General features: G+C 41.5%; 8 protein-coding genes and 1 long non-coding RNA gene across 13 annotated transcripts; 6 read left to right on the top strand and 3 right to left on the bottom strand.

Annotated features, from left to right (window-relative positions):
* Nucleotides 1-61,307: 61,307 nt before the first annotated feature.
* Nucleotides 61,308-69,928, top strand: pecam1a (platelet and endothelial cell adhesion molecule 1a). Of its 3 annotated transcripts, none has more exons than XM_080043243.1 (15): nucleotides 61,308-61,445; nucleotides 61,558-61,581; nucleotides 63,287-63,580; nucleotides 63,948-64,244; nucleotides 64,873-65,133; nucleotides 65,288-65,569; nucleotides 66,067-66,366; nucleotides 66,449-66,730; nucleotides 67,054-67,186; nucleotides 67,312-67,379; nucleotides 67,531-67,584; nucleotides 68,072-68,161; nucleotides 68,279-68,335; nucleotides 68,939-68,961; nucleotides 69,610-69,928. In XM_080043243.1, the coding sequence occupies exons 1-15, from the start codon at nucleotides 61,391-61,393 to the stop codon at nucleotides 69,754-69,756; spliced, it is 2,367 nt and encodes a 788-aa protein (XP_079899369.1). In that variant the 5' UTR covers nucleotides 61,308-61,390; the 3' UTR covers nucleotides 69,757-69,928. The 3 variants fall into 3 exon arrangements, with proteins under 3 accessions (XP_079899369.1, XP_079899368.1, XP_079899370.1); XM_080043242.1 differs by having other exon boundaries at nucleotides 69,607-69,928; XM_080043244.1 differs by lacking the exon at nucleotides 67,531-67,584 and having other exon boundaries at nucleotides 69,607-69,928.
* Nucleotides 69,929-81,894: 11,966 nt separating this feature from the next.
* Nucleotides 81,895-84,003, top strand: ppp1r27a (protein phosphatase 1, regulatory subunit 27a). Its single transcript, XM_080043342.1, has 3 exons — nucleotides 81,895-82,477; nucleotides 82,681-82,831; nucleotides 83,295-84,003. Exons 1-3 carry the CDS (start codon nucleotides 81,997-81,999, stop codon nucleotides 83,413-83,415), a joined length of 753 nt encoding a protein of 250 aa, XP_079899468.1. The 5' UTR covers nucleotides 81,895-81,996; the 3' UTR covers nucleotides 83,416-84,003.
* Nucleotides 84,004-85,167: 1,164 nt separating this feature from the next.
* mcrip1 (MAPK regulated corepressor interacting protein 1) lies at nucleotides 85,168-88,464 on the top strand. Its single transcript, XM_080043247.1, has 5 exons — nucleotides 85,168-85,255; nucleotides 85,937-86,030; nucleotides 86,249-86,367; nucleotides 87,518-87,622; nucleotides 87,730-88,464. The coding sequence occupies exons 2-5, from the start codon at nucleotides 86,023-86,025 to the stop codon at nucleotides 87,792-87,794; spliced, it is 297 nt and encodes a 98-aa protein (XP_079899373.1). The 5' UTR covers nucleotides 85,168-85,255; nucleotides 85,937-86,022; the 3' UTR covers nucleotides 87,795-88,464.
* Nucleotides 88,465-89,079: 615 nt separating this feature from the next.
* Nucleotides 89,080-92,086, top strand: alyref (Aly/REF export factor). 2 transcript variants are annotated; one of them, XM_080044502.1, is made up of 6 exons: nucleotides 89,080-89,437; nucleotides 90,804-90,959; nucleotides 91,070-91,217; nucleotides 91,329-91,395; nucleotides 91,477-91,678; nucleotides 91,766-92,086. In XM_080044502.1, exons 1-6 carry the CDS (start codon nucleotides 89,189-89,191, stop codon nucleotides 91,778-91,780), a joined length of 837 nt encoding a protein of 278 aa, XP_079900628.1. In that variant the 5' UTR covers nucleotides 89,080-89,188; the 3' UTR covers nucleotides 91,781-92,086. The 2 variants fall into 2 exon arrangements, with proteins under 2 accessions (XP_079900628.1, XP_079900627.1); XM_080044501.1 differs by having other exon boundaries at nucleotides 89,307-90,370.
* Nucleotides 92,087-94,368: 2,282 nt separating this feature from the next.
* Nucleotides 94,369-106,204, top strand: arhgdia (Rho GDP dissociation inhibitor (GDI) alpha). Of its 2 annotated transcripts, none has more exons than XM_080043175.1 (6): nucleotides 94,369-94,436; nucleotides 102,325-102,520; nucleotides 102,970-103,053; nucleotides 103,542-103,618; nucleotides 103,772-103,835; nucleotides 104,544-106,204. In XM_080043175.1, exons 2-6 carry the CDS (start codon nucleotides 102,331-102,333, stop codon nucleotides 104,744-104,746), a joined length of 618 nt encoding a protein of 205 aa, XP_079899301.1. In that variant the 5' UTR covers nucleotides 94,369-94,436; nucleotides 102,325-102,330; the 3' UTR covers nucleotides 104,747-106,204. The 2 variants fall into 2 exon arrangements, with proteins under 2 accessions (XP_079899301.1, XP_079899302.1); XM_080043176.1 differs by having other exon boundaries at nucleotides 94,394-94,488.
* A 1,100-nt stretch (nucleotides 106,205-107,304) lies between these two features.
* On the bottom strand, nucleotides 107,305-114,866 carry cdr2l (cerebellar degeneration-related protein 2-like; the record flags this gene model as incomplete). The annotated part of the gene is made up of 5 exons (XM_080044777.1): nucleotides 107,305-108,280; nucleotides 109,780-109,944; nucleotides 110,489-110,637; nucleotides 111,351-111,463; nucleotides 114,788-114,866. 5 exons carry the CDS (start codon nucleotides 114,864-114,866, stop codon nucleotides 107,305-107,307), a joined length of 1,482 nt encoding a protein of 493 aa, XP_079900903.1.
* Nucleotides 114,867-116,006: 1,140 nt separating this feature from the next.
* On the bottom strand, nucleotides 116,007-131,404 carry recql5 (RecQ helicase-like 5). The gene is made up of 20 exons (XM_080044562.1): nucleotides 131,273-131,404; nucleotides 130,908-131,029; nucleotides 129,895-130,416; nucleotides 128,808-128,904; nucleotides 128,608-128,719; nucleotides 128,084-128,246; nucleotides 127,600-127,682; nucleotides 122,597-122,815; nucleotides 122,409-122,505; nucleotides 121,532-121,568; nucleotides 121,312-121,370; nucleotides 120,595-120,665; nucleotides 120,400-120,490; nucleotides 119,784-119,969; nucleotides 119,087-119,326; nucleotides 118,617-118,897; nucleotides 118,483-118,522; nucleotides 117,641-117,862; nucleotides 117,469-117,541; nucleotides 116,007-117,223 (listed from the first exon to the last, which is right to left on the bottom strand). Exons 1-20 carry the CDS (start codon nucleotides 131,397-131,399, stop codon nucleotides 117,132-117,134), a joined length of 2,934 nt encoding a protein of 977 aa, XP_079900688.1. The 5' UTR covers nucleotides 131,400-131,404; the 3' UTR covers nucleotides 116,007-117,131.
* On the top strand, nucleotides 123,915-127,577 carry LOC307262696. Its single transcript, XR_013845257.1, has 3 exons — nucleotides 123,915-124,359; nucleotides 126,540-126,660; nucleotides 126,739-127,577. It is a non-coding gene; the product is annotated as an uncharacterized lncRNA (long non-coding RNA).
* Nucleotides 131,405-132,600: 1,196 nt separating the features above from the next.
* On the bottom strand, nucleotides 132,601-138,051 carry LOC307263412 (uncharacterized protein; the record flags this gene model as incomplete). The annotated part of the gene is made up of 10 exons (XM_080044561.1): nucleotides 132,601-133,480; nucleotides 133,585-133,611; nucleotides 134,326-134,352; nucleotides 134,441-134,492; nucleotides 134,590-134,727; nucleotides 134,822-134,956; nucleotides 135,397-135,498; nucleotides 135,702-135,800; nucleotides 136,219-136,288; nucleotides 137,843-138,051. The coding sequence occupies 10 exons, from the start codon at nucleotides 138,049-138,051 to the stop codon at nucleotides 132,921-132,923; spliced, it is 1,419 nt and encodes a 472-aa protein (XP_079900687.1). The 3' UTR covers nucleotides 132,601-132,920.
* Nucleotides 138,052-143,556: the final 5,505 nt, after the last annotated feature.

The raw sequence follows: 143,556 nt of genomic DNA, 5'->3' as shown, positions 1-143,556 counted from the left end.
TGTTGTCACTGCGACACCTGCCATGGCAACCTGACTGACCTGCTGGGGCCGCAATGTGGCCTCAACCTGGACTGTGTGGGCAAAAGACAGTAGAGAGACACGCAAAGAAAGGCAGGTGAAGAGACACTTCTGTCAAATGTTTATACCTTTTGGGGTCACAGTTGGGAGAGGAGTTCATCCTGGCCAGCGTTCTTTGGTATCAAGGCATTGATACTCCTGGATGGGTTGCGGTAAAAAATTTGACACTTTTCTTATTTAATGGGCGCGCTGTAAGCGCGTCCAAACGTAGAGAATGCATTGCAAACAGGCGCTCCGCCTTAAAAAAGCGTGTTTGGTGGACACGGCCCCTAGGACACTAGGAGGTCTTTATGGGACATTGTTGGACCTCTGCCAATTTGGCTAATATTTCCAAGGGTTCAATGGGCCTAACATCTTTTCTGATCCCATGCACCTCCTTCATGACTTTTTCATGCGTCTCATGTAGGGTTGCAAAATTCCGGGAATTTTCAAAGTTGGAAACTTTCCATGGGAATTAACGGGAATTTATGGGAATTAACGGGAATTTTGGGAATTTATGGGAATTTTGGGAATTTACTAAATTTAAAGCAAACCAAATGCACTAAATCCTTCTAACTATGTTATTTCAGTCCTGGCAAACGTTCTAGACTGTAAAAAGCTGTTTTTTCAACTAAGTTTTTATATATTTATGAACATTTAATTTCAAATCAGATTTTTTTGAAAGTTTATTGAGACACCCAACTTGATATCATATATTGATTTTTACTAGACCAGGTTTACAGAGGCTTAAACAGTGATTATAAATATAGTTGGGGAAAATATATTTGAGCAAAATCTTGACTAAAATAACCAGATTTTATGCAAGCAACCTTGGCAAGTTGCACATAGCACACATCCTACTGCAGGGGTACTGAAGCCATGCCCTCTACATACTCTGTGCATTCCTCCATCACATGGTGGGGGGGCATTTGACTTTATTTATTGAATAGGTGGGGTCAGACAGATGAGTAATATTTAACTCAACATTCATCTTTTTGTTGTTCAGTGAAATTATTGATTGTTCATAAAATAATCAAAACTTGATAAAGTTCTTCTTACAAACAAATCTCTTCAAATGTAATGATTTTTAATTGTATTATTTTGCATGGATGTCAGCCTATGACCAAACATAGTGTTTAGATGTTTAGATTTATGTTTGGATATGAAAAAAAAATCATTTAAATTACCGACATTTAGTTAATTCCTATAATTTCCAATTTTGAATATTCCCAAAATTCCCGAGCGAAAGTTCCCGTGGAAAGTTTCCGGAAACTTTCCGGTAATTTACCGGAAACTTTCCACCCCTTTGCAACCCTAGTCTCATGTCAAGTTCCATCCGTCTGCTTTTCTTCAAAACCTCGCTCAACAACAGTCTACTACATTGGAAGTGTTAGTTGGATGGTCAAATAGCTTCTGAAAAGCCCCCCCCCCCACCCCCCCCCCCCCCCACACACACACACACACACACACACACATTTTGTGATGCTGGATTAGGGGAGTCTGTCCATCTTTTTCTGTAACTTTCCGCCAAACTTCAAAATCACACCAACTTCACACTGTGCAGAGGTGGGAAAAAGCCAAGGTGTGAAGTTCTCTCTCAATCTCTAACTATATCCGTCATTTTTCATGTGAACATCAATCATGCCCTCGGTGTTGATGGCACAATCAACAGCACTCCAGCACCACTGAGAGTCTCCTACACATCCCCATGAGTGTGTTCTCGAGGTTATTGGGAAGCATCTACACCACCTTACCTCTCAAGCTCCAAATGTTGGCGTCTTCTCCTGCACCTGCTCCCCCCTCCTACACATGATCTCATTTCGCCCCTTGTCTTGTCTCAGGGGGCATCATCAAGGACCCAGCCTCTCTCTCTTCTCCTGAACAATGTTCTATACCTCTCACAGACTTCATTGATTTTTTGATTTTTTAACTTCTACCCTCTTTTTCTTACCTTTCAGAGAGGTGTGGCGTAGAGTCCATAGAGATGGATCTAACTGCAGCTGCTCTTTTAGGATATTTGCGGTCATTAACTTAACGGTTTTCTCTTGGTGCCTTGTTTTCTGAGATATGTGGATCCAGACACAATGTGCCCAATCCTCTAGATACTGTGCAGCTTTTTACTGTAGCAACCTTGGTTCATAACCTGTTTGGAGCTGTTCAAAGAAACTGCAGTGTTTATGTCGGACTATAATTTGGTTTATTTGGTGAATATTTTTCATTTAAACTCGGCTCGACAAGGCCCGAATAAAGATCCATTTTCATCTGATCTCTGGGGCAAACTCAAAGCACAACCAGACATAATAGTATGTGGTCTGAATTATAAAAATTATAAAAAATGTATTGCAATTCGAGATCAAAACTAAAAACATGCCAATGTTCTGTGGATCTTACATTTCTTCTAATGCTATGACCATGTAATCCAATGTGACTGCTCACAACAAACTAAGAACATAAGGAAGTGAAGTGCAGTTACAGGATATTTTGGGAAAGTTTGTTTACTTTCTTACAGAGATAAAGCTGAGTAGTACCACTCATGGGGGACTGCCCGTAATTCCAATGACCAATTGACCAATGATTCCAACATTTTAATAGCCTGAGGTCTGTTATCGCAAGAAATACACACACTCTGTGGATTTATCTACCCTTCATATTAAATTTGTTTTGACATGCAAACCATTTGGCTTTGTTTCAGCAAAAGCCAAGGTAGGCTACATCACAATTAAAATAAATCTGCACTTCTCTCTCTCTCTCTCTCTCTCTCTCTCTCTCTCTCTCTCTCTCTCTCTCTCTGTCTCTCTCAACATTAAAGTACAAATCCTACCATTGTCTTTGTGAAACCCGACCATCGGACCAATGGGGAAATATGTCTGACTATTGAGCTGTCGGAGTAATGGGCTGTCAGATTTATGGCATGGTATCCCACTCATGTCCGTGTGTTAAAAATTAAGCTACCGTACTGGCTTCAATTGAATTGAGGTTGGAAATTCGGCTAGAAACAACCAGTTTCTGTCCAAACACAATTTGCCAGCATCTCTAAAGCTCCCTAATCAACCTGTTCTGAGCCAAGAACAGTAGTTTGGCTGAAAAAAAGCGGTTACTGTCCAAAAGAAAAGGTCAAAGAGGGCAATGTTTCATTATTAGACACAGCAAAAAGAACTTTGGGGGTACTGGTAGGTGAATTGTGTTACTGGTTGGCTGTGTCAGGCTATCTATTCCCCCTTTTCCCTGTCTTTGCTAAGCTAGGCTGGGGTCATCCTTATGCTCCTATGTTCCTGAAATTGCCGATAAGGTTCAGTCATCACAGCTGGGTGGTTAGGGACAGGTGAGAAGGGAGAGGTGAGAATAGGAGTGACACACACACACACACACACACACACATACATACTATTCTCTATTATGGAATAGGGTTGTGGGAACATAAACACGCTCCCGTTAAGCTGCTAGTGGCTCCAGCTTAATATTTAGCGTGCAGACATGAGAGGAGGCTGTAAAATAATGCATGATTGGTCACAAAGCTTACCATTGAATGAGGTGCTTGTTATGTCAAGTGATTTATGTTAAACACCTGATTTGTTTTGTAATAAATCAGTGTGAAGTCTAAATGGACGAGGACCTTCAGGCAAAAGTGTGTGTTTTTTTGTCTCAACAGGTTTGGATGCCATTAGCTGTGTACAAAGCAAATGTGTGTACATACGTACATTAAAGTATATACTATAAATGTTTTGTGCTGTGTGTGTTACTCAATACTGCAACTAATGCAACATCAACCAAAAACCACACTGCCTCCAAATAACCCATTAAGGCGTCTTGTTTTCTGTTCATGCTGCCTTTTGCTCTGCTCTGTTCTGTAGAGTCCCCCTGCAGCAAACACTATTGTAACTAATCGCTTACAAAGTGATCACGCTCCGGGAGCAGGGATCCTCTACACTAACTCATTTCACATCCCATATTGGGTGCATGTTTTTGCTCCCAGGGATTGTTTTGAGACTGGTGCAGTCAGGCATGGTGGGGAATGGGAATGAAGGGATTATGATGAAGCTGTTAGCATTTGCCATACACAAAGTCAGACACATATGAAAGGGAGCCTGGACAAACCAAATTAGGCTGCCAAATAGTGTTCTCCCTCTTCTTCGGCCTTACCTCTTCAGAGCCCTTTGAAGGTGTGAGTCTCTGAGGGCTGCGCCATCATCAGGGAGAGATGAGAGGATTGAGGGGGCTTACCGCCCGCTCACTCGCTCAGATAAGAGGGTAAGAGCCCATTCAGACTGAAACAGAGAGGAATACCCGACCTGCAGCAGATTAAAGTTGAAGGTCACCATGAGCACATTTCCTCTCAAACAAACCATTTTCAAATGACAAGGTTGTTTGAATCAAGTGAGGACAAGAGAAGAAGGAGAAGCACAAACCGATACATGATGATGATTTCAAAAGATCTGTAGAGATGTACATTCAGCGTCACAGGAGAGTGGCTTGAGGAGTTTTTCCTGGACTTTTGACTTTACTTGGAAAACTATGGAACTCCTGGTGGAAGATTAAAAATGTACAAATCATGTCTAACATCTGCCTATCGATATGAGATACATTTCCAGGTTCTACCCTCCCAGCAATTGCACTTAGGAAATAAAATCACTTCTACAGTATATTAAAATGTGGATTGACTTGCTTAAAACAAATGTACGTATGTAGGCCTACTGAAAATTGTGACATGTTTGTGTATTTTGTTGAACTCTCAAATATGAAAGATACTAACCTTCATATTGTTCACTGTTTATTTTAGTATACATCTTTTAATTCTTATTCCCATGAGCTAAATATGTAAACTCCTGTATGGAGACACATGATCCCCTTGATTAGATGTGTGTTGGTGAATTTATTTTTCGGCCTGTCTAACTGTTTTTGCATGTTCACTTACATGTGTGCCTTTGCTCCATTGGAATCGAGAATTAATTAGCAGCTGTGGGGGGTCTACACACACACACACACACACACACACACACACACACACACACACACACACACACACACACACACACACACACAGAGATACACCAGTGGATTAAAACGGCAATAAAACGTATCTGATGTAGGGGGCAGACAGTTATGTAACACAGAGAAATGCTGAGCAAGAAGAGCAGCTTTGTCTGCGTGCTTTATTAGTGCTTTTGCTCTGTGTGACTGTTTTCAATATCTTTGCTGTTTTGAGTTTGTTCGACACGCATTTTATCACCAGGCGATTTATACATATTTTTTAAAACACAACCTCAGAAGAAAAGTGGTCTCTTAAGAGAACCCATGCATAGCTATATTGGAGGTTATATTTGGATATACCTCCAGTCCCTCCTTGTACAGCAGCATGCGCATTCAAATTTAATCAACTGGCTGTGCCGTCCTCTCTGCTGCCTGAATGCACCCCATCCCTCACAGCAGTGCCATCCGCTGGTTCTACCGCATTAGGAACTCCCCCTACAGGGTCAACATTGAAACAACAGCACTTCCTCGCATTGCCATTCATTGCTTCTCATGCCGCATGCTGCTTTCAGATGCTGCTTGTAAATACAAGTAGGCCTAAATGATTATCATTTTCTTCCTTTTTTGTTTTTCACTGAAAAACTGGGAACATCATTTAAAGGTGTAGTCAGCGATTCTGGATCATACTTGTTGTCAAAATCAGTGAATATCTCCTCACAATCAGCGATCTGTCCGTACTGTGTATGTGCTTTAAAAAATGATGGTGTTAATACACAGCATAGGCTCAGTAAACTGGTATGTAAAAAAAGGGGGCCCACGGTGGCAACATGCTCGTTTACAGAGCCTAGGCTGCTGTGTATTAACAATGCATTTTTTTTGGTCAGCGCAGTACAGGTAGAGGACCGAGATGAGATATTCACTGTTTATGACAAAAAAAAAATGTTCACAGCAAACATTCTCCAGAATCGCTGACTCCACCTTTAAACCGTGGTGAGTTGAGTACCTGTTGAGAGAGGAAGGGTCAGCCCAAGACCGGCCGTGTCTGACCTTGACTTCTATCTTCTCTTCAGTTAAAGAGGGTGAGACAGAAAGGGGAAAAGTCAAGTGGCTCTGCAATTTGGATGAGACACAGATTCCTCTTCATGTGGATCTCATTATAAAGCTCAATAGGAGAGAGAGAGACAAGAGGGTTTAACAAAAGTGGTGTGAGAGAGATGGTGACGCACAGGGAAAAAGGAGGAATTATGGGAGAAAATAAGTGAGTCATGAAATGTATGATTTGTGCTTTGGGCGTGCCTGATTTAATTATATAAAATGTATATGCTGTATAAAGAAAAAAAGACATGAATTATTCATATGTTAGATGTAGAAGTAATATACATTTGATGTAAATATTTTATAGAAGTGCTTTATCACCAGACCGCTATATTTCTTTAAGACAATTTCCCCTTTCCTTGTTTCCTTCCTGCGGACCCTCTCGTTAGTAAGAAGTGCACACGGCATTTTTTATTTTTTATATTTATTTATTTTAATACAAAGCTATACGTGAGCCGCCGCTGACGTCTCCAGCTTTTTCACTGCAGTCAAAGGGAATTTCTGAGTGGCGCTCGACCTCGGTTCTGCCATCTCATCACCCACGCAGCCTCTTTGCCTCCCAGCCGGTTGACACTCCTTTTCCCATATAGTTGTTTTTCATATTTTTATTGTTTTCAAGTATGCAATTGTTCGGGACGAGAGAAAAAAGCTCTTTGCGGTGTTATTTGAAGTAATTCTACTGTTGCTAGACAAGAGTTTTGTTGACTGATCGTATCAGGGAGAAATGAATTAGTCAACAATGACATACAAAGCTGCTGGGTAGGGTTTTCCAACAATGTGCTACAACTGTAAATTTAAGAGCTATAACGGCAAATGCAATTCTTCTTGCTCGAAGGAGAAGTTTGACATTAACAGAGTGTATGATGAAACAGCTGTCGTGACTTGTGTCTGTATACAGCAAATATGTTGTCTAACCGGCTGTACGTATTCACTGTAAAGACATAAGTGAGGCATCAACTCTCATCTCACCATGAGCAAAAAGTCAATAGATGTATTTTCCCAGATGTTAATCTATTCCTTAAAACGTTTTGTGAAAAGTACACATAATAGGACTTTTTTAGATACAAATACAGTACATCACATTACACATACTCTCTCTTATCTAGACTATTTATGTGTTCTCACATGTGGACACAAAAACATCTCAAGCACCATCCGTTTACAAAGGACTTTGGCTTCAGTTAACTTTGTCCCCTTCCATTCAGCGACCAGTTTTTATTTTTATGTTTATTTATTTATATATTTTTTCAGTCCTTGCTTGTGTTATTACTTTCTTTTCATCCCCATGTACTTTTTGAAGTGTCCTTGGGTTTCTTGAAAGCCGCTGTATAAAATATAATTATTTTTTTTATTATTGTCATGGTTACTAACTGTAAAGAGAGACACACAATGGCAGAGCTGATGAAGACATTCTCATGCCTGACACTTGTTGGTAAGGAGTGTGAGGTCCACCATCTGGACCAATGGGATGGGGTTGAGGGTGGAGGGGGGGGGGGGGGTCTTTAGTCCGAGTCCAACTGGAAAACTTTGACTCCGCTGTAGACTGCCGGCACTAGTCGACGTGTGTAGTCTAACGGCCTCCACACACATCCTACGTCTACCTCTGGAGCGCGTCGCCTTACCTTACTGCTGCGTCTCTCGGACTTTTCTCGGACACACATGGAACGTCTCAACTGCTGCTACTACTGCTGCTGCTGCTGCTGCTGCAGCGCTGCTTCAAAATCACTGTCTTTCTCTGTTGTTTCCCTTTGATTATTCTCGTTCACATTGTAACCGAGGGTGTATAGTGTGTCCTACTTTGTCATTGTAGAAATAAATATACGGGAACTCCATTCACTGAACTGAACTTTATTCTAGCGCTCACAACATCGAACTTTTAGTCAGACACATTTACACGGCTGACACTTACGTTCTGCCCCTTCATAATAAAAGCACTCAAGAGGAAATAGATAGACCAGTTGCGCCAACAGCCGATTGCACAATTAAATCGTGAAATAAAGGGATTATTTGCGTAGGCTATACGACTGAGGGATGTTTTATTTTGAAAGAAACACACCGGGAAATCGTGTAACGGCCTCCACACACATCCTACCTCTACTGCGCGTCTACCTCGCGTCTGCGTCTGACTTTTTGTCACTGACCGTGTAATCAACCTAGAGCGGGCACACATCCAACCTCAGACGCACTGCTGATGCGCGTCGGAGGCACGTCTGCAGCGACGCTCCCCTTTACCCCAGGACGCTCGCCTATTTTTTTCTGAGAGCCGCGCGTCTCTCTCGGGTCTCTCTGCTTTAACTGATAGAGAAATACTCTGCTGCGAGTCATATTGACTTCATACTGGCAGCTTTCGCTGTAGTTTCACCATTTCCTGGTGTGTCCCTTTCAAAATAAGACTTCCAACAAGCGAACATTTAAAAAAAAAAAGAAAAAGAAAAAGGCAATGGGGCGCACGGATTACTGTCCAGACTCAATATTAGACTCAATATAAATCATATGCATCATAAATGACAGGAAAGAACTTCATTTTTAATGGGAATTATCTATGAAAACTCTATGTAGAAAGATAGGGCTTTTAGAAGCAGCGCTGCAGCAGCAGCAGCTGCTGAGACGTTCCATGTGTGTCCGAGAAAAGTCCGAGAGACGCAGCAGTAAGGTAAGGCGACGCGCTCCAGAGGTAGATGCAGGATGTGTGCAGAGGCCGTTAATGTTCTTTATGTCATAAGTTTGTGTCTCTTCAGCACCTCCTCCTTTGTCAGTTTTTACCTCTTTCCGCTCCTCTCCCTCTACGTTTCTATGTGCTCGCTCTGCACACTCTCACACCTGGTGTTAATACACAGCCTAGGCTCTGTAAACAGGCATGTTGCTATCTATGGCGGGCCGGGCCCGTTCTCCAGAATTGCTGACTACACCTTTAACCGGGGCAATTTATTTTCACAGTCAGAGGGACACTTGGTAAATGTGATACCTTGAACTCAAGTAACAATGAAGCCAGGCAGGTTAGCAAAGCGTGGATTCACCCTCGTAGTATATCATCTTGGAGGCGTCCTATCTTTTCCTCTGTGTACCTCCAGGGATTCCTTCTGGCTCAGGCAAATTATCCGTCAAGTGATGATGCTCATAAAACCCTGACGGGTAGCGTGCGCTCTACTGAGATTGTATTGATCGGCCGGCCATTCAAGCGAAGGCATGCAAGAGAGTAAATGTCTTAATATACCCTGTGCTCAGTGTGTTTTACGATAACGTGCGGGAGCCTCATCGGAGCTGGGTCGCAGGACGCTCGTAGTTTATGACTTGATCTCACAGGGGGGTTTCGAAGATTCAATCCCACCTGTACATGTGCCGTAATGAAATGATTAAATGTTCAGTGTCGATCCAACCAATTAATCCTTACACCAATGATTTCTCTATGGACTCTACACACACACACACACACACACACACACACACACATAAGAACATACACATACCTCTACCAGTTAATGAAAAGAGTTTTGTTCAAGTCTCATTGGCTGATATTGGTGAGACAACCTAGATGGTTCCTGAATTGACTTCTGGAATAGACAGAAAAAGACACATTTCTGTTATTTACACAGTTTCCCCGTTACTTTCCCAGGAAATGTACGATATCACAAAATTATAAAAAGTATATTGTGGCATGAAATAGCACTGGCATTTTGCAAATGGCATGGTAAGAAATATTAGTACATTTTGCAATGAAAAATGGTTTGTTTTGGCAACCTAGGGGTTTCTTGTTTTTGAATTTGGGGAGAAAAAAACCTCCAAAAAGCATAGATCTGAATTAACCTCATAAACCAACAATCTGTTGTGAAAATAAATGTGCTTTTTATTTAAATTTTCATTATCGCTTAATTTGTGTTCTTAAAAACCCTTATTCACTGGTGCACAAAGCATATTCCAAGATAGGGGCGCCCTTAGCTCAGTTGGTAGGGCGTCCCCCCATGGGCCTCGGCCAGCAGCGGACCCGTGTTCCAGCCCGCGGTCGTTCTCTGCATGTCACTCCCCTCTCTGCCCCATTTCAACTCTGTCTCTACACTATCAATAAAGCATAAAAATGCAAAAAAATATATATAAAAAAAAAAACGCATATTCCAAGATGCAAAATTCAAACAGTAAATGTATCATTAGCTGATGCTAACAATAAAGTCATTGTTACTTTAAAGCTCCCATTTTATACACTTTTCAGTACTATTGCACCATATTATATGGTCTTAGTGGTCCCTTAGTGGTCCCTAATACGCTTTTCTTTAATTGTTTGCTGAAAAAAACTTACAGATAATTTATTGTACTATGCTGATGTTCAGCTAATCTCACAATGGCCTATTTTTTTAAAAAGTGCTGCAGCTCCCCTCGTAAATATACAATCTTTGAGCTCCCCCCGCCCCCTGTCCGGAAGCGAAGCCAGATACGCCTCGCCCTCTGTCTGTCAGGGCCGTGGACCAATAAGAAATAGGGGTGTGGGCTGCACAGTGGAAGCTTCTGGCTTTCCAGTTTGTGAGGTCAGAAACGAGGAGAATTCTGACTGGAGTATATTGGGGGGGGGGGGGGGATGGGTGGGGGTTTCAGAAAGGGGGAGAGTGAGAAAAGGAGAGATTGTTATTTTTTTATATTTTGGCAGTCTCTAGGCACACTGTGGACCCATGGATATGTTAGAACACATTTAAAAAGTGCATTTAGCATAATATGTGACCTTTAAAGCTGATGGACACGGTGCCTGCAGCAGCCAGTGGGGCGGGATCCCAGACCCAAAGCAACTGGTCAGGTGTGCCTCATCATCTGTGAACACTGAAACTTACTCACAGCTAAGAAAATCCAATAAAAGCCAAGGTGAGGATGTTGTCATAGTGCAATACAGTTTGTCAGAAAACCATATAATGAATCTTTGTCCACTCAGTCCAATCTGCTATAGAATTATTGACAAGTGCAAGCAAACATGTTTATCTTTCACTTATCTTCCTTACCTTGTTGCATTACATTGCAAGGTAAACTATTTGATTACAATATGATGATGATTTCCTTTTTGATACCATCATGGAACAACTGGTAATGGTGTTTTAATAGTTCATGTTGTGTGGGTTGGTGTATGAGGCAGAACTGGTTTTATAGTGTTGAAAAACTGACAAAAAGAGTGACACATTCTGCAAGTCCTTGAAAAACAAAGGTTAAGCTGTGAGTTTGTTTCACTAACTCTATCTCTCTCTTTCTCTCTTATTCTGTGAGGACATACACAAGGCTGCCTGTCTATTCACAGACAGAAACCCCACGTGTATTAAAACATCAGCGCCATGTTGAACTGTGCAAAGATCCACGGGTTGCTGTATTTCCTTGCTTGTCGATCCATGCCCTGAATTCATAAAAGCGAGAGAGAGAGAGAGAGAGAGAGAGAGAGAGAGAGAGAGAGAGAGAGAGAGAGAGAGAGAGAGAGAGAGAGAGAGAGAGAGAGAGAGAGAGAGAGAGAGAGAGAGAGAGAGAGAGAGAGAGAGAGAGAGAGAGAGAGAGAGAGAGAGAGAGAGAGAGAGAGAGAGAGAGAGAGAGAGAGAGAGAGAGAGAGAGAGAGAGAGAGAGAGAGAGAGAGAGAGAGAGAGAGAGAGCTGAATAAATAAAGTGAGCAGGGTTGAAAGAAGAGCTGAGCAGAGAGGTTTTCATCCCATGTTCCTTTTAAATCTTTGGGCAGTAAGAATCAGATAAATTAATAATAACGTAAGATTTGGTTTGCTTTCTCTCCCCTTTCCCCCTCCCCCTACATCACCTCTTTCCTCTGGGAGCATCCTGCCCCTCGTATGTATTTTTGAAAAAATCATTGCTACAGACCGCTTCAATAATTCACGTGGAAGTTTTAAAACGCTGTAGATGATCTTGAGTATTTTTTTCTAGTCTGAGAGGAGCCAAAGAAATAATTAGAGTTTTCCAATGTTATCTGTTCTGATCTTTCTCTCACAGCACACCAGGGTCAGAAACCATAGCAATGTCTGTAAAGAGACGAATACAGCCCATAGCAGGGAGTTTTTTGGGGGCCTCTCATCGTCTGATTAGAAAAAGTTTTAGATTTGTTAATTAATTACTCTGATCACTTGAGGTATTTACCTATTTTGTAGGCATAGTGAAAATGTCTCGTGGAAAAACTCATATTTGTCCCTAGTCTTCCTTTTTGAATGTTCTCTCCAAAGGGGCTCTGAGCAAAGTCTGAATTACCAAAGAGAATATTGTTATATCTCCCCGTCTCTCAGTTGGCTGTGATTGAAAATTCTGCCCACAGTTTGGTGCTCATGTCTGGTGGCGAGCTCGTTATCGTGCAAGAGTGCTGCGTCAAGCTATGAATAGATCAGTGTGGACACGGACGGGAGTTTTGTTCAAGCGCTCTGAAACAACAGGGTTCGTCTCTGATCCACATACTGTAGAATCCCCCTCGCAACCAAGACGTTGTTGTACATTTCTGGCACTTACTACAAGGGTGTGAGTCGCTGAGCAACATAATTGTCTAAAAGAATGACACACAACACCGTGGTGATGCCTATGCAGTGCTCAGCATTGGCAAAGTTAATAACAATTTCAAATGTTGCCTAGATTGGATATTAGTGACTCCTCATGTGTGAGAAAAGTATAGCTTGACTTTTTCATGGGAAGTTCAACCCATTAACATGTGAACAATCTCATACTTTCTTCTCAAAATGTGATTTATTATATTTAATATAGATTTGACATTTTCAACCAACAGCAACCGATTAGCTAAGCTTTAGAGATAACTTCTGTTTTCGTACAAGATATAAAATGTTAATTAATTAATGTGATGGTTTTGGAAGACGACTAATTCTATTTTCTTCCTTTGAACAGAAATGTAACCCATTTCCTTTGTTTTCACTCTTTATGCTCAACTAAGATAATTGGCTTCTGGATGTAGCTTAATAGTTAATGGATATACTGTATATGAGTTGTAGTGATCTCCATACTCACAAAAAAACAGTCAACAAGCGTAATCCTCCAAATGGTAAACTAATAACTTCTTCTTCATAAAAAAATAATCAAAGCAAACACAAACACTGACATACAAAATCTAGTTAAAGAACTGTATCAGAAATATTTCATGTTTTAATTATAACATTATGTACATAGAATAGAAAAATATTTAGAAGCAAAACAGAACTTAAAACAGAAATGTACAAAACAACTCATTTGGAAGAGGAGACACTGAAGCAGAAGTCAACGTTGTACTGCAGAGGGGGCCAGAAGAAAAAAGTTTTTTGGACAAATATAGACAAAAATAAATATCCGTTCTATCTTACCCTAAATGTAGGATTTTGTCACTGCTGATTGGCACATCACCAACGTGAGTTGGCATAGTAATACATAGATAAAATAAGTTTGAAAAAGTGCAACAACAAACGGCTAAGAGACTAACTATGAAGTTGCATGTGAGCTTGCCTCCCTGGCCAGGCCTTGTTTTTTTGCCAAGAAAATCCATCCGCTTCTCATTTCTCGTGCAGCCCCTCAGATGAATGTGAGTGATCCCCCTCCCCATCACCTCCTCATATGGAAATAAATGGGACTCGGTTACAGTACTGTATATATTCTTGTATGAAATTGCTTCTACAGTGGGCTTGTGCGTGTTGTGTGTCGGGGATAATAGCCCTCCTATATTCCTACTGTATAGTAACTCCTGTCAAAGTGACAAAAAGCACCTCTGTTCACTGTGCTGCTGCTGCTGATGTTGCAGATGAGAGACCCTGGTTTTATTTCCGAGAGAGAGAGACAGGGAGAGAGCGAGACAGAGACAGAGAGAGAGAGAGAGAGAGAGGGAGAGAGAGAGAGGAACGGGGATGGAGAAATGGAATTAGGCATGAACATGAAAAGATAAATAAGCTGTAGATTTAGATGTCTTTATTTAAAAGGGACAGCGCACATTAATAGACATGAGCACCAAAGTTCAACATGTAAATGTGCCAGATTTAGCCAGGCAGGCTCATTTTCACCTGTAGTCCCTGGCAGGTAGAAAGAAAAAAATAAACATTAAAAGAAGAAAAATACAAAAATACAAAACATGAGCACAAAAACAAAATGACACAAGCACAGACAAACAAAACGACACAATGATTTCTCCAGCACATAACAGGTTGGCGATGTGTGAAAAACATGAAGCATACAGAAACAGATAAAAGTGCATGAACATATAGCACGATTAAAACACATAAGTATTTAAAGAAAGACAAAAAGCACAGACAAGGAGCATACAAGTGGCATGAATGCAGACAAAACACATAAGCACAAACAAGGGTATACAGACAAGGAGCACAAAACTCAGACACAAACACTACTAGTAAACTAGTAAACACAAAGACAAACACACTATCCCAGATGATTATGGATGCATATTTGATTAGTCAGTAACCAGTTTTTTATAGATTTTGAGAGGGATTTGAGTGATGTAATGTTCCTTAGTTCTGTGGGTATGGTATTCCAAGTATGTGCTGCTCGATAGGAAAAGGCTGACTGCCCAAAATAACTTTTTCTATATGGTATTTTTTACAATATTTTACAATCCCCTCTTGTGGATGCTCTGGTGGAAGAGTTTATGTTTTGTTTAACAAATTCCTTTAGCGGAGGGGGAGCCATACCATGAAAGATTTTATATACAAGTAGAATGTCTGCCAACTTAATCATGTTTTCCCAGTTTAACAAATCATATCTTATCAAGATTTTACAATGGTGATATGAATTAGATTTTTTATCTAGCGTTTTCAAGGCCTGTTTAAAACGTGTTTCAACTGAGCGTAATGTGGTCCGTCCTGCCTGTGGCCAGCTGGTAAGACAGTAATTAATATGTGAGAAAATCATAGCATGAAGGTACAACCTTGAGGCCTCTGTAGTTAAATTATTCCTGATGTGTCTGAAATTTGATAAGTTGAATTTGATTTTGTTTAGGACTTTTTTAACTTGTGTTTTGAAAGTGAGCTTAGAATCTATCATTATTCCAAGGTACTTGATTTCTTGGACCACTGAGAGACCTCTGGGTTTTCTACCACCCACCATCTCCTCCGCTCTGCATCTGCTTACACCTCCAGTGAACTTTGTTTAATTATCTTCTTATTGACTGTTATTATCATATGGGATCCTGTTCCTCCAGTTCCTCTTAGTGCTGGTAGCTGCCATAAGGTCAGGGATGTTGGTTCTCTTGTTGAGTCGGCCACCATCGCTGCTACGTCCCTCTCTCTGCCTGAGGGTCACTCTGACAAACTCAACTGTGTTTGTGTGTTCAATATACTGAAGGAAGCTGGGGTGGTTCTAGAGAGTTCTTCTCTATTAACAAAAATTACAATGTTGTTTGGTATAATTTATGAATGAATAAAAGGCCCAAATATTGTATTTGGTGTTTTTGTGGGCTGTTATGCTTAACTTGAAATGCTTAAGCCCAAGTCGAATGTGCCCCAATGACAAAGCAACCAACCCCAGTTTGCCCCCACTGGAAAATTGATCTAGACCTAGAAGGAAGACACTGTATAATTCTGTTTGTAATGAACTACAACACTTTCATCGACTGTCCTTCTGTAAATTCCAACATGCACACACACACACAATTTTTCCGCTCACGGGGCCAGCATTCAACACCTGTTCTTCCTTTCTGCGCAGGCTTTCGCATGATGAAATTTGCCCATACTTATTTAGCCAATCAGGACGAGCTCGTATATGCCCACTGGCCTGAAGTGTCGGTTGGAGAATCCATCTTTGCTGTTAGGTTAGTTACAGTGCAGACCTTGGCTGTAATAACGTGTAAAAGGGCATGAAAGATATCTGCTCTGCACAGCGTGCGAGTGTGTTTTTTTCCCATCTCCTTCCCAGCAGGAGTGCCCGCCTTGAAATCATCATGTTTTTCGTGCTTCAGCATTCACATACATACATGAGCAAAGTATGAATGTGACATGTGCATTACAGACTGCACAATCTGCTGTATTTGTGATGCAGGGTAGGCCTAGTATAATCTCCCATGCACAGCTCTCGGGTGTTCGCAGTTTACAAATGTTATCTGAAGAGTAACCGAGCCTGGGAGCAACTCCTTTGCATAAGTGATTAAAATTTTATGAATGTTGCATATTGGTCATTTTCATGCCAATATTGGGATCTCTTTGACCACAGGCTCATAAAAAAACCCTGTTTCTCGAAGGCATCGTACTTTCACCTCAATAATTCTTCAGATATGACCAATTGTTGTTTATTTTCTCAATCTTTAAGGGAAAGTACAGTAGGGGAGGACGGGGGAATCTGAGGCATCGGGTAATGTGAGCCACCCACTGTATCTAGGCAACGGAAAACATTTGTGGTCATGTGAGATATATGTTTTCAAGCCCCTCTCATTTCCCAATGGCCCTAAAAGAGAGGACCTCATGGTGCTGTGGTAAGCATGTTTTTTTCACCAAAATAGGTATTTTGCATGTAAAAGTAAATTTTCTTGCTGTCAACTTAATCAACTGTTGTGCCAAAGCAAATGTATTCAAGTAGAAAAACTTCTATCATACGTGTTGATGAACTACCAACATATGAAACCATGTGATGCTGATAACTGAAGATTAGCCTGAAATGCTAAGAGAGGTAGTTTTTTCTCAAATTGTGGTGGCGGGTAAAGTGAGTCAAATGCTGTGGGGGAAAAAATGCTGTGGGGGAAAGTGAGCCACTGTCTCATTTTCCCCCACCATGAGGCACAAGTTAAGTTTAGTCTTAAACATATTTTAATGTAAAATTACATAAGATATGTTTTATTTTAATGTCATACACATTGTAGAAAAGCCATCATGCCGAGGAAATACACCAGGAAGACAACCTGGGGCAACCACACAGAAAGAGCACCTTCTCATCTTTCCCTGTAACCTTCAGGGCTGGAATGTAGAGTAGGCCTAGGTGTAGAGTATGACAGGCTGATGTTATAATCCAGTTGGGTCTTCTCCTGTGTTCTGAGTCCCAGGCTGTTCTCGCTGGTTCTGATTTTCCTATGCTTTGACCCCCAGACACTAGCTGGCTCTAAGGGTCCTGTGTTCTGACTCCCAGACTGTGTTCTAATCTAACTGGTTCTATCTTTCATTTGAATCTTATTAAAACCTTTTGAATTATAATATGTTGTATTTGATTTTGTTCAGAGTTACTTTCAAGTGTTTAGAAAATTTGCTTTGCTTAATTGACCGAACCCCATCATTCTTTTACTAGTCCGACATTAGTTCTGGAATGTGTGGCTAGCTTTCAGGATTCTTACTGTTACAATATGTGTTGTTATGATAGTTTCAGAGTGGACATAGTAAGTGGATCAGTTTACCCCACAGCTGGGGTAAAGTGAGCCACATGACAACTTTTTTTAAAACAGTCATATTTTCACTGACCTTTGTCTTGAAAAAATTCTGCTAATGCCCATTTCTAGGAAACATCCTGAATTAATGGGAAATGTGTAAATTTGAGTGATAAATCATTTTAGCGCCCTTAGGGAAAGCAAATGTAAAAAGTGGCTCAGATTACACCGTTCTCCCCTATGTTGTTTTACAAAATCTGATCTGAAATCAGGAAAACAAATCCAAAGACTTTGACTATATAAGTTGATACTGACACTGCAGTCAAGGGTTTTGAGGTATTTTTTCCTCTAACACAATGATCACGTTGCCGGAGTTATGAGTCTCCCAAGATTCAAAGGATGTTAAAGATATTACCGAAACTGATTACACATTTTTTTCTCCTTTTTTATATTTTGTTTTATGTGTTTTGTTCCAAAGCGTAAATCAAAGATAACAAGTGGCTCTGAAGCAGGGACCCCTCTGCTATAAATCATGTGAACACTCTTCATCAAGGCATAATTAGTTTTCCCTCAAAAAAGAGCTTGGTATATTGCACAACAGTAAAAAACGAAGAGGCTGTGATTGTAATCATGGAAATTTAAAACTACACCAGTTTTAATTGCCACTTTGAATCCTGGCAAATAAAGGACGCTGAGCACTCTTTATTCAAACAAAGCATACAGTATACATCATTACCCATTATATTACCTATTCCGATATGCGTACATGCAGAAATGGGAATCAGGAAAGGAAAAATTCTTAACCACATGTGATACTATCCTCAAGAAGGGGTAGCATCATTGCATGAGAGTTGTATCTTCTCATTTGACTCTAGTAAAAAAAGGTGAATAAAGAGGTTTCCCAAAAAGTCAAGTCATTTCTTTAAACCCAAACACAGCTGAGTGGGTGGGGGGGGAGAGGGGTACCTTTCAAACAAGGTTGAGGAGACCAGGAGATTTGATTATTTCATTTATGTATTGTGTGTTTTAACGACATCATCAATATCTCATCAAACATACAACACAACATTTAGATGAACTACTTTTAAAGTTGTAGATATTTAAAAAAAAAGAAACCCCCATTTTTGTAAACAGACAGTGTCGTTTTAAAAGTTTAGCTTTGACACCAAGATATGCTGCCTGAAATAAAAAATCAAATAAAAACTTAGATGTAAGCCTATCAAGGATTGCAAATGTGCCTTTAAGGGACTGTGGCATGTAGATCACACAGATCTACATGGTTTATCACTTCTGAGTTAGACATGAAGGTGATCCAGACATGCTCTAGATCAGAGCTAACATTTCACTTTTCTGAAACGAATGGCTTTTAAATCCGCTCCTGTCTGCTGAACTCTGCTGTCGAACCAGAGTCATACATACAACAGGGATAACCTATTTATAGATTAATCCTTGTCTTGTAAAACACATTTATGTGTCCGCCATGGTCTGAACCGTTCAGGAGGTTTTTTTGGGGGGGGCTGTCTGGGCTCTGTGTCCACATCTGAGAGATGATATCGCACTTCACAAGGTTTTTTTTTCCACTTCAGTGGCATATTCCCTGTTGATATCCTGTTGTGGGTTTGCCCCAAGTGATCACAATTTGCCACAGCCCATCTATTCTCCTGACTTGACCTCCTAAAATAAATCGGCCAGAGAGCTCAATCCATTACTGTCACTCAAGCAATCAAATATCTTGTGACAGTTCCAGAAATAGGCTTTTAAAAATGTAATTGATGTTGGGATACACCATTAAATGATTTGCTTTAGGCCTACAGGCCACATTTTGAGTGAGTGAGTGAGTGAGTGAGCGAGCGAGTGAGAAAGCGCTTTTTTTTACTCATTGGTTTTGTTTGTCTTCATTTAAAGTCTTAAGTTTTTCACACAGTTTCCCCAACCACTAGCTGTTTAACCAGAAACCGTTTCATTGGCTGCGGTGGAGAGCTGGCAATGGTCTGCTGGCTCACTCCGCAATTCACCCTCTCGCAAAATTACATTTCTGGGGCAAAGCCTGATTGCTTGTATATTTTTTTTTGGTCATATTGAGGAAATCTACTTCTGTATCGGCGTTTCAAAGCCCATGTCCAATAATCTCCAATAAATATTTAATGCACCCAATAACTTCACTCATGCAGTTATAGAGATTTTCTGTTTGTTTTCCTGCCTTTGGAAAGATCCAGCTAATTGCTTTCTGGACGCCTCTGGCCAACCTTCACTTCGATTGCAGATTTTTTTTTTTTTGTTTATTTTAGTTTTTTTAATAACAAATGGATCTATAAGTACAAATGTGAGGCTTGTAGCCTACCAGGGTGTGCATTGACTAACAAGACTTGACAAGTGCTATTGAGGGATATATTACTTTCTGGGATGTTGGAAAAAATGTCATCTGGCGAGTTTTGTGAGGGAATGAGTAAAGGGAAGATACCATTGAGGATTGGTTACACAGAGTTATGAAAACGCTGTGCCTTTTTTTTCTTTCATGGTTGCTGTCCCACTTTTCCATAATTTAAAATAAACACAGTACCATTTCACAGATTCACTCATGCAAAAGGCCTCATGCTTATTACCGTCATGTTTTCCTCCTTTGGGGGAATCCCTAGACATAGGCAGCTGGCAGAAACACTGTTGACATGACTACGACATCAAACAAGCCTTAATCCCTGACGTGCTCGTGTCACATGCCACATGAATTATGTCTATGATGAAATATAGGGCATATGGAATTAAAAGGTGCCTCTACCCTAAAAAAGTAATGCATTCTTGCTCTCACAATTAAACCCTTGATTCTTCATTTTGATTAACAATACAATCAGGGAGTATGCTGCTGCAGCTTTAATTGGTCTGGTATGGCCACTAGCTTTTGTGGAATCTTAGAACTGTAAATGGGGGGGGGGGGGTGGCGCTCGTAGTATAATGGTTAGAGCGTTCCCCATAGAGGCTCAGGCCTCGCAGTGGACCTGGGTTCGAATCCTGCCCGGGTCGTTCTTCTGCATGTCATTCCCCTCTTTGCCCCATTTAAACTTTGTCTCTCCAAACTGTCTAATAAAGTAAAAGAAAATGCCAAAAAAGAATCTTAAAAAAAAAGAACTGTAAATATGTATTGCTGCATAACTGACATTTCTGAAGTAGTTTACTTATGTTATGACTATTGTGCTTTGTGATGTCACAGATAAACATTTCAATGGTTTTGTCACAAAAAAAGACAAAAAGACGGAGACACATTTGGTGTTAATAACTGAATTTACGTTCCATCATTTGTTTTGAGTGTCTGATCCCTCACAATGGAATAAGAAATGTGTGTTTCCACTACAAGTCCCACAATGCCGTGCTTTGCCTTCGTTATACGTGCAAATGACTGTTGTGTATTTCACCACTAATCAATTATGACTGAAACTAACTCTCAGTTTGCTAATAATTGCATCTGTAAATACAGAGAATAGTATAACAATAACATCTCCCCTCACTTTAAACCTGTTTGTATTCATCATCTTGATGTGATAAACACTTGTCTTGTCATAAGGAATTGTGTGTTTCTCTATGTTCCCTATTTACTTATTCATAATGACATCAAAGCAGACCTTCAACTGTGCAGTTATTCGCACCGACCTAACCCTGATTTATTTCTCCTAGCAAACGATGAGTCTTGTGCTGTCTGTTTGGAGAAATAAAACTGTAATCAGACTCAGTCGAGCATTCCTCTCTTAGTTGACATAAAGTATAACAGTCAGACTTTTATGACCAGGAGGAGTACAAATGAGGACACTATCAGCCCAACAACTTGATTTTTATCGCAGCGCAGTCGGTGATGAATATTTGCTTCCATATGTTCGCAGTGTTCCCCATCACAGTCGTATTTTTGGGAACGGTTCACACCTCAAACAGACTTTGTCCTGTGACAGCTTTGATTGGCTGGACCTTTCGCTCCTTCAAATCGGAAATTGTGGCTGACATCACGCATGTGTTGCTGCTGCAGAGAATGATAAAAAAGGTAATCTTCTCAATGTCACTGACCCTCCCTGCTGGTTCCAGGCTCTCCACTCCAGATATCACACTTCATCTTGACCTTAGATGGCCCCTTGCCTCATTTGTTGTCGGAGATTTTGAGCGTTTCAAATCAGTTAGGTTAGAAATGGTATGGTTACAATTTCTGTAAATCACAAGAGGGCCAGCAAATACTTCTGCTCAGGTGCTCAGAGATATTGACGCTACTGATTTGTTGCTAACAACAGTGTCATGCTTCATTGCTATGGAAAGTTGTCATGTACCGTATGTATCCATTTCGGCTGCATTGACTCATTTTAATTTGAATACTTTAAGTAGATGTTACTGATTATGGTTTCACACTTTTGGTGCAGGACTTTTACTTGTATATGTTCAAAGTGTGGCACTTTTACTGTATCCTCCAACGAGAAAGAATGCTGTTTTTATACTTATTATTAAGGCCTTTGCTCGGATTCGATTTCCCCGCAAACTATGTAAGATTTCCCGCACAATCTTACATACAATCTTACCTCATCTCAATGCATCTCTTTGATTCGCTTCCAAAAACAAATGCACGTGTCGCCAACTGGTGTCATAAAACACGACCTCTTTTGTTCAAAAGGTGCCTCTAGCCACTGGGAATGTGTCCATATGTGTTCAGGGAAGCATTCTACTGTTGTTCTCAAAAATGTTAAGCATGTTAGGGTGCAGAGAAAAATAAGATAATGTAAAACATTATGATCCTTGCTCTGTGACAACAAACTGAGTTCTGACCTCATCGTTCTGCCGACCGTGTTTTGTTATTGTGGATTCCTGTTCAGTGTCCAATAGCCATTCACAAAGCTGAAATAGTATAGTGCAAATAAGTTACAAAAGGTAACCGTCAGTATAAAAGAGTAGTTTGGTTGTACAGTAATACAGATGAAGGGTGCAAGACGTTATAGCACAAACATTAGTGTTGCATCCACCAGGGGAATGAACAAAAACAGCCACTTCGGCATGGTTTTATCTGTAATTTAGGTTTAATTGCTTCTGGCATCTCGTTTTATGTTGATCTATAACAATTCTGAGAGTATGCATTGATGAGATTCCAGTTCTCTGGGGCCTGGAATGCAATGAATTTAGTTTATGATAGAGAATGAGAGAAACAAATTTAGAAAATGAAGAAAGAAAGATGGAAAAGTGAAGCATCAGCCCAACACTGGAAGTGAGTTTAAAGGAGGCTGGCTGGCTGGCCTTTCTCCACACAGAGGGAAAACAGTGGTGCTGTTAGCTAAGAATATATCACCACAGCTCCGGTTACAGTTAAACCACTCTGACATGGAATTATTAATTATTCAGCATCATTACATTGAGTTTTTTTATATATATGCAATACAATCCCAAGTTCCCGCTCCCTCTTCCTTCCTAGATCACAGAGCGCAAGCATGATAAATGAAACAGCATTTCCGTCATGACTCTTTTGCTTTTGAAACAAATGGGACGATACTTTATTGTAGAATATTTGAAGCGTGAGATTTTTCATCGTCTGCCTGTGAGGAGATAAAGCTTTAAAAAAGATATATCTCTTTAGTTTAAGACTATTTTTACGAGATTTTCAAAGACACCCCCACACTTTGAGCAAAATAACTGACGGACCGCAGTTTTATTTTATCCACAAAGAATAAATAAAATTCAATAAATCCATGTGCTAATTTTCCTTCTGTGTTTCAGTTGTTAGAGCCTTGTACACCCAACAGGAGAATGATTGTTGTTTTGTGGTTATTGAACCAGAACTTCACCTGAACCCTGAACCCTGTTGTTCCCCGTACAGGTCACTGAGACAGAGGGAAGGCTGAAATACATTTTTTTAAAGCCCAGTTTAAACTGGACATGGTTAAAATTTCATCTGATACTTTTCTACACTTACATTTAGAGGACACCTTAAATGAATATCTCTGTTCTTCTTCCAGCTCCTTTACGTGCCATGCTCCCCGTATTATTAAGACAATTCATCACTGTCATCTACGGGCCACAAAGATGTCATACTGTATACGGGGACATACTTTGGCTGCTAACACATAATTCTCCTCTGCTCCCTTCTCTCTCTCTCTCTCTCTCTTTCTCCTGCCTTCTCCATTGAATCATTAATGCAGTCCCCACCTTTACATACAGGCCTGCGTTGTTTTTTTTTTTTTTAAAGCAGCTGTCATATATCGGCTGCATCAATAATTAGTCATCGTAAAGCCATTTGGGTCCTAATTATGGGCGGGGTTCCAGTGTCCAGGTGATCCATCAACTAGACATAAACATAGCACACATGCAAATGCAAAGAGCGGGAGCATCGTCTGCCATACATGGCAATGGCACTTCTACTGCAGCGCATAATGAGGTGATACAGTAGCAAGCCTTGTGTAATGACTCGTCCCCAGCAGAGACAGAAGCCTTCAATAAATTCAGATGGTATCACTTGTTATAACTGTGAGTGGTAATTCTAGTCATGTTTATGTGATAGACTACATTGATTTCTTCCCTACTTGGATGGCATTTGGGTTTTTACTTGTCCAATAGCCGGTGCCTGATTATCATTGTGGTGAAAGGAAGAATATAATCTAGGAGAAAAAACGTGAAACTGTTCATGTCTCCCCAAAATAAATAAGTACACAATGGCGGTTTGCTGTCTTTTGTTAACAATGTTGTTCATGTCCATTAGATTTTAATCATGAAGTGAAGAACCCAAATGTTACTTTTCTTTCCCTCAATGTTTACCCTTCACAATCTCAAACTTCTGAATAATTTCCCCATTCTTATGAAATTTATAATCCAATAGTTCTACTGTTTAGATTGTATAATGGATGCCGGCTGTTCCTGTTTCCTTTCTGCACTTACAGCAATCCTGCGTCCTCCTCTTGAAACAGATTATTGGTATGTTTACCTGCTGTAAGTAATGTGCACAACGGATTAGCAGTGTGGCTGTAAGTGGTTCTTTACATGTGATGTGGAAACATTTGTTGCTGAAGTGCTTGCGTGTGCATGCGCCTGTCGACCGCCACTGATCGATAAGCATTTCCTGCTGTGTGTGTGTGTGTGTGTGTGTGTGTGTGTGTGTGTGTGTGTGTGTGTGTGTGTGTGTGTGTGTGTGTGTGTGTGTGTGTGTGTGTGTGTGTGTGTGTGTGTGTGTGTGTGTGTGTGTGTGTGTGTGTGTGTGTGTGTGTGTGTGTGTGTGTGTGTGTGTGTACTGTATGGCTATGCACAAGTGTTGCACATGATGGGTCATAAAACAAGCCTGATAGGGCCCGGTGCGTTGGTGAGCACATTATCATCAGCTGGCTCCAGACTTTTATGGCCTGCCACACCTCTACGCTGTACCACAGCTCACTGGTGTTTTATGAGCGCTGCTCCCACATATAAGACAGAGGAGAGGGGAGGGGGTGCAGGGGCTCAGATGTAAATTATAGACTACCGGCTGTGGTAAAGGTACTGGAACAATCACAGAGCTTTTGGTCGTGAAATATGTCCCCCTCGATTCAGAAGGGAATTGTGCGGTGGGGATTGAGGATAACATGGAAAACATAGCAATCCCACAGGCACCCCACTACCTAGAACATCCCGTTGAGCAGCATTCATGTAGCATTTACAACAACGTTTTGACATTAGAGGCCATGTGTACAAAATATATTGAGCAAAATTACCATCTGAAGTTAAATACTGTGTGTTAAAAGTATTGTGTGAACTGGAGTTGTTTCATTATTGAGTGCCATTTTTGGATCACCAAAACGAAACGCCTCTAAAATTCCATTTATCGTGAATTTCACAGTTAAGAATTTTTCTCTTGGCCGGGGATGGAGGTATAGTCTGACCCAGATACTGAGCAGTCTGATGAATAATTTTGACTCTAATTGCAGTCTAATTCCAGCTCAACTGAGTAATGCAGCAGTAGCTTAAATTATGGTGCTTAAAAACAAATAAATAAAATAAAAAAGTGCCTGTGTCTGTCCCAATGGGGACCTGATGCTTTACTCAGCCTCTATGCCCAAACACTGCACTGAGTCCATGCTCCGACAGCCCTGCTGCTATTTGGGAGATTATGGGATCAACTGAAATTAGAACGCTGCAGCCGCAGAGACTTTGACCACTAACTAAGTATGTTTACTCAAATACTGTACTTCTTAAGTAATACTTTGAGACACTTAAAGTAAAAGGCTACTTGAAATGTACTTTATCCCATTTTTTGCAAAGTTACACATTTACTTCCATATATTTCACAGCTAAACATTGAGCTGAATACTAAACTGTTTAATGTGGCAGCTGCAGTCACTTTATACTTTTTTTTCGGATGTATTCTCAAATGTTGAATTGTTATAGATTAAACTACACATATTTTACACAGAAATTAGCTCCAACGCAACCAGCAGCAACATTAAAATGCTGAGTATGCCTGAATGCATTTGAAATAGCAATCCAATATTACAACAAATTATCATATAGGAAGACATGGACTAATGTTTACCTTTATACTTTAAGTGAGGATTTAACTTGCACTTACGTCTTTGACAACTTGTTATGGAGTATTTCTAAATGGTGGTATTACCATTTTTTCCTCAAGTAAATAAGAATATTAAAACGTCTTTCGCCACTGGCTTTGCCGTAAAACCTTTTGAAACCACGCTGTAAATCCAACTCTCAATGAATTGCTTACGGCGAGGTTACAAGATTAAAGTAGGGATCTGCAAAAAGGACCATGCGCATTGTTGTCCAAACTGCTTAGCCGTCTGCTATATTATTGATATGGTTCATTAAGGTGAGATTAATTGTCTATTGGCAAGCCCATCGCCCCAGAGTAACCATGTGCTGAGTTGTAGCACTGCTGACTCTGCAGTAGTGGACGCTAACAGGATCTTAACTGTCACTATGAATGATGCCACGCCTCTGGTCATCACGCACACCCTCCTTCTGTGAAGTTGATCCCAACCTGTAGGCAGCACCTTGCAACACAAAATGCCACCCTCACACACACACACACACACACACACACACACACACACACACACACCACGTCGAGGAGATGCTCCACACGTGCAAAGAAAATAAATCCTAATCAGTTGAGAAGGAGAAACGGATATTTGCCGTTTTCGAAAGCTTAAAAAAAAAAATTGACAATGTTGAGTCCTCACCCTAATCACAAATGCCATCCATCCATCTTTGTTTAGCTGTGCCCACCACAAGTGTCAACATCTGCAGTGTGTGATTCCAAATGATACCCAGAAAGTCAGTCAACAGAGAGACACACAGACGCCTTGTTTCCAGCAAGGAAGGAATCAATCATCCAAAAGGAGCCAGGCCGCTTGTATACCAGGGACTCTGGCTTACTGGAGTGAATGCATGGTGGTTGCATGAAAGCCTCCACTCACTCGGCCCCCGTATAAGGGACAACTGGTTTGACAGAGTGGCATGGGGTCTATAAAGAGGAACCACTGCCCAGTGAGAACGAAAGCCTAATTTCAACGTGAGCAGAATATGAACAGGTTATTGCATTTTTTATAGTGTATAAATGATGCAACAAGTGTAAAAGAGAGAGAGAGAGAGAGAGAGAGAGAGAGAGAGAGAGAGAGAGAGAGAGAGAGAGAGAGAGAGAGAGAGAGAGAGAGAGAGAGAGAGAGAGAGAGAGAGAGAGAGAGAGAGAGAGAGAGAGAGAGAGAGAGAGAGAGAGAGAGAGAGAGAGAGAGAGAGAGAGAGAGAGAGAGAGAGAGAGAGAGAGAGAGAGAGAGAGAGAGAGAGAGAGAGAGAGAGAGAGAGAGAGAGAGGCTCAAGTTGACTGCATTTCACAACGGGCAACATCTTTTTTTGGTAGGTTCAGAATATGCTTTGAAGAAGGTAGCAGAAAGTCAACATTAAAAGGGGAGATATGCAAATACAATAAGGTGCTGATTGTGCACTAGAACCCCTTTGTCACTAGTATCAGTTTGTAATCCTGACATGAATAAAACCTACACTTATACAACAGATTTCTAAGAGTGTAGAGAAAATCTAGCCAGGCACCGCCCAACTACCTACTTTCGCTCAATTTTCATTCCCTTCGGTAGTCAGTCTGGGACCGCGGTATATTCGCGGGTTTTCTCTTTTACCGGTCCAATCAGCAAACAATGGGAGTGGCTGAGAACAATGACGTTGATGTCGTGGGCCAGTATCAGTTGTAGTAAGAAGCCGGCGCATGGCACATGTCAGAATCAGAATCAGAATCAGAAAGGATTTTATTGCCAAGAAGGGTTTTACACCAACAAGGAATTTGTCTTAGTGAATAAGGTGCATACAGTTAGACAATAAGACAATAAACAATGAACGAACAGTGACTGTAATATATACAATATAACACAATATACGACCAATTGTTATGCGATCGGTTGGCAGATCCAGAGTGGCACTTGGCAGATCCAATAGTTTTAAACTTCAACAGACACCCGCCTTTAAGTGAGTTAACGTTTGTCAATTGATTCCAGACCTTCTGTACAAATGAAATGAAGTACTACGGTCTGGTAGGACCAGGTTAGAGAAAGTCCACCCCCCTCTTATGAATTTCAATCTCACATGTCACTGGATGCAATATCTAAACTCTCGTCTTCCCCATGTCAATTGGAGTCATGTTGATCTCATTTTGAGCCGTAACCCAACTGACCAACTGTGTTCTCTTATACCCAAGTCATAAATCACACATGACGCCTGTCAGACAGGGCAGAGGTGCTGCCCAGCTCTTGTGATCCTGCTGCATGGATTTCTGCCTCTGCAGGTCTGACTCACATCAAATATAATTCAGGATGATGATCCCTGTGGTGGCAGAGATGGAACTGTGCTCTGAGATGTGGGAGGTTTGCCATCTATTTGCTGTGTGTGTGTGTGTGTGTGTGTGTGTGTGTGTGTGTGTGTGTGTGTGTGTGTGTGTGTGTGTGTGTGTGTGTGTGTGTGTGTGTGTGTGTGTGTGTGTGTGTGTGTGTGTGTGTGTGTGTGTGTGTGTGTGTGTGTGTGTGTGTGTGTGTGTGTGTGTGTGTGTGTGTGTGTGTGTGTGTGTGTGTGTGTGTGTGTGTGTGTGTGTGTGTGTGTGTGTGTGTGTGTGTGTGTGTCAGTGTCTGTGCTGTCTGCTTTGACCCAGAGGAGCAGAGCTCATTCAAAGACCCATTTTTGGATTTTGTCGAGGCGTATGAATTTTGACCTGTGCCTCAGGTTTAACTGATAGCTCTGGCAGAAATCATTGATGTTTACTCATTGAAATTACATCTACATTTTTTTCACTGTAGTCATAATTCTGTCATTGTATCGAAACTTTGTATAATTTATCATAATTTATATTGACATTGCCTGAAAGTAGTGACACGCGATTAATACGTTATTACACGATTAAAATGCCAAAAAATATCAAGCTTTGAGACAGTTTAGTTTACAAGTTGTTGGTAGTATCTACAATAACTTCCTTGAATGAACAGCAAATATATTTAAATAATAATTTCTTATTTATTAACGATAGGAAGCTATATCCACAGTGTTTACATTTTGTAGGCTTGCTTGTATACATAACATATTTTGCATGTTCAACTGACCTACTGCTCCTAGATTTAAGGGCTATCCAGGTTATAATAGAAATGAATTGATGCAATGAAATTGAAAGCGCAGTGATTGTCTTGTTTTTTTATCATAGCTTTCACTTTGAATGTAGGGCATTAAATGGCAATGTTGGACACGTGTTCTAAAGTGTTATCAAGGTTTTCTATCCTTAAACTTGAAGCAATGTTTTTCAAAAGTGGCTGGCTGGCAACATCAAGAAGTTCTTAAAATACCTTTGCATCACAGTCCATGCCTTGGGTAGTCAGTCACAGTGCTTCATTAAAGCATGTGTCAAGGAGCCAAACATGAACCGCAACGTTCCTGGTCTGTGTTCGCCTTTGATGCATGCTGTTCTCCATCTCTCTCTTTCTCTCCCTCTCTCTCTCCCTTTTTCCTGTCATCCCTCTACTGCTGAATTGTACGTGTTTGGCTAAAATGGCAACCAAAAAAATCCTTAAAGGGATAGTTCAGTATTACTGAAGTGGGGTTGTATAAGGTACTTAGCATAGTAAGCGTGTTACCCTATGGAGATGGTGATCAGTGCAGTCAGTATAAGGTGTTTGGGGGAGATGTCGCTGTTGCAGAAGTCAGCATTGTACTGTTGCAGAGAGGGGCTTAGAAGAGAAACGTTTTTACACCTCATATATAAATGCTTACCTAAAAAATAAATATCCGTTCAATTGTACAATAAATGTAGGATTCTTTCCACTGCTTTAGTTTGCCGCCAGACAGCAGGTATTTTTTAGCAATTTTTTTCAAGCATAGTCCAGGCCTTGTGTTTTCCGTAGTTGGCGTAGTAATACATGGCCAAACTATGCTTGAAAAAAAGCACAAAAATAAAAGGCTGCAGCAAACTAAATCAGTAAAATAAATCTGACTGCACTGATCGCCATCTCAATAGGGTGACAGACTAACTTTGCATAGGTGCCTCATTCAACCCAATTAAAAAAAAGATATACATATACATCCCTTTAATGTATCCTTAAGTCTAATTTGCAACTGATGACTCACAATGTCAAACTGACTGGGAGAAATCCAGATCTCATCAAGGATAGCATATTTATTTTATCCCATTACTATCTACTTTCACTGGCAAGTACTTTAGTTATAATCTTCACATTTCAGTTAATATCACAAGACCATGATTATTTGCTGAAATTCATATTTCATCTGGATTTTCATTGACTAAACCAACAGTAGAGAAGCCCTGGTCGAAAAGCCTCTGCCTAATAAACTATGAATAAAATCCACAGGGATTATACCTTGTAGGAGCGGCACGTGAGCAGCAGTCAGACGGGATGGGTAATCCACTGAGAGGAATAGACGGGGATTGGAAAAAGAACAAATGAGGGCGGTGCTGGAGAAGGAGGAGCATTCCAGTCATCATGCAGCTTTGACTCTCCATCATGACATCTGGAGGGAAAGGAGGGACTCAGTCGGATAAAGCAATCCTTTTCTCCCACCCGTGGCTCTGTTCATTTTGAGTTACTGCGACCATGGACAAAGTACAGCCGAGTGTATGGTACATCAGCCATCAACATATGGCCGCAAAATGCAACAGTGTGTACAGTAAATACACATCAGCATGAAATGTGGCTGTTTCCGCTGTGAGCACAGATTGGAGCTCAGCACAGAATATATAATTCACTTTTCCGTTGGTTTGTACTTGTGATTACAATTTGCTTTTGCACAAACTGTTTCAGAGCAAACAGGAAGGGGAGGGCAGTTGTGAAAGAAAACCTATACAACCTGAAGATAAAAGTATAATGTTACCCATGTTCACTGGATGAGTTTAGCATGTTAGTTAGCCCCTGAGGATGATGAGACTGTCCTTAGTTTTGCAATTGTTTTTGGTCATAGAGGAAAATATTAGAAAATCTGACCTGATTGTGCTGGAGTTAAAATTAAGAAATCATTACATTAATTACAATTCATCCAGATGGTAACATGAATGAGTGATCCAAACTTCATGGCAATCCATCCAATAGCCATTGGACCATTTCACCCAAAAACACAAATACCAACCTGGTGGTGGAGCTAGAGGAAAGGTCAGGGCATCACCAAAGTCAATGAGCTTCATCCTCTGTTGACCATGCATGTTTGTGAAAAGGTTTATAACTATCCATCCAATGTTTGACCAATATTATAATCCCTAGACACCGGAATTGCTTAAAACTCATTTAGATTGCACTCCAAGTAAGACAACTTTTCCTTTCAATTTATTGAATTATAAATGTTTTTGGAAGGCAGCCTCTTCTTGGACGAATGCATCCTACAATTCCTTCACTATGCTTAGCTTTCTTTGGCCTTTTAACTTATGAATAAAAACATTTCAGAGAATGTCATCATCCTCCAACTGATCATTACGAGATCGACATCGGGAAACATGTTTTGCTCAAATGGACGGGGAAGCATTGAATGGAAATCAATGGTGTGTTGTCAATGGAATAAAATAGAAGTTGATGTATTTATGAAGAGTCTGTTTAAAGGTAGGCTTTAAAGGTAGAGGTGGAGATACCAGAGAGATTAACCTACATTTTTATGTTGTCTCCCTCCGTGCCTGCATCCAACCTGCAGCTCTAATCCTCTCCCTGCTCACCACCATCTGTCATCTGTAATCTAAACCACTATATCTCGCCCCAGCCTTTACTCATTTTCACTCCCCACGTTATTGACTGAAATAGACTAGGACAGGTGGGTTAGGTACAAGAGCATATACTGTCCTGATCTCAGTGAACACAGTGCACACTTACTGCGGCATTCTGGGAGTTCAGCAAATGTCAAACCCTTCTGAGAGAAGTGCTGACAGAGCACTCAACCAGGTAGCTCATTATTTCCCACATGGGCTTTAATTAAAGAGGTATATATCAAACATGGCCCACATAGAGGCGTGGCAGAAGGCCCCAATCTCAATTGGTAGGATGGGTGTTAAAGAGGCAGTTACCGCAAGTATCCTACATTAAACCTGCCATTCACTGACCTGGCACTGCCTCTCACCTATTTTATATCTGAGCTGAAGAGACAAAATGTATGAAAAGGGATCACGATGGAAAAGCTAGTTAAATCAAAAAGAACTGTAATTTAGCGTCATAGTCAGTCTCTGGGCCATTGGTAGACTTTTTGGATTTCTACTTTTTGCCCCCTACCCCCTCAACTTCTCATTGACGCAACCATTTCTCCATCTTGCCAAAGCCATTATTATATCATGAAACTCCAATAGATGTTTTTTAAATGAAACAGTGTATTAACTAAATTCCCACTATATTATAGATAAGAACTATAATCTATCTAAAAGGGGGCAGATGATGTGTCTGTCTTGCCTGCTCTCTCTTGCGCTTAGGGTACTCTATTTTCTTACAACTCACTGTTCACAAAGCGCGTGAAAATGGAGATCACCAATTTAGATTTTCCTCTGATTGTGGTGGAAAGTAAGTACAGGATGGACAGGAGACAGCAGTGGACTTCTTGATTTGCCCAATTCATGTACGTTTTTGGCTGTAGTACAATCTAGTCCCACCTCACTTATTCTGCACCTTCATGTAATGGGGTCGTGGTTTGAGGCATTTTTTTAGCAATGTTTTCCAGACATTCTGTGGTCAAGCAAATTATCACTATTGATGTCTGTCAGAAGTAAAAATTGGGATAAGCTTGATCTTGTCAACCATGTTCCATTTAGACAGTCAATATTGTCTTGATTTAACTGTGGCCAGGATCTTTCGCTTAAACAAAGTTTAGTTCAACCTTCTGGGAAATATGCTCAATAGCTTCCCAAGAGTGAAACGAAAAAAGGAAGAGTTTCCTTGGCAGCATGCAGAGACTACACACAGTTTCTGCAGTCTCATGGTGAAAAAAAGTCTCCAGGAATCCAGGTGCTTTCAGACAGTGAGCGTTTGTTGCCGCAGCCGGCACCTGGCAACATTGATGCTCTGTATTTTGATCAAATCCATGCACGAAGGCTTACGTCATGTAGATGTTGTTGAAATTGCTTGATTCCTCATGGCGGCAACAGAAGTTGAGCACTTTAGCTCTAAATAGAGTCACTAACAATATGACATGATTAATAGAGGTTTTTGTCACTGGCAGAAAGCAGCTTTAAAGTTGCAGCACTCAAGAAAAGTCAGGCACGCCGCACATAACCCCTGTAAAATCACAACGTGTCCCTTTTTTAATCAAATTGAGCAATCAAGACTTCAAGGTCAAAAAGTGAGTTTTCAACCTTTTGGTAGGTGGGTTTTGTTACCTTCGTACAAAGACATGCTGGCTGTTACCTTCTGTTTCTAGTCTTTTTGCTAAGCTAAGCTAACCAACTGCTAATCTTTTAACCATAGTACACTGGCCGCTATTAGGGGCACCAGTTTAGAAAATGGAAACATGTTTCATTTAGTCTGAATAATAAGGCCTAAAACAATGGTCCACGCAAATATTAAAATCCAGATGATTCAAATAAGAAGATGGATTTCACATGTTGTGGCGTTCTGGGGAACGTCACTGAAAAATTCAGCGTGAGCTGCGTCTTGAGCGTTTGCACACTCATCCACAGACACCATGTGGTTGTGGAAATGCTCTGATTAGCGATATATCGCCCTCTGGAGGATGGAGCTTTGTTACCTACATCTGTGTGTAAGGGCCCACTCACACTAGGGTCGTTTGCCTGTTCCGTGCTGCAGGAAGATTCAGCACGATTCCCCCCCTCCCCACTCCCCCCGCTGGCCCGTGGTCACACTGCTCGTGGCCTGGGCACGATTGCACCTTGCCTACGTCACCGTGCGCGTTTAGGATTCGGAGCGTAGTCTACTTGTAGGCTATACGACTGTTTGTGAATATTTTCATCCGGCCAAATTTGCATCAAATATTCCACTTCCAAATTAGAGCTACGAGAATCCTTAATCTATTGTTTTTTTTTAAATGTAGCCTTGACGTAATAGGTCGCGATGGACAGTCTCATATTTGTGCAGCACACTGTTTATTATTAATATAACGGCCCGTCATCAGACCATACGTAGGCTACCGGATGGTTTTATACACATCGATCGCTCTATCAAGTAATCCAAGTCAGAACTTTTTGTATGGGCAGAGATCGTTTTTTTAAGTGTCTTTATAAAGTTTCTTGTTAAACCTTAGTGTAGGCTACTGTTTCCTTATCACCGGGCCGCGGAGTCCCGTTGTGTGTTGTTTTGTGTTCGTCTCCACCGCCATGCGTAAAGACAGTATGACAGCTGACAGGAGGAAAAATAAAAAAATCATCTGACGAACGTGAGTAAACACGAAAACCTTTTTGCTTTGCTTTCTGCGCTCACCTATTTAGCTCTCTCCCTCTTTTATTAGCCCACACCTAGGCCTACACACAGGTTAATTCTCACACATTTTATGTAGCTACAGTCCAAGTGGTGGGCAATTCTGGTGCCGACTAGAAAGGCAGCGGACGTTAACGGACAATGCATCCTTAATAAATTCACGTCAGGAACGCCGTCTGTGCGCTTGCTTGTGCGCTTCCTTGTGCGCGTGTCATCTCATTAGCATCTGTACTTTGGCCACGGCACACCTCTCCCAAGTGTGCCGTGGCCAAGGGGCTGTTCCGTGCTGGAATACAGATGGCGTGGTCACACTAGCCAAACGTTCTAGACTTTAGTATGCAAATGAGCTCGGGCACGGGGCCGCGGCCTTAGTGTGAGTGGCCCCTTAGAGCAAATCAAGAGTATTTTCACCAGGGTCCAACATTTGTTCCGGCAGGGAAAGGCATTGTCATTTGAGTATGCATGTGTGCCTAGTTCCCTGCTGTACTAATTTGTCAGCATTGATTAATCTTTTTAGATGTTGGACTGTTGGAAACAAATTATATTACTCCTATTTGGATGGTCTTCCTGCAAGAGGGTGCTTCAAGGACACACAGCTGCTTAAAAAACAGAATGTTCAAACAGCAGGATCTAAAATCTCAAAGGATTTCTAAATAAATTCAAGTGACATAGACCATGATGGGATTTTGCCCCTGTCATACCCTTATCCTCATGAAAAATGCAGTGCATATCTACTCACTTATACTACACACGTGCCATGTAGTTTCCCAGGATTGCACTTCAGAAATCCTGCAATAGTGGTACCAGCCGGAGCAGCTGACGGCTTTGAACTCAGGTCCTGTGGGATCTCTCTCCTCCTCCTGCATGTGCGGCCTAGAGGCCTGATCTCTCACTGCTGGGAATTCATAAATAATGACAATTCGCAAGCTCTCTGACATATAAAGTGTGATCAGATTGGGTCCGCACCCATGACCTTCCCTGGCTAACAAGAGGAGAGTCGAAAGAGAACTAGCTGGGATGGTGTAAAGATGAAAGGAAACTGCTGCAAGACTGAGACATCTAATGAGAAGACTGGTGAATTCAGTAAGATGCCAGGTTGTTATTCCCCTCATACAATGATATATGTATATAGTATGTATGTTTCCCCAGTTGGCAGCGGAATGGAATAAACCCCTGCTGACACCATCAGCCTCTCTCTGTGATCAAATGCCATCACATGCAATTCGATGTCAATGTTTTTATGAATATAGCTAAAGGCCATGAGGGGGGTTTGCATAGCAATAGCACGCACTGTGAAACGCTAAAGAGTCTCTTGTCAGCCAGCTTTCAAACACACATCCATCATTTCCCACGAGAGTGTCAAATTAGCAGCGGGCTAAACAGGTGGCTTGCCAGCAGATGCCAAAGGAGCTAGCAGGAGAGAGATTGAGGTCGTGTTTGTTTAATCGCCTCGGGGGTCAAGTAGCAGATGGATTTGACTTCTTATGCTTCTGAGGCAAGAGAGAGAGAGATGGTCGTGTGACAGCATGGTGTGTTGAAGCCTTAATGGGTAATTACAGCTCCCCGCGAAGCTTTCAAATAGGGCAACATTAAAAAATATTGGATATTTGATTTGGATTCTCCTGTATCACCGTTTAGCTCCCACCTTTAGGGCGTCAAGAAATGCAATGAACAAAGCGTTGTTGACTTTCGGTTGGGGAGCATGAATATTATTAGTTCAGCTCCACGTTATAGTGGGGAAAGCGGGTAAAGATCTGAGGCTGTATACTATGTTTTTTTATAATGTAATTATCCAATGCAGAAGTTGATCATTAGCACTAGAAATATTTGTAAAACTTGCAACTACAGTTTGCAATAATGTGAACCAGTGTTGAGTTTTTTTGTTTAGTCTCCGGGCGGTTTATTAGTATCGCCGTCTCGTGTGTAATCTACTTCTAAGATTTTCTTTCGGCCACAGTTTTGTCTTCATGTAAATGATTGAAAACAGCAAGCCAGAGAAACCGTTATTTAAATACTGTATTATCATCTCTTGTACCTTAATTAAACATAATTACCACAGAGGATATCGTGTGCATTATGTTTGATTTATGAGCTCATAATCAAAATAATTTTTTTGTATTTTTTAATGGTGAGACACAAGTTGTTTCCTCCCAGTCCTAGATTTAATGTTGTGGTAGATGCAAACATAATGTCCAGAGGATACAACATAATGGTATTCTGGCTGCTGGAAGTCTCATCTTTCCTGTTTTTTTTCCCAGCGTGTAAATTGGATCTAGTAATTGCCTCAGGCAGCAAATAAGATGATTTAGAGAGTAATTTGTGGAAGACAACGTTGAGGTCAATGGAGTCTATCCACGCAATAATTTGCATTAAGTTCTGTTTTCCTCTGGTCTTTTCCATTGTGCCGACCGGGTATTTTCTCACAGTTAAATTTCTCTCACCATCTGTCAGAATTTAGTACCTACGGCAGCATCCTATTAAGGAGAGTGCTGTCTCTCTGCTTTCACACCATTGACCCATTATTTCACTTCTAATGGTTCTTCTAAAAAGCAGCCATTAGCCGTCTACAGTTTCATGTGATCCTTTCCCTTTTGCCTTGTTCAGCTGCAGAACACATAACTGCTCATAAATACATAAAGAATGTAGAACTTTAAAATAAATAGTTTGACATTTAGAATAATACAATTATTTGCTTCTTTGTCCAGAGGTAGATGAGAAAATACCGCTCTCATAAATGTCCATTGATTATGAGGCCACTGTAAGGAGAGGGTTAGAGTAGCTTAGCACAAAGACAGCATCTCTAAAACCTTAAAAACTATATGAGCACAGTTTAGTTTCAGTAAAGTACAGTATGTTTGGTCTTGTTGTCACATTTAGTTTGCAACCATAACCACTCATAAAACTACAAGTATCATTTGAATCCATCCCTGTTTGTACGAATAAAAACAAAAAAGAAACTGTAGCATGTGTTAATTAGCTTAGCTTTGGAGATGTGGGTAGCAAGAATATCAAATTGAGCAAGGCTCCCTCCCATGTCCAGTCTTTATGCTAACCTAAGCTAACTATTTCCTGCCTGTAGCTTTGTATTTAATGAACAGTTAATGAGTATTGTCAATCTTTTCATCCAACACTCAGCAAGACAGTCAATAATAAGGAGTAGGCTATTGACCAAAGCCCCAAGCTGAGATGGCTTGTCTAAAATGCCATTTGTGGTAGGCTACCTTATTGTATATTCTTTAAATATTTATTTCACACTTCACCGGTGTTGAAAGAGGGTGGGATTGCATTCTGCGAAACAAAAGACTCAAACATGTGATTATATTGCAGCAAACAAAGTTTCAAAAGCAGGAATTAATTTTTTCTGAGGTTTTGCTGTGCACACTAAAATAAAATTGTCTCAACTGAACTGATCGGTATCATCCAAGTGAGAGGTGTGTTTAACTTTTAAACGGCTGGACATCTTCTTTTTTTACAGATGAATTAATAGTAAAATAGGGATTAGAGGAAGGTGACTGCAGGGTCAAAGAGTCATCTACAGTGCAGGTCCCAATAATCCCCATTTGCCTCGTCCCTTCATTATATAACAGTGCACCGTTACGGTAATGAAGCTGGGTCTCTACTTGTCAGTCTTTTTCTCTTGTTATTAAATATAGCTATTGCATTATGCATGCAGAGGGATATTACCGCAGTCTGTATTCGATTGTTGCAGAGCCAGCCCTTGCTTGGGATTTTCTGAAGGGATTTTCCCTTTAGTCACCTTGCCATTGAACCACGTCATGGCACAATAACTCAAGCCTGTGGCCTTGACATCACAGTATGAGGACCTGCAGCTCACTGTTCACAATTACCATACATGACTCAGGCTACCGCTTCATCATGAACTCACATCCATAGTTGTAGCCTCAGACCCTGCTTTAGCTGAAGGATGAGGAGGCCACGCTGCTAGTGTTGGTTCTGTATAGTAAATGTAATTGATTTATATAGCGCTTTTAGCGGATTTTCTCAGCCCCAAAGCACTTTACATTTGTATTACCACAATTCACACACATACTCATACACAGATGGCAGATGTCATGCAATGCGCTCTCTGAACCATCAAGAGCAATGTGGGGTTCAGTGTCTCGACCCTGCAATCCAGTGGACAACCACCCTTCCCGCATCGCCACATATTTGATTGAGTTGTTGGTGGGTCCACCCATCAGCTAAGTCCAGACTGACTTATCTCAACAACTATCACATGGTTTGCTATTAAAGGTGTAAGTCAGCAACTTGTTGTCAACTAAAATTTCTACTCTTTTTCTGTTTACACAACTGTCTTTTTTTACAAACTAAAAGAGGAAAGAGAAAGTTTATAAAGAACCATTCAGATTGCTTTCAGTGGTATTTTGTATGGCCTTTGGCTTGCCCAATTACCAGACTGATAGTTCCCCCTGACTCCCACAAACATTTAATGGGTTTGATTGCAAAGGGTGCATTTCTAGCTGTTTGAACCACCTTGCAAGTCTATTGAAGCCTTTGAACCATTTTTCTGTGCTGCTTTGAGCTCCGGGTGCCTCACTTTTATCCCACTCAGCATGCCTTGCAATTTCTGCCGTAGCCTACCCCGTAAACACAAAGTTAAAAAATGTTTCAGTTCCGAACAAGTGAAATGCGTTTTTATCCTCCACTGTCCAACCTCAAGTCCATCATGGGAAAGCGTGTGGTGTTTTGTGTCGCGAACATCATTGGAATTCTAATGCATTATACCTCGGATGATGAGGTTAGCAAGTCATCCCGTGCAGGCTGCTCCAAATAAGCAGCCTCACATTTTTGCACTTTCTAAATATGTGGTGTAATAATTTTACTTTAATCTAAGATTCCAAAGCTATTCTACAGTAGAATACAATGTATTATAATAAAATAGTGAGGCAGTATTATTTAATTCTAAAGCATCTTAAAAAACATTACTGTTGGTCTGAATATTTTAATACACATTGTGTTTAATCCTAAATTCAAAGTAGTTTCCTTTAACCACAATTTAACTCTAATATATTCATGTTGAATAAGAGATGAAAATGTCTTGCTTGCAATTTTTTGTATTTTGCTGTGAAGTGAAGTTTAGCCCCAAAGATAAAATAGACTGAGAATCCCTGATTGGGCTCATTGAGCCATTCCCTGCATTTTGTTGTGGTGGAAGGGTGAAAGAGAGCGCAGGTTTCTGCTGACACGGCATTATTGGATGAGAAGAGTCATGATGAAGTCGAAGGCATCTCCTATCCCAAGGACATGGTTCATGTTCAAAACCCTGACCACATTCCCACAGGCTCAGGTAGTACTGAGTTTGAATTGTTGTTTTTTTCAGATGCTGAGTCGATTGTTTGAGTAGCCTTGAATGGCTGTGAAAAGAAAGGAAATGAACATATGAAAGAATTGTATTTGCATCTTGCGGCCTCGGGTACAGGAAAGAGAAAGTGAAGGGGCTTCCTGTGTTATTGATCCTTCATGGATGAGGCTCTGCAGGCAACAACACTTATTGTTGTTATATAAATAATCCCAACGCTGCCCACATCCACAGTTTACAGACACCTGAAACTCAAAGCACGGGCTATAGCTTAACCATGCCTGCAGTGTTGGATGACATGGAGCTGCTGCAGCGGTGGAGTAAGTCCCTCCCCTGAGTGTTGAATACTTTAGATATTCTCCAGCACAAACAGACCAGCAGCCTTTGAGCAAGAACAAAAAAAGCGCTAGTGTGCTTGTCAGCCACTGCCAAACAGATGTATGTAATCCTGAGGCAACTGATTCATTTGTTGACAATCCACAGATGACAGTGTCCTAGTTCTTCATTTTGTTTAATCAGCTACTACATAAGATCATCCATAAACTTTTATCATGGAACACTGATGATGTTTCATTTAGATAGATAGATAGATAGATAGATAGATAGATAGATAGATAGATAGATAGATAGATAGATAGATAGATAGATAGATAGATAGATAGATAGATAGATAGATAGATAGACACTTTATTGATCCCTTGGGAGTGTTCCTTCAGGGGAATTCAAAAATCCAGCAGCTGTAGTACATACAACATGACACAAAACAAGTAACACAAGCTAAAATGCATCAATATACATGGTAAAAAAGTAAAATACAGATTTATATTTATAAATACATTTAAAAAGAAGCAGCAGCAGATGTTAGCAACAGTTATTAATTTATATTTGTGTTTGACCTTGTTTAAGAAATGGAGTGTGTAGCAATAAATAAATAGATTATGCAAGCTGTTATTGTTATTTTGTTTCTGGCTGCAGTCTCACACCATTATGTTAATCAGCTGCAGTTTGGCTTTCTGTGTGAATAATGGTGGGCTGTGGCGAAGTGGATAGGGTGGTGTACCCGCAACAATAGAGTTGATGGTTCGATTCCCAGACACTGAACCCTTGAAGTTGTAAGTTGCTTTGGATAAAAGTGTCTGCTTTTATCCAAAGCAGACACTTTTGACATGTAATGTAATGTTGGTAGGATGGCCTAGAGCAGTGGTTCTCAAAGTGCGGCCCGCGGGCCAATGGCGGCCCGCAGAAACATATCTGGCGGCCCGCATTGAATTATGAATTATATTTTTAAAGAAAACGTTTTTATTGAAACGCACGGAGGGGATGCGTCCCCCGTAACAGTAAAAACAGTACAGGGGTCAAAACACTTAAATATCCCTCCTAATTATTTATATTCATTCCCCAATTACTAATAATAACACCCCTACAGTGGACCGTCCCATCTTAAACTTGCCAACGTTCGGCTGGCCTCTGCCTCTCGTTGCAGAGGCTGGTCAGCCTCCCGCAGTGCAGCAGGCAGTGGTCCCAATGTAAGTTGTTAGATAGTGAGCTTGTTAAACCCAATACGATGCACTTTCTCACCTTCAAGGTGAATTAGATTAGGTCAAGTGTCTAAGGATGGATGCTAACATTATCTGGTTTCTAACTCTTTTGGCTAAAGTTTAGCTAACAAGCTAATGTTAGCTAGCTGCTGATAGCCATGGAACTATCTGCCTAGTTGACTGCTGATAGCCCACCCTGTTTATTTCCAATGTATAGTGTCATAATAGTTAACACTGCTGCTGCATCATGAGTAGTGAGTCCTACAAAAAAACACTCTAAAAGGTGATACGTTTTCAATGTGCAGAAAGTTTTGAACAATAAAGTAGAATAAATATTTGAATGCAATACAGAATGCCTCAGTGCCTTACTGATTTATATTCCATTAGATTTGCGTCAATGGGAGCTAGTTGTCTTTTCCTTAACATGTCCAGCATAAATAAATACAGAAGACACAAATTACTGCATAAAAATTAACCAGAATGCACAAAATGAAGTGTTTGAACCTCAAATTGTTCTAGGGGACTACCCCCAGATCCCTACTTTTAATGTGTCCCCCCCAATGTTGAAATGAAACCTAGCCCTTCATTAATTAATTAAAATGTGTTAATTACACATTACTGGATGCAGACCAATGCATGTAAACTGTAAAGACGCAACCTGGCCATTGAAATGATTTCAGTTTTTTCAAAAATAAATCATTCGGCGGCCCTCGGTCCAATGTTGGGTTCCTAAATTGGCCCTCAGCTATCAAAAGTTTGAGAACCCCTGGCCTAGAAAAGGTGGCCGACCAGTAACCATGAGGTCCCTGGTGATCCCCGGCACCGGACAGGAGGGTGTTGTAAAACTTGTAGTGGCTGGTATTCCCTCTACGGTGCCCTCCCTCTCTACCATTGTGTCCTTGAGCAAGACACTTAACCCCAAACTTCTCCAGGGGCGCTGTACTAGAACTGACCCTGTGCTATATGATGGAACTATGATACACAGAGTCAAGTGGTTTCAAGGTGGAGAGCGAAGCATACATATAAACATTGTCACAATAATCAAAAGTAGACAAAATAGTTGATTGCACAATGGGTTTTCAGCCAGCAGCAGAACAACACTTTTTGTTTTCGATACAAAAATCCAATTTTGTTTAACAGATAGGTGTCCACATGGGTCTTAAAGAGAGTCCCTTGTACTTGTAACTTTCAACTGTTTCAATTACAGCACCTCGAAGTGCATGTATATGTACATTATGCTGAATCCTTTTATGTGATCTGGAGAAAAACATACATTTAGTTTTACTAGAAAAGTTTATGTTTAATGATGAGGGGGATCTGAAATGTGACAAAAGCAGAAGAACCAGTAGCATATAACATTGTCTGCATAAAGGTGTGCATTACTATTTGGGCTGGCAGTTAATGGTAAAGCTCGCCTTAGCTTACTGATCCAAAAGAAAATTTATTTTCAGAGTGAAAAATAATTAGTGGAGAGCCATCAGAGGGAGAGCCAGCACATGAAATAGCATTTGGGAACTGCTAATGACTGTCAAGAACAAGGGATAAAACATATTTAAATGAATGTCCATTAAATATCTATCTACATCCAGCAGCTGTTACCTTGGCTTAGCATAAAGACTGGAAACAGGGGGAAATGGCTAGCCTGACTTTTCCCAAAGGTAACAAAATCAGCCCAACAGCACCTCTACTGCTCACTAACTGACATGGTATTTCTTGGAAGTGTAAAACCACAATTTGAGGTTTTATGGAGGGCTCTGGGCTGTCACTACTCCACGTTCCCCTATCAGAAGAGCATCAAAGGAACACTCCTGGAAGTTACTGCACCCATGAAACCACATCTTGTCATTTTAACTCTTTGGTTTGTGTACATATTAAACAAACAATATATAATATATTAATTAGTGATCTGTAGACACGCTATTCAGATTGTGCTACCTTAGTCAGAAGGGATATAGATTAGCGCATAATGTATGTACTTTAGACGCCTGTTTTACTGTTACACTACAATAAGTCCCAATCAGAACAAACAGGGTTACATGTGAGTGATAGCTTTGAGCTTGAGTTTTTTTGTTTCACTTTTTTATTTCCTCTATCTTTGTCTTTTCTCACCTGTCCTCACCTCACACAAAACCCCTGCAGGCTTTATGTAACCTTAGACATGCCCTGACTGTTTTCTGAGCAGGCAGCGTGGTGTGAAGACATATACACACATTTGCACACACACACACACACACACACACACACACATACACACGCACACACCTGTCCTTGGGCACAGAGCTGCATGGACTTTCCAAAAGCATGTCCGTGTTCCTGTACCACACTGCGGTAGAGAGACATGGTGTGTTTCACAACTCTCTAAATTCAAGCAGAGAAGCGGGTGACACCTGGTGAATCTCTAATCTGCCACTCACTCTCTCTCTCTCTCTCTCTCTATTGGCTGTTACTGCAGGCTCAGTGCCAAATTCCAAGCAGGACCAGTGGGACTGTATCTGAGGTGATCAGCTGATTTGTCCTTATCGGCCCTGGAACGAACACATTGTCTGTTTGCTGGGCAATTCATGTGAACGTCGTATCTCATCAACGCTTTGAGGGATTTTCTTCAAACGTCCACTCTGAGTCGAGGATGAATCGAATCGATATAAGGTCAAGGTCAACGTGACCCCGTTGCTCATGAACTCAATATCTCAAGAACTCTTAGAGGGACATTTGTTAAAATTTGGTTGGAACTCCCACTTTGACTTGAGGATAATCTTTTCATATTATGGAGGTCAAAGATTAATGCCAACTCATTATTGTAAGGCCTCAGTGTGACCTTGTATCTTCTTGTGCCTACCACAAATGTACTTTCACAGTTCTAGTTCTAGTTAATGTCTTGATGGAAAGAAAAGATTAGGAATCATGATTTTGACCGATTCTTTCCGAAGCTGACGCTAAGGGAGCAAGTGATGCACTTCAGCAAAGGTCAACAGATGGCGATTATATGTCTACGTGTGCTGATGCTTTTTCTAACCAGTGGCTGACCCAGGAGAAGAGAACATACTCTCCCTTCTTTATTCTCCTGCAAGTGTTATTGTTTTGCGCAGGATGGTAAGCTTAAGACAGATGCGAACAAAGTCATGAAAGATACAAAACAGTTTTGAAACTTCACATATGGATTGATGGTATTCCTCTCTCAAGGCGTCCCAGAGGGAAAAGCATGTCAGGGTGAGGCTGATTGTTGCTACTCTTCTTTGGGTCGCTCCACGCCTCTCTGCACCGGACAGACCAAAGGGAGGCCCAGTGCCTTTCTCGAACTCTCCCCAAGTATGTGCCTGAAAACTCTGTTGCCTTTTTGGAGAAAAAAATCACACCTGAGCTGTTAGCTGGCGGGAGGCTCGCCTGCTGTCGTATTGGTAACATGCTCCTCATTTCTGTGCCTGGCTGGAGTTCGTGTTTGTCCAGGTTCGGGCGAAAAAGGAGTACGATAAAAAGGGAGCGTCCTCCTCCATCCTCGTTTCACATCCACAGACTTCACCGCATGCATTTTAAGTTTCGGATCAGAGAAGGGTAGAAAAACAGGAGGCTGTTTACAGAATTCTCTCACACTCACACTTAAAGCCAATCCTCCTTCTTCAAAGAAAAAGTCGAATTATCCTTGACAGCTCACACCAGCACGTAAATCTTGAGTCTGCAAAGAGAGTACAGAGGGCGGTGAGGGCTAGTGTCAGTGCAGCTACCAAAGGGCTTCGGAGTTTGGCAGACTTTCCAAAGGGATGATGATTATGTTAGAGTGATTATGTTTTAATGACCTCTCAACAATCCCACACAACTCACCGAAAGGATGGGGAAAAAAGACACAGATGCAGAATATTTATGTTGAAGCGCAACCATTTTAAACTCTAATTCCTAGGAAAGGTACCAGAGATCAAAGATTATATGAATACCTTCAGAAAAAAGACCTGCCTGTTTGGTACGTTATACAGTATATTTCACTCGATACTTAGATATGAGATAAATCATCGAGGGCCAAGCGAGCGTGGTAAAACCTACACAGGAGTTTAAGGAAGATACCGCTTTCAAGTGTAGCACTTTCTTTCGGATTGTGAGCAGCTTGATGTGCACTTTTCTTGGTTGTTGAGCTCTTGATAATCTGCTCGGGTTTTGGATTCCAGCCAATTCTAACTTGTATTCAAGGGGGTTTTGTCATGTTTGTCATAGAAAATGAATTACAGCGCCCTTACTGTGAAGCTGCAGAAAATAATAACATCATGTGAGAATCCTGAAATTACAATACAGTACAGTTGAGAAAAATACAATTTCAACAACACTATCTTGCATAACCTTTACTGTTTCCAACCTGAGCACAGTATCCCCAGAAAGTACATCATATGTATGTCCAACACAAACATTAAGTACAAATGGAAGTATTAAGTCTTTTATGAGGCAAGGTGGAAAGTAATGTAAGGATTATGATCAGAGAGAACAAGTTCTTACACCGTCTTGTCAAAAAGTGTTAATAGCTGTACTGAAAGACCATGCTGGACAGAGGGGCGAAAAGCTGGCTGGTGCATGTCAGGTTGTCAATTTCAGAAATGTACAGAAATGGTCAGCGTCAGAAAGGCATTGAGGAAGGGGGTGTATGAAGCTATTTTGACCATCAAACAAGCACTGTCTAACAACCATTTCCCCCCTAACCTTAACCAAGCTACTATTGCAGCAACAGGGATGAGAACTATCACCCTTATGTTAATTTTGTGTCCCAAAGCACTATAAATGCTGGCTTTACAGCATAGCGATATGAAGAAGAAATGTTTTAAACACTATTCGAATGAATTCAGTTGCCATTGAATGACTGTAATGGTGCATTACAAAGCCGGTCTGGGACATCAGAGCTACAGCTGAACAAAGTAGTGCGCTTAGGATTTTCAGGGCCCCGGCAACTCAGAGGACCCCCCTGTGGGGCGCTGATCCCTGTTCTTTGGAAGAAAAGCACTTAATATTAATAATTCAGCACAGGAGCCACTTTATTATCAGATGCAGGGCTTTGTCCTCGCAGTGAGTGAGAACCACAGCTTAAACCCACAATCCTTCAAGCAATGCTTCTGGGAGGCATAGAGGCAAAGTCTGAGGTGCAGGTGTCAGTCAGTTCTCTAATGCCTTCTCTGTCATCTCCCATCATAATATAGTCATGTGAACTGTATGTGAACCCTGAACTTGTTCTCTGAAATGTTTCTATCCATGCAATTTATTATTTTTTTGGTAAGTTAAGACTTACTCAAAAGGCTTTTATGCTTCTTTTGATGAGATTAGACACATTCTGCCCCCAAAAACATACAAAACACTATATTTAACAGTTCAAACTGGGGAGTAGCAGTTTGCGTGCTATTTGTGCAAGTGGTTGAAAGGTGCACCTCTCTCCTCATTGCATAAGCATTTTTAATAAGAGGAGGTGACATGATAACAGAGGTTAATTATGTATTTACTGAGGTCACGCTATCCGCGACCTTCAGTTTGGCTGGAAAGTTATCTGCCTCTGTAAAGGAGGTTGTAGTTAGAGAATAAACATGCATTGGATTACATAAAGGCTTGTATATAACTTACATTGATTATTAGAATAATATGAAGCAGTTAAGTTAGGCTGCATTTATCTCTGTAGTTATTTCCACAACCATATTCTTCTCCAACTGCTCTGTCCCTCCATTTCTCTCCCCATCAATGAGACCTTTTGTATATTTCATGTCTTTTATCTAATCTCCTTTTGTTTACCATAACCATGTGTATTGTATCTTAATGTAGCAATAATTTTATCTAAGATAAAGATTATAACATCATAATTTTATGCGTAATATTTTGAGTCCGGAGGCCATTTTGACGCAGTACGCTCCTGTACAATAGCAACAGTATTTCTCAGGTGGTGTTCTCAGAGGTTCAGCCCCAGACACTCCAGGAGCTGGCTGCATAATGAGCTGTTGCCTTAGTAAATCAGGTGCTGAATACACTATAGTTTGCTGCACCAGCCACTATTGCTTTCTAAATCTGGCCCTGGAGCTTGATGTCTTTCGTGTAAAACTGTTGAGAACCGACAAAGAAGATCTACTTATTACGTGTTCTTGCTTATTTTAAAAAACCTCAATGCAGGATTATACAACATATACAGACTTCAAATGAATGTAAACCAAATGTACAAACAATCTTAGTGTTCCCTGGAGAGTAAACTAGACACACACCGATAAGTAAATTCTGATTTCCGGCAGTTCCTCTCTGTGCAAATACCATTTTTTTTTTTTACTTTATTTTACATATGAGCACAACTTCATTTGGCCTATTTCTACATCTATTTTATTAGGCTGCATGCATGCTTCACAATCAACACAGTCATTTTTTACGTAACAGTACACAGTTCATGCTCAGTTTTTATCTGCATGTGGGCTCTGATCTCCTCCATCTCCCCTACGTTGTTTTGACGTCGCCACGTGACCATCAGGGTGGAACTGGGCGCGTGCCATATGAATTATTCCGTTAATAAATCCGGCTGAATGAAATTGTGATCAAAAAGACACTGAAATCCCGGCTGTCAAACGGAGCATCGGCCCGTCATACTGACGAGGATTCAGAAACAGGAGCCTGACCCACATCCTGATCGCATATTATGCCATTTTAATTTACAGTACAACCTTGGAAAGCACCTATAAACGCCTGTGTTACTAGGCAATTACATGTGGCGTGAGAACGCAACGACAAAACCCCAAAGCAGAGTTCACACGTCAAAGGACATAGACATGTAGCCTGTACACAACAGGATCGGACTCCTCCTTCTGTGTAACACTGCAAAGTACACAGCAAACACTTGCTGGCCTATTGTTCCTGCTTCTGCATTACTTTGCATATTTTTTCCCCCTGAGTCACCATCTATAATATACATCTGTTTTGGCTTGATGATTCCTCACAGCAGACATGAATACAGTGTGTGCCTAGTGGCTGTAATTAAATCCCATGAAGGAAACCTGTGGGATTGTATGCGCCCAGCGGTGTACAGTACATTGTACATTAATTACCAGATGCACAGCCAGAGGTTTTGTCTACCTTCCTCATCATATCTCGAAACATTTCCGTGTCAGTTTGTCTCCTCTCAGCAGGGTGGATCTGACTACACACTGTCAGATGATCAGTCCTTTTTTCTGTCTTTCATCTTTCTTTTGTTTTAACTCCACAGAGCCCAAATAATAAGGTTGTTGTGTGTGACTACGGCCGTAGCTGTGCCCATTAAAGTCTGTCTGAAATACTGAGTGCGAGTGAGTGCACTGCAGTTTTTTTATCTGGGGTTATTATGTTCATACATCAGTCAGTGGGCCAGTTTCACCCACCAACATCCCAAAAGCCTTTTAGCCTCTAGTCATCAAAGCCATCAAACTGTCTGTGGCAGGTGCACACACACACACATACTCAAACACTGTTTATTGCTCCTGTCAGTTCAGGCAGGGGGCAGGTAAATAAAAGAAAATCGGAGCTGTGCTTTTTCTCAGCCTGTCCATAATGTTTTCCCTCAGCATTAGGAAATATAACCTGATGGATAACAGCCGCTATTTGCCCCATGCATGCTCCCTCTACATTCTACATATTTTTTTGCCTATCCTTTGCCTGTGTGTGTGTGTGTGTGTGTGTGTGTGTGTGTGTGTGTGTGTGTGTGTGTGTGTGTGTGTGCGTGCGTGCGTGTGCGTGCGTGCGTGCGTGCGCGCGCATGGCAGGTGCACGCTGTGTGGCTATGCATGCTAAACAACCTGGATTCATTGGAGGCATGGAGTGCTAAAGTCTTTCTGAAGGTTTCAGTCCGTAACAGCAGTATCCTTGATGTGAAACAGAGGAGGTGGGTTTAAAGCAGGTGCAGTAATACTGCTCCTGATAGGCGCTAAGGTATCACCAGAGTTGTCCTACTGTTCACTCCCTCACAGACTCTCACACACTCACGCTCACTCACTCACTCTCACACACACACACACACACACACACACACACACACACACACACACACACACACACACACACACACACACACACACACACACACACACACACACATGTCCAGCTGCTCCAACAAATCAACAGGCAGAGCTTGTAAACTGGCTAGGACCAGGATGAATTAGGTTGGAGCTGAAAGGAGTTGTTGTTGTTTTTTTGCATACTCCACAGGAAATACTCTTCTTCTGTCTCACAGTGGCTGATGATGGTTAGCACAAATGACAGGCCAGGTGCATTGCAACCTTGGAATACACTGTAGTCACTTGCATACTAAAAAGGCTTTTCTTTCAGTCATGCTTTTTGTGTTTGTCTCTAAAGGCCAAAATTAGATCCAAACTGAATGCGAGTAAGGAGGTAAGATTGTACACACCACTCTGCTACTTTATTGTGTTGTTTACATGCCTGTGAGACTGGGTTGGCCTCGAAACAAAAAGATGTGAAACTAAGAGCCAGAGCCGCATCTCTCCTATTTTAATGTGTTTCTTCCCTGGGTGTCAAGATGTGCCTTCTAGAATTGTGCATTTGCATTGCCTGGCCTGGAGTTACTACCAAAAGAGCAAGTTATGATTAAAGGGGGTAAGCTATTCAGGAACGACTCATGAAGAAAGATGGCATTGTGTGTGTGTGTGTGTGTGTGTGTGTGTGTGTGTGTGTGTGTGTGTGTGTGTGTGTGTGTGTGTGTGTGTGTGTGTGTGTGTGTGTGTGTGTGTGTGTGTGTGTGTGTGTGTGTGTGTGTGTGTGTGTGTGTGTGTGTGTGTGTGTGTGTGTGTGTGTGTGTGTGTGTGTGTGTGTGTGTGTGTGTGTGTGTGTGTGTGTGTGTGTGTGGTAGAGAGTGCATTTACATTTACATTTATTCATTTGTATAGCAACTTTCTTAACACTGTTACAAAGTGCTTTACAAGGAAATTAAGCAGAACCTAATTCCAGTAAGAAGACAGGCAGACAGATCCATGCGCAGAAACATTAGAATATCGTAATGAAGAATGAGTTAGGAGAGAGTAGAGAGCACACACACACACACACACACACACACTCACACACACACGCACACATCTAATATAAGAAGGGTACTAGGATGAAGAATAATTTGTGTGCGGAAAGCTGCTTAAGGACAGCATGGAGTAAAATGTGTCAGTGATTTAAAACAATTGAGATCTTTTCGAGTTAATTGGAAGCCGCCGCAGCGTGTCCCTGCCTGCCTCCCACATCATCCTGTGTCCTGTGCCACCAGGCAGTTAAAAGACCCAGAGTGGAGATAGATTTTTTCCCCTTGGATCCCCCACAGGGAGGATCCATTTAGATATACCCAGTTTATTTCTCACTTTCTTTCTCTTTACATGTTTTCTTTTCCTGCTGCTTTCATCGTGCATCCATCAGGGTAATGGCTACTTCAGAACACACAGTAAACAGGGTTTTTTTGATGGGCCTGTTAGTGAGTTTATTTCTGAAAATGTGTGTGTGTTGTAGTATCCACTCAGAAAACATGATGACATCAGGGGATTCAATTATGTCCAGAAGGGTGATTTCACTTCAAAAACGACACACACATACACACACTGCGTATTTGTTTTTGTAACTGTGCGTCCCCTGAGAGAACAATCTGGAAAAACTGCTCTGTTTGATTACAATCTGTACATTTCTAGGCAAAGAGCACTGATTTGACAGATCTGATGTGCTATGATTGATACTGCTAACAAGTGTGATAAAAGTGTATCCCTAAACCTATCCTATCTCTACTGTATGCTTTGCACATATGATGCACAACTGTAGATACAGTACACTTACTATCCATTGACACAGCTTAAAACATGCTTAATAGGCTTGATAGTAAAGCAAATTGTTTGACATTATCTAAGACACGTTGAATCTCCATTCACTCTTCTTTTACTTGGTTGGATGTAGGGGGCAGGGCATTACAATCATTCAGGGGTCTGTCAAATAGTTTGAGGGAGGAACGTTTGCACTCATGTAAGGAAGGTATAGAAAAGTTTTTACTCAGATTGAGAGAGGTTTCTTCTTGCAGTAAAGTTAGAGTCATCGATTCTGGAGAATGCCTTTTGTCAAAATAACGTTTTGTCAAAATAAGTGAATATCTCCGCTACCATTCAGTACTGTGTGTGCGCTGAAACAGAATCCTGTGTTAAAGCTCCCATATTATACACTTTTCGGTTCTATTATACACCATATTATATGGTCTTAGTGGTCACTAATACGTTTTTCTTTAATTGTTTGCTGAAAAAAACTTTCAGATAATTTATTGTACTATGCTGAAGTTCAGCTAATCTCACAATGGCCTATTTTTTAAAAAGAGCTGCAGCTCCCCTCGTAAATATACAATCTTTGCGCTGCCCCCGCCCCCTGTCCGGAAGCGAAGCCAGATACGCCTCGCCCTCTGTCTGTCAGGGCCGTGGACCAATAAGAAATAGGGGTGTGGGCTGCACAGTGGAAGCTTCTGGCTTTCCAGTTTGTGAGGTCAGAAAAGGGGAAAATTCTGACTGGAGTATATTGGGTGGGGGAGGGGTGGTGGTTTCAGAAAGGGGGATTCTGAGAAAAGGAGAGTGTTATTTTTTTAAATATTTTGGCAGTCTCTAGGCACACCGTGGACCCATGGATATGTTAGAACACATTTAAAAAGTGCATTTAGCATAATATGTGACCTTTAATACACAGCCTAGATTCTGTAAAAGGGCACGTTACTAGCTACGGTGGGCCCAATTTGTTGACATACTGTTTGTTTACCAGTTTACAGGGCCTAGGCTGTGTATTAACAACAAAATCATGTGTTTCTTTCCAGCATACACACAGTATTTTCCAGAATCGCTGACTCCACCTTTACAATGGTTTTTCTTTGTCACTGCTGACAAGAAGATAAGTATAGAAAACCAATGTTTATTTTAGTCAGTAGTATTGCTGAGGTGTAGGCTTGTGTACAGCCAAAAGAAGGTTTTTGCACTTGTGTGTCATGTTCATACTTCCTGTGAATGCAACAGGTTGGAGCCCTGGAGGGGACCAGGCTGACGCGACAGATGGGATCAATCATTATATACTCAGGCCATGTCCCTGTAGCCTTAGCATTAACCGTCATAACACAACACTAACTGACTGGCAACAAATTCTTCTCTCTTTAGCCGACCAAAAAAACAAACTGTGTCTCGATGGGCGGATTTAAAATGTGGGGGACATAGTTATCTCTGTGGAGGTGATGCCTCCCCCCTCCCCCCCACCCCCTCGTCATTCTTCCCTTTTTGACTCCAACATGTGACATTCGCACATGTTGGTCCTTTTCCAGCGGTTGGTCCCATTAAAACCGCTGAAATCAAAGGAATTCTTTCCCATCTTTTCATCCTGCTGCTGTCGCCTTTCACAGACAAAAGGTAGACAGTTCCCTCATTATTAGCAGAGCCACGTTACTATGGTTACAGTTTCATTATATTCTGGTCAACATTTTTTTCTCTAATCATTCTTTAGGAAAAATAGTTTCTGCCATAAAGCGGCACCAAGGTCACTCGCGCATACTCGTCTGTCTGTTTTTGTTGTGTATTTTCGTACCCTGGCAGAAATGGAATGAATAGCAGGAAGGCAACATGTTTGGTTGAAATAACATTTGAAAGACCAAAGACCGAGGTTTCAGTATACAATCCACACTGCCACGACTCTGATTTTTCAGTGAAAAAAGGAAAAATGTAATGGTGGAGTCAACGATTTTGAAAACACTTTTTATGAAAAACTCCTCATGATGTGTGAAAAGAATCTGGTATTAATACACAGACAAGGCTCTGTAAATGGTCATGTTAACAAAGGGCATGTACGTTGTAAACAAAGGGGCGACCACCAGAACACACCTGTTGCCTAAGCATTAAAACACTGGATTTTTTTTTAGCGCTCACTCAGTACGTACAGGTAGCTGATCCGTGAAAATATATTCACGGATATTGACAAAAAGTTATTTCGACAACAAACATGCTCCAGGATCACCTTTACGAAAATAAAAAGCCCTCTTGTTTATCCATGCTTTTCACCTGTTTAACTTCTTCCCCTTTTCCCTCCAACTGTCCAATCTTTTTGTGTCCTCTGTTGCGCTTCATTCTCCCGCCACCTCTCACATATCATTTCTTTTTTACCCCCTCACATTCATTCCTTTCTGCCGGTGAGCCCTTTTCAGTGTTGATAATGGTCAGCACTGCTGTCAGATGAAGTGGACTTTTATTTTGTTTTACAGGAAATATGTTATTTTCATGAATTTATAAAAAGAATAATAATAATAATAAATGTGTTTTCTGATGGGCCTTGGTAACACGTTCTGAGCCTGAACTGCACATCCACTCTGTCCATTTTTATATCCAGATGATGAAGTAAAACGTAAAAAAATGACAAAATGGAATAAATAAACTCACTGAAGATATCCAGAGAAAAAGATGAGCATTAACTCAAGTTCAAATGTACTCGTGCAGGAAGAGATCGGGAGTGGAAACAATAGCAGCTGCTCTGTTCAACTTACAAAAAGAACGTGGAACATGTAATGACGAAGGTTTGAGATCAGGAATTCAATGTAATTGACAGATTAGAGAAGCAAACTGCAAAAGCCTACACTTTGTTTTATATTCAAATGGGGTATGGGTTTGGGGTGGTGTATCACCTTAATAATGAATTAGCAGCTTTAAATTATTTCCAGTCCCTCAGACACTGGAATAATAACATAACCCACAGAGTTTACTTTTTTTATACATAAACAGTTACATTGAAAAGGCAACATTACACAACATAGCTTTCATCATGTTCTTAAGAGCTTCATTACTGACGTTATTGCAGGGAATGAGTATTTAATTGCCCCCTCGGTTCCTTCCCTTTTCCTCCATTTTCAAGGACAATTTCGACTGTTTGGCTTTGTACACAATAAAACTGTAAGTCTCTCACGATATATGTGCCAATGAAATAAACACAGACACTTATGGATTCAGACCATCATGCAATATTCAGACCATTATGTAATATTTTAACATTTAGTTTGCCTAGGGGTGGCAGAGGGCAAAACTGAGCCTATACATCCATTCTAACTACATTTTTGTCCATTGTTTTTTTTCTTTTTCTTACAGCTATAGTGTTCCTCCTAAATTAGACACATTGTTCTGCTTTAAAGGCCAATTCCTGCAAAGGCTGAGAGTTATGTAAGGCAAAATGATACTATAATAAATGACTTTCTCTCCACTTCCCTTATGCTTTTTAAGAGCCTTCCCTCCAACGGCTTCTCTCCTGTGTGCTGTTATTTACCTTTGCCAAAATGGGCAGTTAATGGCATTTGCTGACTAAATAATCCAAAAGGTCAACTGTATTCCTGTCTGTATTGGCAGAGCCGTTTCATGTTTCATTGAAAAAAGCTGAAGCGTTTTTGATTTGTAGCCTAAACACGCATTACTAGTCCTGCTGTGAGTAGCTGCTGGCAGACAGTAACACGTTGGAAATACATTTTTGTGGCGGTCCCCCCCCCCCGCCACCCCCCAGTTTATGTTACTCTAAATGAGTCCTGAGCCGAGCCAGAAGGGTATAGTGTGATTGCACAGAGGAGCTGGTCTTTTGTCTTTATCTCATGAATTAACACAATGCTCGTATTGATTGTGAGTGGGTTCTCCCAGGCGCCCTTCCACTGAGGTTAACTGCGCGCTTTAATCAGAGCCATCATGATTAACTGCAGTAGCCCCGTTCTCGTGGAGATTGGTACCTTCACTGGCTGACACGGCAGAGGCTGAAAGGAGTGTGTGTGTGTGTGCGTGTGTGCGTGTGTGTGTGCGTGCGTGCGTGCGTGCGTGCGTGCGTGCGTGCGTGCGTGCGTGCGTGCGTGCGTGCGTGCGTGCGTGTGTGCGTGCGTGCGTGCGTGTGTGTGTGTGTGTGTGTGTGTGCGTGCGCGTGCGTGCCTGTGCGTGCATGCCTCCTTCTTAAACAAACAACTGAAAGCATGTTCAGAGTGCTATAGGGGCACCTCAAATCCAAACGAATATTTGAAAAACAATGGATATAAAACTTGTGTTGGCGTCAGAGGCCTGCGTGACAGATCGTGAGGCTCCTTCTCTCCGATTCACCCTCTTCCCTGTGCAGAATCTTCTTGACTTTAGTGTGTCAGCACTTTATACTTTGAGGATGAACCAACATCCATCTCATGATGTATGAGAACCCAAACTCTCCTCTCTGGAGAGCCTCTGTTCTGAGGAGGCTACTTAGACATTCTTTTATTTATTTTTATTTCACCAGAGGCTCCTCGTCTGCACTTTTTCCCGTCTGAATATACATGGTTCTCCAAATGTTTAAGTCAAGCCAAACTTTCTGATTCATGGTTGTGATTGTGTGACAACAAATGCCAGTGTTTGGAGTTTGAGTTGGAGTTATCGGCTTGTTTGCATTACAACCAGCTTTATATTTGTTGGGCAGAATTCCAATTATGTGAACACTTTAGATACCAGGTGTAAACATAAAGGCCCGCTGATGAGATGTGATAATCCACATGATATATATAAGCACAGCTCACGTGTTAAGATCAGGTGTTCAAAGGGTTTACATGCTTCTAACATTGGATTATCATCCACTGAAGACCAAACCAAAACATCTTGAAAAAGAGTCTCCAGTCTCGATGGGGTTTAACTGTATAATAAAAGTTAGAAAATATATAAATAGCAGATAGCAAAAATAGCAAATTGATACACACATTAATTGGCATTTTCTTCTGCGGATTTCCTGGAAATTTTGTTAGGATTTGAACTACATTTGAAGGGGAAACCTGGCTCTAGTGTCAGAGATCTCAACCTCAAAGGCCATCTCTTTTTGCTTTTTCTAATGAGAGGAAGAAAAAAAAACACAGTCTTTTTTTCAGGAGAACTTGGTGAGTTAGAGGGCAATTAATTTAGATGTTTCTTTGATGCTGGCATAATGGATTTTCACACATACAGTACATGATCCTCTATGCGGCTCTCTCCTTCTCTCACCAGGATCTGCAACAGAGCAGCAGCACCCCTGGAGTGCATTGCTCATGGACACTTCAGCAGGGTGGATCTAACAGGGGGGCCTAAAAAAAAAAAAAAAAAAATCAGGAGAGAGAAAATGAATTGAATTAGGTTCATGATCAAACCAGCATGTGATCAGAGCATACCTTGGTTCCAGGTTTTTTGTGGGGAGTGCAGCACACAGCAGGCCCCTCGGAGCAATCGCCCCCTGTGGTATTTCAGATGGAGCTGTCCACATGCACATGGATAGGCTACGTGTGCTGTATATGGAATAGCGACAAGTGGGAGTTTTTCTTTTTTACGTCCGGCTGTGCTACGAATGCCCACATCGGCAAAAAAGCTCACCGTTAATGTTGTTCAGTTCAGAACAATGAGCATGACGTTTCCTTTATGACGCCTCATGCGTCATCGTCCTGCTGTAAAGCGGCTGACGTGAGGTGGGTGGAGTGAGGAGCATGCAAAAGAGACATTCAAAGTCATATAAATAACTGGGTGAAATAAGGTGCCTGCTGACGCTTTGCATACAGACAGTCGCTGAAAGATAGTTGCGAGTTGAGGTTTGTGGGATGATGTGGTAAACCTATAGCCTCAAAGCTTTTGCCTTATAGCAAACATGCTCCCTGCCTCCTGCAGGCTGTTGTGGCAGCCAGAGGCAAAAAAACATTTCCATGACACCCCACGTCAACAGTGTTCCCAGTATAGGAGTACCCAACACGATATAAGCTTCAAGAATGTCTCCAGGGACACAACTGGCTGTCCAAACACGCCATAACAGGGAGGAGAAGCTGGAGAGTGGCTTTGTACAGCATGTGGATGGATGGCTGTAGTTTGGCAGAAGACCCATACAATTATAACAAAGAAGATTCAATAACAGGGTTTCACAGCCATCTGTTTCTATACTGGTTTTAAAGCTCCCGTATTATACACTTTTCGGTTCTATTATACACCATATTAAATGGTCTTAGTGGTCCTTAATACGTTTTTCTTCAATTGTTTGCTGAAAAAAACTTTCAGATCATTTATTGTACTATGCTGATGTTCAGCTAATCTCACAATGGCCTATTTTTTAAAAAGAGCTGCAGCTCCCCTCGTAAATATACAATCTTTGAGCTCCCCCCGCCCCCTGTCCGGAAGTGAAGCCAGATACGCCTCGCCCTCTGTCTGTTTGTAAACAATGATGACGTATAGCCTGTTAGCACAGTTAGGTTTAGCCTACCCATGAGAAGAACCAAGTCTAGTGCTAGTAACGCACTTTGAACAGTTTGACATGACCTAACCTTGTCTACATGAAAGACTATGTTCATACAGATGCACTGACAGCCACACGCTAATGGAAACGGCATGTTCACAATAAAAATGCATTGTGAAGGAATATTTTTCGAGAGGATCTCGGGGCCGTGGACCAATAAGAAATAGGGGGGTGAACTGCACAGTGGAAGCTTCTGGCTTTCCAGTTTTTGACGTCAGAAACGGGGAGAATTCTGACTGGAGTATATTGGGTGGAGAGGTGGAGGGTTTCAGAAAAGGGGAGAGTGAGAAAAGGAGAGAGCTTTCTTTTTTTGATACTTTGGCAGTCTGTAGGCACACCGTAGACCCATAATTATGTTCAAAAACATCGGAAAAGACATCAAAAGTGACAAAACTCTGTAGCATCAGGTGGTTAACATTGTTAAAGCATTACCATGGTGTCAACGAAAGCCTAATACCTTTAGAATACCTTAAATTACCTTGACCAAATTCGTAGCCTACCTTTTAGTCTTACCAACTTGCTTTGTGCCTGCACCTAATCTTACTATAACCATACCGTTGTCAAACAAATTCATTTTTTTCAAGGCACAGGCAAATTTGTTTGAGTAAAACCATTTGCTCCAGTATGTGTCCCCTAAAACTATGAGTGCACGACTGTACAGGCTACATTTACTACAAAGAGTTGGCTGCTCATAATTAGGCCCTAAAGATGTTTTGCCTCAGATTTTTGCCTTACAGCGGAAGTACAATTCCCTTCTCATGTCTTTCAAATGAAGTGTTTTATTATCTATTAGGCTACATGTCGCATAGTTACAGATCTGTTCATTTCCCTCCCTTTTCAGACGTTTTATGGCGAAATGTCCACACATAATGCATCAACTTTTTTAATGAGCAGAAAATCTGAACATGAGTCAGCAACTCAGTTTCTTGTCTTCTTCTTGCCTCCCTCTTTCAATTATCTACCCACACACACACCTTTAATAATAGCATATAACCCAATCATGGAAAGAACAAGTTTAGATTCTGACTCTGTCTGAAAGGAACACCCGAAGGATCAAAGTAAAGTTGGTTGAAGTTAGTGCCAATTTAGGCCTTCCTTACTGTACTGTATATCGACTCTGCTTATCTAAACAAAAGTTTGTTCATGACATGTATCATTGCAAGGGTTGAATTTTAACATTATGGGATCCATAATGACAGTGTTGAGCAGGGCCAGAAACCTGCTTGGCAGTCCAAGAGAAGCTCTGGAAGTATAGAGCTCAGGACCAAGCCATCAATCACACGGGCCACCCTAGACCCACGAGAATTGACAGTGTTGTCAATGGTACTTCCTCGGCCCCCATCAATCACTCCCTTTAGCTCAACACTCTCTTTACAGTCATGGAAATACAGTAGACGCACACACAGAGGTACTACCATATGCCACACTCGTCCAGCATAATGTCAGCTTGTGACAACGAAATCCTTTTATTTGTGAGTCCGAGTGTGACTCCTTGTGTAATTACACTACACATATTCAAATATTTGTATTGAGATTTTCAAAAAAGAAAACATAGAAACACGGTGTGGTGCCATCCCATATGACAAAATAACTTACACACACCACAGAATAGAAAGATACAAATAACTTTGCAAAAAAGGTAATACAAAAACGCATGCACAGTATCATGATAGTAATGCTATAGGAAAAAACTCCTGCACACAACCTACTTGTTGTGACTGCATGGTCCACATCCAAACACTGACCACGTGCACACACAACATCAAATGTCTAACTAATTTTAAGAAATAAATAGCATTTTCAGCAGAAGTTCATCAAAGTAATGTTTTGTTTGCTAAAGCCAACCTAGCACTGTGAGCACTGATGATACAAATTTGAGAACAACAACGCCCTACTGCACGCATTAGTTTTTAAAAGGCTTACTGGATAGCTCGGTGAAGCCCCTTTTACACTGCTGATTGCTGTGTTTCCTTATTCTTCCCATTAGCAATGTGGCAACATTATTTTACTAGCGCCAGGGTTAACAACAAGTCAGTGGAACCTCTGGTGTGCTGCTAACCCACAAGAGCATTAGGAAATAGCCTGAGCAGCCTCTTTAATGGTTTCTTAATAGCAAACCGGACTGTTTTGTTGGAATTACATGGTGGTCTCCTATCAAGGTCAAATCTGTGTCAGCTCTGAAGAAGATGCAAAGCCTAAAATCATTTGTTGTTTGTACAAAAAAAATCTGCCTTATGCAGATAAAGCTGCAGGGCAAACCATGTGGGTTTCCTCCTGCACCTTTTTCCTGCTAGTCTTCAGCAGCTCTCAGTGGCCATAGAGCAGGATTGCAAGGCACTGCATAGCATTGCAAACTCAGTATAAAATATTTATAATATTTGCACAGTTCTAGTCTGTGACATTGGCATTCTGCGTATTGCCTGTGATACTGTGGGAAATATACTGAGTGGAGTGACTGTTCCCCAGAGAAGTCCCATAAAAATCCGATTTTTATTTGATGAGGAAACCCATCCACGAAACCCCAATATTTGTTGTGAGATTAATCTACGCCTGTGCAACAATAAAAACCTGCATACTCCAGACTAATTACCTCATCGACTGGATGGTAAATTAACTTGGGGATTGATGTCCCAAACATAATGATGTCATCTGATATTGCCTCATGTTGTGTATTTTCTTCCAAAATTGCCCAAACATATATAAATCACCACCAGTCGCTCTGCAGTTCAAGCTGAGCGGTCGTTATAACGTCTTAGTTTGTTTCCTATAAATGAATCAGCACGCTCCTTCATAGTTTCATTTCACAGTTTGAAAAAAAAATATCAGGGCACTTAGCACCGGAGGGGGTGAGGATTAGGGGCTGAAAGGTAGTGGAGCTGTCAAAACACTGCATGCATTTTTATTTCATTCTTGTGCTAAATATCTGTAAATAAAGATTGGATCAGGACTCAGTAGGAATCCTAGCAGTTGAGTGCAGAAACAGCAGAAGACATTAACAATTGAAGGGGGAGGGCGGGGGGATTGTGGGCCGGGTAAAGTTGAGCGTGGAGTCTTTAGGTTCTTGTATAATTCCTGATGTGTTTGGAGTTTTTGGACGGCCTGTCTCCGGAGAGCAACAGTCTCTTATATTACCAAATGTAGTCATAGGATATGCAGTTAGCTCTAAATGGCTATCATTTATATTAGACTGTTGTTGAATCATTTCAGAAACAGCCTAAGTGGATCCACGTTGAACTGAGGAGGTTGGAAAGAATTTATCCTTTACTTGTTTACTTGCATACCCTTTTAACAACATAGTTCAGTTTTTTTTAGTTGAGTTTAGAGTATTTACTCTTGCTGGGGTATTTATTATTTCATAACCACATTAAATAAGCTGAATTCAGTACATCTGTAAGATTCATACTCAAAATACTTTAGAAGTACAGTAAAAACATAATACATATAGCATAGCATTTGTATTTACAGCATGAAAAAGTCCACTCAATACATCACTCAACAATCAACCCGAGTTCAAAACCTCTATACATATTGTTTCTCACATAATCATTTATCTCCTCAATTTATTAAGGAAAGTAGGTACCTAAAATGAAACTACTATAAGTCACAATAAAATGGATAAAGATAGCTCAAAGTTATTTTCCAAAGTAAATTTCAAATATTCAAGATCATTATATGTAATTTACAGTGTTCTACACTATTTCTTGTATAAATAAATACAATTTTTACAATTGTAAAGGCTAGATTCCTAAGGAAGTTACAGCCATTTCCTGGTCAGGCAAAGCAGCAAAAGGAGTGGGTATGATAAGATGGGGAACATCCCCCCACCCCCTCCACCCTCCCCTCCCCATTGCCACCACCGCTTCCTGAAACACCCAGAGTTTTGTCTTCCACACACTCTACCTCTCTTTCCCTATACGTCCCTCCCCTGGCCTTCTGACTGCCCCTCTGGCCTCTGTCTCCTCGGCCTTTCTGCATTTTAATCTTGCATCGGTGAACCATCAATATATTCAGGATGGACTCCAGACCCCCCAAATGGCTGCTGCTTCTCACCAGCCTCCTGCACGTCTGTAAGGACCTACTGTTTTTTGTGCTGTTGCTTCAAGGATAAAGGATGTTCCTTCTGTTAAACCTTATCTCCTGATTCTCACTTTCTTTTGCCCTCTTTTTCTCTAAACACAGGGCGATGTGCGAGCGGACAGTCATGTAAGTACAACTACCCAACTAGCTGTATATTAGACTATTTCTCTTTGACCGAATGTTGTAGTTTCTCTAGCAATGAGACAGTTTCAGGTTATTCCGTCCTCACTGAATGAAACAGAACAGCTATTTTTTACCTCACAGTTATTTTTGCAGGAAATGGGCATTGTATCGTGCACTCCTGGCCTGTCTGATATTTTCTTAGTCTTTAGTGAAATTCATTGAAGCTATTTTTAGTTGTCACAGGTGAAACTGGATAAACTTTCAAATCAGCATGAGTTTGAATAAACCTCAACATTTTTAAATAGCTTTCAAACATTAAACAAACAACTTCTTGTTTTCTTCTTGTATCGGTCTTTATCTGGAGCTTTTGGCCTTTGATTAACCGGTGTCTGGAAGGAATAATTTAGACATTTCAGGAAATAACTTTTTGAGATAAAAAGAGGAATCGATTGAACCACTCAGATGTGCATCTGCTCAAGACTACAACCGGCAGCTGCTTGACTTATTTTAGCATGAAGACCAAAGAGATGGGGGAACAGTTAGAGTCAAGGTCCAAAGGTAACAAAGTCACCTGTAAAGCTCACTAAAGCACCTGTCACGTGAAGTTGCCAGACTTCTCCCAATCAAAACATTTATAATTTTTACACTTCAGTTTTTGTTCATATTGAATAAAGGATCTAGTAGACCTAGTAGGATTAGAGGTGCTAGTAGGCAGTATTTTGAAATCTTCACTACCAACAAGGCTAGCTGTTCCCCCTGTTTCCAGTTTTTATGCTAAGCAAAGCTAAGTGACTGCTGGTACTGCTGGCTGTAGCTTTATATTTGTTGTACATACATGAAAGTAGCATTAATCTTTTTGTATAACTCTCTGCAAGACAGCGACTAAGCGTGTTTCCAAAATGATTGCACTATTCCTCTAAAATTGCCATACCTGCATGCATACCATGACAAAATAATCCACATATTTCCAGAGTTTTGAGAGCTTTGTAAAACAAAAAGACTAGCTGGCAGGCCTTGAGTTAAGTCAATTTTGTCAAACTACTGAAGTCATTCTGTTCATGGACAGCAGGATTTTGAGGATGTGGATGAAGTGATTGCTTCATAGCTGTTTAATAATAATAATAATAATAATAATAATAATAATAATAATAATAATAATAATAATAATAATAATAATAATAATAATAATAATAATAATAATAATAATAATAATAATACATTTAATTTATAGGCGCCTTTCAAGGCACCCAAGGTCACCTTACAGAGCATAAAATCATCATAAAATCATTAAAAACAAGACATTGTGGAAAAAACAAAACAACAAAACAGTTAAACAGTTTACACTGCTGTTGTTCAATGTATTTCTTCTCAAGCAAAGACATCAATTTTGAAGTGTTTTTTCCTTAGAAGCTAGGGGGGGGGGGGGGTAAAGAAGCTGGGATGAATCAACACAGCTCTCCCGTGGGAGCGGAGCGGAGCGGGTCAGACACTGTTTGCTGAAGCCTTTTCCTTCCTCCAGCAGCTCCGGCTTAGTCTGCAGTAGAGTCTTGGCCAGGGAGTGCCTTCCTTCAGACTTCACACCCTGACAGTTCAATTTTATTACTGGCTCAGTCCCTGATGTTGTTTTTTCATTAGCGAGTTGCACATCCCTAATAACATGATTTATTTCTAATTCATCTGCATGTTTGTGTAACATTTGGACCTACAGCTTACACTATAAATACCGTTGGCCTTGCAATCCAGCCCAGCAGCACAGTTCAGAGTGGGACACCGGTGACCATAAGCTGCAAGGTGAGCGTCAGCCAAGACAACATCCCTCACCTGAACCATACTTTCCAGCTCAAGCGGGATGACTTTCTCGTCCACTCATGGGAAACCCCACAAGACTCAGTCGTATATGAACTCAACCCAGCAAGGGCAGCAGACTCTGGAAGTTATGAATGCCGGGTCACTGTCAAGGACAAGAACAAAGCCAGCTCCAGCCAAAAACTCGAAGTCACAGGTACATTTGAGGATCACACAACAGGGTTTGTTTGTTCTGATTGGCCAGTTGTTTTTTGTCAGAAAAGGGTTATATAATGCTTCTTGAGTGTATGTGCTCAAACACACAAACACCTTAGTAAGGCACTTACTGTGTATTGCCCTTTGTGATACAATTAAGTTTAGTTCTTTTCCTTGAGTTTTGGAAATCTCTTAAACTTGTAAACCGAAGATCCGTCATCAAGATAGAAACCACACTTTCTGTGATTTGATGACATTTTGGGTACTCATATAGCTCATAAACATACAGCATATGTACTATATCTAAATAAACAACATCAGAGTAATGGCTTGGCTTCCAATGCCATGTTTGGTTTTCATCTCCTTAGGTCTGCAGACTCCCTTTCTGTATTTGAATAAAACAACACCGTATGATGGTGAGGAGTTCAAAGCCACCTGCAGTGCTCCAGAGGAGAAAGGATCCCTTATGTTCCAGTTTTACCAGAGATTTAGTACCGGAGAGTCTCGCATAATAAAGCAGCCAGCGCCCACTGGGAACTCAACAGAGACCACGCTGGTCCTGAGGATGGTTGGAGACAGCTTCCTATTCTGTGACTATGCCATCAATTTGGTTCCTGGAGCTGGACGATCCAACTACAGCAACGAGACCCAAGTGGTGGTCAGAGGTGATTATTTCCCCAAGAAAGCTCAGATCGCTTGAAGGTGATGTCAGTGATTTTGGAGAATGCTTGTTGTCACATATTGTCAAAATCAGTGAGTATACAGTATGACAAACCCTACCTGTTCTTACTGTGTTTGTGCTGAACAAAAACATGCACAGCCTAGGCCAGGCTGCGTAAACGAGTATGAAAACTGAATGGCTCAGACCTACTGTAGGTAGCAAAAATGCTATCGATAGTTCAGCAAGTGTTTTAAGAAAGTACTATAGCATCTGTGACACTAATTAGTCAGTCAATATTTAAATAAGTGTTGATGCCAAATACTTATCGAAGCCAAAGTATAAGCCAAACAGTAGCTAAGCCTTTATCGATACCATTGTTGCTAGCTACGGTTGGTTGGTCCGACCCTGTTTGTTCACATACCAGTTTACATAGACTAGGCACATGTGTATCAACTATTTACACCAGATCTTTCTTTTTCAGAGCACACACAGTACGTGCAGGTAGCAGATTGTGAGGGGATATTTACTGATATTGACTAGAAGTGATTTTGACAACAAACATTCTCCAGAATCACTGACTCCCACCTTTAAAGAGGAGTGTTTAATTGACTCTTCTGAGTTGTCTATTGCAGGACTCTACATTTCCCCGATCATGAATGTGCTGCCCGACCTTGAAGTCTTCGAGGGTGTTGTGTTGGAGGTGATCTGCAAAGTGGTGAATCCACCGAAAAACGTTGAAGTATTCCTTGTGAGGGACAAAACGATCCTCAAGCAAGCCCCTGTCAGCCTCAGTCATCGATTCACTACAAAAGATGGCGACTCAGGGGAGCTGGTGTGCAAGGCAGAGTGGGGCAATGTGCAGAAAGAAACCTATAAAACAATTACGGTCAAAGGCAAGAAATGAAAATCCTCTTTGATTTGAAATGCCTAACATGACATTAAGTATCCTTTTATCTCAAGTCTTACGTTTTTTCTTTTGTCAAAAATATGAGATAAGAGAATACCGCACATACATTGTTTAATGTTTTGTTTGTCCAACTCCAACAGAGCTGTATTCAAAGCCACAGCTGACTCTGGAGCCCATAGACTTATTTGAGGGAGACCGCTTCAAACTGACCTGCTCTGTAGATGTTTATGATCCCGAGCAGATCAAAAAGGAAACCCTGAGTTTCGCCATCTACAAAGATAACGTCAAAATCAGCAGTGGAGAGACATACGACACTGAGGCAGGCCCTCGTAAAAACGGAAACTACTCCTGTAAAGCCACCGCTGATTTGTACACACACAGTATTATGAAAGGGAGCCAAACTGTTGTTGTTAAAGCAAAAGGTAAGTCTTCAGTAGTGTAAAATTGCAATTAATGCGATGTTTTGATGCAGACAGCCTGGCTTCCTTTAAAGGTTGAGTCAGCGATTCTGGAGAAAGCTTGTTGTCAAAATTACTTTTTGTCAAAATGTACGTATATCTCTTCACGATCAACAACCTGTATGTACTGTATGTGCACTGTAAAAAACAATCCAGTGTTCATACACAGCCTAGACCAAATCTACCTGCAAAGTTAATGACACACCCAGACACATCAGCTTTACCTGTATGCTAATTAGCTAATGTTAGCATGCTTACATGCCATATCAAGAATGGTGAACAGCCTAAAATTAACATGTTATCTTTGTCATTGTGGGCATGTTAGCATGCAGAAGTTAGCATTAACTCCAGCATCGTTGTGCTGTACAGCCTCAGAGATGCTAGCATGGTTGGCTTTTTTTTAATCTGTTCCCTGTTTTTCTGTGCTACATTGACTAACTGTCTCAGTGTCTCATCCCCAGTTCCTGTTTCCATACCCGTGCTGAGTGTGGTGGGGGGTACGCTGGTGTTGGGAACGGGCTTCCAGCTGCTTTGTCAGAGTGACAGTGGCACCTTGCCCATCGCCTACACCCTACACGGCCCAAACAGGCCGATTCAGCGCATGGTGATGAGCAAGCCAGGGGACAAGGCCATATTTAACTCCACAGCCATTTACAAGAATTCGGACCTAGGCACTTTTCTTTGCCACGCAACAAACACCCCACGCAAGCCAGCCGTGGTAGGATCAGGGCAGCATCTGCCTCGTTCAACCAATATCATAGGTAGGTCGAAAACATGGATTATGACGACGTATTCAAATAAATCGAGGATGACATGGTCTAAAATGCCATTTACTTTATGCAGAGCCTGTGTCAATACCAATGTTGACCATGCTCCCTAGTGTGGAGGCAGTCTCTGAGGGGCAGGACCTGAATCTGTACTGCTCTGTTCAGAGAGGGACACCTCCCATCAGCTTCACCTGGTACCATACTGAGAAAAAGAAGGCTCTCGCTTCCATCAACTCCGGGAAACTGGGAGCATCCCACACCATCAGAAATGTCAAAGGAGAGAACGGAGGCAGTTACTACTGTGACTGCACCAACGCGGGCAAAGCAACCAAACATAGTCAAACTCTCAAGATTGCAGGTGTGTATGGTCGTCGGTGTGTGCCTACGTTCTTGTATCTACCCTTTGTGAGGACTTAGTCTGACACCAAAGTAATTTTTTAGGCATTCAATATAATGGATTTGATGAAGACATTGCAACATCATGCTATTAACATGCTATGCTATTGACCTTAACTTAACTGATTCAAAAATGAAAACAGTATACTGTATATTTACAAGCCAAAATTGAGGCAAAATAAAATAAAAGTTTGATAATGTGTGAGAACATTTTGAATCCATGTGTTTGCTAAATTAATTATTATATAATTAATACCCATCAATACTTTTAACTCTACTCCACAGTGAAGCTGGCTGGCTGGAAGAAAGGTCTTATTGCAGTCTTCTGCATCCTATTCGTACTGGCATTGATCCTTGTTGTCTTCTTAAAAAGAGGCTGCCTTCGATTTAAGAGGAAAAGCAACGTTGAGCTGTCGGTGTAAGTAACATTTCTCATGTTTTGAAGGCAAAGTTATGTGAGTTACAAGTGGAGGTGGTAATGTGACGCCCATAGAGCTTCCTGTTTTTAAAAGCCGATTGTGTTTTGTGTCCATCTTGTTTTAGGAAGTCAGCCGGCACCAAGGCGGAGAGGCTGAGCCTCACCCAGGCAGAAGTCAACCAGGGTGCTAATGGTAGAGATGTTAACACTGATACAAGTTTGGAGATGCAAATTTAGAGCAAAATACATTAATTTAAAAACATTTCCTATGTTTACTGTTAATTGTTAAGCATTAAATCAGTGGTGGCACAGATTGTATTGATCCTGCTGTCTTCTCTGTGTAGTCACTCCAGGCATGATAGGAAAGAGTGTTTGGAGTGAACATGTGTCAGGCTCTGGTGAGAATGTTTTTTAATTTTATTCATAATTCAATATTAATTAAGGATGAGTATTTTATTTTATTTTTTATTCTTTTATTTTTGGGGGTGGGGGTAGCAAATCCCATGAAAAGTTAGTGCGACTCAATATTTCCTGACTTCCCCATCATGTCTGTTATCCTCAACCGTGAGCCCATTGGTTGCTGAATAAAGTAAATCACAAAAAACAACTCAAATTAAAAAATGTTTAGTCATTCTATGACAATTGAATTTCAAAAGTCTTTGGACAACAATGGAGCTCTGCGCAATAGAGGAATAAGCTGAATGAAAGAGTACATGTTTACAGCCTCAATTCATGGTTGGTTTTGTTCATTTCATGACAAGAAAGAAAATAAAGAATAACAGCAGCCTATCCTTAAGACTTAACTTGACTGCTATGCTGCTAAAATAATAATGAAACACTATGAGGTTTAACTTTGTTGATGCTTGCTATTGTTTTGAACTGCAGAGTCTGATAACGAGAATAGTCTAAGCGCCCCAGAAAAGCAGGAGCCTCAATACACTGAGGTGCAGACCACACAGGCACCTGCCAACAGAGGTGAGACTCACTCTGAGTTTTAATATTTGACTGTCCCATACCATAATAAATTGCCATTGTAAAAAGATTATCTTAAAGAAAAAACTGTCTGAAATAATGATGTATTTGTTGTGGCAGCCCCAGTGAAGAAGGGCACGGACACTGTGTACAGCGAAGTGCGCAACTCCAAGCAAGGTAGGACTTACATCCTGCTCTTCACTCAAGTCTCGCTTGAGAAACCGAGCAGCTCGCTTGCGCATTAGAAAAAAACACACACACACACACCAGGAAACAGGGTCAGCTCCCACAGTAAACATCTGCATTGTTAACGAAAGAATTTCCCATTAAAAACAGAGGAGGCCCAGTTGCCAGGTGTCCACTTCCTGCTTTCATCAGGGAGAACTTCCTGTCTTAACAATGAGAGCCAAACCGAGTGTACATCCGTTAAGACGGAGTGAGCAACGTAATTCATTGTTTGATACCCATGGAGGAAACTCCTTTCCATTGTGTAGTCATTGGCTCCTAATAACTCCCAACAGCTTAAATGTCAGCTGTATTGACGCTTACAATGATGCAGCAGAAGTAAAGGAAAAACAGAAGATCAGATGTATTTTTTGCTCTATGTGCTCTGAAAAGAGACTGGCTTGTAGATTAAGACTGTATTAGCATTGTAGTGTGAGTGTGTGCGACTTGATAAGCTCCTAGTTTCCTGGGATGTGCTGATGACTATACATGCCTTCCTTTAATCCTCAGACTTCTTTTGTTTCCTGAGCTTGTCCTCTGCCTTTGTTTTTGCAGGTGTCCCAGAGCAGGCTGATGGCGTGAGTATAGAAACTAACACAGCAGCATATACACACATGCATATAGCGCATGCAAGAGACACAAGCGCGCGCACACACACAAACATGAATCTTTTGGGCATTTGCTCCTACACACAATACAATAAAGAAAAAACCTCTGTTGAGTTTTTTTTTTTTTTGTAGACAGGTAACGGAAAGCATCAACACTTCTGCTAATGCTTTATTTACTGGTTCATAAGTTAATGATAATTTACTAATATTCACAAAGGAAGTGTTGAGTAAAGAAATATGCAATTTGGCATCATTTGTGTTCAACTATCAACAGGTAGGTACAGTCTTGTGGAGCCACTATAATTTGTACCAATCAATTACACAATTTTTTCAGATAAACTTTCTAGAAATTGTTAGCAATTTTATTTACCAACACTATGGAAGTTTTTATATGTTTTGTTCACCATGAAATTTCAGTGCAGATTACAGAACTGTTCCAATGTCTGCATATTTTGCCAATTTGTTAATTCCTGTCCAAGACAAAGGAGTTGACATCATGGTGTTAAATCACAGTCAGTCTGTACAGATCGATACAGTAATGAGTGTGATGCAGTAATCCAGCTCAAAGTGGAACTCTTCCAGTTTCTTCACACCATATATTTTGTCCCTCCTCAGCAGGGGTCAGTGGAGTACGCACAGTTGAATGGTGATGGGGATCACCACAGCGACCAAGGTAACCATGGTGACCACGGTGTCCCGGATGACCACCTAGACGAGATTGACAGCTGCGTTGTTGACAACAACATTGGAGACGAGGGGGAATGAAAACGTGACCTCGATTGCCAGAAAGTCAACTGACCAACCAGAATATTTATTCCCTTATTTATCCGGCTCGATGATTCAGCTGGAGTCGACCTAACACCGCCCCTCCCTCATCAGTTATGTACTTTTTGTATTTTTGTAACGTTTTGCATTTCACGCTGTAAATTCACTTTGAAGGGGCAAATAAAAAGTTGTTGTTCGATGAAGTATTTTCTTCCTTTGTTGGTCGTTGCTTGCCAAGACGCAGAGAGAGAGAGAGAGAGAGAGAGAGAGAGAGAGAGAGAGAGAGAGAGAGAGAGAGAGAGAGAGAGAGAGAGAGAGAGAGAGAGAGAGAGAGAGAGAGAGAGAGAGAGAGAGAGAGAGAGAGAGAGAGAGAGAGAGAGAGAGAGAGAGAGAGAGAGAGAGAGATGAGAGAGAGAGAGAGAGACACATCGCCTGTGTGTTTTGACCCTAAAGGAAAAGACATTCAACTCTATATCCTTCCACTGGTGACACAATAAGAGGAATGGCAGTAGCATAGATCAGTGGTGGAGTTTGCCCTTTCTGCTGTCTGTGCTATTCTGTTGAAACCACTAGAGGACGGACTTCAGGCAGTGCTACATGGAAAATGAGTGCCATCTGGCTGTGATCCCTCTTACTGTGAAGAAGGAGGCTCTTTCACTGTGGTAGTGTCGCAGCATATCCGTTTCATGTTCCTTTATCTGAGCTGCAATTTAAATATTTTGACATGAAACCTATTTAAGGTCCTCACCAGATTTTCTCAGCAGGTAACTGTGATTGCAGCATCAAGTCTGGGAGCAGCACAGGAGATTAAATAAATAATTGCCATTCACACAGAATTGAAGTGACACTTAGCTCCGAAATGACATAACAACATGGCCTGCATTTTTTAGTTACATGGTTTGTGTTAGATCTGACTAAATTTAACACTTGTTTATGTTAGATAAACAGTTTAAAGTAAGAGTCACAGCTAAAGCCATGGTGATTTCTTGAAATTGTTGGATTGTCCAAACTTGAACATATTCACATATTCTATTAGATTTGAAAGTTTGTAATGAAGAAGAATATTAACCCACATTTAGGAAGCAGTCAGCTGGTAGAACCTTGAGTAAGACCCAAATAAGGTGAAGCTGCTTTTAGCTACAATATAAAAAATAAATAATAATGAACTCTGGGCCGTTCAAATGGGCCTTTCGGTTGATGGTTTCTCCAACTTGTATTTACCTTCTTGACAACTTCTAACTTGTTTAATTTTATCAACATTTAAAAAAACATAAATTTGTGTTTATTCTAATTCTTTTGACTATATTTTTAGTACTTCTGTTTTGGGTGTCATTCTAATGCTTTTTTTTATCCGCCTTTGTTAAGGACGTTTATCAATTATCTATATCAATAAAGCCGACTTTTTTAGCACCTGCAAGCTTTTCAACTGTCAGCAAGTGAGAGCAGAGCATCTAACAAGGGTGCTGCGCTGGACCCGAATTCCAGGGCAAACATTGGGTTCCCCCAGTTCACGGCGACTGCTGCATGCGGACAGCCTGGATTACAAGGATCTGCATTATGACAGGAAGCTCTTAGGAACACTGAATGGCGGATCACATCCATATGGGATGTCTCTAACACCTGACACCAGAGCTAACACCAACAGCCTGCCACCATCTCACGCTGCTTTCAACTCCAATCTTAGCACAGACCAATGTGTGGACTGGACCACGGAGATGAAGTGCTCAACTTAATTATATGCCTGCCTGGAGTTTGTCTTTAGTGCGTGTGTTCGTGCGCGCGTGCGTGTTTTTCAGACAATTCACAGAACTGTCTGATCTCACTGCATTGCTGAAATTGTGCCTAAATCACCACAAATGCACGCTCAATATGTGACTCCAGCGTGCGGCACCAATTTTTTAAGGCTTTGCGCTGTGCCCTCAGGCGCCCCGATCTCTCGAATGCAGAATGCGTCACACGTATGATATTTTGGGCTTCTTGGCCTCTGAGATTTCCTCAGAGGCAAATATGAAGGGATAAGGCTCCAGCTCTGAGGTGCCAAAAGTGAAATATCAATCCCTGTTCTAGGGATATAAGCGTGCCTCAGTCGACTCATCGTGTATTAATCATATTACTTAACCAGGAGACTTGCCTTCAGCACGGGGAACAGCATATTCTGAGCACCTGAGGTGAGGCGCAAAGGAACTGATACTGTGTTAGATAAGCATGAGGGGTGTAAGTTATACAGTATCAGAGTGGATAGAAATAGGTGGTTGGAGTATAATCAAAGGCGGAACGGCTGGGGTCAACACTTGTTGACAAAATCAATTTTGTCAAAATCAGCGAATATCTCCTCACGATTCGCTATCCGTACGTACTATATGTGCACTGAAAAAAGCTGGTGTTAATACACAGCTTAGACTGTGTAAACTGAAATGGAGACAAAGGGGGCCCATCGCAGCTAGTAAAATGCCCGTTGTCAGTGCTTAGACTGTGTAGTAACACTCCGTTTGTTTACAACACACATGCAGTACAGATAGGTAGCGGATTGTGATTTTGACCAAAATTATTTGGACAACAGCCATTCTTTAAACAGCGGGCAGCTTGTTTAATTTGTTTTATACATTTGTCAAGTATCACCCATTTGAGCCGTTTGTCTGCAAGGGGGGCTATAACACTGTGTGTGTGAAGGTGCCAAGGAACAAGCGTAGAGTTTTGAGATCTCATTTCAGATGCCGCACACTTTGCCCAAGGATGGTGCAGTTCTGCTTTAAGATCATAACTGTCTGTCGCGGGGAAGATGGAGGATTTACAACTGTTCCCATAGCTATGATCTGTGAGGTCATGAGCCCTCAGGGACCTTTTGGAGTCCTGTTACAAGGAGGAACCCACTCACCAATCCCGAGTCACATGATCTTTGCTTATGGTACCAACTGTGTGGTAACACTTATAGTCTATGGCGGTAACTCAATAAAAAAAAGGGGCTTGTCTATGTATATGGTAAGAGTGACGGATGGGTCTCACAGGCCCACTAAGAGTCTTCAGTCCCCTCTTTATTACTGCACGTACACTGTCCATGTCTTTGCCGCGTAACCCGATCCAGCCGGTCCTGTATGTGGAGCGCAACTCGTGAACCACCATTGGCCACTGGGCTAAAATTAGCATATTGACCCCTGTGAAATGCATTCTGGGAATATCTGTCTATATGACTTGGCCTTATGGGGCCAGTGCAGTTTGTGGTCTTCTGATGTAGCAATGATGTAATCACATAAACCTTATTTCTCTTGTTCCTGCAAAGAAGTTATCTTTAATTAGTCAATTCAGAAATTACATGTTTCTTTCCTCATGCACTTTATCGTGCACGTATGCTGCATACCTACCCTTGTATTAATACATTATTGTAGATTCAAATACATAGAAATAAAATCACCATCTGCATCAAGTGTTTTTGCTTCCCATAAACGGTAACCATACCCTGGAAATCCAGACTCGCGGCTAGCAAATTTAAATTTGCTCCGCAGGCTACTCTGAGCAGAAACCATCGAAACTCGAAAATTCAGAGTTACCAACCAAATCATACTATCTGATATGTATTGCACTAGTGCCCTGCACTATTTTATTTACTATTTTTATGTTTTGTGTTTGTGTGTATACTGGGATGCTGCTACAATTTCGTTGTACACTGTACAATGACAATAAAGGATTCTGATTCTGATTACGATATGGGCAGGCGTAACCGGATCACGACAGTGCTGCACCTGTGCCGTTGAAGTCGTGATAGTAGCCTACAGTCATTTGGGCCCTTACATCACCTTGTTGATTGCTCTGATTGGTCGTAGTCATTCGTAGTGCTATCCAATTGCGTGTAGTGGTATTTTGAAATGTATGTGCTTGTGCCGCCCCTTGAGTTGGGAAGGTCGTTTGCTCATCGCCAGACCCTATATCATTCTAGATGTGGGTCTGGAATTCCAAGTTAGGGTAACTCAGGAATACTAATACAAGAAAAAATCATGAAGACAAATTACTTGAGAAGTGTTCAGTTCAATGTTTCTTTACAAGATTAAAAATAAAGAATTTAAATATTCAGTAATGTATATAGTAGTATTACAGTAAAATACTGTAATGGGTGTATTTGAGAACGGTTTCTCTGCAGCTTCTCAGCTACAATAATCAGATATGAGGCCAATTACACATATTGGAATAAGACTGGGAAGTAAGAAGTTAGAGATTTAGATCTACCGCCTAGCGGTTACATGCCTCCGCAGGATGAACAGTTAAATTACAGTGTTAGTAAGCAATACTTTAAACAAGGTACAGCTAAGAAGTTACAACAGTGTACAAGGTCACTGCATCCTGACAATATGTAAGATTGCAGTTACCTTTGACCTCCAAAATCTAACTAGTTCACCATTGAGTCCAAGAGTAAGTTTATGCTAAATTTGACAAAAATCCCTCACCTCCAAAATGTGATCAGTATATTTTTGAGTTCAAATGTGAGTATGTGCCGAATTTGACGAAAATCCTTGAAAGCATTCCTGAGTTATTGCAATCATGAGGCATGACGTCACAGTAATGCCTCCGGCCTATGGCTATCGCCAGCATGAAAATGTGTTGTTAGTATCATATGATAACCAGTTACATAAAACCAAGCACAACTATCCTTTAAAAACTGTTGACTATATAAGTTCATTATTGCTATTCCAATAATGAACCTCTTCCGATGTCAAATCGTTGGTTCTAATATTCACAATTAGTTGGAGATTTTTTTTTTCTTAAACTTCTTTAAGACCTCAATTCAATGACAGGCCTTTCAGCAATAAACCTTGGAGTTATTTGTCATATGGATGGTATTTCATGGCTCATTTGTCTTCCTACATACCCGCTCACTGGTGCAACGCTCATTAAGGAGCCGAGCTGGAACTGTATGGACGAGGACCTATTGTCTAGTTCAGTCTGAAGCCTATTAAATAGTACACTATATAATGAAGTACTCATGCAGGTTATATAGCAAAGGTGTTTGTGTATAATGCTGCATTTGTTTCAAGGTGAAAAGTGATGAAAGCATTATTTCAAACTGTAATTCACTTTGTGTGTACCTCCAGTTTATATTAACTGTACATACATAATATTATGTCATTGACCAGCAGCTAAATGTCAATGTGCTTTACAAAGTCTAAAAGCGGCTCGGGCATGGCCATTGTGTGAAAGTATGATACTCCATTGTCCTTCAAATGCTGGGGTAAAGGGAGGATTTAGTTCGTCCACCTGTTCGATTTCCCTCCGTCTTTCATTGCTTGATCTCCCCTAGAGCTTAAGCATTAATTAGATAATCACAACCTTGCACAACGTGGTGAGAGAACATCACAGTGGCAGTGCTGAGCAAAGGAAGTTTTGTGGGACACACGTCCGGACCAAAACACACACACTCATTGTGCAATAGGCATCAACACATTAGGCTCACATGCACAACGTTTAACCCCTGGCCGTCTTTTCCATGGATGCAGGCTTCTGCTAAGGTAACCCAACCTTCAGTCAGTCAGCCTTAGCGCTGCTCACACCAGCGCCGATCCCTTTGCTCGCACTGTGTCGCCGGACAGCTGCAGGGCCTGTTTACTGCCTTTCCCTCTTTGCACAGCAGCGTTCTTTAAACTTGGTCAATGTCAGAACTACTTCTCTCCATGGCGGCACCAGCTTTCCCCGCTTGTATTCACTTGAGCCCCTGGATGGCAGACAAAATGTCTATTCTAAACAGTCTATAAAAGCTTTAAACCTTCTCATGGGATTATTTATTCAAAGCTTTACTGGAAGCCTTTTCCTCTGGGGTTACATGGTTCACTGGAAAACGTTAGACTGTTTATGAGGAGATATTATCAGATGAGAGGTGTTCTGCCCTTTCTTCTGCCAACATTTAGACACGGCCTCAGCAGTAATATTTCTCTTGGAACAAAAATCACATTGACCCTCCCAGCGGGCAGACTGCAGGGTTCATTTGGTTTGCACCTGTCATTGTTTAGCTCTACATGACAACTATGGAGTCAATTAAGGATTTTAAATAACTAAATACATATTCACCTCATCCCTTGATATTGTGGGAATGCTTGAGGCCGTGGTGGATGATGTCATCTTTAGTAACTATAGCTTCTTCTCCTCAAAGGCCGCCATAGCTCCAAAAGGGAGAAGCTGGCAAAGGAGCGTTACAATCTAGTATCTCGACACTGGATGCCGTTAAATATTCCGGATATTACACACTGTACCTCCAAAGGGGGAACTCCAGTAAATGTTGCACATCTATAACATTGGGGGACTCACAAGACACTAATATAATGTTCATGTCGAAAATCAGCTGAGGGGTCCTGTAACTATCATGTTAAATTGATACAAAACATGCATTGATTTTTCTTTTGTTCAACTGTTTGTTCATCATACCGAAGTCCAAGTCCAGTAGAGGTTCAAACATGTACAGTATATTATTTGCACATCATTTGAAAATTATTCATCCAGTCTGTGGTAATGAATATGGACCAATTCCCATGGAAACTATTTGCTCATGGCTGGGAGGGTTCGGCAATTTAAGAGTCCAGAGGCACGGGAAACATGAAGGACATGTCATGTATGTAGGGCATAGGGCCAGATGGCAGTCAGGCTCATTTTCAACAGCAAATGGCTCACTTTAGTTTGGGTTGGCATGTCTAATGTGCTCACTTGGCTCAGTGTGTGTGGACCCAACCATTTGCGAATCCACCTCAAATTCCCCTCTTTGCCTCATTTCGATTAGTCTCTCCAAAATCTGTCTAATAAAAAGTAAAACATGCCAAAAAAATCTAATAAAAAGCTACTGCCGCCTTGTGACATCTTCCCACTCTTTTAAGTCTGCAGCCCCTGCAACTTGTTAAGAGTGTATGGCTGGAGTTGCATCACCCAAGGTGCACCAGGCCACACAATAAAGAAATCACAAGGTAAAAATATAACAACAAAAGCACTGAAATAAATAAATCCATGTCTTAACTCTGCTCAGGCCCTGATCCTGCTCACACCACCAAATGTAACAATGTGGGATTTTAAGAATATTATGTATAACCAATTAAAATTTAAAAGGTTATTAAATAACTAAAATGGGCTAGAGCTTGACAATTATTTGTTTTTGTTGCTGTATTGTTGCTGTATTTTTTTGTTGCTGACTTTGCTTTTGGTAACAGAGTGTAGAGGAAGGCCATCAGAGATGTGATGTACTTTTAATATTAATTTCTAGTTTTGCCATGTTGAGGGGAAAGTTGAATTAGCAGTAGATGCAATACAATATCTTCCATTAATAATCTAGATCTAATTATTTGAATGTCCAGTAAACATTTATCTTCAGTTTGTAAATGTTGAGACTGAATATCAGGGTCATTGTCCCTCAATTTACACTCTGAATCCTTAATCATCTCGGGAACCATGTCCTCATGTCCCTCTTTCTCACTGAACAGAGGATTACATGATCCTGATTTAGATTCCGATTTAGTTTTTGGCCTGAAGCGCGTGTCGTAACCAGATCCTTTTCAGCCAGAGTGGGTGTCTCCCACTGGGTCTTTGGCGATCCAGACAGGGATTAATCCCTCCCGTGTTTACCGCCCAGGTGTGCTCATATGCTGCCTTTTTAGAGACACAACACTGTTACTGTTGTCACCCAAGGGAATTCATGTGCCCAGGACATCAGGGATGGATTCTGGGAAAAATGGCTTGCATCATGGCCTCATAAAAGGAAGCAGACAAGATCATGCCGTGCTTTAGTAAACGTATACCTTCCAATAACCTTTTCATGACTCCATGTGACCTACTTCTATTTCCTACATTCTATTTCTCAACCCTGCTCACAGTCACCACAAAGTGAGAAGAGGAAAGAAAAATAACAGTGTGTCTATGCACACATGTGGATAATAAAAACTACATTTTCAGATACAAATGACTTGTCTTAAAGGTGGTTTCAGCGATTCTGGAGAATGCTTGTTGACAAAATCACTTTGTCAAAATCTGTGTTTATCTCCCCCACAAAACAATACCTGTCGTATTGTGTGTGTGTGTGTGTGTGTGTGTGTGTGTGTGTGTGTGTGTGTGTGTGTGTGTGTGTGTGTGTGTGTGTGTGTGTGTGTGTGTGTGTGTGTGTGTGTGTGTGTGTGTGTGTGTGTGTGTGTGTGTGTGTGTGTGTGTGTGTGTGTGTGTGTGTGTGTGTGTGTGTGTGTGTGTGTGTTTTAAAACTGATGTTTTCTTCAGCGCACACAGTACAGACAGGTGACGGATCGTGAGGCAATATTCACTGATTTTGACTAAAAAGGCTTTTTTTAACAAGCATGTTCTAGAGTCGCTGACTCCACCTTTAAGCTGACCTTCTCAAACCATAATGTTTATGAGGATGGCAGCCAGCATTCATAACATGCTATACACAGATAGGATGCATCACAGCTGTTATTTTTAAGCAATGGAGTCACCGACCGACCTCCTACCTGCAACATGCGATTCATTGGAGTGTTAAGAAATGCATAGCAGGCTTATTATCTAACATGCATATCTCAGTGATAAGCCTCTGTGACAGGTCGCTATTAAAATTGTCATTTTTGGCTCCTCCTGAACTGTTTGTCCCCGAATACTTGGTGGTGAGTAAAGGCAACCACAGCAGAGAAACAATGAGTGCTCATGTGCTTAAAAAGTTTTGGTAACACTTTATAATAACTATCCGTTGTAACTCGTTAATAGATCATTAGTAAACCCCTAATTAATGATTATTAATGATTTGTTAAGTGTTTGTTAGCAGTTTGTTAAGGATTTATAACAATGATAGATAGTTAATAGTTTAATAATTGAATCAGTTCATCTGGGAGGTAATCCGAGATTAACTGATCACGTCACGTTCAAGTCCATGGCATGCACAGTGTGTATTGAGTTTATTTAAAAATATTTGAAAATGGGGCTGCCCTCAGTTGCCCATGCACTGTGTATAGTCTACAGCCTATTTCAGCCTCGTCGGTATCTCGGATTACCTCCCAGATGAACTGATTCAATTATTAAGCTATTAACTATCTACCATTGTTATAAATCCTTAACAAACTGCTAACAAACACTTAACAAATCATTAATAATTATTAATTAAGAGTTTACTAATGATCTATTAACGAGTTACAACGGATAGTTATTATAAAGTGTTACCAACGTTTTTTAGTTTTTTTATGAATTCTACTGTCACCGCTAATGATACCTCAGAGACTTATTCGATCTGCCGACCCTTACCAGAGCCACATACAATGTTGCAGCTATCATTTTAAACATTGAGGTCATGTCCACTGTTTAATTTATTTAATTTCCTTTTTTGGGAGGAATGTGGGGGTTTGAACTACCTGTGGGGAACTTATTACAAACGTTCCCTCACTTGAAGACGGGTGTCTGTTGAAGTTTAAAACTATTGGATCTGCCCAGTGCCACTCTGGATCTGCCGACCAATCGCATAACGTTTGGTTGTGACATATGTCATGTGCCGGCTTCTGAGCCACTCCTTCTGTTTGCTGATTGGACTGGCAGAAATCTGGCTGGATAGAACCCACTTATATACCGCAACCCCAGACTGACTACTGAAGGGAAATGAAAATTGAGCGGAAGAATGTAGGCGGGCGGTGCCAGGTCACCCAATCTCCACAGGGATACAAAAAAAGCTCCAGGAATCCCTCAGGACTCCCTTCAGGGTTTCCAAGAAGGACTTGAACGGTACTTCGCGCCATTACAAATTAACATTTGGTGTATATTTGATGAGCTGAATATTCATAAATCTGACATTCAGGCCTCATGGTCTGACAATAGCTTAGCAACAACATTGAAATGATTATGCATAGGGAGATAATGTAATTATTGACGAGGTAATTTAATAAAGTTCATATATCCTATTCAAATGTGTAAAATTTCCATTTTATTTTTGATGGGAGGTCATAATACATACCAACATAGCACTGGGTTACTGAGTATAAGTGGGACTGTTATTGACACTAGTCAAAAATATGTGTTTAATAAAGTATCTGAAATAGCATACATATTGGCAATAGCTGGGACCTATTGTATGGGAGCCTATGACACCGTGCAGACATGACATCTCGTACATTTACCCCTGACAATGTCTTTGGAAATGTTCCTTACACCTGAATGTTTTCAACTCTGACTTATGGGTAATTTGACAGATCATAACATGCACCCTGAAGGGATGTCGGAGACACGGCTGGCAGCCTTGGGCTATGAATAGCAAGACACTATAACTCTCTCTGGCAATTGAAGAGCATGCCGAACAGCGGGCTGCAACAAACAAAACATTTTAGTTGCGCTGAGGTTCCGGTTCCTCTGGATGAGGAAGTCCCTGCAGAGGGGAGGTGTCACTGTTGCTTAGGGACGCCCCTGCAACCCCCTCAGTACCATATAAGAGACTGTGGAATATGATAGCTGCTTCTATAAGTCCCTTAACCCAAGCTGTGAACATTCAAATGCCCTCACTTTAATTTGTCAACACACATTAGCTCTAAGCCCCTTTCCGCCATGTTTAGGGACCAGTAGTAATGCCGAGAGGTGTAATGATGAATAATAAATCGTGTTGGTATTCGATGTTGGGGTCAAGCATAAATTCATTGATTCTTTCCACAAAATGGCCCCAAACGAGACATGATAAGGTACCTTTTTTTGTATTTGAAACCTTAATTTGCATATTTTCTGTATTTTCAGTCGTGGAAGTTGTCACAACAACAATTGCATGACAGCTTTGTTGTGAAGGTTATGGGTGAGCAGGTGCCCTTGAAATAATGTATTATAGATATAATGAAAACTGAATAATAGTATGTAAAAGTATGTAGAACGTGCAGCAACATATCAGAATAGCTGCAAAATTAAAACAGAGGAGATCAAGTTCTGGAGCAAGGTCACACCTCAAGTGGTTTGAGATGGTGGTAAGAAACACAAACCCGAAGATGGCGACGATGCTATTTTCTCTGCTACATTGGCAGCGTCTGTGAAATGCCCATCCTTTTTTGAAAGCTTTTGTGAACCAGTTATAACCAGCTCTGCCCATCTTAGAAGCCTGTCTGGGGACAGCTGGTGCAACTTAGTACAATGTGACAGCAACATTCACGTCAAGTGTGATTTTAAAATAAAACCGTTTTATATGTTCTTATTCTGCGTTAGGATCAGTAGGCTTTATCTGCAAAAATCATACTTAGAAAAAGTTGATTTATTGGCAAATATTGTATGTCAAAGGTTCAGCCTTGTAAATATTTGCGTTTCTGGCAACCGTGTGACTTTTTCGGCGACATTTAAGGGAAGAGGTTACATTTCGGCTCACTGTGACTACACTGCCACGTGCGACCATGCCCATTGGGTGAAATTAATTGGTGTACCGGGTTAAGATGCAGAGGGCAAGCCTGAAGTGTCACATGACTGACCTGCAGGTCAATGGGGAACATGGACGACGTACTAAAAACCTGATGATCTCCTTTTCATTGAAAATGTCTCAGACTCTAAGTTTATATTGCATCAGAAATCATGTGCTATTGCTGTTGTTTATGTGTCATTAGAGAGACAGAAAGTGGACATATATACATAACAGCCCAAAATACAAATATAACTGGACATCAATCAACCTTTGAGTGTGAGGTATGGTCTCCATCTGGCAAAATTCTGCTTTGTTATTAATTGTTTTTTTTAGATGTTTATGTTGGCTATACCCAATGGGAACATTTTACTTGTCAACATTTTTATGGTCTAGGGGTGGGTGCGACGTCAGTGGGACATGTGGCTGTTCAAGGGGGAGGAGGTGGACTAGGGGGCCGCTTATTTGTAGGCTGAAGTCACTGGATCTCCTAAAATAGCCCTACAGAGGGTACATAGGGGACCTCTTCCACTCGCCCCATTAGTCAACTGGTTCTGTGCAACAGGTTACACGCTGTGCGGAAAAAAATCATTTCAGATGGCAGAAATTCACAGCGGGCGAGAAAAATAGGACCGTACAAGTTAACTGGAACACAGTGAAGCAAAAAAGGATTTGTGAAGTGCTTGTGTTTTGCAGCAACAGTAGGAGATACTGCGAAGGTATCTCCAGAGGATAATAAACAAGCGAGAAGGGGAAAGAAAAAAGGACACAGAGCAAAGGATAAAGTGCTCTTTCTTTTATTGGATTTGGTGCATTCTCTTGGTTTTCTCCCTTACCTCCTCCTGGGCTGACCGCATAGGGAGGAGGCAGAGCCCGAAACCCCCACCGCAAGGATGAAGTACAGCTACCACGTAGGCCTGCCGGTGTCGACGTACACCCGCAGTTCACAGTACACGCCGACGTACCATACACCCACCTATTACACCCCTCCGCATTACACACCGACACACTACACACCCACGTACCCCTCCACGACAAAGTACACCCCGACACAGTACAGCAGCACGAAGTACAGCAGCTCACAGTACAGCAGCACACAGTACACCCCGTCAAAATACGCGTCTACCTACAAGGCCGCGTCCACGTACGTCCCTTCGTACAGCAAGGGCTCACGGTACAGCTCGACGCAGCCTCGCACGCAAGCCAAGGAGAGCCCAGCACCTGTTGTGATACCTGTGGTAGCACCCACCAAGAGGGCCGTGCACTTCCCCAATGACATCATCTTCCAGGATATCGTGAGGCGAGGAGATATGGAGCAAATCGGTCGCTTCATGAGAGCAAGGAAGGTTCGCGTGGACACAATCTTTCACTCAGGTGAGCCAAAGTCCCACAAAAGCTTTTTTTTTGTGTTTCAATGGCACTGTCTAGCACTTTTTGCCTGCAATGAAAATGTCTAAATACATCAACCAATGAGGATCAAGGGTTCAAAAATTTTTAAACTTACTTTAAACTTACGTGGTATGAGTTGATTGCATGGCCGTGTGAAGCACAGGATTGAAGTAGTGTCTTGTGTGCAGGTATGGCAGCACTACACGAAGCTGTGCTGACGGGAAACCTGGAGGTGGTGAAGTTGTTGGTAAAATATGGTGCCGATGTTCACCAGAGGGACGAAGAGGGCTGGACGCCGCTTCACATGGCCTGCAGTGACGGCTACCCAGAAATTGCCAGGTGACCGACGGATGACCTTTTAACCTTTCAGTCTTGACCAATCACAACTATGTCTCTCCAAATCGGTCTAATAAAGCGAAAACGCCCAAAAATAATCTTTAAAAAAAAAAGGGTAGGAAAAGGTCACCTGATTGCAATGACCTTATAAAGTGTATCGAGTATTTTGAACAGAACATTGAGTAACATTGACATATTTAAAAACACACACATATCACACTCTGACATAATTTTAACCACAACAACAAACAAAAGTAGTATTCAAAATTGATCAAGCCCTGTGTTTAAAAGAGGCGGAAAACATTGTATAGGAGTGAATTTACATTGTCAAATTATCATTTTGACTGTTCCCAGTATTCTGCATAGCTACAGGGACACAAAAATCCCATCCATTGAAGATCAGTTGCACCGATGATAAAGAAGAACCTCTGTTCAACAATGCTCTGCTTCCTTCTTCTCACCTCAGATATCTGCTGGCGATGGGAGCCAGCACAGAGGTGGAGAACGAGAGTGGAGAGAAACCCGTGGACCTCATCGACTCTGACTGCAAAGAGCTGGCCAAACTGTTTGAGACAGGCTGCGTGTGATCGGCCACCAAATGAACCCTGAGAGAGATCACCAAAACGGAAAACAGAAAGTGGAACAGCCCCCTGGAAAAGAGAAAAGAAAAAGGTTGACAGAAAGTAGCCAGAGCTAGGGCCATGTCACTGATATTGTAAAGCATAATGAAGGTTCTAGTAAGTTTCAAAGGTGTGGCACAAATTGCGATGATTGCTTTTTTTTCTGGTAGTTTTGTATTTTCCTTTATTTTTTGCATTTGTATAAGCTATTTGTCATGTTGCCAGTGTCCGAGCTGCTGATGTTCTGCTGAATCTGCAAATATCTCTCTGTGCTGTCTTCACACTCAGCTGATGTAATACAACACCAACAATTAGTTGCTGGTTGCACCCTGCTGACTTGTGTTTCCTAACTCTGATTGTACTGTATATTGGTTTTACAACAGGGGACTATCAGCTCAGATATTTGTGTTTTATAGAGAGAGTTATGGATCCTCACTGCTGGGCAGACAGAGGATCAGCCAAATGAATAATTTGTTTTGGTCAGAAATGGAAAAAAATAAACAAACAAAAATAAATTAAAAGTGTATGCTGCGTTCAAAATGTCTACTGCTGCAGTATTTCCCCCTCATGTGTTGTTATTGTTTTCTGTAGTAGAGATGTCAGCAATGAAAGTCTTATAAGTCGTATCATTTTCTCTTCAATAATTATTTTTGTACGTTTTCATAAATAAAGAAACCTTTTATAAACCATGAATGAGTTGTGTCGTTGTATCAATGCTGAATGAAAGTGTGTGGCCTGGTGGAATTTTCAACCACTCTCTTTGTGTGAAGTAATATTACTGGGGCACAGGATTACCTAGGCTACATGGCGTGCACTTGGCTGTAGTTGGGTAATGCTGCTGCTGCTTACAAATTGTGCTGATATAGCCCATTAAAGGTGCATTATGTTACTTTGGGTGTGTCTGAAAAGTAAACATTTTCTAAGATATATATTCTCATAATTTGATAAACAATCTTTCCTCACAGGAAAATTATAACCCTTGGACACTGTATCAAGTTAGAAAGCCACCTTAAAAGTTACTGTTATATTGTTGTTGTTTACAGCAGTAGGGCCCACAGTTTGATTACAAACATTTTATAGTCTATTGTTTGACTGTAGGTGCCTGAAACAGTTTTATTTTGATACAATTATTAAATACTAAGAATTACATTTAGAATATATGTTTTGTAAACTAACTGCGCTCTGTAAATGGAAACAAATCCCTCTCCCCTCAAACTGCATAGTGCACCTTTAAAAGAAAAGTTAAAACACATAAATATATATCTTGATATCGTGGTAAGGTACCCTGACATATTTTCATAAGAAACAATGTATTGTTATTATTTTAATAAAATTAAGAAGAAATCAGATGTGTGAAAAAGACTATAGGCTATCTCAACAAATGTACAATCTTTTGTTGAAGAAATAAGAGTCGAAAGAGTCGTGTGTGTGTGTGTGTGTGTGTGTGTGTGTGTGTGTGTGTGTGTGTGTGTGTGTGTGTGTGTGTGTGTGTGTGTGTTAATATATTTGTTATTGTTGTTGTTGTTATTATTATTATTATTATTATTTTCATTATTATTATTATTATTATTATTATTATTATTATTATTATTATTATTATTATTATTATTATTATTATTATTATTATTATTATTATTATTATTATTATTATTATTATTATTATTATTATTGGTTTGGAATAGTTGGAGCTCTTTCACTTCCGTGTCTCTTCCCGGAAATGATTGGTTGGCATTGGCAACGTTTTAGCCAGGTCTGACGGCGTTCACAGTCTCTGAATAAAGAAATCGAAAGGAAGGGCCAAACAAAGGTTTGTTGAATATCTTAATATTGTCTTATTAACTGATCATTTGTACAAAGTGTTATAACTGCGCTGAGTGTGATTTAAAGAATTATTCGGCTCCAGTTATTAGCTGATGGAAGCTAACGTTGGGACAAGACAATGTGTAGCAGTAGCAGCTAAAGCTAGCGAGATAGCTAGGTGGCTAAAGTTAGCTGAAAATATTGTGTCAGCACAACTATAGTTAGCCGTCCCCCGGTATATAGCTATAGGGGGACAAGTGTCCGAACATGCAGAGATGATAACAGAGAAAGTGCACACTGTTGTTCATGAGAAGTAAACTAGTGGTTAATGCGCTGGATTTGGCTATGTAGCTGCTGCTAACACCGCTGGAGTAGAAACGTAAACAAAAGCCCCCCGGCTAGCTAATGTTTATTTCCTCCACGCGCACAGCACCTTACTTATGTCGAGCGATAAGCAGCTAACCGCACTCTATCAGCACTCCCAGTGTTACTTGACTTGTCTTGGCAAGTGATCTTCAGATGATAAAGTTTATTGTCGGTAGTCAATTTAACTCTTGGTTAACCAGAACTGTCAATAGTTAGCTTTTTCTTAAAGTTAGTTGTGTGATTTAAGTGTAGGCCTGTGTTATGATGTATAGAAACTGGCAGCTAAGGGGATGCTTTAGCTGACACTGTTGTTTGTTGTTAGAAATCAGCTGAGGACTTCCGAACCCTTGCCTTCTTTCAATCCACTCACCATAGAGGAGCGAGGAGCGAGTACAGACTGCCAACAGAATGACCAGGTTTGTCACAGGTTAAAGCACCCAAGTACATTAGTACAAAGTATAAATGGGAAAGTGTTCATTTTGATCATTAGAATTTCATCAGATGTAATTGTAGGTACAACTTTGGGCTTAGAAGAATACTATGATAGAGTTAAGTGTACAGTAAACAATGATGAATCACTCTCTCTGACTATGTCTGTTCACGCTGTTAATTAGCTGTTTTCATGTTTGTGAAGCTCATCTGCTCCCAGGATGGTGAATAGTTACAAGCGGACTTCAAGCCCTCGATCCCCTACTAACAGTGGGGAGCTTTTCACCCCAGCCCATGAGGAAAATGTGCGCTTTATACATGATAGTAAGTATGCCCTCAAACACAGGATCTTTAAATTTCCTTTTTGCTAATTACGATCGGAGTAATGGACCTTCATTGCATTTCCCAGAAAAGTTTATTTTCTTTAGGCTACAGCAAAATAGACTTTAACCTATTAAGACAGTTTATGTTTGAATTACTGAAATTCCTTTTCTTCTCTCTGAACGTGATGATTGATAGGTCTATTGAATTCTGTATATTGTGCAGGTCAGACCCTTTCATTCACTTCACGTGCAGCATGCATTACCATTATCAATTTTATTTATCTTGCATGTAAACACGTGCATTTGAAGTACCAGTTAAATTGGCACATGTAACTACATCTCATATCTTAGATCTTAGTTATAGAGGGTACACTGTTGGCAAAACACATAGGGGTGTTTTTTTTCTGTTTATTGATCCATATTTTAATTTGCGAGACTACCATGGTGATTTATTCATGCACGCTTTGGGTCTCTACGCATGATCAAGTAAGCTTCACCGCTTGGATTCTTTAAAAAACCTACCACCATCTCAAAAGGAAAACTAATGCTGGGGGGTGAATTGGCAGTCGAATCAGTCTCCTTCAATCCAATCGTTGAATAGTCAACTATTCAGGGTCACCCCTAAACTCATATGTATTTTGGTGTGAGGGTTGATGAAGTGAACATACTCCTTTTGGTTATTTAGCCATTATCAATGGTATACGATGAAGTTAATCCTTCTATCAAATTCATTTAGTAGGTCTCTCTAAAAATAACATTGTATCATCATCATAGACTAATAGCTTTAAGGAGTTAAAGAGCTTATAGCAGAAGAAAACGGGTTATTTGCCCACTTCAATGTGAGGACACGTTTCTAACAGGCAATTTTATCGCTGCATTTTCATCTGTCAGTCAGCGCTCAAATGTCAAGAGGCTACACAAAACACTCTCTATTAACTATCTCTGTTGTTTGAACAGCAGATGGAACCACTCCTTGTTGTGGATTTTAAATTGTGCCCTGTGGAGTTTTTCTGTAAACAAACAAAACTTATGTTTACAGTGAGTGTGAGTCCCCAAAGATTCCATGTATGTGTATCCTTGAGGTCTAACAAACTGTAAGGACAAGATTTCCTAAATCTAACAAAAGCATTGCTGTTTTACCTATTCCACAGCCTGGCAGTGTGTGCTTAGAGACATTAGATCAACGCAAAATAGTGAACGTAATGACCGTGGACCACAGGAATATGTGGAGAAGAACCCAAATCCAAACCTACATTGTAAGTTCCAAACCTGGTAGTGAAGTGATATTTCATTTTTTATGTCACACTTAAGGATTAGATTAAGTGCGGGCTCGTTAACAACTTCTTTCTTTTTGCTCCTGCAGCTTTTACACCAGTGGACCTGAGTGACCTCAAGAAACGCAACACACAGGACTCCAAGAAATCCTAGTCTTTCTCATGATGGTCCTGTTGCTTTTTTTCCACCCACCCAAGAACTTTTCCTCCAGAAAGTCAGCCCTGTTGGCCCTTCGAGCACAGAATGCCAATCTCATATCTAAACTCGTCTGGACCATAACAAACCCACTTTCTTTACCCTCTACAACCGACTAAGAAGAAAATATATGGGAATCCAGGGAGAACAAATTCTGTCATCTCTTGGTTCGTCCTATCTCAAGCCACAAAATCTTCATATGTGCATTCTGTATGTGGACAGGACTGATGCAAACTTTCATAAAAATTTGCTGACATCTGATGCTGAGGTGCAAACTGTCGACGCTCTCCACAGGACACAAGAGACTGCAGTCTTAAATTAAAACCCTGTTTTCTTTATTACTGCTACTTATATGACTTTGGAGGAAAATGCAAAAGGGCTGACATCTTTTTTTTCTTAGTTTGTTCTTGAAGATAGTTTGCTCAGAAAATTGTATACTTAATGAATGGTCACATTGGATACACATTTTATGGGCAAGTTTTGAAAGCCAAATGCAATGTAGAAGGCCAACATTTTTATTATAAATGTTCTTGCCCCCAAATGGACTTTACTAAGTAGAGACCTCCCCGAGTATGCTGCCCTTGGTTACCCCCCCCCCCCTCCCCTAAGCCTTGAAACAAAATGTTGAATAAAAGACTTTTACAGTACTCCTGCTTATATCGATCCTACATTAATACCAAGCATGAAACATGGAGAAAGGAAACTGACTGAAACTTAACTTGAATCTTATTCTGGTGGGAATTTCATGATCCAGGAATCCAGGTGATTGGTCGATAAGATCATACTTATAATCATGTGGTTCATAATGAGCAGAAGAGTTGTTTTTGGTCTGATGGTATATATTAGGTTAAATGACATCGTAGGCAAAACAGTTTAGTAAACATTCACATTTTGAAGGGTAACATTTTGAGGACCAAACGCTTGAAAAAAAGACTTGATCAATTGATAAAAATAGTTGCAGATTAGTTTTCAATCAACTATTTGATCAATCCAGTAATTCTTTGTTCTATAACACTTTGAAATTGTGAAGCTAAATTTTAAGCAATCATTTTAAATTATTAATGGTCATCAATAATTTCTAAGGCTTCAGTACATTTTGTACAAATCAACATACAATGGAATGGCGTTCGTATCTGATCTTGGTCACGTTTATTACGCGATGTCGTCATGTTTACGTGCCGTACGTACCCAACCAGCTTGCCTATATTGTGCGGCAGCTGGGCTCATTGTGATTTCTCGTCGTCAGTGCAGACAGCAGTAATCCGTGAAAGGGCAAGGAGAGGGACCAACCGAGTCTAGGGTGTATTTTTTTATATATATTTTTCAAAGTTTAGCATTTTTGGGGCAGAATAATGGCCGATAAGATGGATATGTCTCTAGACGACATTATCAAGCAGAACAGGCAGCAGAGAGGTGGAGGAGGCCGGGGTGGTGGAAGAGGTCGAGGCCGCGGAGGAGCAGGCAGCGGCCGGGGAGGCGGCGGCGGCGGGCGTCTAGGAGTCAGCGGCGGAGGCTTTGGAGGCCGAGGCGGCGGATCCGGCCCCATGAGGGGCCGACAGAACCTGAGCCGCGCTAGAGGCAGACCAACGCCTTACAACAGGGTATGAGAAAGTTTGAGGAATGGGCAGAAAAAGGAAAAACCCTCGGCAAAGCTGAAAATGCCTGGGTAACATCCTTCTATCAGCCACTAGCTAACCACCTAGCCGATAAAAGTGTTGCCAAAACCGCAAGAGCCCCCTCCGAGGAGTGCTCTGTTTCGCGGTAAGGCATTAATGGAAGTTATTTTCATAGTGTGTCCATTCTCCCACAACCCAAATGTGTTAACGGCATTTTCCAAGAAGAGTCCATTGGAGAGGGCGAACGTGTTAGCCATATTGGCTAACGAGCTAAAGTTGGAACGCCAAGGCCTCGGCAGCGCCATTTTGAATCCTGCACATCAAATTATAGCTCTAGTCTTCCACGGTCAATAACCGTGCTTTCCACCCCAAGTATCCCAGTGATGGTCAGAGGAAACCACGACATCGATTGAAATTCGCCCACAAATGATTTTTTTCACCTCTTGGGAGCGTAGTTTTTGTCCCTCCGCAGTGGCCTTTTGTTCGGGAGTGGCTGGCGGGTTTCACAACAAGGCCTGTTTGGTGGCTTTTCAACTGTGGCTGTTACTTGTGGATGGATCAGTGGACTTCAACCCCACACCCCTGATAGCGTTCTTATAAGGCAGATCGTCACTCTTTAAGTGTGAATGAGTATGTAGACAGACCAAACAAAGCCCCAAAATGGCGTGGTTTCAAAATGGACGCTCAATTATTACACGCTCCCTGGTCCCTATGTTAGTTGTTTTCCCTGGTTCATCCCCCCTCCCCTTCATCGTATGGACACTTCCCCTTCATGAAAGCCCATTTCGTGGCATGATAAAGAACTTTTGGGCAGGCCAGGAAACTTGGTGCAGCGCTGGAGGCAACACTGCTTCAGATGGCGACCCCCCTGTGTACCCCAGGATCCTATCTGGAGAGCCTTTGGTGGAGGCGCAGATGGCAAGAACTGTGGGCAATGTTGGTAGCTAGCAGGGGTGGGTTAATTGTTCTGGGTTGAGTCTAAAGATTGGAGGTGGGTTTGGGATACTAAATCTTGACTTGGTAGTCTAAGTAAATACATGCAGTACCAGTAGATGCTGTTAGACTCCATAATGTTTGATCTGTGTATTGTATCTATAACGCATCCCCTTGCTGCTAAAGTTACGTTGTTTGTCCTATGTATGTCCTTCTGTCTGAGCTGATTCACTTGTGTTAAGTGATGGGGTGGGCAGGGAACATGGGGGGGGGCCCTCTTGGGGGAGAGTTGAGCACCCTGGCCCCTGTTGGAAGTGGAGACCCTGCTTGCCCCAACACCCAGCCGTGTGGACTCTGTGATTGACAGAGGCAAGGGGGTCCTGAAGTCAGCAGGTGCGTTCTCTTTCATCTGTTGCAGCCTAAACAGCTTCCAGATAAGTGGCAGCATGACATGTTTGACAACAACTTCAGCGGATTCAATGGCGCTGCTGGCGGCGGAGGAGCTGGTGTGGAAACCGGAGGGAAACTCCTCGTCTCCAATCTCGACTTTGGCGTCTCGGATGCAGACATTCAGGTGAGCTCTTTTCCCGTACCCATTATTTGGATGTTAAAATGAGTGTTTGTGTACTGTCAGGATGGGGCAAAGGGCATTGTTACTCAGAAATGTTCTTTTATTCGCCACAGGAACTTTTTGCTGAATTTGGGACTCTGAAAAAGGCCGCAGTTCACTACGACCGGTCAGGAAGAAGCCTGGGAACGGCAGATGTCCACTTTGAAAGAAGGGCAGATGCCCTCAAGGCCATGAAACAGTACAATGGCATCCCACTGGATGGTGCGTCTCAAACTCAAAATTTCTGTTGCTTTGATTTATTGCTGCACAAATAATAGTTTCAGCACTACTGCCCTGCCTAAACTGAGATTAATAATGTATTTGTCTGTGTAGGGCGGCCCATGAACATACAGCTTGTCACATCACAGATTGACACACAACAGAGGCGACCAATGCAGGGGTAAGTGTAGCTGCACCCAAAAAAATACGCATTTGCATTATTATTGTGGAAACCGCTTGTGAACGACATGCTTGCTTTCAGTCTGAACAGAGGTGGTGGAGGCATGAACAGAAGCCGAGGTGGTAACTTTGGAGGCATGCAGAGAGGAGGTGGTGGACGCGGAGGCCGTGGTGCAGGAGGGGCCAGAGGAAGGGGAAGAGGAGGCGGCCGGGGAGGGGGTGCTAGCAAGCAGCAGCTGTCGGCTGAGGAACTGGACGCTCAGTTAGACGCCTACAACGCCAGGGTATGTTTGACTTGTCAGTAGAGAGTGCTGACGATGAACAAATCATGTTTTGGCAGCTGTCTAATTCCCTGTTTTTTGTTTTCTCAGATGGACACTAGCTAAGAAACGAGGCTCCACCATCTTGTTGTCCCTTCATGTCTGCACAGAAGGGTGTTTGTTACAAATGTGCAGAATATTTTACACTTGGTTGTCTTCTGATGTGATTTGAAATTATTGTTCCAAAGCTCTTCTTTTAAATGCTCCGATGTGTTTTTTACCAGTATTTTTTTTTTCTTTTTCTGATAAATGGTTTTGGCTGTAGGTAAACGTGAACTGGTTTTCTCCAGTTCTTTCCTCTACCCTGTAGTTAATGGAACTTGTAATAAAACCTGCAGTGCACATAAACTGTATACTGCGTTTCCATATCAACTGTCTGCTGGTCCATTCACTTTTCAAATGCATTTGAAATATACGTTCTTGTAGTTGGTATTGTGATGACACTACATAAGCATGTGTTTTCATGTTCTTGTCTTCGATGGTATTTTTACAGACGCCCACTAAAATTATTTCGGAATGGGGCATAGGCAAAAAAAAATTACTTGAGCTATTACTTCAAATAATGCACTATGAACAAGAAACAGGAAATGGTGGCCTACTATAAAATGCGTGCACAACTGTCACAAGTGATATTAGGATAGGGACGATATGGTCAAACCAGTTGTATTTTAATTGGAGAAAAGTGAAATGCACTTATGTAGGAGATGAGGATGAACCAAAGTTTCAGCATTGTATGAGTGCATGTATGACCTGTTTTTGTATTTTTTTGGTATAGATTTTACTATGAGCATACTGAAAATTGACTCATTCTTGTGGGGGCTGGAAGCAAAAACAACCAATGTTATAGAAACTGATGGGGGTTCAGGTTTTTCCTAGATGACCAATGAATTGATTGAAGGTTATCCAATTACAAACTAACTAAAATTAAACAACTGCAATTCTTTGTAAGCATTGCAAGTGAGGTCAACACTCTAGTCTAGCAAGCTTTAAGACTTTTGCAGCTGCCAAATAAACGACTTACGTAAAAACTGGTGTTATTTGTGGATTGTTGAATTGTCAGTCACTGTTAAGCTGGAAGGGGACTTTCCTCAGCTTGGCAACCGGAACAGTAGGGCAGTACCACATTTAGTTTGTGCTTAAATGCACTTACACACCTCAGCCGCTAGATGTCCTCTGTATCAACCATAAATGTCATCTGAGGTTTAGAGCCTACTGCTTATTGAGATGTTCCTCTACCTCGCCACGCCTCTAACAGTGAACTGAACAATGGAGGATAACATAAAGGACCTATGTAGTTCATAGGCTGCCGTTTGCAAGTGTAATCTGGGAGTAAGCTAGAAAACTGAAGTGTAAATAAAATAAACAAAGTATCAAATGTCTGAACCTCTGGAGGCAAAGTATGTAGCAGAAGTTTGCATGCCCACGCGTGTCGCGAGCGCAATTTCCCCGGAAGCGTTTGTAAAGACAAAAAGTTTCGATTGTTACGACATGCTGTTTCCGGTTAGTTTTACATGATTAAAGCAAAATAAATAAAAGTACTGTACCCTTATATATACTATCTGTGTACGCTACACACTCTTAAAATACATATTAAATCGGGTGTAATAAGTAAATGTACATCAATTCCTGGTATTTTCTATTTTAGATCACGTATTTTGCATGCAATTAAATGTAGGTTTAACCAAAAATAAATGAAAAGTAGATCAAACGTAATTAATTACTCTCTGGAATGTAAAGTAGAAGTATAAAATAACTCTAAAGACGTCCATAGGCTATATTTAAAAAAATTAAACTTCAATGTTAGAGTATAGAGAACAATCAAAATCCACATTGGCTGTTGTCTTATGTATACACAAAGAACACATTATCAGTCACTTTTATGTTATATTTTGCCTAAATGAACTCACTTATTAACTATTTGTTCACATTTTTTAAAAACTTCTATTCTTAAAAAAAAAAACATTAACCACAAATAAATGGAAATGTAGATAGGTACATATAGTGGTGTCAAATGCATGTTACTCTCTGAAATGTAGAGTGGGTGTTAAATAAAAGGAAACATCATTTTCCACAATTGTAGCCTATAAGCAAGTTAGCCAACTTAAAACATACAACATACAAAGGACACCGGCTGTGGCCCCCTTGCCATCTTGGAAAAGATACAGCACCATCAAAACTCGGACTAGCAGATTGAGGAACAGCTTATTCTCCATATACCCCTATACCCTCATCTGCATGCACACACTCACCTGCAAATAAAACCCATAGCTGCTAAAACACTATAATACAAACTGTAAGCACAATTGCAATGTAAATACTCTGCAACGGTCCCTGTGACAATATGTGCCATGTCTGTTTTATTACCTTTTATATACTATCTATATATGTTTATACTCATATTGTGTGTTGTTTACATCCTTATTTGTAGGCCTATCTGTTTCTTTTTATCCTTCTGTTTTTAAAACTTTTTTTAACCCCATTTATTGCTGCTGCACTAACCAACATTATGTCGTTGTATGCAGAGGCAGACTTTGCCCCGAGCAAAAAAAATCATGTTCTCTTTTAGATTCACGTTTTGTTTTCAAGGCTTTTATTTTGAAGGCGGCGCACCGGACGTGGCCGGCCCCTCGCGACCGCTCGCTCAGATTTTCCTCCGCAGCTTCACTACTTCACTTCTCTCTAGCATTCACAGGAGACTGTCCAGGCTTCAAGCGGCACAACGGTGAGAGTTGATGAAACACTTTTCTAAACTCTTCTAATAGCTCGTTTTTCTTGTAAGTATGTATCTCTGAGCTGCTGTAGCGTAGTTATAAAGTTTCCCGGCACTTAGCGAAGAAGTATTAGCAACTTTTACCCCGTGGAGGTGAATTTGTTTACCAAAAGAGCAACTTCCTGCCCGTTTCTACATCTAAGATTAATCAATGTAGTCCGAGTAATAGTGTCCTTTACTCTTAAACCGTCAATGTATTGCTAAATCGTAAAGTTATCCGGCGCCAGTGAGAGGTGTGTAGAAGCAATAGTTAAGTTATTCATTTCCGGGTGTTGAGTGTGATCTGAGCTGCCATTAGGTAACCGTAAAGCCAGCAAATGTACTTGATTTTTCACAATTAAACAAACAAGTATTGAATGCGTTTGACCAGTCGAAAAAAAGTTTATTCTGTTGATTAATTTAGTCTACTTAAAAATGTGTGTGTTTTTGCGGGAATCCACTGTCATGTGGTAGGCGAGGAACACTTCTCTGCCACTTCCTGGATCTTCTTTTTGATTTGAATTAGCCCTGGAGTGGACTACTCACACCTTGCAGCCTCCATGTTGGCTTTTTTTTCCACTGTTAAAAGTGAAGTGCACAGTAGATCAAAAGTGCTTTAAGTGTCTGCAGATGTATTTCCTCTTCTCCTTTGTCTGTTTGTTCAGCTGTTTGCTTAGCCTAATGGCTGATAAGTGATTTCTCAAAGAGATCATCCAAACCGTGAATCCTCCCTTTCCTTCCTGTCTCTCTGTGTGATAAATGGCCCTGAAGGAGAATATATTTCCTCGCGTGTACGAGTTAGAAAAACGTTCACTTGATACATTTCTATCAAAACCTTTTATTTATTTCAACACAACCTAAGAATTTGCAGCAAGTAGTGGAGGGCGGATATCTTATTTTCTGTTTGTCATGCTGAGTTAGCCTGAGGAGTCAGAAGGATCTACTAAAAAGGAGCAGGAATGTAGAATTTTCTTTCCCTGACAGGTATCTCCCTGCCGTGTAGGCCTATAATAAGTTCCAAACATGTGCCAGCAGCTCACAGCGAAGAGTGCAAAGTTCGAGAGACTGCTGGCCTGCACCGTAAAATATCCCACCTATTAGCTTGCGTCCTGATGCAAGTGAAAATGTGTATAACACTGTAGTGGATAAGTGACACAATGTAATGGGCTGCTCGGTACAGTTTTGATAAACATTAAATTTTTTATCATTATTATTTTCTACTCCAATTTCCCTTTGGGGATGCAAATCTATCCATCTGGTTATCTACATAGCTATCTATTTTAAAGCATGACTCATGTCAGGGGTCTCATCTGTTTTAGCTCGGTCTCACAGGGGAATTCACACACACACACACACACACACACACACACACACACACACACACACACACACCAGTGTGTGAGACCAGTGTGTGCTATAGTAACGATTAGCCCTTTGTTTTTCATATTGTGTGGTCCTCCCTGAGTCAGAACAGCAGCTTTCAGAAGTACCTTCGGCACAGGAAAATGTTAGGAGAACTTCTGCCTGTTTAAGGCCATTAATTTAATTATTATTATTGTGATTATACTGCTGTCATTCTGCATTGTGAGCAGGCTGTTGCCCAGGGAGAGCAGTCTGAATTCAGGCCTGTATAGAGACTCCTGCAGCGTGGGGGAATAAGCCTTGACATTTCAGCTGGCACCTTGGCTTTCCCATTCACTCCCAGCTTCCTGCTGCAGCTCGCAGGGACTTCTCACCAGCTCTATTTTTAAAGCTTCCTATTTGTTTGGGTTCTTCCTGGGATAGACCCGTGTTTTTTTGGTGTGTGTTTTCTCTAACAGTGCACCTTTCTGTTTGTCCCGTTCTTTGTAATATTATGCGGATATTGCTCTCGGACCGATTCTCTTCCACTTAAAGGTGCAGTCAGCCATTCTGGAGAATGTTTGTTGACAAAATCACTTTGTCAAAATCAGTGAAAATATCCTCACATCCACTCACTAGCTGTACTGTGTGTGAACTGGAAAACATACTCCTAGTGTATAAACCCTGGATTTGTAATGGCTAACGCACTGCACAGCGGATCTTGAGGAGATATTCACCGATTTTGACCAACATTTATTTTGACAACAAGCACCAGAATCATTGACTCCACCTTCAATCAGTTAACTTTTCTAATGTGTTTTTGTGTTAGCCTCATGCTCATTGTGTTTGTGTTGCATCAGCCCTTTAACAACACTTTCTCAAAGCTTTTGGTATGTGTATGTAGCACTACATCCATACCATGACCCAACACGATTTAATCTACAGACATCCCATTGTCCTTTTTGAATTCATATAATTGCAAACAGAATGCTTAGTTTGGGTTAGAGTTAAGCAAATCATTTGTGCAGTTCAGCTTTGCAGTGTGCGGTTAGGCGCCGTGGAGGATGTGAATCATCTCTCGTCTGAAAAAGGAAGTTTGCAGTAGTTTCTCGACAGACAAAAAAAAACTTGGGGGCCGCCAGATATGCCACTTAGCCACGTATCATCATGTAAAAAGGCTTACCAAGACGAGTTAGTGTTGTTTGCTGCAGTCATTTATTGTATGACTTTATTTAAACACAAAGTTTTACAAAGAAGAACATTTTAGTGAATGCATGTGCTCTTTCCACAGCTCCAGGTGCATTGTCATCCACTGTTGCTTCATCATTTCTTTCCCCAATGGTGGGTCAAGGGGACCAAAACGTTGATTTGTTCATTTAAAGGTGCACTATGCAGTTTCAGGGGAGAAGACATTTGTTTACATTTGCAGAGTTTGCAGTTAGCTTACAAAACATATTTTCTCCATATGTTAATTCTTAGTATTGAATAATTCGATCATCATAAATCAAAACCAAATTATTTTGAGGCACCTTGAACCAAACATAAGAATGGGATATGTTTATAAACAAAACGGTGCATGGGCCCTTCCTACTCTTAACAACTGGGAAACACTTAATTTAGGGTAGCTTTCTAACTTCAAACAGTGTTTCAGGGATCCAATTTCCCTGTGAGGAAAGGTTGTTGATGCAGTTGTGAAAATGTTCACTTCTCTGACACACCTAAAGTTACAGCACCTTTTAGAGTAAAGGGACTTGCATGTTGCACCTTGACGTGACAAGGTTGCATCGAATACAGAATGCAGATGTTTTTTGGCAGACGGAGATCAAAGCATGCATCCACAGATCTGTGGGTAGCAATCTTCAATGGGGAGGTGAAACCCGAGAGCTTAATGTCACCTCACAAAGGTTGCCGACCCTCAGTCAATTTAAGCGAGGAAACTTTCATGCCCTGTTGTTCTCTCTGTGCTAAAAACTGTGTGGTTTCACCAGTAGGCCTACCAGTATCAATCATAAGGCTTCCACTTCTCACATTATCCATAAATGTTACTCCAGCGTGTGCATTTTTCTGATTTATTTCTGTCTGCCACATGCCTGCTGAGTTATCATTGGAACACATGGCTCATTAGAGTGTGTCTGTGATGCATGCCAGTAGTCCACCGTTTTGTGCGATAGGATATGTTGTAGTGAAGTTAGATGGCTGGGGTTGCGCTCAAGGTTTTCTACTAAGATAACGTATTCCACAAGCTTCTGGGCTACTTAATGTTGCTCTCCCTTAACACTTCGCCACACTGTTGTTCAGCAAAGCCTGAGCTGTAGCACCTATACTGCAGACATGGGGACATGGATGGTAGAGGAAGATGTAGATCTACAGCTTTTGTATTCTTCAGCTTGACTTGCACTCGGTCTGAATTGATAGGGTAATTTAATGTAGTAGCTAACCGGAGTTCTTTAATATTTGGGTGTGAAATGGTGACTTTGGAGATGATTGTAAGTGCGTTCAGAAAATAATATATTTATCAATTCAAAAAGTAATCATGCGTTATTTTATTGCTTGTTTTTTTTTCAGCTTAACCTGGACAAAATAAATGACTAGTGGACTCAAAGGATTTTTTTTTTTTTTTTTTTTTTTTTTACATGTGTTTTATTTTGAGTCCCTGCAAACACCATAGTAGACCATTCTGAGTGACTTGTTGAGCGAGATGTGATGTGCAAATTGAGGTCATGACGGCAGCGTTTCCCAAACCTCTGGTTTCCCTGTCGGAACGAATTCCAGAACTGAGTTTTCCAAAAATATCAACACTTTGGCTGGAGTTTGCAAAATGCTCCGGGTTTAGTGTGTGTGGACAAAAGGCAAAACCGCACGATTAAAGATGGGGTTACCAATATACGTGTGAACAAAGCCTAAAGTCTCCTAGTGTACGCTGAAATGAATGATGTTAATTAGTACACAGCCTATAGGCTCTGTAAACTGGTATGTAAACAAAGGGGGCCCCACAGTATAGCTATAATATGCCTGGCGTTTACAGAGCCAATGCTGTGTATTAACACTGGATTTTTTTTCAGCGCACATATTCACTGATTTTGACAATACGCTTTCTGCAGAATTGCTGAGTCCATCTTTTTTAACACACACACACTTCATAAAGCCTGTATCATCCCACAGGGGATTCCTCTTGTCCCCACTGAGCTCACCGATCAATTATCTTTAGTGTCGAGGACACTAATGAACTCCAATCATCTGTGACACCTTCCCCGAACACTTCCCTGTCCCTGAACGTCTCGTTAGCCGTAATCCCACTTTCTATACTCTTACCCGCTCAGCTGTGTTGCTAGGGTAACGGGCCTAATCCATAGCCTCAGCTGCTGGCGAGCCCCGGTGTGTTTTTGTAAATCTGTGCTATTAAGCCCCTTAAGGTAAACAGATAATCGCGCCAGGTTAGGACAGCAGGCGGTCAAGAGGTTCAGCGGTGGCAAGTCCAGTGTTTGTTTGCTGCAATCCCATGACCTCTGTAATTGTCTCGCAGCGTGCCCAACAATGCCCATGCCTTTGGCTGTCAGTTAAGTTGTGTTGCCAGTTTAGCCACAGCCCGCATTGTTTGAGCAGAGTTTGCCAGAAAAAGACTGTGCAACATTATGAGGGTGGTGAGTGATTAGGCCAATATTGTTCAAATTGATAAATTTTATTTTTGTTTGCTGAATTGACAATTTCGTACTTAGTTTTAGGATAGCGTCTCCTATTGATGTTGCTGTGTGCAGATATTGCATATCACATTAGAGACAAATACATTTGATTATGTTGAAACATAGAGGCTGCAGGAAAGTTGCTCTGGGTCAGCCGTACTTAGCAATCATACACTGTACTGTAAAAACACAATGGTGTTGTTAGTAACCTTAAAGTTCCATTTTTAAAGTGACTTAAAGAAATCGACTTAAGTTTTCCAACTTGAGTGTCATATGCGGCATTACTGAAACTCTGAATGTAATTTGGAGTTTTCCGATAGTTTATATAGACTCTAAAACTATAACCCTTTTTTGATATTTAACTTGAGAAGTCTTGTGAACCTTGATACTGTCAACATGTAATTGGCTAAAGTAAACCAGTACTCCACTGATTTAGCATTGCACTCCTTCGCATTTGTTCACGTTGTCGGTCTATGCGGAAACAGAGATTTATTTTTTATACATCCTCCTTCCTTCTCAAAACGTGGCGCCCAAGTTTCCTGCAATGCAACCCAGAGTAAGCCAAGCGCACTTCTGCCTAACTCCACAGCACCGGATTTATTTTTTGTAATTTGCGGTCCTCAGTCCCTACTGATTCCAGTGAACTCAGTATAATCATCTCCCTTTGCAGCTCTCTCTCTCTCAGGAGACGCACAGACGTTTCATACACATTCTTTCACATGCTCCCAAAGGCCTGTAAACAGACTTAGATTTGTTTGTGCTCCATAGACTTTAAATGCAGAAGCAGAATCTTTTTACGTGTCCCCCTGTGTCTGTAGGGACTATTAAGTGAGTGTTTTAGTGCAGCTCAACAGCACTTCCTCCTTCTGTGACTGTTGCAGAGGGCTCGAATGACAAGAGACCAGAACAGGAAGTGAGGAAAAAAAAAAAAAAAAGCCAACCTGTCTTCCGTCTCTCTACTTGTAGAATGATATGACTGCATGGCTAAGCTATCTTGTTTTCCTGTCTGTCTGTTTCTCTGAGCAACAAGGAGCCTCTCACTCATTCTCTCCCACCAGACACACTCAACACACAGCTGACCAGCACCATCGCCAGACCAGGAATTTGTATGTGTGCTTTTTACGGGGCGCACAGAGGCCCCATTTGGGTGAAAGAAAAAAAAACATGGTGCTGTGCTCTCACTTCCTGCTTGGCTAATACCCAACTATATATGGCAGAGACAATAGAACAGGGAGGGGGGGGGGGGGGGGGACAAACTAGTTTTTTGTGTTGTGCACAAAATGGACTATGGACTATGTTTGACACAGTGTTGATTTATTGCCTGTTTGCCTTCGTCTGATTTTGTAAACCTGCCTTTGTTGATTTAGGACGACCTGCTGTTTGGACTGATTTGACAGATATGAAAGGGTATCACTTACGCTAACTATGGAACACATTTAGTTTAGTCAGACTTTCATGGAGAAGCAGTTTGTGTACGTCTTCCTCTTATGCTTACACTGTTTCTGGCTTTTATGTGCAGTGATTACTTCTTCTTTTTTTTTTAAAGAGCGATTAACCCTCTTTATGCCAAGTGGCTCTGTGCTTTGGTTGAAATTCACTGGAACACAGGAAGTTGGGTCAAGGTTGAACAGTGAATAAACTAAATGTGACTGACGGCACACGGCTAATTCAGACAAGCAGTTCTCCTAATAACACCATTTCGGGATGGCGCTGCTCTATCGACAAGCCAATAATACCTTGTATTTTTTTTTGTTGCCATGAAAACAAGCCCCAAACACCATTCGAGCGATATGTGTGTGTTGTGCTTTCGTCTCTGAGAGCTGAGGGGAGCAGACCACACAGAACAATGAGCGCAACCAATTGTCCAGCAACTGCCTCTCTTGGCTCTTGCAGGTGTTGATCAGCTTTCTGCACCCCAGCATATGCTCACCAGATGTTATTAATAGATGGCTCTTCTCTTTGTTTTTTCTCAAGCAGCATTTAATAGGCGGGACAAAAGTAGTTTTTATAGCGTCTTTCAAGCCCCTCCCATCTTCTCGCAAGATGAGGATGACCTCACTTTGTTTTTGTGTTGCACAAATCGGCATCCTGTTTTGGGGTGGAGATATTAGCAATGTTAGCGCGCCACTGCTGTTCTTTTGTCCCACTGCTAAAGTTTGTGTTGCAGATAGAGAAATGTGAGGGAGAAGCCTGGAGCCCTGCTAATCATCAGCCTTTTAGACCAGTGGCTTCTGCTGCTGCTTCTGCTGTGTCAGAAAAAAACTGAACCCGCCAGCAGCCAAGTCCACCAATAGTGCCAGATGGTTTTTGTGTGTGTGCTACAGAGCTTGGAAGGACAAAAACACAATAAAACTGTCTTTAAAATTTTTGGGACGAAATATTGCAAAGATGTCCATGATAGTCCACATGGACCTGGTTGAGAACAAGTTTATTGACTTGACTGGGGAAAAGAGAAGCCTTTAAAAAAAACTAAACTATTCAGAAAAGCATACTTCAGCCAATCCCAGTGAAAATATCAGGGTACATGGAATAGTACAAACAAACAGTAATGTGATGTATACAACGGTGCCTGGTCTCTCTGCGTGAACACTTCTAGAGCCGCCCCCACCAGCCAGGTCATAGTTCAGTTCACTGACGTTTCTCTATGGATTTTTTTCAGTCATTTGTAATAATATCCCGGCCAGCAGCCGGATGTCTTAATAACCATGAAGGAGAGATTTGATTAGAGCAGAGAGAGAGAGGGGGGGGAAAGAACGAGGAAATGGTCTGTTGTGTCCTTTTTTTTGTGACTTAATTTTCTGTCGTCTAACCAGTTTTCTATATATTATTTTTAATGGCAGCACACCATGGCAGAGCAGGAACCCACAGCAGAGGAGCTGGCAGCGCTGGCTGCAGCCAACGAGGAGGTGGAGGGCTCGGTCAACTACAAAGCCCCGGCCCAAAAGAGCTTACAGGAGATCCAGCAGCTCGACGCAGATGACGAGAGTCTGCGCAAGTACAAAGAGACACTGCTGGGCCAAGTCGCTGCCGTTGGAGGTAAGTGATCGCTTAACCGCCAAACTTAAACTTACTTTAATAAAAGTGTATGTGTGTCTGTGTGTGTGTTTGCACTACCAATAGTGCCGGGGAAATTTAACCTTTAGTTGTTTGTGGTGGAAACAATTCCTTTACTCTTAAACTAAGAGTTTTTCACTTATAAACAGCACTCTTTTTCCAGTTGATTACTTACCTTTTAAAAAAAAATAAAAAATTCATTTCATAAAATGATGTAGTGGTAATGTAGTTTTAGCATGTTTTTAAGAGCCAAATGTATCATACATCAGACAGTTACCAACATATGAACAAATCTTTCTGTAATAACCTTCATAATTGTGCTTATAATGATGACGGGGCTTAAAAGAAGTTGAGATATTTGGTTAAGAGTAAATGAAAAAAACTAATGTTGGTCCTAATTTTGGATACTGTGGCCTTTCTCTTTGTCCTAGATCCCACCATCCCCAATGTCCAGGTGACACGAATGACTCTGCTGTGTGAGACTGCACCGAACCCTCTAGTCCTCGACCTGACGGGTGAGTAGAGTTTACCTGAATGCACAGAAGCCCACATTTAGGCAGCTGTCTTCCTCTCACAGAGCACACACTGGTAGAATTAGCTCGAATTGACATTAATTATGAACAGTAATCACTCACATGCTTGAAACCAAATGAGCTGCCGGGCCATTAGTCCACTAATTAGTACTGACTTGATTCCAGTGCAAGTGGGCTAATGAGCCATTTCCTGGTGGCACTCCTGCCCTCTCTGGGTGGTCACACTGCTGCAGGAGAGCACTTTGCCACCTGGTGGTCAGTATCGTCACTACAGGTTGTTAAAAGCACAGTCAAACTGTATTTGGACTTTTTTTAGATTAATCTTTTTCTAAAACTAAACCATAACACCCCTTATTGCTTATTAGTCCTCCTTAATATGTTTTAATCTGAGTAAAGATGTTCCCATGTTGGTCCAATGTGATACATCTCAACACTCTTCACTCTTACTGGACTTTTCTTTTGCCTCCCAGGAGACCTAGAGAACTTCAGGAAGAACCCAATGGTGCTGAAGGAGGGAGTGGAGTACAGAGTAAAGATCAACTTCAAGGTGAGGGAGTTGTCTGGTCTTTGTGAAACCCAGGATTCATCTCTGTTTGTCGTCTTGGAGACGGTTGCCGTAAGGGAGCTGTAGCTGCAGTGAACTGTGTTTGTCATGGGAAGCTGTAGCCGCAGGGTTTGACACTTCTGTTGCCTGTTGCAGGTCAACAACGAGATCGTGTCGGGCCTGAAGTACTTTCAGCAGTCATTCAGGAAAGGAATAAAGGGTAAGATATCATTTCATCTCTGCAGGTGGTCATTTGACATTTGGGAAGAACGTTTGTTTATTTTCTCTTTCTATGAGTTAGACGAGAGAATCAATACCGTTCATGCTCGTTTGTAATAGAGTAGAAACTGGGGGAGACGGCTAGCTTGGCTCTTTACGAAAGATATAACAATCTGCCTACAATCTACCCAAAGTTATATACTTAACATGTATATGTATCTTCATTTAATCTATACAAAAAAAGCCCAAGTGTAAAAACTTTACCTTTGGGATATGGGTGTTAAGGTTTGTGAAACTGTTTGCGATACTCATCACTAATCAATGAATATCTTGATGAATTAAAGGTAGAGAACGCTTGTTTTCAAAATATTTTTTTGTTCAAATCAGTGGATATGTCATTGTCCACTACCTGTAGAGATACTGTGTGTGCGCTGACAAAAAGATCCAGCGTTAATACACAGCCTAGGCTCTGTAAAGAGGAATGTTGCTAGTTATGATAGGCCCCCTTTTGTTTGCAGAGCCTAGGCTGTGTATCGACACCAAATTATCTTTCAGCGCACGGACACCTATCCGATTGTGAGGAGATATTCACAGATTTTGACGACAAAGTGATTTGGACAAGCGTTCTCCAGAATCGCTGACTCCACCCTTTTAATAGTTTACTCTCGGTATTTTGCTTCTTACAAGTCCTTTTCTCTCTTACGTACAGTTGACAAGACTGAGTACATGGTCGGCAGTTACGGGCCCAAGGCGGACCACGAATACGAGTTCCTCACCCCCATGGAGGAGTCACCTAAGGGCATGATGGCCCGCGGCACCTACAACGTCAAGTCCAAGTTCACCGACGACGACAAACACGACCACCTCTCCTGGGAATGGGGCCTCACTATCAAGAAAGAATGGAAAGACTGATCTCCAACCCCCTCCTCCCTTTAGCCATCCCCCTATCAACGTCTTCCTCCGCTTTGCCCCTCTTCATTTCTTTTTTTTGTAATTTCTCTTAAGCTTTTGCTCTCTCTCCGTCCATTGACGCCCGCACTTACTGCCACCCTTTCCCCCCTTCTTTTTTTTCTAAATTCCAATCACTTCATCATTCCTCCCGTCATTAATCCCATCATTTGTTGCAGCCTGTGAAGTATTAAAAACCTTTTCAAAATGGAGAGAAAGCAAATGTGCACACTCTAGATTATGTGGTTATGGTTTCTTTTATGAAAGACAAAAAAAAGTCTAAAATTCTCTCCTGAAGTGATGAACTATGTGATTCCCTCTTCCCCTTGCCACTCTTTTTCTTCCCTCCTTTCCTTGCTCTTTTTTTATTAGATTAAGATTCTTTTGTACAACTACCGTGATCTGCCTTTTGAAAGCATCATGTAGAATGTAGTAGTGCTGTATGTACGCGACGTGGCCACTGTACGGTCATTGAGCAATCTTTTGCTGGACACAACTCTTTGGGCGCAGCCCTTCTAAAGCCTCTGAGCAAATCTGTACCAGGGTCTAAATGATTTGGAATTCAGGCCAGCACTTTTTCAAAACAATGTAACGCCCCAAAGAAAATCTGCTGATTTAAAAAAAAAAAAAAAAAAAATACCTTGGCTTTAGGTATGGCTGTTCCTCTCTTTTCAGGGTATTTTTGGCTGTATTATTTTTTTTTAAATAGCCATGTGGCCTTAACAAGAACCCCTTAAGGAAGAAATAGAAAACCCCGATTGAGCCTGTTTGCCTTCAGATTATATTTGCCTGACCATCATGTTGTTGAGCCTGTTTTCTTTTTTTATAACAATACCTGTCATACACAGACAGGGAAGCAGGACTTTTAACATCTTGTATTTCAGGTTTGATGATTTGTAAGAAAGCTATTACATGTTGGTGTCCATCATATTGGCTCTATTTACACCTTTTTTCATCGCTGTACTTGTAGTTTTCTAAATATCAGTTGAATTAACTTTTTTTTTAAAGATAATTTACAATGGCTGTAAATACGAGTCCAGGGTTGTACTAATGGCTTTCTACCACCTCCAGTCATAGAGGCCGTAACTCCATTATTTCCGAGGTGTTACCTTTTTAATGCTGAAGTTTATAATATTGACTGTGCCTCCCTCTTACAACCACGCGCTGCTCATGCTGACTTGTCAGTGAGCTGAAATGGTCATCTTCTCAAGCAGCACACAGGCATCAGTCCAAAACCTAGACACGGCTGGGTAACGCACTCCCAACCATTTCAAAAAGTGTTTCGCTCTTTTTATACACTCCATTAATACGTGAATTTCATGTGTAACGGATTGATGTTTCTCTCTGTGGGGTTGGGGTTTGACTGTGTGTTACCTACAGTTTACTGATCTCCTGTGTTCACATTAAAGTGTCCATACTGGGCCCTGCACGTGTCCTCTTGTTTTCTTTTGTTATTCACCCAGAACAGAAACTGGATCTGGATTTTAAATATTGTGTGAAGTATTGGAACATTATTTTTTTTTTATTATATAAAAATGCAGAAGGCTGTAAAGTTTGTCTATTATGTGCTACTGCAGCAACAACTTTCAAGCGATTGTTCCATCCCTGAGCTATTTGACACGAATAAAGGAACATGGTTGATACATTTATTTGAATCAGAAAACATTTTAAATGTTACTACTACAAGAAAAACAATCTGATAGTACAGTGCAGAAGTGATGTTATGATCGAACGAATCCCTTAAACGGATCATTCCCCTGCAGCTTGTAACGCATTCTGTTAACTGACCACAGAGCCATCATCTCCTTCACCAGATGAGTTATTATAAACCATGTAAGTAAACGAATACCCGTCAAACACTTACGCACAGAACACTTTGGCAGCTGTTGAACAAAGTCAAATATCACTTTGTTGCATCTATAAGCAACACTCAAGCTGATGGCTAGTTTGTGTGCTTTAGCTTCTACCTGCTTTTGAAGAGGAAAAAATATTCAGCACTTAGTGTTTATTAGACGGATGCATGCTTCAAATGCTCTAAGAAGTTTCAAAGCCAGTGGCCATTTGTTACTTTTTTTTTAGTATGTATTATTTGGCTTAATTATTGTCTTCCATAAATAGAACATAACATAGGAATATAATTAAGTCATTTCTGCATCGGTACATCTCAGTTACAAACACTACACCACACACTGGACTGTCTTAGACAGAAACGAAAAATCTTTCATTCTGATTGTTACTCAGGAAAAAAAAAGGCTTTTTGACCGCATTGGCCATCTTCCATCCATGTAATGAAATATAACATTTGGCAGTTTCAAGCTAATCAGCCAATCTGACAATATGCATCATTAACCACCATCGGTCCATCATCCACAGCTACAGGCATCCGTCTGGTCTGGTCTGGTCAGGAGGAGTGTTCAATACGTAAGACGAGAAGCCTTTCGAAAACAGCGAGGTATATTATGATAAATCTTGTGCAGTCACTGTTTTTCAGTGCGTGCAGCGCCGTTACTGGTCGTTACTGATCATTTGTAATGCTTCCTGCTCTTGGTGGAGTGCATGTCGCGCTTGGTCTTCTGCAAGCGGGAGAAGATCTCTTTGAAGAGCGCCTTGTACTCGGGCGTGTTCTGGCTCAGACGCTTGTCCACCTGCTCCACCTGCCTGCTGATTCCCTCCAGAGCCTCTGGGGTGGAGGGGGTTTGAGGGGGCGTGGGAGGGGCTGCGGCGGCCATGGGAAAGGCGAAGGCCCCCGTTGACGATGAGGAGGAGGTGGAGGGCCCCGGGGAGACCATGCTGTACTCCTTCATGGACGGGTCTCTGGAGACGGGCCGCGAGGTCTGCACCCCGGCGTGACACAGGCTCTCCTCGTGGCGCCGGCACTTGCCCAGCAGCTCCTCGTACTTCTCCAGCAGCGCGTGGTACTGCTCGTCCACCTCGCGCAGGATGGACATGCCCCGCTTACGCACCCCGTTGGCGTGGAGCGCGTAGCTGCCCTGGCGCCGGCCTGACGCATCACGGGCCGAGATGGCGTTCAGAGCCGTGTCGCTGCAGCTCTTTCTCACCGGCTGCTGCTGCCCCCCTGTGCCCTCTCCTCCTCCACCACCTCCTCCCTCAGCGCGCTCCTCCTCCAGCCCCGTGCCCTGCTCGGGGGTGTCCGTCTCGGGCCCGTTGCTGAGCAGTGTCTCCAGGTTGTCCTCCATGCCCCCCAGCAGACACAGCCTGGACTTGCGGAGCTGCTGCATCTCGTGGAGTTCGGCCTCCAGCTCCTGGACGCGCAGCTGGCAGCCCTCTGCGCCCAGGAGACGCTGCTCCAGACGCTCAAACTCCTGCAGCACACCGGAGCACTCCCGCTCAGCGCCCTCCCTCCTGGAGCGCTCGCTGGCCATGGCGGCGCGCAGGGACGAGACCACGCCCCGCAGACGCTCGTTCTCCTCGTCCAGCGGCTGGCTCTCAGCGAGGTCCACGCTGCCCGGGTTGGCCAAAAGGAAACCGTCCTCGTACCTGACAAAAAGAAGGAGAGGTGTCACGTCAATAACTGAACTGGATATTGGACTTTCTGGGCAATTCTAACACTTAATCAGTATGCTTTGATCTAAACCATTCCACATTAGATCTGGCTGTATGTTTAGGGTAGTTTTCCTGCTGTCTTTTGCAGACTCTAACAGGTGTTCTACCAAGATTGACCTGTATTTGGCTCCATCCATCTTCCCATCAACTGTTTCACTGTAGGGATGGTGTGTTGAGGTTGAGGTACAGTTTTCCGCCACGCATTTTGCATTCAGGCCAAAAACTTTCGAGTTTGGTCTCATCTGACTAGAACACCTGCTGAACATGTTTGCTGTGTTCTCCACATGGCTTGTGGCAAGGGCTGGAGGAAGGTGCTCTGGTCAGATGAGACCAAAGTTGAAGTTTTTGGCGTGAATGCAATACACTATGTCTGGTGGAAAACTTACACTGCACATCACCCTGAACACTCTATCCCCACAGTGAAACGTGGTGGCAGCACCATGCTGTGTGGGTGCTTTTCTTAGGCAGGGACAGGGAAGCTGGTGGGAAGATGGATGGAGCCAAATACAGGGCAATCTTGGCTGAGACACACCAATTGGGAAATCCATTAGAGTACAACAGAGTTGCTGCTACTCCTAAGTTAAATAGGCTATGTAAAAAATAACTATATTGTCAGTCACATCATTTTCATTGCAGCCATTCCACATCTGTGTCTAAATGTTTAATATTGATATATTTCATTTATCTTTACGATCTCTTAAATGCAATTTCTAATGTATAATCTTGATGATGTATTTTATGCCCCTGTAAAGCACTTTGAATGGCCTTGTGTCTGAATCGTGCTATATTAATAAACTTGCCTTGCCTTGCCTTACTCTGCTAAGTTAGGCTAGCTATCGTTTTAACTTTGGACAAGTTCACTTGTTTACTTTACTGTCATATTTTCTTTTCCCCATTTGGATTTAGGATTTGGCTATCGTTTAATTAATCCAGATTTTGGTGCATCAAATTACAATTTTTTTCTTTGAAACATAGACATTTACCAAATTTGCTTCAGCTCTCTGCAGCTAGCCTCACTTAGCAGTAGTGCAGTTTGTTTTTTAGCTGTGTTTTCAAGTTCTTTTACATTTCCCATGATGTTTTCACCAAGTAGAACACATTTGATGTTCTAAAAATGTTTTTGGGTTAGGTAAACTAACAAAAAGTCAGATTCTGGTCTACACTCATTTTGGATTCAAACATCTATCAAAACCTGGTTTTGGCTTTGTAGGCATTGCAGTCTGATGTAAACCCTCAGGCCATGTTTACACGGTGAAAACGGAAAGCTACAGCTGAGTAATGAGTTCATTGTGTGCGCCGATTGTTTTAGCAACATGCTAATCTAAGATAAGATAAAGTGGTAACAAGAGCTGGCTTCATGAGTATTAATGTGTCTTCTGGGAGTGCCTTTTTGTACATGTATACAATACAAGTGGAAAACACTTAGTAGTGACCTTGGTGCAGTGCAGAGCTCCTTGAGGCAGGGGAAGGAGTGCACAGTCTTACGCCGCTCCTTCTTCTCTCTGTGGACCTTTAGCTCCTCCAGGGTCCGCAGCTCCTCCACTCGAGCACTCAGACTGTCCACCTGACCATGCAAGGTTTCCATGGTGCCCATCAACCTGTGTGCAAATACACACACACACACACACACACACACACACACACCTAAATGTTTGTTCTGTGTTTATTACGTCATTGACTTAAAAGCTGTCCTCGCTTCGGCATACCGCTCGCCTAAAGCCACAGTAAGTTACGAAGTTACAAAACAAAGAATTTCATAGAAATAACAAGGGGCAGTCATTGAAAAACCCCTCTTTAGCCTTTCAGACCACTAATATGATTTGGAAAGAACTTTGAGCCCTGATTATGATTATGGAATTTAGCTAAGGTAGAGGGGATATGCCTGTGAACGCATAACTGTTGTAACTTCTGCAAAAAAAATATGGAACAATGTAAATTACAAGGTTACTTCGTATCATTGTGATAGTCTTGCATGTTTACGTAAATGCTCAACAATAGGCACTGTCCCTATTTTAAATAATTATATCTCAAGCCTCAGTCTCAATGCACCAGCCAACAGTTGGTTTGTATGTGTCCGGGCCTCTCTTTTAAAGACCTAGTCACTAGTGTATGGTATTACCTGTGACATCATCCTTAGTTTACCTGTCTATCTTCTGCTGCGAGGCCTTGCTCTCCAGCACCAGTTTCTCGTTGGTGATCTCCAGCTCTCTGGCCGTCACGTCCAGCTGTTCGTACACCTTTGCATGCTGCTCGTTCATCTCCCTCAGCATCTCCAACTGCTTGGACAGGTACTGCAAGAGAGACAACAAATGAGGGTTACAATGAGTTGATTAGTGACTAAAGGAAATCATCAGTAGTTCATTGACAGTTGGAAAAGGTTGATACTGTAATTTGATAAAAAAGAAAACATTCCACTTATTGAGGTAGCAGTAACACCTGACGACAACCGTGTGTCACAATAAAGAAGATGTGAAAACTAGCAAAGCAGAGAAGCTGAAATACTTAATAGGCAAGTCAAATTATTCCATTACTAAAATGTTAAATAGCTAGTAATGGATAAAGCTATAGAAATATTGTTGAAATAGTTAGTGAAATAGTTAGCTTAAGGTAATCATTTGTTAATATAGCTAAAGTGTTTTTAATACAATATACCCTTTTATATCATTAAAATATGTCTGACCAGGGTAAGTCATGACTTACTTGAGTCATGAATGCCCTGTGATGTAAATATGTTTGTTTGGTTTCAAATCTACTATAGGTAATAAGGCCTATGTGTAAATTAGTTTTCAGGAACACATTATAACAAATATTTAATCCTATTGGAATCACATTCATCACTCTAGGCTCTTTAATTGTTTCTTAAAGCTTCCGACTGGTCAGGAGGAGTCATCTATTTGAGTTGAGATTCCAGTCTTTTCCCAAATAATTTCAAGGTCATCCTCTTTCCAAAGGCTCTATGCTTTACAATAATAGTTACAATATAAATGGGACCGGACAGGCTTACGTCTATCTCTTGCACTTGCTCCTCATTGTTGATGTACATCTGTTGAAGGTTGTCCTCCAGCTCCTTGTTTTGCTCCAGGAGAGTCTTGCCGAGCTCAGCTGCAAGGTGCAGGTCTAACAGGACAAGAAAGAAGAAACAGAAATAGACATCAGCAAGTGGGGAGAGTTTCGGGCACAGGACTTTGTTCATCCTTCTGGATATGGACATGCGCTTTTGAGGGAAGCACACTCTACAACTTTTGATAAGACCTTTCCTGATTAAGCAACGTTGACTTTAAAGATGTAGGGTGTAGGTTTTCTATATAAATGAATGTCAGTTACATTCAAGCCATTGCCAAAGGAGTTGACACGAGGGTGATAAAGCCTATCAGCTCCACAACACTCTCTCATATTTCTCATTATGGAAAGCGTTTACAAACTGGTGTCACCCCCTGACACTGGCGCTGCAGGTCAGAAAAATCCAAAGAAGCAAATGTTGATTCTATACTGCTAAGAAAAAAAACCTGGACGTAAAGCAGAAGGTATAAAATCCATGCGTGATCACCGAAGGCTTGATGTACAGTAGATGCACCCACAGTGTTGATGTAATTACTCCAGGGGGGCGACACTATAGTTACACACTATAGCTTTAAACCATACCTCTTTGATTGAATATCAAATGATGTGCTTGATTCTAACCCCTTTAGGTTTTCTAAAATAAGGATTTCCCAGGCCTGTTCCCATCTCAAGATGAGTTCTTGAAAACAAGAAGAGAAAAAAGCTATCGTCACACTGCCATTACAGTAAGAACAAAAAACATGACAAGCAAGCCTATACCATTGCTAAAGCTCAACAGCTGTGATAACCTGTAGCCATTGGCACACTGGGGGAGGCTAAGCAGTTGTAACATCTCCACAGTTGCTGTTATTCTACATCACAGCTTGTAGCGTATACATTATTCATCTTCTGTGGCGGTAAAGTAAACCTAGCTGGACTATGTGGGAGGAGGAGAATCCTGCTGGCGCTACACAACCGGAGGCCATAACAACAGAGCACTGGAGGATTGGAACGAAGAGGGAAGAAAACAGAGAGCCATTGACAGCCATTAGCAGACATGAATGCAGCGTTATATCACCACAGTGTAGGGCGCAAGCAAATGACAGGAACACACTCACACACACAGAGCATGCATCATCGAGGGTGTGATTAGAACTGATTTACTGTTGATCCATCTGTGTTAAAGTCTCAGCAATTCTGGAGAAATTCTTGTCGAAAAAAGAAAATTTTTAGTTCAAATCAGTGAATATCTCCTTACGATCCACAACCTGTCCATACTGTCTGTGCGCTGTGAAAAAGTTCAGTGTTAATACACAGCCTAGGCTCTGTAAACTGGCACGTTGATAGCTACGGTGGGCCCCCTTCAATACATAGGCTCCCCTTTGTTTACATGCCAGTTTACAGAGCCTAGGCTGTGTGTATTAACACCAGAATTATTTTCAGGGCACACACAGGACGGACAGGTAACGGATCGTGAGGAAAGATATTCACTGATTTTGACAGAGGTAGCCCATTTTTGACAACTAACTTTTTTGCCAGAGTTTTTTTTATCTAATTTAATTAAGAAACATTAGCATTGGATCACACTGTGCAAGGCCCTTGCCGCCGCTGGATATGCTGTAAACTAATTTCCTGTCCAAATGATGCAAAACAGATAACGCAAAGCTGGTCTGAACCGCCACAAGATAATGAGCAGAGAGACAGTGTGCGAGGAGAGCGAGAGAGAAGAGGTCCATCTCAGTCACAGCGCCATTCCAGTTCCTGAGGGCCAACACGTGCCGAGTTGTAGTTATGTAATTTCACAAGTGTGTACACGGATGAGGAAGCACCATATCACCAGGCGCCTATGAGCAACGAAGGCTGTCACATCTGTTCAAAACACGCTCATCGCAGCATCTATCCACACAGTATGTCTGTGTGTGTGTGTGTGTGTGTGTGTGTGTGTGTGTGTGTGTGTGTGTGTGTGTGTGTGTGCACCGAATGTGTTCATGTCTTTAATATTAGAGAGATGCAACAATTTTCCGTCCCGATTTCGATATCTGGGTTTTGGATATCGGCAAAACACAGATAGGCTACTGGACGATATCATGATTATTATTAGTTTTGGTGGTGATATAATGTGCGAGGTTGAAAAGACATCAAACAGTGTTCCAGAGATCCAATTTTCCTGTGAGGTAAGTTAGTTTATTCAGTTATGAGAATAATATAGTCTATACCTGACAACATTTTCACTTCTCTGACACACCCACAAAGTGCACCTTTAAAATGGAATGTTCATACATAGTTAAAAGAATAACATTAAAAATAGAACAAAAAGAACTACTATTGAATACGGATCGGTATTTTGATTGGTGGTGTCAGTGAGATATCCGATGAGTGCATTTGCAGCTAATATTGGATTAGATTGGTCCCATCCCTACTCATTCTCATGTGTTTCTGCCTTTTGAAAATCGTGCCCGAATACGTCTGCATGTAGCAGCCCCCACATCTGACCCAGTCGAGGCCTGGAAATCTCTGAATCTCTGATCCCCCGACTTAGGAGGAGGGCCAGTCTGGGGCTACCTAATCAGATCAGCCATGGGGCTTAATGCATTCAAGCTCCTCGCGGAATAATGCTGAGATGAGAGAAAGCAGACAGCATGGACACGCACACACACACACACACACACACACACACACACACACACACACAGAGGGAACAGATTTCACCTGCCTCACTCCTCTCTGACTACATATGATGAGACACAAAGCAGCTTTAGTTCTCTAGGTCAGCAAGTTAATCAAGGGATGGGGTGATGCCAAGGCCAGGGTTGACCAGACACATCAAAGTGCATCCAATACTGAGTAAGGCTGATCACAGCACTTCTGAGAAGATTTTCTAGAATGAATAGGATATTTTGTGCATTTTCCACACAATAAATAACATGGCAACCTCCCCCCAGATGAGCAGTGTTTTGATAGAAAGACTACAGGGAGAGAGTTGAATGCTGGGAGATGGAGGAGGAGGAGGAGGGAGATGAAACAGAGGCAACATTCACCCAGACAGACAGCAGGAGGACTATTCTTGGAAACAGCACTGACTGGCAAGATCAAAATAATTGGCAGGAGAGGAGAGTGGAGATGAAGGGCAGGCAGATCCAGAGAAATGCAGAGGCAGAGATGGGGGGCTTGGCAGTTTGCACTCGTGCGTGAAATGTGTCTTGGATGCGGCCTCCTTCCCCTTCCATCACAATCCACCCACCCCCATCTTTAGGCGAAGGAATCCATTTATCCCAGGCAGGCAGTAGCCAAGACAGAATAGCAATGATTGTGGATGGGGGGTAGACCACTGTTACATCGTTTGACACTACACGTCCCACACACAAACAGACACAACTTAAGACAGTTTAAATGACGTCTCACCTTGCTCCAGGTCCCGCTGGTCGTACCAGGGCTCCTCTTCCTCCGTTATAAACTCCTCCATCCTGCCTGCACGGAGCATGGAAGTGATGGAAGCTGAGCAACTTCTTCTTCAGCAGCGATGTCTGATCTGCCAATTCATTCACGGACGGCTCGGCCCGGCCCGGAAGTGACAACAAACAACAGCCTTTCTCGGGGCGTGTAGCGTGTAACCCTCTGGAGATAAATGACTTACATCGGGCTAAATCGCGGCGGCGCACCTGCTTCTTGGACCGTCTGCATATTTGAACCAAGCCGCATCCGACCTGATCAGACTTGCAGAAGAAGCTGCAAGGCGGCAGGAGCGGAGGAGAGCACCGCCGGGGCTGCTTGTGTTTGTCTCAATAGATTGTGATGTGCAGCACCACGGCCCTGCAAGACGCAGGTGGACAGCCCGCTCCCGAGTACTGAAGCTGCTGCGTTCAAGTGCCGTCAGAAATGCTGCGCGAGATGTGGGGGCGCTTTAACTATTCATAATACGGTTGCAGCGCTGCCTTTATGCTTGTCGTTGCATTACAGTGTAGAAACCTTTATAGGTCCATGGTAGAAACACTAGAATAGTCATCACTGAAATACACTTGAAGATAAAATGTCATGTTAATTTGTCATTGCTTATTTGGCTAAGTCATGTGTAGCCTAATGGTGCAAAACGTTTCAAGTGTTCCATGTTGTGTCGGGATTCATTCTTAATGTGATTAATATATTAGGACAACAATGAATAAAGGTTTTGAAATAAGATTCTAGCTCAGGTCATAGGCCTACATAATAATTTTGGTTATAGGCTAGTCTAAAGGCATTTTTCAATGTCAGTTGATGTTTAGCGGCCTATGTTGCGTTTTCGGTAAAATCAGCACAATGCACTTAATAAACAAATAGTCCAGAGTAAGAGGAATTGGAATTAGTGTACTTTTGAGCTTGAGTCCGACCTTAATAGCCGTTTTCCCAATTAACACCATGCAGGGATAAAGTATTGTGTTTCATTATATCTTATCAATTTCTCCAGCTTTTTCTCAATAAATGAAGTCAACTTTTACGCATCATAACACTTATTTTTAATTTTCTGAATGTAGTAAAAATCCAAGTTGCAAAGTTACAAGGGGCACCTGAAGGAAGCACCACGGGAGATGACGTCACCGTACATATGACAGCGTCCAAGGCACGGACGTCTCCTCCTTCATTAAGTGTAACAGTCAAATTGGAGACAATAGTTTCCCATGGATAAACGCACATACGGCTCTCACACACTGCTCAGTCTGTTCCTATGCAGCATGGACTTTATTGTAAACATGTAGGAATAGGGAGGGAATGGACAAGGGACTTTCCGACAGGGCCACTGTCCTTCAAGCATAGTAGTCTTTGGGCTGCCTCTCCCAAATGTGGAGACAGAAACTGTGGCACTATAACTAAGAAACATTTCCCTCATTGGAAACCATGTTGCTAAAAAAAACAAAAACAAATATTCTGCACAAGAGACCAAACTAAGACAAAACTTAGTTGACCTTTAAATAAAAATGACAATTTTACATTATACAGCATCAGTCATTCACATCAATTTTGACTTTGTTATGCAGACAAGGAAAAAATATGTAGCAGCAATAAAATAAAATAAAATAGATCTCCACTTAAGCGATATTTAACCGTTTGGTTAAATTCAAATATTAAAACATTGTTCTGTACATTTTTCCCCATTTCATTTCAAAGGATAAATTATTCATATTTCTGTCAACCGTTTCCAAAATGGGTTTGTATAGCCGTGTTAGCGCTTTATTTGTTGTCTGTCTTCCAGTTTAGCCCAAGCTGAATTTCCTGCTCAGTATAAAAATCAACTAGCAGAGGCTTGAATCATGGTTGGCTTCAAGTAGGCTACACCGACGAGTGCGGTACCACGACGAGCGCTCCATACTTGTAGTGAAATGAATAAAGAACAATTGCTGCTTATGGAAGAGTCAATTCAAATCACATGCTCTTGTCAACAAAAATGTGGAGTGTTCACATATTTTGCTGAATGGGCTGAAACATAGCACTTGTCGTGTTAGTATGCAGGCAGGTTTACCTCTGCATTTCCCAGGATGCAACAGTCCATCAGCCATTGCTGAATTACATACAAAGGCTACTGTGGCAAAAACAAGTCTAGAAAAAAAAGCTGAACTTTAGCAGCGATTTATTGATAAATCTGGTCATCAAGCGCCTGAGATCACTGGAAGTAGATCAGTTTAGGCACTGATAATGAGGAAGGCGTTTCGCCCTAAAAATGGCTACACTTCCCTTCCCATCAGCACTTGTTCTCTGTGGTTTTAAAGCTGTGAGGTCATCGTTTGAGGTGCTTCCAGTCCGCCTCGCTCTCGCAGCGCTTCACTCCATTGAAGAACTTCTTGATGAGAGCTTTGGCTTCCGCTTTCACTGCAGACGCAAGACGGAGAGAGAGATAAGTGTGAAACAGGGGACAGATCCAAGCAGCAGAAAACTATTTTGTTTTGTTTTTTATTAAATTAAATCAAACTTTGTTTATACAACAACTTTCACACACAAACAGGAAACACAAAGTGCTTTACATAAGAAAGAAGAAAAAACTGCAATATCACGCATAACCCCCACTATGACGCCATCATAGAAAAAAGCTTTATTTTGATTTATCAATCACTCACCTTGGGCTTTCCCCACACTTCTCCCCTCTGCGAGAAGGTGAGACAGGTAGCGGGCGAAAGACTTAAACAGTTCCTACACAAAAAAGACAGAAAACAACAGACTGAGAACATGCCGGCAAAACAAATGCTTTTGGTTCTGCAAAACACCAAAATGGTAAAGGGCCTCTCTCACCTTGGTGGCAAACTTCCCCTGAGTGTAAAAGGGGTCCAGATACCGGACCACGCAGTCGGCTGCTTCCTTCAGTGTGACGGGGTTGGGCGTCTGGTTGGCGGGCTGCAGCGCTCTCTCCTGCACCGTGGGGTTAAAGGTCACCCGTCTGCTGCAGCCCTCAGCTGGCCTGCTACGCTTCAATGGAGGAGAGGACTCTCTGGTTGACTCAGGGTTATCTGTCGACTGGATGGACACACACATCATTGGACATCAGTCAATGAGCGTGAAATACATTTGAAAAAAATGGATAGGAAACGTTTATTTTACTTCCGTGTAGAAACTTGAATACCGTACTCGGGTTGCTCGGTCATCACTTATGGTGAAGCTTATTCACTTCAATTTGAAATCTGTTTTTTAAGACCTATATTGTTTAACATTTAATTATGCAACAAAACATACAAATGTTTCGATGTTAGATTACGCTTGGGAAGAATAACATTTTCTGATTATAATAATTAATATAGCAGCAATGAATTAATAAAGTCTTGAAACCAGAACTACCGCCTGGCATATATAGTCTATGCCTTCACATAGTTGATATACAGTATTTGCAAAGTTAAAAGAAAATCCCTCAAAGCATTCATGAGATATTGCCCTCACAAGAATGGCAGAGACGGATAACCTGTCAAACATAATGCGTCCGGCCTTCGGCATTAGCCGGCACAGAGACATAACTAGCTTCCAGCACAGGTCTAACATATGTACAACAATAATGGCGGATATATATGGTAAGTTGATATCGTGCTTAGTGGCCCATGCTGCAGACTATTTCTGAGTTAAATCTTCACAACACAGACACTTACCCCCGCTCTTAGAGGTGCATTAGCTTCTTCTTCTGGTTGTCTTGTGAGAGGGAAAAAATCATGTTAGATAATTTTTGATAGAATACTTCTCTCCCATCAATCATCTTAAAATGCTGTATTCAGGATGGTCTTACTTTATCGTGGACTCTATACATGTGTCTTGAACCAGCTCCATCTCCATCTCCATCTCCATCTCCAGCTCCGGCGACTCTTTAGCTTTACAGGTTTTCTCCTCTTCATCATTATCACCATCATCATCTATAACTATGACCTCATCTTTACAGTCTGCTTGGGCTTTACTGTCCTCGGCCTCCAATTCATCAGGGCTGTTCTCTACAATGTCAGACGAGTGTTCCTGCTCACTGCTCATGATTTCTTGATCAACCTCTGCATTAGCTAAATTAACATCATGTTCCTGCCATAGCAACGACGTGGTCTCCTCCTTCTCCTCCTTCTCCTCCTCCTCCTCCTCTTCCTCCTCCTTCTCCTCCTCCTCCTTCTCCTCCTCCTGGCTTTTCTCTTCCGTTTGTTTCTTGGCAAAGTACTGGAAGATATTGCGCGAGCTCTTTGCCGCTTCCGCCATCTTCAGCTGCTTGCGGCTCACCTTGCTGGGGCTGTTCATGGCGGCGGCGGTGGCGTTTGCCCTGGCTCTGATGGTGGATGTTATGGCTGAAGGCGTCTCCTTGTTGTTTGACTCCCCGCAGCCCCCCTGGCCATCGTTGAAAAAGCCCCCACCGCCGGTGGCTTTAACAGTGTTCAACGATGAGTTTTTCAGCAGCTCCTTAGCAGTCTGGAAGGGGTTGGACGAGCCCCTCAGCCCAGCCCCCACCCTCTTACGCTTCATCTGAAAAGGCAATGAAAGAATAGATAAGGAAACCATGTTCACTACATCCACAGTAACAGCCTAAAAGGTGGAGACAGCGATCCTGGAGAACACTTGTTAACAAAATCACTATCTGTTGAAAATTTGTGAATATCTCCTTGCGTTCCGCAACCTGTCCATACTGTGTAATTAAAGGCAAGTGTTTATACACAACCTATGCTCTGTAAACGGGCATTTGCTAGCTAAGGTGGGCCCCTTTAGTTTACATAGCCTTTGTATACATGCCCAGTCACAGAACCTAGCAGGTGTACTAACACAGAGATTTTTTTTTCAGCGCACACACACAGAACCTCAACATAGTGAATCGTGAGGAGATATTCACTGATTTTGACAAAGATACATTTTGACAACCAAGCATTCTCCAGAACCGCTGACTCCACCTTTATCTATGTGAAGCGAGTGTGAGTTGCAGTCTCACCGAGTAGACTTCAGAAGCAGACGTGAACCCCTGCAGCTCTTCAGTAAAGGAAGAGGAAGAGGAGGAGGTCGCTTCCTCTTTAATTTTTGAATCACTTTCTCCTGATTCATACGTGCTCTTCGTCTCATCGCCTTCTCTGCTCTCTCCTCCACTCAAAGCAGGTGCTTTCGTTTTAATCTCCGATACCTTCAAAACAAGAATCAAGTTAAAAGGTGCACTATGCAGTTTCAGCGGAGGGGGATTTGTTTACATTTGGAGAGCCCACGCTTGGTATTCAAAACATATTTACTCTACCTGTGATTCTTAGTATTGAATATAATTCTATCATCATAAGTCAAAACTAAATTATTTTGAGACACTTGGAACCAAACGTAAGACTAGAATATGGTTGTTAACAAAACTGTGGGCCCTGCTGCTGTAAAACAGTGATACAGTCACTTTTAAGGTAGCTTTTGAACTTCAAACAGTATTCAAGGGACCCAATTTTTTTCCCCAAATGTTTCTGTGGGGAACGTTTTTTTATTTTTAGTTATGAGAATATAATTTACAAAATATTCACCTCTCTAAAAACACCAAAGGTTATATGCTACAAATAACGCAGTGGGTACTAGTCTACCTTCTTCAGGACGGCCGCTTTGTACAAGTTGGCTGACTTGCTGCTCTTGAAGGCCTCGTGTTCAATATCCACCGCTAGAGACAGGGTGTCACTGTAGAGAAGACAGGACAGAGGGACAATGCAAATACATTTCTTAGGAAAAAAGTTCAACTATGTCTAATGGAGGACAATGGAAACATGTGTCTGCATTATTACTTGAATGTGTCTTCTGCCCCCCGGTGGTCATACAGTGCCTCCTGCAAGCGGCTCATGCAGTGCTCCCTGGTCTGAAATAAGAAGGAAAATAATAAGTGAATTCAATACAGTTGCATTCTCACATAATTGTTCATTCATCCACTCAATACCACTCATGCCATTTATCAATAATGCAATAATTCATGCAAAATAGGATCCCCGACAAAGTATTAAGTGTACAAATGAACATACTTTTCAGGAGGTCCACATATCTGTATTATACAACCTTTCATTGATTAATCTAATATTCTAATAATTTGAGATGCTGGATTTTTGACAAAAAAGGTCCTGAAATATTTCACTTTATGTTTAATGAATCTAAAATATCTGAAACTTTTACTTTTTGAATTCAATTACGGGAATGAATGTACTTTTCCGTATTCCATGTTCTGATTAAATGAGATGTCATGTACCTGTACAAAAATTAAAATAAAAACTAGTGCACAATGTCAAGATAGATAATACAATAACCCTATATGTGTCACATTAAAGCTAAAATGAGTCAAAATGTGTACACATGCTCTGTTATTACAGCCATACATCAACGTTTTTTTTTTTAGCTGCGTGCGTTATCAAGACATCTGTTGTAAATATTGAGACGTCACACTAGTCTATGAAGTCCCGGCTGCGTGTTAATGAGAGCAGTGGGTATGAGGAATGTGTTTGGCAGTGTAGTACCTTCACAGTGAGCCTGGGGATCCTCTGGCTGCTGGCCTCTATGAGTGGACAGCCATCGTCTAAAGAGCGGGACACACACACACACAGCGCTTACATGATCAGCCTCACACAGGTATTCACTCGTAAGTGCTTTTATGTTGCTATTATTATTATTATTATTATTATTATTAATTATCATCATCATCATCATCATCATCATCATCATCATTATTATCATTACCTGGTCGCACAAAGTCGTCCCTTTGACCGCCGCCTCCCTTAAGACACACGAGAAAACACACACACACACACACAACTTAATTCTCAGGACTTAAAACTCATGGAAACAAAGTAACTTTCAATCAATCATAGTACATCTGATATGTTGATAGTCTTTTATTCTGGTTCACTTCCTCCTCTTTCTCTTTTGCTGAGTGTGTTGAAAACAGAGTATATGGTTTTCAAGAAGAGATCATCTTTTAAGCTTGCATGCTAAAATGGAAAAATGACCTTAACCTGGTAAAATAAATTAGTCGTTTAAATAAATTTTGTGATAATGGGGTAATAATGGCTTCCTTTTCATCAGCACACCTTCTACTCTTTCTTTCCACTAGATTACAATCATGAAATTCCTTCTTTTATTGCTGCTGTGATTTTTTTTAAACTGGACAAGCTCCTCCTGGCTTTAACATTGAGCCATTCACACAGAAACATATGGGAGCTATTTACCAGCGTCCTCACCTACAGGGGCCTCAACAGCCCCAGCCTTCCTGCTGCCAACAGCTGGAGAACAGAAACAACACGGACAGTTGTGGAGTTGTTTTTCTAGCTATGGATATACATAGAGCTCTGGGAAAATGCTTTAAATGATCAGCGTCTTTGGTTTTACTATTTATATGTACGTATTTTGGAAAAATAAAAATTTTTGTTTTATTGTATAGACTATTGACAACATTTCTCCCAAACTCCAAATAACAATATTGTCATTTAGATAAGATAATAAAATAGAGAAACCATGTAGATATATTTTGAAGTGATTCCTTATTTTTTTCCAGAGCTGTTTATAATAAATACAATATACATTAAAAGTAGCTTGTGTGTTGATGATTGCGCTTCACCTTCCGCAGGTGCATCTGCGCCTTGAACAGGTCTGTAAACTGCTTCTTTCTATGCCCGCCGTCATCTTCACCACTGCCATCCCCCTCTTCGTCGAACCTGCAAAAGTGCCATATCAGCATTAAGGTTCAACACTACTACTACGCAAATAAAGGTGAATTCAAGCGGGCAAAAATAAAAGCTGCCGTGCCTTTCAAAGCCGTAGCCCTGTTTCCCTCCCTCGTAGACGCCCGCAACGAAGCCAAACGGCCCTTGTGGCTCATTGCTCTGAGCTTGGGTCTTGGTGCTCAGGGAGGCTGCCCTCTCCAGCTGGGCTCGCACCTCTTTGGGGTTACGACAGAAGTCACAGGCACCTGCGCAGTTCGGCGCCTTGTTCCCAAAAAACTTGGAGATGGTGGCATGGCGACAACTGGTGGGAACATAAAGACACACAGTGAATGCAAGGACATGGCAGTGATTACAGCCCCTGTTAAAAGGTGGAGTCAGCAATTCTGGAGACAACGCTTGTTGACATTTTCTTCAAAATCAGTGAATATCTGATCACGATCCACCACGTGTATGTACTGTGTGCGCGCTGAAAGAAAATCTGGTGTGTTAATACACAGCCTAGGCTCTGTAAACTGCTACGTGAACGATGGGTATGTAAACATAGGGGTCTCACTCTAGCTAGCAACATGCCCATTTAGAGAGCCCAAGCGTTGTATTAACACTGGATTTCTTTTCAGCGCATACACAGTACGTTCAGGTAGCAGACTGTGAGGATGTACACTGATTTTGACATACAAAAAAATTGAAAACAAGTATTTTTCCAGAATCACTGACTCCACCTTTTACTCCAGAGATAGAAAGCTGGTTACACGTTACATTAAGCAAAGCCCTCTCCATCACACACAGGTCATCTGGCGCATCATTGATCTATTAGCTATTGTGTAACCAATCAGTCAATGTTCTTGTTACGAAATGAGTCACATGCAGTTCCCCTTGTTATGTGAACTTAACAGCGAAACAGTCAATCTGACAATCACAAAACTGAAGGCAACAGACACAGAGCTGTTAGCCTGAGCGTTGACACTTCTTCATGTGCTGATAACAAGAAGTCAATAGAGAAAAATTCAATCTTATTTTCCTACAGTTTAAAACTATTCCACACTCAATGTCATTTTGTTTATATAAAAGCTTCACACTGAGTATTATGTTACAGCCAATAGTCACGAAACCACAACTGCGCACGCACACGCACACACACACACACACACACACACACACACACACACACACACACACACACAGAGCTTGTTTCAGAAAGAGCCCATTACTCGAGCCACTTTCAACAACATACTAACTACCCTGCCTGTAAATGGAAACACTGTTTCCACAGCCGTGAAAGAGAGTGAGAGGAGCAGTTTCATCAAAAAGGAGGTGGGGACAGAGAGAGAGGCAGGCACAGAGCAGCAGTCACTCCCAGGGAGGACTGCCAGAGAGAAAACAGAACAGCCTCCGAGGCAGAAAACTAAATCTTTGTGTGTGTATGTGTCACTAACAAAAACCACAAAGAAGAGGAGAAGAACAACAAACCTAAGTAAAAGAAATACAAAGAGGAGTACAAAGGAGGACAGAAGAACATTGAATTGGATTTGTTTTTTTTGGTGTGTGTGTTTGTGTTTGTGTCATGTCAACGCCACGTGCGGACTATCATCCGTGGCTGAAGAATTAACCCTAATCTCCCTCATCACTGCTAATCTCTCAGGCGGCATCTTGAGAACTTCCTCCTTTCCAGTCATCACCATCATGCTGCCAAACAAAGCTGTTCAGCAATGAACATGACATTTAATCTCCCTGGAAGGAGTTACCTCCAGTCTCCTCCTCATCGACTGCTCTGCTCACTGTTGTGTTGTGTTTGCCAGTCAGTCTGGGCTGGGCCGAGTGTGTGAGAACAACAGAGACTCTCACGAGGTAAGTGCCTTTCACAGTGAGTGTGTGCGGGTGTGTGCGAGTGTGTGTGTGTGTGTGTGTGTGTGTGTGTGTGTGTGTGTGTGTGTGTGTGTGTGTGTGTGTGTGTGTGTGTGTGTGTGTGTGTGTGTGTGTGTGTGTGTGTGTGTGTGTGTGTGTGTGTGTGTGTGTGTGTGTGTTTCAGTTTGAGAGGTAAAAAAAACACCTGGGAAATACTTCAGGTACTTCAGATTTTGTTTTAAAGAATGCGTTTTAAAGACAGACTTGTTATGTGCACACACACTTTACGTTAAGAATGTAGGGAAATTCTTTCAGCAGCTGGATGTCTAAATTCTCATGACTTGAACGCAAAACGCTACTTGTCGGTGATCATGTTCATCATTAAACATATCAAAAAAGTCAGCTTTTTGTGTACACATTGAAAGTGTTTTTAAGTATGAAACAAAAGCGCTGACGTTGAAGAAATGTCATTTAACAGTCAGTCACACCAGCTTATTAACTTTCCAGTTACTTTCCGTAGTGATAACAGCCTCTGGTTTGGGATCGGCATGTTCCTAAAACATTCACTAAAATTGACACTAAGTGGATGCTTCCATTCACAACATAATGTGAGCTGTTACTCAGCCAGTATTACACACATACAGCCGCCCTATAAGTCTCACTTTTGTCAATGTTTTAATATTCAGCTTCTGTTAAACTGTTTGAGAAATGTATATTTATTTTTGCAGTCAGTTAGCTTATCTTAGCTGAGAAGTGTTAATAGAACAAATACTTAAAAAATATAAATATAGAAAAAAACAGCCTACCAGCACCTCCAAATGTCACTATTAAGCATGTTATATCCATAGATAGTATATTAAAGGTTATATCTCTAGTTCTTTAGTCTGTGCAAAAAATAATTATTCAGCTGTTTTGTTACTTTTTGGATAGAGCCAGGCTAGCTGTTTCCAGTCTTTATGCTCAAGTAGGCTAAGCTACCTAGCCAATTTAGCCTCCAGCAGATTGCACATACCGGTATTTGACAGAGGCATCAATCTTCTCCTCTCCTCTAAGAAATAATACATATTTCACCAAATATCTAAACTATTTTTTAACAATGTAATGAACTATATGCTAGCATAAAGTATTAATATAATATTAAACTGTATGTAATATGATCCAATACAACGTTGTTTTTGACAGTTTGTGGCTTACAAAAGCAACAAAAGGCAAAAGGACTGAACCCCTACACTGACGCACACGGTGCTTTATTATTTACTGTAGATCACACCAACACAGTCAACAGTAACTTCCATTGAACCTGACACTGGGGCACCACCCATTAGAAACACATTACAGTCCATACACATTAAAGACGGTGACGAGTGACAATGAACCTACTGTTCAACAGAGAATGTGTTTCTATTTTTTTTCTTCACTTCGTCTCACGGAAAGTCTGACGGCGGGTTAACCTCTTAGTTATTCTCAACACCGTGAATCACTTGTACCGCCCAGTGTATGATCACCAATCTGTCAACAGATTCACTCTCAGTCTCTCCACATGCTGTACAACTCCTGCCTCCGTTTCTCACTTAAATCATCTCATGTTTTTTTTAGTTAAAGGTGGAGTAAGTGATTCAGGATAATGCCTGTAGCCAACTCAAAAACAAGTAAAAAAACAGTGAATACATCCTCATTATCTGCTAACTGTATGTACTGTGAGTGCGCTGAAAAAAATCCAGTGTTTAGAGCCTAGGCTCTGTAAATGAGTATGTAAACATAGTGCATGTAAACAAAGGGTATGTTAACAAAAGGGGCCAACCATAGCTACCAAAATACCTGATTTAAGCCTAGGCTGTGTATTAACACTGGATTTTTTTTCATCGTGCAGTCGCACACAGTAGCCTACTCACAATTAGAGAATCGTGAGGAGATATTTACTGATTTTGACAACAGGCGTTCTCCAGAATGGCTGAATCCACCTTTAGCCGGCACTGTATCATGTTTGGAGATAAAAAGCTTGTGTCAACAGACCAGCACCGCTTTCACCCTGTCTGGCTCACTGAGGGTGTCGCTAACAGGCAAACAGGAGTTACATCCTGATGACACTAAACACAAGCAAATAAAACCAGACACTGTGTAAACCGATTTGCCAACATGACCTTTTTAAACGGAAACGCTTCCCCCCTCATTTCTCACACTAGGGGATGGACGCCAGAGAACAGACACTGAACCTGCTGGAAAGGCTATGGGACAAGCTGCAGGGTCTGCCCAGCGCCGACCCCATTGAGCTGGGAGCTTTCTTCATCCTATTAACCTTCATCTGTGAGTCTCCATTACTCTAACTGTATTTTATTCTATTATTTTGGTCATATTTCTGATGTTGCCATTTTTATTTTGCAGTGATGGTCGTGTTCATGATAGTGCTGTCTTGCCTGTCCTGCTGCTGCTGCTGCTGTCGCACGAGCAAAGGCAAAGCCAAGGCAACCAACATTTGAGGATAATGTAAAAAAAATCAACAAAAGAAAAGTTTTTTCCCATCGAGTACATACATGGTAACAATACCTACAGACACAATATATTTAATGGAGCCTTGTGTGGGGTGTGTTTCCATTATACTTGAGTGGCCCGGCCCTTGAACAACAAAGAACCTGGCAAACACAGAAGGAGGACGTCCAGACCTGCTGCAAAACACACCTGCTAAAGCTGCAAGGTTTTCAGGAGAGACTGCATTCTTCTGGGCAGCATCCCTGCACTTTGACACAGCAACAATAACAGCACAGCTTTTGACGTGAGGAAAATGCAGGGCCGAGCCAAAGCATGTTTCATCAATGCAGGCAAATGTATACGAACAGTACAAATGTGCAGAATAACGACTTAAAAAAATGCAAAGTAAGTCGCACAGGGAGAGGTAAAGAGAAAAAGCCAAATTGGTTTGTTTGTTTGTTACTGTGCTCATAAACTTTCCAAGCTTGATTATGTGTCATCCTTAAGGAATGAGTGTTGTTGGCAGTCAACTGAAAGGGAGAGCAGGTCTGCCCTCTGCTGTACACACACTGAACTGGACTGTGGTTTTATTTTGAAAAGCACAGCACACATGCAATGTAATGAGGGTTATGTTTTTCATGTATAGTATCTGTGTGTCACATATATAATTGTGCAAAGGGTGAAGATATGATGTAACAATATTATAGTTGGGCTCTTCCCAGCTGATTTTGTACGCAATAAACATAATGTTTTGACATGTGTGTGCGCTTCACTTACGCTTCTTGTACGCAGAATGACACCATGGCGTCAAAGTCTGTGATGGCTGTTTTGTCCATGTCCTTAGCAGAACCCCGTTTTGCCTGTTGAAATTCATTAACATTAACTTTGAATCATTAAACATTATTTACACTGCACTTTTCGTAATACAAAGAGAAAAAGAACAATACCAATCCTCCCCTCTCCCTCCCACCAACCAATTCACAGACAAGAGCAACAAGTTACATTCAGAAATGAAAAACACTAAATACAACAACATAACTCGATAAACACAGACTGAATAAAACAAGTAAAAGAATGGGTTAGTAGAAACAGTCAAACAGAAAGTGAGGATATGCTGTCCAAAACACTTTGAGGAAACACCAGAGGAGAAACTCAGGGTGGTTGTATTAAATGAAATGTAAAAAAAATTATAATAATAATAATAATAATGTTGAGTGTAAAATAGAAAAAATAATAAATATTATATTATGGTGTATATTACCTGTCTACGGCCGACCTCCTTGCGGATGAGGAATTCCAGTTGGCTCTTATCTTTGGGGGAGTAGTACGTCCTGCAAGAGGAGGGCAGGCCGTCCCTCCCCGCCCGCCCAGACTCTTGGTAGTAACTGGCCAAGGACTTTGCGAAGTTCCAATGAGCTACAAACCTGTGGGATTGACAAAAACATTAGCAGATCCCGCCCTGATACCACGTTTGTTAACAAAATCACCTTTTGTCAAAATCAGTGAATATCTCCTCACGATCCGCTACCTGTCCGTACTGTAACAAAAGGTATGTAAACAAAAGGGGGCCCACCATAGCTAGCACCATATGCCCTTTTACAGAGCCTAGGCTGTGTATAAACTATTGATTGTTTTGATTCAGCGCATACACAGTACAGACAGCAGGTAGCGGATTGTGAGAAGATATTCACAGCTTTTGTGAATATCTTATCCGGAATTGCAGAGTCCAGTTTTATATTCCACAGCAAATGCAACATAAGAAAGCATAAACCTCATCGCTCTCACCTGACGTTGGCTTTGTCTATTCCCATACCGAAGCTGATGGTGGCCACAATGACCAGCACCTTCCCCTCCATCCACTCATTCTGGGCTTCTACTCGATCTCCTGTCTTCAGACCTACGTTATAAAGGGCAGCAGAAGTCAAACTTTTTCTTGGCTTTCTACTATATAGAACCTGCATGGAGAGAGAATAAAATAGTCTTACCTGCGTGATAAGGTTTGGACGAGACTCCAAGCTTGGTCAGCTGGTGAGCCACGGTTTCACAGGCATCCCTGGTCCGACAGTACACAATACCGCAGCCCTGTGCATGGTGTTACATACAGTAGGTTAAAAAAGGCAGGCTTTTATCGCTCATGATACATTGAGGCTGGTACCGATATTGATAACCGTTAAGTAAATACTGGGTTGCAATTCTTCCGGGACTGACAGGGGCAGCATACACTGTGTGCACAATTATTAGGCAAGTTGTATTTTTGAGGATTAATTTTATTATTGAACAACTACAGTACTCTCGGTCAATCCAAAATGTTAATGAACCTAAACCTGAATGTTTACGAAAGTAAAAGTGAGGTTTTGTCTTTCTTACGAGAATATATATATGTTTTGCTATTATTAGGCAACTATTAGTATGCAGAATTATTATGCAACTAAATAAAAAAACGAAAATTTTCCCATCTCACTTGTTTATTTTCATCTAAAGTGAGAATAATAAAACAACTCAAATTTTACAAATAAAAATTTCCGACATGTCAAAAAAAAACAGTGACTAATATAGCCACCCTTCTTTTCAATAACTGTCACAAGCCTTCCATTCATGGAGTCTGTCAGTTTCTTGATCTGTTGACGATCAACTTTTTTGTGTAGCAGCAACCACAGCCTCCCAGACACTGTTCCGAGAGGTGTACTGATTTCCTTCAATATTAAAATTAATCCTCAAAAATACAACTTGCCTAATAATTGTGCACACAGTGTGTATACACCTAAAAGTGTTCTAATGTGCCTTTAAATGACAAACGAAGAATAACGTCTACATATGTGGTACGTGATTACAACAATAAACAGCTTTTCAAAAGCATAGACTAGCCACTGTTTTATAAAGTGTTAAAATGTTTCTAATAAAAGGAGTGAGTAAGTTGAAGCACATTGGATTCTTTGTTTTTTTCTTAGCCTTTTACTGTGGAATCGAAATGGGTATAGAGGCCCGTGGAATCTCACTGTTATTGTTATATCTACTAATTACATTCCTGGTAGTATTGTGACATCCCTACAGCTAAGAGAGTATTCTACCCACCTGTCCGTAAGAGCCGCTGTCCAGCGCCAGCGCCTTGACGATGAAGGCGTGCAGGTGGGCGTAGGGCTTGGGCAGCAGCTCCCTGAAGATCACGTCGTAGTGCAGGTTACTACGAAAAACCGGCGTGACGAAAGAGAGCGGCGAGCGCAGCCTCAGGGTCTTCATAATGTCCTCCTGCACGTTGGTGGGCGCCGTAGCCGTCAGGGCAAGGCACAGGACGCCCGGCAGACGAGCGCGCAGGTTCCCCAGCTTGAGGTAGTCGGGCCTGAAGTCGTGTCCCCACTGGGAGACACAGTGAGCCTCGTCCACCGCCAGGTAGGAGAGGAGACCCCGCTTGGACAGGTCTGTGAGGCAGGGCTGGAAGGAGGCTGACGCAACCATCTCCGGGGTGATGTACAGCAGCTTGAGTTTGGGCCTGGCGCTCCCCAGGTCAGCCATGATGAGGCGACGCTCGCCCGCCGGCAGCTTGGAGTTGATGGAGCAGGCAGGGATGTTCAGACTCTTCAGACGCTCCACTTGGTCCTGAAAAGTGTGGTATAGCGAAATAAAAAGAAGACACACACACACACACACACACACACACACGGAGAAAGGCTTTGACTCGCTTTGATAATGAAGTAGCAACATTTATATTACAGCAGAGAGGGGAAGGTTGTTGTCACAGGAACATATTAGGGAAGTTCATGTCAAAACAATTAGCCCACCATGACATGTTCCAAATATCAGAGTTAAACACCTTGCAACAGTTCTCATGGCTGGCACTCATTTCGGTGGGAATTGATAAAAGAGACATCCTGTTATAAACTATTAATTTCCCAGAAGCCTAGGGTCAGCATGCCAAGTATGGATCAAATCATTCGACATCAGGCACTCTGATCACCTGTGTCTATTTCACATTTGGTCACAGTCAGCTACTTTTAAATCACAACAGAAGGAGAAACACAGGATGGGAAGTAATAAGCACACAATAACCATGCATTTGGTGGGAGCAGTGCAGTCATTGATAGACGTACCTGGATGAGAGCGATCAACGGGGATATAACCAGAGTAATCCCCTCAGCCATGACTGCAGGCAGCTGGTAGCAGAGGGACTTCCCCGCTCCAGTGGGCATGCACACGAACGCATCCCTGTCACCTGCAGAAAGACAACACCTGTCACACCACCCACAATCCACTACTCTGTCTGACCTGTGAGAGGAATAGACTGTAGCCTATATAATTGAGTTGAGAGGTCATTCAAACCGAGCCTCGCGCCTTGGTTTCACGGGGTAAACGTCAGTTCACTTTGACTGTTGCTACCATACATTCAAGAGGTTGCTACGAGACAGCTAACGTCTGCAAATCAATCGGCCAAGAGGCAAACTATTAGTTAACTAACCTCGGACCACCGCTTTGACAACATCCTCCTGTAGCTTCGACCTGAAGTTGTCAAACCCGAAGTGGGCTTTTAAGGCGTCTTTTAAACTTGTTGACATCGTCTGTTGTGTGTCAGTAAAGAAGTGCATGCAAACCCCTCTACGGCGGCGACGCACACTGATGACGTCATTGCAGCCCTGAAAAAAAATGTGTGTTTTAAAGGTGCAGTGTGTAATATTGGAATATTTAGTGGCATCAAGTGGTGATACCTCTAGATTGCAACGCTCCCTTGGAAACTGTTAGTGAAATTCAATAGCTCATTTATTAAAACACAAGAGTTTCAATAAAGAATCTGAGTCAGGCAGTTTCAAAGTCTGGTAGATTTTTACTTTCCAGCAAAGCAAGGAATAAATACATGCATCAAGTGGGACAAGATTGACTGGCATATGAACAGAAGAACACAAGCTTTTATCTCCAAGACGTGTGTGCGTTGTTACATTTCGGGTGTGTGTGTGTGTGTGAAACCACAGAAGATGCTCTCACATGATGCAGGTGCTGCCTATAATTCATAGTTTGTCCAATCAAGTAAATGTGTTGGGAGTCTTCTCTCATGAACCTTTTGTCATGTTCTCATGTGATTATGTGAACATGAACAAGTGAAAACCCCGGGTGTGCTACGTTTACTGGGACAAAGTTTACAGCAAGTAACATTAATGTTTAAGCAATAAATGTTATACAATCAATAAGGAAATGTGTTTCCTTGACAGTAACTCCTCCCTTTATTATTACAGAAGCTACCGTCGCCTTCAAGGACAAGAAGCTACAGTATACTGAATATGGCATAAACTATGGCATTTTGTCTTAATAAAGCCTAGTCTTATAGTCTATATCAAGTGACGAGTAGTAGATGTATCTATTTATTTATTCTATAATACTTATTCTTTGTCTTCCAACAGGTGCATTTCCCCAGGACACCCACTATTAAAATGCACACAGCCGTTAATTTTGCCCATTCTGTGCTACTGTAGAAACATGGCAGTGCAAAATGCCGATGACACGCTCCTGTGACGTTATTCAAGGCTTATTCTATGGAAATAAAAGAAACAACTTTTATTTTCATGCAATTATACACTTATTAAAACATACTTAATTAACATACTTCTATCAAGTCTGTTCGTAAAAAAAAAGCCAATATATACTAACTACAAACTGAACGTTTAAAATTCAGCGTAATTGTATTCATATTCATATAGTCTTTCTATTTAACTTATATAATTAATAAACAGACCAAAAGGTGAGACATAGATTTGGTTTATTTGTTATACACAGGAATGCATTCTTACTGCAGGGTTAATATTGCACAACACATAACATTAATACGATAGGATAACTTATTTTTTAAATATATGAAAATACATTGTGTGTGCGCAAACAGTAGCACTGGAGCATTGAGGTGGATGCAACGATCACATTTAAAGCAGCAGCAGCAACAGCAGCATAGAGAGAGCGGTCACATAGTGGAGCTATTCAATAGCACAATAACGGTATTTTACATCAGGATCCCTGATTCCTTCCAGTGATTACTATATAACCTGATAACTTTTATTAGGATATCTACTGGACTCTTGAAGCAAGGAAGGGGGGTGACAGAAGAACCCAAGGTGGGAAACCTAACCCCAGAGGCAGGTTGTGGGGCACAGACACTGGGTCTTGACTGCTGGAGACTTGATCACCAGCTCCTCTTGGATGTCCACGGTGCCGAACAAGGGGAACAGCTTGTCGTCGAAGCTCTGGTTGTAGGTGTAGATGTGGAAGTGCCTGTCCACGTCGTAGAAGGACAGCTGGCCCTGGTCGTAGTCCAGGTAGATGCCCACCTTGCTGGGGATGAGGCCGGGCGGCAGGGCGGTGTAGGGCACGGTCAGCGCCTTCAGCTCCGTGCCCCTCTCCAGCCTCAGGGTCAGGTAACCCGAGTTGGTGTTGAGGGATTTGAAGCCTTTCCTCAGAGCCTCCTCTTTGGCCACGCCCAGCCTCCAGTCGCGCTCTCCCACCTCCACCTCCCAGTAGTGGCGGCCCGAGGTGAAGCCCTCGTTCCCCGCGGCGCACCACCAGCCGTCGAAGCGCTGGTGGTAGTTGGGGATATCCTTCCTCTCGTAGCCGCAACGCATCCTCTTCTCATCGTTGGAGATGAGCAGACCGGGGTTGGCTGTGTCCAGATCCAGAGACACCTCCACTGATAGAGAGAGAAAACGTTGAGTTTTTTTTTGTTAATGGCCACACAGGTTTATTTAAGATTGTAAAACATTCTGAATTTGATTCGAATGAATGCTTGTTTACCTGCAGCTTTTGAGATCCAGTCCCACACTACAATAAAAAAAACAGAGTAATGTTTGTCCGACACAGCCAGCCACACATAGTTGATTTGTTGCCATTACTGAGATACAGTGTTAACTGGTCACACAGAAGATATGTCCACAGTGTTTCGTTTTAAATCGCAATTTTACTCAATGCAACATTTTTATCTACAGTATAAGGTCTTTGGCAGGCAAACAAAAAATAGGCAATTTACATGTATGTATCAAAGATGATACAAGACTAATATAAAAACTACCGCAAACAAAACACACATAATGAACCCCATACTAAATGTTTAATTATCTCAAAAATATTTGTATTATTCTCCTTTTAAAAAATTGATAATAATATCATATACCGGATTATCCTCTGTTATATGTATTTTCTCTCTACATGGTTAGAGGAAATAAGATATTTAGTATCACCTGATCTCTAACTGCAGGCGGAGCTGTCAACAATATTAACTCAACTGAAACTACACACCATCCTTGTGGACGATCGGATATTTGGATTGTGCAAAAGTGCAATTAAACATACAGTATTTCAGAATGCATTGTCAGAGAAATGGAGCAGTATCATATTGATTACCGGTACTATAGTAAGCACTAAGCAGTACGAATGTAACATGAAACCAGTTTCAAGAGGTTGTATGTAAGGGTTTTGAATAATAGGTAATAAATCTTGTTTTCAGTGTGCAATGCTGACGTACAATGCATAACTCACCTGGCTGAGGAATGTAGGATATGGCACCTGGAGAAGGAGATTTTTTTTTTAAACTCATAAGAACTTTTGCAGATTTACAATAAAATTCAACTTGATACAGTATTGATTCACAAACCAATCTTCTGAGTCCTCTGCTTCCACATGAGCCACTGCTGCGGGATGGTGTCCTGCAATGCGACACCGAAAACAGCTTCCTGTTACAAGCTGCACAATTAGAATGTCCACATTATGCACAAGGGGTTTTGAGCACATTGGACTCTTTACCTTATCTGGGCGCTGCACCATTAAGGTCCACATCACCAGCTCCATTGCAGCCAGCAGATTTGGCACGCGGCTCCAACGCCAGGCAGACTGCAGGTCCTCCAGGGCCTTTGCCACAGGTTCCCCGGGCCACACACTTTGCTGCAGGGCCAGTGTATCAGTGTGAATGAAACATGTCCATCAAGTACAATATTGCAGTGGAAATGTATATTGTATCATCTATAAAAGGTCCCACCTTAGGCTGAGCCCTCAGGTCCTTGACCCAGTTGAGGACGTTAGCTTTGGCCATCAGCAGGTCCTGCTCATTAATCTGATCGGGAATTTTTCCCTCATCCACCTCTGGCCAGCCGTCTGTCTGCATGGGCCTTTTCTGCACACAGCAACATACATACGTGTTATTGGAAGAAAAAAATAGTATACATGCGATTCGCCGAACAGTGAAAGCACAGTGGTGGTAGGCGATGATTTAAAGAAGTTAAAGCTAGTAAAAAGCTACAATATAGTACAAGGTCACTGCGATGTGACAATATGGGAGGTCACAGTAACCTTTGACCTCCAACATCTGTTTAGTTCATCTTTGAGTGAGTCAGAGTTGACATTAGTGCACACTTTGAAGAAAATTCCTCAAAGCGTGCCCGAGATATTGCATTCACAATACGCAAGGTCTCTGTGACCTCCAAAATGTAATCAGTTTATCGTTGAATCAAAGTGTGAGTTTTTGCCAGATTTGACGAAAATCCCTTATAGGGTTCTTTAGATATTGCATCATCCTCATACCTTGTGAAAGTATAGTCACTTTCAGGTAAGTACCTTGCTCTCCAACATGGAGGCCCACTGTAGAATGAAGGCCCTGCACAGAGAGTTAGGCCAGGTGTCATCCTGGTTCCAAATGTTCTCCAGGACCGCTGACCTCTGCAGTGGCAAAAACACACACACACACACACACACACACACACACACACACACACACACACACACAAGAGGGGGAAAGTTGGAGTTAAGAGTAGGCAGACAGAGAGGTAAAGGTAAGAACTGGTCTCATGATATACTGGTCCCTTAATGTGTGTTAATAGGGGCAAAAGGATGTTATCATGTTTTTGTGAGTGAATTCATACCTGGCACACTCGGCTGAGATCTCTAGCCAGATCCAGAATGAACAGCTGATCCTCATCCAGTGGCTCCCTCTTCTCCTTCTTTGCCCTCTTATGCGATTCCTGCAAGAACATTAAAAAAAAAAAAAAACATTTTGAGGACATTATTGCTGCTTTACAAGTTCCTTGGGAAGTAATGAGGCCAAACTAGAACGTTGGCGGTCACTCAGCCTGATCAAAATTCACATCTCGGCTCTGTGACCGTCAGCAGAAAAAAAGAAAAAAAAGACTCCCTGCCTCCATTCATCTCCCTAACAAACCCCACTACCCCCTCGACCCCCACACAGTAGCTGTCTTTTCACAAATTAAACGAGGAAATGGAGACATGCATGCAGTCACATGGTTCTGGTAAAAAAAAAAAAAAAACGCTGTCTTGTCAACAATCTACTTAAGGGTCAAGGTGAACCGAAAGATAGAAAAAACAGGTTTACACATTAAACACGCAAAGCAGTGTACCGCTAAACCTTTTTGTTGTTGTTACCTTTAACTTGGTCGTAAAGGTTTTGGCCGGCTCCACCATGAAGTGGAAACACTGCATCATCTTGGCTGGTCTGTTAGAAGTGTCAAAGGGAATAGCACAAACAGCAAGTTAGTTCATTTACCTACAAAAACTAAACCGTGTGTTCTTGTCATATAGATAGTATGTCAGCACCCTTCACAGCTTAACACAGAGACGTTAAAGGTTCCATTGTTACACACAAATTCATATATATGTACACACAAATCTTTCTGGTTTGTGTCCCCCTGTTACAAACTAGAACACTGCTAATGTTTACTTCCAAAACGTGAATGTGAATCATTAAACGGTGTGATGCAAAGTTCACACAGCACCTTCAAGAAACAAAACTGCAACCGACCGTGTGATCACAACAGCTTAATAAAAGGGAATTATTTTTTTCAGGAGGCCAGATAACAGAAGTGATCATAAAAGGTGGAGTCAGCGATTGCTTGTTGTCAAAATTACTTTTCGTCAAAATCAGTGAATATCTCCACACGATCTGCTACCTGTCCGTGTCCGTACTGTTTAGGCGGATTGTGAGGATATATTCACTGATTTTGAGAAAGTGGTTTTGAAAAAAAGCGTTCTCCAGAATCGCTGACTCCACCTTTAACTGGGGCAGAATAGAGCAGTAAAGGCTGGCCGTCTGAAATGTAACACGACGTAGGTCCTTGCCTTGGTTTAGTCTCTTCTCTTTCTTTCTTTCTTTCTTTCTTTCTTTCTTTCTTTCTTTCTTTCTTTCTTTGTTCCTGTCTTCCCATCCTCACCCATTTTCTCCTTACAGGCCTTTAACTCAAAAATGTTCGCCACCGTCAGCTGCAGAAAAAAAATCAGGAGCTCTCAGGCCATGTCTTGTTGGCATTTGGCAACCAAGGCAGCTTAGACCAGCAGCTTAAAGAAGTTTTTTCAATGCATGCCTGGACTTGGGTGGGGTGACGTGGGTGATACATTTGTAGTGGCATGTGTCACTTCTTCGCCCCATTTCATTTTAACCATGCCATTGTGGATCTGCAGGTGCATCAAAGCCAGCCACAAATCCCTGATCCAGCTATGAAAGCAGATATTCAGGTATCAGGTTGATTGATTGAAGCATCCATCTACATACAATAGATGGATGCTTTGCTCAACACAGCTGCAGTACTGCGTGTAGGCTATAGTGCACATATTGTGATAATGCTGATTCATACTAAGAAAATTTCACATTAAATCTAAAGTTTGCATAGATTATTGGTAATGCACTGACTGTAAACAAGTTATATAGGGCAATTGCTGCGGGAAATGCTCTAGACGGGTGTATTACTGCCGTGGGAAAACATGACCAAGCAGATTTAGCAGCGTGAGCGCGCGACCCAGTTTGAGAGGCCAGCTGATGACTGCGCATGAAGTAAACACTCATCTGCCTCATGACTTTGCGGCAAATCTAGACTTCAGACGCAGTTAAGATGAATTGTGCCACATATTAATCTACAGCTGCGCGTGCAAGAGAATATATTTTATAATAATATTTAATTGTTTAGCCTATAAGATGGTAATACCATGTCAATCATCCTCGCGTCCTGCACATCAACATAGCCTAAACCACGTATGGCTAATAAGGAAAGCCTACCTTTCAGTCCGCGGAGGTTTGTTCAAGAAGTTTATCTTTGTCTTGTATTTGAAAGTAGCAGCCGCCCAGTGCAGTCTGAGGAATGTATGCTGCAGTGTCGGTCTGACCTTGTTTACACACCAGACTGACGCTCGGCCGCTCGGGCACCTTCGGTTTTCTCCGTCTGTGACGAACGAGATTGTCCTGCGGCGGACGAAACGCGCGGCCATGTTTGTAAGGTCGCGCTGCTATCCTAGTTGTGATTGGCAGGTTCAGGTCTGCCAATCACAGCTTTAAAGGGACTATCTCATCCACAATAGATTTTACAGTTTGGTACAACAATGATCTCTGGCGGTAAATGCTTCAACACTGCTGGAAACTATCAATAATGTGTAGATGTTTAATTTCTAATCGGGTACAACCAATTTGACAACACGCTCTCTTATCATGTGCATAGTGCTTTTGCGCAGTGCATATGTTTGCATATTTTTTGAGAAGCAAATCTCAAAAGGAAATATGTGACTGTTATTTAAATTGCTCTACAAAATATATGTGAAATCACAGCTTTAACTTCACATTTTAGTGTTTACATCTGGTCCAAACAGGTGTCAAATAGTGCATTTGTCATGAAGTGTAAGAAATGACCCTGATCTAGAAATGTGCGTGTGAGAAATGGCCATGATCTACAGCTGAGCTGTTTGTGTTGTGTCCAGTGACCAAGTGTCATCTCTCTCGCTGTAAACAATAAATGTTTGTCACAAAATCCTTCAAACTGCAATTCATCCACTGTCTGCCAGTCTTTCTGTCTGTCTGTCTGTCTGTCTGTCTGTCTGTCTGTCTGTCTGTCCACTCTGTGATGTTGGTGTGTTACAGCTTGTGTTACACCATACAAAGGGCCAAAGCTCCCAAAAGAGTTTAGAGCATCCAGTCATAAGGCAACATGTGCTGTATTTAATAGTGTCTCTCTCTCCTCTGGTTGTCAGTGAACACAGGCAGTGAGACGGCCGTTCCTCTATCCCTCTTCAATATCCCTGTTTCTCTCTCTTTCACACACTTTCTTTCTTTACTATTTGTCCCAAGTTTACCCATTGTCTACATTTCTGATTGATCTTGGTGGTGGTACTTTAAATGTCAGCCTGTTAAATATTCACAATGTGATATGGATGGACTTGATATGAACTTTTTTTTTTTTTGTAATAAAGTTAGGCTCATATAATCACTGTTTATGCGAATAAAACAATCATTTGTCAAAAGTATTTTTGACTCATGAGGAAAAACATGTAACCTCTTCCAATAGGCGCAAAAACTTCTCATCTTTATCAGATGCTGATGTCTGAAAGTGTGAAGATAACTCTGTTTGTGGCGTAATGTGAAACTTGTGCTTTATGAGGGCAAATTTAGAGGTTCACAAACAGTGATATCTTTGTCTCTTTCAGTCCAAAGGGTCATCTGGGGCCTTGTTCTGCCTGCAGGCTACACAACCTTATGTTGAACCGGACCAGTCTTTCAAAGGAAATTACCCCCTTTAACATATGGTCACAAGATCAACTGTTACTGAAATGTTAAGGTCACAGTTATTCGATTTTTCAATAAATATTACAATATTTTATCTTATTATATACACACAAACATTGTTTTTTCTGGGACTGTCAATGTGTTTAGCCCATAAGAGAATGAATGTTGTAACTAATCATTTTCATTGCAAAGACACATCTCTGATATTGTGCAGTCTCATTGGACGTCACTGCAGTTTATTTTTAAATCCTGGTTGCTGACAGAAAAAAGCTAGAAGAAATTGCAAGAGCTTAATAATACAAGGGGGAGTATTTATCTGGAAATCAAATTACACGAGAATATAAGGAAAAAATAGACAAGAATCTATTTGGACAAAAGTGTTCTTTTCAATTTTTCCTGAATTTTCTTTTTTCGCTCTCTCTCTAACACACACACACACACACACACACACACACACACACACACACACACACACACACACACACACACACACACACACACACACACAGTATAGCCATGCAATTATGACACTGTCAAAGGTCAGCCTCCCTGTGAGTCATAATGATTACAATAGTCCTTTTATAAAACAATAAAAGTATTTATTACATTAGTTTTCACATGAGAAATAACAGGGAGTCACTAATTCTTATTTAATAAATACAGGATAAACATTTGGCAACATGTACTGTACATAGGAAGCAGAACAATTCTTTTTTGGGGACGAGAAAAACTAAACAGGTCTTGATAATGAACTGTCCATTGTTTTTTCAATCGTGTGTATGCCTCAGCATAAAAGACTCAGTGGTCAACACAATAGAAAAGATCATATGTTTCATGAGAAAGTTATAAATCATTGAGTCGTGTTGCGATACACAACTTTTTGGAAGGCAAGGAAATCAACAAATATATAGTCAGTGGTATCCTTTTGGTTATGTTGTGGTCCTGTAGTCTTCCTCCCTGTCCTCTTCCAAGATGTGCCAGCCACCTTAGTAGATGTTAAGATCCAGCGATTCTCTTATTAAAATTCATCAGCGTGGGGCCGGGCACAGTATAGCTGTGAAAAAGTGTTCACATTCACATGACCACAGGTGGCCCTGTCCTGGAGGCTTTCCTCCCACTTTGGTTGCTCCATTTCTCAGCTGTCTCTCACACATTACACTCAGCCAGTCTTGAGGTAATCTGAATCCGCTTGTGTGAAGGTACACACACATTCATGCTCTTTTTGTTAACTCCCATCCATGTAAAGCTATTTTTGTTTTGTTTTTTTCAAATTCACATTGATTGGGCAGCGGGAGAACTTGCTCAGCCTCACACAGGTAGAACAGTGTCGTTGGTGTCGGGGCTGACTGGATGAGGTGTGTCGGTGTGTGTGTGAACGCTCTGAGGAAGGGGGAAGACCAGACCAGGTGAGAGGATGTCGTACGGCAGCGCCACAGACTGACGGATGGTCTCTTCATATGTTGGAGGAGGCTGAAGGAAAGACAAAGACAGGTCATTCAAAAAAAGTTTGACTGCTGACATAATGCACCTGGACAGATTAACTTATACAACTATTATTCCAAAAAGTCTAATTTTGTCATGCTGAAATGTTTGTCTACACTATCGGCAAGGTATTAGCGCTGAAAAAAAGTTCAAGTAAGGCAGGTTTAAGGGGAGACTTGAAATTAAAATGTTATTTGGTAATGCAGGATAATTGAATATGCCAACATTTGATTCATTGTTTCATTTGCTGCTCAATAGTATGTACTTCTTGAGGACAGTTATCATATTGATTTTCTACCAAAGATTGTTGCAGAGCTATTGTTATAAAGTTTCTCCTTACTTTTTAGGGGACATTGTCCTTGCTTCATGCTTATTATAAAAGTGTGATGCCATTTGACACCATTACTATAATTTACAGACATTAAAATAAGCACTTTGTAAGGTGCACTATGTAGTTTTAAGGGGGGGATTTGTTGACATTTGCAAATCCTGCAGCCAGTTTACAAAACATATCTACTCTACATGTAATTATTGTTAACAACAACAACAACAACAACAACAACAACAGTGAAACAGTAACTGTTCAGGTACATTTCCAACTTCAAACAGTGTACCAGGGATCCAATTCTTCTGTAAGTAAAGTTTGGTTATTCAGATATGAGAATATACCTTAGAAAATGTTCACTTCTCGGACACACCAAAGTTACATAGTGCACCTTTAGGTCGAAGCACAGTAAAACGCCTAAATTAAAACATGACACGTAGACAGACATCTTATTTCCCGGGATGCTTGTGTTGTTGGGTAAACATCCTGATGTCTGATATCTATAGCCGAAAAATAATAGGAAACATGTTTGTATTTACATTACCAAATACTCTAACCCTGTCCTTTTCTCTAGCGCATCATCTTTCTGATCACATGGGGAGGAAATAACTGTGCCTGACTGATTCTTTCTTATCTTTTAATTGCTTGGGGAGCCCCTCAAGCGACAAAAAAATAAATAAAAATCAACCCCCAGAAGTATGCCCTCTGTCTGACACTCACACCCGCAAAGTTTTAACTACTATCCTGCCTCGGGCTGCTGGACAGACAGGGGGTAAACGAAGGGGGCCATCATTTAAAGAACAAGAAGGGGTGTGCTGGGTGTTTGTAAGAAGATGGGCAGTCATGCTAGGGACTGTTTAATTAAGGATGAAAAAATAGGAGGTCAAATACAAGAAAAAAAACACAAACATTAGAAGACATGAGCACAAAGCTACATTCCCGGGGCCACTGTTTGCACTAGGGATGCAGGGCTTTAATTATGTTTGATGTGCCTTTTTTTTCTCATTACCTTGTTTGCTCAAGCGTATAGTGCGAGTCAAAAGCTCAGCGAAAGATCAACATGGTAAAAAAAAAAAAATTGAAACGCGGGCCGTCCGGCACAATTGGGCAGTGAGCTGATAGCACATCCTGTTTACTTGCCTTCTGAAAGCAGTCTAATCTTTTGTGAGCGGGCGGTCTCCTGTTACGATATTGTATGACTGTGCGGTCACAATATTATTATTACTATCTCCATTCATCGTGAAACTAAATAAGAGGGCCCTCTATTATAGGTTAATAGGGAGAGCTGTATAGTATTCTTTGAAACTGTAAAAGGGAGTCAAATATCTCCTCTATTCTTCAGTTTTGACAACGGGGCGCCACCTGAAAACCTCTCATTGTCAAAGCATTTTGGGACAGCAATCGAGTGCTGGAACAAACAGTCCCGGATCCCTAGGTTTAACCCACCTCGGTCACAATGGGTCCATTGAGGCCGAAGCGGTCTGCGATCATCATATGGATTTGCCTCTGGCGGTCCTTCTTACGGACACTCTCGTAGGACGGGAGCCTGGGCAGGGGGGCCTCCAGTGTGGGCAGGCTGTAGCTGGAGGGCAGGCCCACGTAGAACAGCTGACCCGCCTGCTGAGACGCACACAGAGGGACACTTATGGAGGGACAGCAAAGCTTTTATGTGTGAGTCGAGGACTTCTGGATAATGGTTACAAATATATAGACCCCCCATAAACAAAAGCCAGTCATAAGGCAGTAAGCGACAGTCATTGAAACTTTTTGCTTAAGAGGTAGAGTCAGTGATTCTGGAGAACGCTTGTTGTCAAAATCACTTTTTTGTCAAAATTAGAGAAAGATGTCCTCAGATCTGCTACCTGTCCGTACTGTGTGTGGGAAATAAAAAATCTGGTGTTAATACACAGGCTATGTTAACAGGTATGTAAGCAATGGGGGCTCCATCGTAGCTAGCAACATGCCCGTTTACAGAGCCTAGGCTGTGTGTATTAGCACAGATTTTTTTTTCAAAGCACACACACAGTATTGCCAGGTAGCGTATTCACCGATTTTGACAACAAGCGTTCTCCAGAATCGCATAGTCGACCAAACTGATATGTGTTGTACAGTTATGTGTTGTAAGAGGGAAACTGAGAGTCTGTGTGTTTATCTACTACAGCATCGCAATCAGAAGGGAAGACGGATGCTTTGATTGGCTGATAGCATACAACGTCAAGGCGCTATTACTGATCAGGCTCTCCCACCTGAGTGTTGTCGTCATCCAAGATGTCAGTCTGACATAGAGATTCCACTAGAGTCTGCCTGCTGCTGTAGTACTGAGGAGGAGCATCCTGCAACCAAAAAGTAGTGAAAGGCAGAAATGGTTAGAAGAACCTTATTTATGAATTAGAAAATATCTCAAGAAATGTTG

The sequence above is a fragment of the Ammodytes marinus genome (genome assembly GCF_949987685.1).
Source record: "Ammodytes marinus genome assembly, chromosome: 16".
NCBI lineage: Eukaryota > Metazoa > Chordata > Actinopteri > Uranoscopiformes > Ammodytidae > Ammodytes > Ammodytes marinus.
This window is presented reverse-complemented; position numbering and strand designations above follow the sequence as displayed.

Coding starts and splice junctions, on each gene's coding strand:
- recql5 (XM_080044562.1), bottom strand. CDS start 131,399: ATGCACTTCTTTACTGACACACAACAGACGATGTCAACAAGTTTAAAA. Junction 118,898..119,086: donor CCATGAACAGCCCCAGCAAG/GTGAGCCGCAAG, acceptor TTGCTATGGCAG/GAACATGATGTTAATTTAGC. Junction 118,523..118,616: donor TGTATAGAGTCCACGATAAA/GTAAGACCATCC, acceptor CCCTCTCACAAG/ACAACCAGAAGAAGAAGCTA.
- ppp1r27a (XM_080043342.1), top strand. CDS start 81,997: ATGAAGTACAGCTACCACGTAGGCCTGCCGGTGTCGACGTACACCCGC. Junction 82,478..82,680: donor GGACACAATCTTTCACTCAG/GTGAGCCAAAGT, acceptor TCTTGTGTGCAG/GTATGGCAGCACTACACGAA. Junction 82,832..83,294: donor GGCTACCCAGAAATTGCCAG/GTGACCGACGGA, acceptor TTCTCACCTCAG/ATATCTGCTGGCGATGGGAG.
- pecam1a (XM_080043242.1), top strand. CDS start 61,391: ATGGACTCCAGACCCCCCAAATGGCTGCTGCTTCTCACCAGCCTCCTG. Junction 63,581..63,947: donor CCAAAAACTCGAAGTCACAG/GTACATTTGAGG, acceptor TCATCTCCTTAG/GTCTGCAGACTCCCTTTCTG. Junction 65,570..66,066: donor TGTTGTTGTTAAAGCAAAAG/GTAAGTCTTCAG, acceptor TCTCATCCCCAG/TTCCTGTTTCCATACCCGTG.
- arhgdia (XM_080043175.1), top strand. CDS start 102,331: ATGGCAGAGCAGGAACCCACAGCAGAGGAGCTGGCAGCGCTGGCTGCA. Junction 102,521..102,969: donor CCAAGTCGCTGCCGTTGGAG/GTAAGTGATCGC, acceptor TCTTTGTCCTAG/ATCCCACCATCCCCAATGTC. Junction 103,054..103,541: donor TCTAGTCCTCGACCTGACGG/GTGAGTAGAGTT, acceptor TTTGCCTCCCAG/GAGACCTAGAGAACTTCAGG.
- alyref (XM_080044501.1), top strand. CDS start 90,113: ATGGCGTGGTTTCAAAATGGACGCTCAATTATTACACGCTCCCTGGTC. Junction 90,960..91,069: donor TCTCGGATGCAGACATTCAG/GTGAGCTCTTTT, acceptor TATTCGCCACAG/GAACTTTTTGCTGAATTTGG. Junction 91,396..91,476: donor CAGAGGCGACCAATGCAGGG/GTAAGTGTAGCT, acceptor GCTTGCTTTCAG/TCTGAACAGAGGTGGTGGAG.
- mcrip1 (XM_080043247.1), top strand. Junction 86,368..87,517: donor TGTGCGCTTTATACATGATA/GTAAGTATGCCC, acceptor CCTATTCCACAG/CCTGGCAGTGTGTGCTTAGA. Junction 87,623..87,729: donor CCCAAATCCAAACCTACATT/GTAAGTTCCAAA, acceptor TTGCTCCTGCAG/CTTTTACACCAGTGGACCTG.